The sequence below is a fragment of the Ovis aries genome, chromosome 14, assembly GCF_016772045.2.
Source record: "Ovis aries strain OAR_USU_Benz2616 breed Rambouillet chromosome 14, ARS-UI_Ramb_v3.0, whole genome shotgun sequence".
NCBI lineage: Eukaryota > Metazoa > Chordata > Mammalia > Artiodactyla > Bovidae > Ovis > Ovis aries.
Window position 1 is genome coordinate 58,309,113 of NC_056067.1, and position 121,896 is coordinate 58,431,008.

The following is a 121,896-nucleotide window of genomic DNA, read 5'->3' on the forward strand; positions in this document are numbered from 1 at the left end:
TTATAGTCTAACTCTGCAGGGTAAGTCTTAGTTGTGACTTGTGGGGTCCAGTTCCCCAAACAGGGGATCAAACCTAGTCCCCTGCATTGGAATTGTGGAGTGTTAACCACTGTATCACCAGGAAAGTCCACAGAGACCTGTTTCTTTGGTACACAGGAAAATTAGTGGCTCCAGGGAAGAGTAGTTGATGAGAGAAATTTCAATGACTCAGGAAGAAAGTTAAGCCTAGAAGTCCTCTGGTCCTCAACCAATATTAGGAGAAGTATCCTCAGACATACTGGAAAACAGTCCAAATTTTACATGAGGAAAAGTCAACTGAGGGCTTCAGTAAGCATGCCATGCTCTCCTCTACCCTGCATGCTGATGCCATTCCTTAAAACCTATCTTGCAATACAAGCTTACCTCAAGAAATGGGAGAAAAATCAAATAAATAACCTAACTTTACACCTAAAGCAACTAGAAAAAGAAGAAATGAAGAATCCCAGGGTTCATAGAAGGAAAAAAAATCATAAAAATTAGGGCAGAAATAAATGAAAAAGCAACAAAGGAGACTATAGCAAAAATCAACAAAACTAAAAGCTGGTTCTTTGAGAAGATAAATAAAATTGACAAACCATTAGCCAGACTCATCAAGAAAGAAAGGGAGAAGAATCAAATCAACAAAATTAGAAATGAAAATGGAGAAATCACAACAGACAACACAGAAATACAAAGGATCATAAGAGACTACTATCAGCAACTATATGCCAATAAAATGGACAACTTGAAAGAAATGCATGAATTCTTAGAAAAGTATAACCTTCCAAAACTGTACCAGGATGAAACAGAAAATCTTAACAGACACATCACAAGCATGGAAATTGAAACTGGAATAAAAAATCTGCCAAGAAGCAAAATGTCAGGGCCAGATGGCTTCACAGGTGAATTCTACCAAAAATAGAGAATAACTATCACCTATCCTTCTCAAACTCTTCCAGAAAATTGCAGAGGAAGGTAAACTGGCAAACTCATTCTATGAGGCCACCATCACCCTAATGCCAAAACCAGACAAAGATGCCACACAAAAAAGAAAACTAAAGGCCATTATCACTGATGAACATAGATGCAAAAATCCTTAACAAAATCTAGCAAACAGAATCCAGAAACGTATTAAAAAGATCATACATCATAACTAAGTGGGCTTTATCCCAGGGATGAAAGGATTCTTCAATATTTGCAAATAAATGTGATACATCACATTAACAAATTGAAAGATAAAAACCATATGATTATCTCAATAGATGCAGAGAAAGCCTTTGACAAAATTCAACATCCATGTATGAGAAAATCCCTCTAGAAAGCAGGAACAGAAGGAACATACCTCAACACAATAAAAGCCATATATGGTAAACCCACTGCAAACATTATCCTCAATGGGGAAAAATTGAAAGAATTTCTCCTAAGGTCAGGAGCAAGACAAATCTGTCCACTCTTACCACTACTATTCAACACAATTTTGAAAGTTTTAGTCACAGCAATCAGAAAATAAAAAGAAGTAAAAGGAATCCAGATTCGAAAAGAAGTAAAACTCTCACTGTTTGCAGAGGACATGATCCTCTACAGAGAAAACCCTAAAGACACCACCAGAAAATTCCTAGACCTAATCAATAAATATAGTAAAGTTTCAGGATATAAAGTTAACACACAGAAATCCCTTGCATTCCAATACAGTAACAGTGAAAAAACAGAGAGAAATTAAGGAAACCATTCCATTTACCATTGTGACAAAAAGAATAAAATACTTAGGAATAAATCTACCTAAAGAAACAAAAGACTTTATATATAGGAAACTATAAAACACTGATGAAAGAAATCAAAGATGACACAAATAAATGGAGAAATATACCTTGTTCATGGATCTGAAGAATCAATATAGTGAAAATGAGTATATCACCCAAAGCAATCTATAGATTCAATGCAATCCCTATCAAGCTACCAACGGTATTTTTCAGAGAACTAAAACAAACAATTTCACACTTTGTATAGAAATACAAAAAAAAAAAAAAAAAAAGAAAGAAAGTCAAATAGGCAAAGCAGTCTTGAAAAAGAAGGATGGAACTGGAGGAATCAACCTACTGACTTCAGACTATACTACAAAGCTACAGTCATTAAGACAGTATGGTGCTAGAACAAAGACAGAAATATAGATCAATGGAACAAAATAGAAAGCCCAGAGATAAATTCACACACCTATGGACACCTTATTTTTAACAAAGGAGGCAAGAATATACAATGGAGAAAAGACAATCTCTTTAACAAGCGATGCTGGCAAAACTGGTCAACCACTTGTAAAAGAACGAAATTAGAGCACTATCTAACACCACACACAGAAATAAACTCAAAATGGATTAAAGATCTAAATGTAAGACAAACTATAAAACTCCTAGAGGAAAACATAGGCAAAACACTCTCTAACATAAATCACAGGAGGATTCTCTATGACCCACCTCCCAGAGTAGTGGAAATAAAAGCAAAAATAAACAAATGGGACCCAATTAAATTAAAAGCATTTCCACAACGAAGTAAACCATAAGCAAGGTGAGAAGACAGTCATCAGAATGGGAGAAAATAATACCAAATGAAACAACTGACAAAGAATTAATCTCAAAAGCATTAATCTCAAGCAGCTTATGCAGTTCAATTCTAGAAAAATAAATGACTCAATCAAAAAATGGGCCAAAGACCTAAACAGACATTTCTCCAAAGAAGACATAGAGATGGCTAACAAATACATGTAAAGATGCTCAACATCCCTCATTACCAGAGAATGCAAATCAAAACCACAATGAGGTACCATTTCATGCCAGTCAGAATGACTGCCATCAAAAAGTCTACAAACAGTAAATGCTGGAGAGGGTATGGAGAAAAGGGAACACTCTTACACTGTTGGTGGGAATGCAAACTAGTACAGCCACTATGGAGAACAGTATGGAGATTCCTTAAAAAACGGGAAATAGAACTGCCATATGACCCAACAATCCCACTGCTGGGCATACACACTGAGGAAACCAGAATTGAAAGAGACATGTGTACCCGAATGCTCATCAAAGCACTGTTTACAATAGCTAGGACATGGAAGCAACCTAGATGTCCATCAGCAGATGAATGGATAAGAAAGCTGTGGTAGATATACACGGTGGAATATTACTCAGCTATTAAAATGCATTTGAATCAGTTCTAATGAGGTGGATGAAACTGGAGCCTATTATACAGAGTGAAGTAAGTGAGAAAGAAAAACACCAATACAGTATACTAATGCATATATATGGAATTTAGAAAGATGGCAACAATGACCCTATATGCAAGACAGCAAAAGAGACACAGATGTAAAGAACAAGCTTTAGGACTCTATGGGAGAAGGCGAGGGTGGGATGATTTGAGAGTATATTACTGAAATATGTATACTACCATATATGAAATAGATCGACAGTCCAGGTTCAATGCATGAGACAGGGCACTCAGGGCCAGTGCACTGGGATGACCCTGAGGGATGGGATGGGGAGGGAGGTGAGAGGGGGTTCAGGATGGGGAACACATGTAAACCCATGGCTGATTCATGTGAATGCATGGCAAGAAACATAGCATGATTGTAAATTAATTAGCCTCCAATTAAATTAATTAAAATTTTATAAAATGGGAATTTTCCGGGGGGGGCGGGGGGGACCATCTTGCTGATGAGTGGAGTATGAAACTAGAGGCAGAGCTCCAGAGCCAGCTTCAGAGTTGCTGTCACAGCATCCTTGTATCAGAAAACTTGGCTTTTAATGACTGATTCATTGTCCCATCTCCAGACTGTCCTTGGGAGAAATATGGTAGCTTCCCAGGGGTTCTTAAAGCCACGTGGAGGGCAGAAGGGACAGCTAGGTGTCCTTGGATCCCTAGAGCCCAAAGCCCAAAGCTTCATCTCTGAAAGAAACAATGACCCTAGAAGGGTGAAGTCAGGAAAACATTAAGGACAGAATGAAGAACTGGGATCTCCCATTCCAGACGGTAGTTTTCCTGCCCTATACAGACAATAAAAAATGTGAGCAGGCCCATCCATTTCTGCCACCAAAATGGCAAGCTCCTCCAAAACGGTCAGGCATATATTTCAGTGATTTAAACCCAGTAAAGAAATGAGTGGAAATTCCTTTGCAAAAAGGTATGACACAGTCTGCCTCTGACTAATTCCAAATCTTTTCAGCTAGAGCTTTCTTCATGCACAGTAGAGACACTGAAATTCAGAACTCAGGAGCATAAGCCTTTGACTGTGTGGATCACAACAAACTATGGAAAATTCATCAACACATGGGAATACCAGACCACCTTACCTGCCTCCTAAGAAATCTGTATCCAGGTCAGGAGGCAACAGTTAGAACCAGACATGGAACAATGGACTGGTTCCAAATTGGGAAAGGAGTATGTCAAGGCTGTATATTATATAACTTCTATGCAGTGTATGTCAAGCGAAATGCTGGGCTGGATGAAGCACAAGCTGAAATCAAGCTTGCCAGGAGAAATATCAGTAACCTCAGATATGCAGATAACACTAACCTTCTGGCAGAAAGCAAAGAGGAACTGAAAAAAAAAAACAAAACAAAGAGGAACTGAAGAGCCTCTTGATGAAAGTGAAAGATAACAATGAAAAAGCTGGCTTAAAACTCAATATTCAAAAAACGAAGATCATGGCATCTTGACCCATGACTTCATGGCAATAGAAGGGGAAAAATGGAAACAGTGACAGACTTTTTTTCCTTAGGCTCCAAAATCACTTTACATGGTGACTCACCCATGACATTAAAAAACACTTGCTCCTTGGAAGTAAGCTATAACATACTAGGACAGCATATTAAAAAGCAGAGACATTACTTTGCCAACAAGCTCCATCTAGTCAAAGCTATGGTTTTTCTAGTAGTGATGTATGGATGTGAGAGTTGGACCATCAAGAAAGCTCAGCACCAAAGATTTAATGCTTTTGAACCATGGTGTGGGAGAAGGCCATTGAGAGTCCCTGGGACTGGAAGGAGATCAATCCAGTCAATTCTAAAGGTAATCAGTCCTGAATGTTCACTGGAAGGACTGATGTTGAAGCTGAAGTTCCAGTACTTTGGCCACCTGACACTAAGAACTGACTCATCGGAAAAGACCAAGATGCTCAGAAAGATTGAAGGCAGGAGGAGAAGGGGACGACAGAGGATGGCATGGTTGGATGTCATCAAAGACTTGATGGACATGAGTTTTACTGAGGTTCATGAGTTGCTGATGCACAGGGAATCCTGGTGTGCAGAAGTCCATGGGTTGCAAAGAGTTGACTGAGTGACTGAACTGAAGGCAATCATTGACCTAATTCCAGGGGAGAAAAGGGAGTTGAGGTGCAAACCATAAATGGTGGAGAAAGGAGAGCTCAAAGATTTGGCTCCAGGCCCAAAGGGAGCCACGGTGGATATGTCAGTGACTAGAAGCCTTCCATATACCAAGAGCAAATGCCATGAGAGTGCTGCAAAGACAGATGAGTGCTCCAGTCAACATTGAAAAGCCACCTCCAAGACCCAAAGATATTCCTTCACTATCATTTCTGTTCCTCTAGCTCTAACAACAACCTAAGTTTTCACCCAGGATCTAAAACTGTATAGTCCAGTGTAGGATCAGAGATGCAGGAAAGATAAGAGGTAGAGCTGTTTTGAGTACAAGAAAGAAGGTCCTGTGCAGGGACTTCCCTGGTGGTCTGGTGGCTAAGACTCCAAGCCCCTATTGCAGAGGGTGTGCAAGTTTGATCCCTGATCATAGAACTAGATGCCACGTGCTCCAACTAATAGTGCCCATGCCACAACTAAGACCCAGCACAGCCAAGTAAATGAATAAATGAACACACACACACACACAAAATTCTTATGTCATGCTCAAGTTTAATTCGGTGTTGTTGTTTTTTTTTTTTTTTCCAGAACAAAGCCTGGTAGACTCACAGTTGGCTTTGTAAGTGGGTTGGGTGTGGTTGTGGAGAAATCCCTAAGATCAAACAAACTGTTTACAAAGGCAACAGATTTCAGAGTTGTGTAGAAATCCTAATCATTTCAAAATAACCTTCATCATGAAAAATTACGAGCTTCTCTCAAACACATCAGTGGTCTCTTTGGAGATACTCACAGGAGAGTAATTAGCAACTCAAAAAAGTTTTTCAGAAAGATCATTAGCTCCTCAAGCTGGTCCTGTCATTGCCACTTCAAGTGAAATGATAATTGCAGTTCTGAAGGAGGATGAGATCACAGCTTCTAAACCTATATTTCAGGGTCTGACTGCCTCCCTCCGACTCACGTCCTGGCTGCCATGACCTTCACCCTGAGCCCAGCATCTTTCTCATACGAAGGTGTCGAGTATTTTGTATCTCAGTCTAAGAGGCAGAGTCTGTAAAGAATCAGGTCTGAGTAAGTATTCATGTGTGGAAAAGGGATCTTTCTGTGGGCTGGGGGTAGAGTGGGAACAGATCCAGTGGCAAAGCAGGTCAGGAAAGCAGAACAATTCCTTAGGAGAGAATTTAGATAAAGCAAGATCAAGATCTTTGTTGTTCAGTAGCTCAGTTGTGTCCAACTCTTTGTAACCCCATGGACTAGAGCACACCAGGATTTGCTCTCCTTCACTGTCTCTTAGAGCTTGCTCAGACTCATGTCCATCGAGTCGGTGATGCCATCCACCCATCTCATCCTCTGTCCTCCCCTTTTTCTCCTGCCTTCAATCTTTCCCAGCATCAGGTGACACTGAACTTGATAGCTCCTGAAGCTAATTTGTGAAACTCTTATTGTGGAGGACTCACAGGAACAATCCTAACGATAATGATGTGGAATTATGTTTAAAAGTGTGTGTCTTGGTCGCAGCATGTGAACTATTAGTTGTTGCAGCATGTGGGATCTATTTTCCTAACCAGAAATCAAACCCAGGCTCCCTGCATTTGGAGGACAGAGTCTTAGCCACTGGACCACCAGGGAAGTGCCAAAAGATCATCTTCAAGGAGCTTAAGGGTTGTATTTTTAACATCAATCTGTTGTAATGTTACCTTTCAGAAATCCTAGATTAATTTTAACTTTGTTTTAGAAGTGTTATCATGCTGCCTCTATGCTTTCCATAAAGACAAGGATAGAAAAGTAACGATTTTCTAATCCTCTACAGAAAGCATGAATATGATTTTGTTTGAAGAACAGAAATGATTGTGTATATATATATATAGATATATAGATAGATAGATAGATATAGATATATATAGATATATCGATCGGTAGGCATATAACGTGCTTACTGGACATAACAATCGTGTCTTTTCTGAAACATTTGAGGTCTGATGCTGATGGTGAGATTGCTATCCCTCTTCAAGATAGAGAAGCAGCTTTTAAGGAAAAGGCAGCTTTATAATGGTGAGTTTTGGAATATACTTATCAGGACCAAATGTATCTTCTCATATGTTGTCTAATCTCATAATATTCTAACACCAATTCCAAGCACACATTCATTTCTTTACGGTTTCACTTTTGCAACACACAAGAGTCAATATTCTCCAGATTGTACTTTGCATGGGTCTAGTATGTTAATATTCTTCACAAATCTTGTTATATTGTAGTCTCACTAAACCTCGATTTTAAAAAGACCTAAGCATTTAGATAAAAAAAAGTTATTTCATTTCTATCCTACACTCATGTATCATATAGTAGTACTACATGGTTCATAGTTTATTAAAAAAAGTAATATTGTCCAATACTTTTTTTGATTGATACCATAGCTAATTTGTGCCTGGCATGTTAGGAGTGCATCTTTCTGTTGCAAAACTAACATTGAGGAAACCTTGCACCCATTAAATCCATTATGGACAGGAGGCAATTTCCTATAGGATTGTGTGTGTTTGTGTGTGTGTACGTGTTAGTGGCTCAGTTTGTGACCCCTGGGCTATAGCTCACCAGGCTCCTCTGTTCATAGGATTTCCCAGGCAAGAATATTGGAGGGGGACTCCATTTCTGAATCCAGGGAATCTTTTTGATATGTTATTGACCTATAGAATAAATACTTATGCAGGTATGGAAACTTTTCTACAACAAGAATTTTAATATATAAACACAATGGAATAAACTCCAATACTCTGGCCACCTGATGCAAACAACTGACTCATTGGAAAAGACCCTGATGCTGGGAAAGACTGAAGGCAGGCGTAGAAGGGGACGACAGAGGATGAAATGGTTAGATGGCATTACCAACTCAATGGACATGAATTTGAGGAAGATCCAGGAGCTGGTGATGGACAGGGAGCCCTGGTGTGCTGCCGTCCTGGGGGTTACCAAGAGTAGGACACGACTGAATGACTAAACTGAACTGATAGAATAAACTATATGATATAAAAACAAAACTAAATTTCACAATGGATTATTCAAAAACACAGCTGATGTGTTTGGTTGGTTCATCACAGTGATTAGGACACTGTCTTGGACTCAGCCTACCAGGTTCTTACCACCACTCAGCCTGTAATCAGCGTGTGAATTTAGAAAGATCCCTTGACCTCTCTGTACCTAGGATCTCCTTATCTTTGCAATAAATCAGTGTCAGTACCTAGCCCATGCAGTTATGAACATCAAACAACTGGCAGAATGGCCTCTAGGGAGTTGGCAACAAGAATGTTGTGCTCCTGTCAGACTTTAGTTGGAATCCTGGGTGCTTCCTCTCTTACCTTAATCTCTTCCTTTACCACAACAAATGTGGGTTGACGTTCACAGATTTGACCTTCAGGCATGGACTGTACTTGCTTTATGGTCATTCCCTTTAAAGGCATCTCTGTGTCAATGGCAGCCTTTAACTGAAGCTTGTCTTCAGTGATTTTGCCATGCAAATGTGTTCTCTATGCCCTCAAAGCTGGTAGGGTGTGTCCATTGGCCCTCCTGGCCCCTTAAGTGTCTCCAGCCATCAAGATCAGCCCCTGGAAATCCAGATGGGTGGAACTTAGAGCAAAAGCTCCCAAGGAGGGGACTTCCCTGTGGTCCAGAGGTTAAGACTGTACTCTCAATGCAGGGGGTCCAGGTTCAATCCCTGGTCAGGGAACTAGAAGCCACATGCCATATCTGAGAGTTTATGTGCCATAACTAAGAGTTTGCATGGCATTAACTAAGACCTGGTGCAGGCAAATAAATAAATAATAAGATGAAATATATAATATCATTTAACAACAACAACAACAAAAAACAATCCTGAGCATATTTGCATCTCTACTTTGCACTACTGGAGAGTATATAACTTCTTTCTCAAGCTTTCTGTATGAAAACTGTGTCTACTGTTCATTATACTTCCTGGTCTTTAGGACAAGATTGTATGGTCACAAGTCATATCTTTCTGTACACAGTATTTTCCCCATGGATATAATGCCAAATGGAGCAAAAATCAACACAAAGCCTGAAGACTTAGGATACTGCTCTGTTGAATTTTATGATAAAATCAGTGATTCACTGTATGTAGCAGTGTTACTATTCTCTGATGTTTCATTGTTGGAGTTATGATCTGGGCTTACAGCTCCTCTTCTTCACAGACACAGGCAGCAAAAGAGACACATTCACAGAAACAGCCTTTCACAAGCTCGTTCTACATTTTTTGATAATACATGTTAGTTTGTTTTTATTTTTAATTAAAGACATGTTCCCAGGTTATGAATGCATAATATCTCAGTGAAGTTTCAGGAATTATTGCACATCTGGAGATCACAACTAGATCAAGAAACACAATGTTCTCAGTTTCCATGAAACTCTTGTGCCCCTTCTAACTCATTATTTCCAAGACTATAGCTTTGTTGGGTATATTTGTAGGCCTGGATGATTAGGCACAGGTTTACAACTATTATGACATTTAATATTAGATCACTTTGCCTGTCTTGGCCTTCACATGGAAAATATCATGCAGCTTCTTTCATTTGGACTTTTTGTCCTCCATTCCTTTATATCTTTGTGAATTTATCTTTATTGTTTTATATTATTGTTGATTTTTCATTATCATTAATACATAGGACTTCATTGTGTGACTATCAAAGGATTAACTGATCATTCAGCTGTTAATGGGTACGTGGGTATTAAGAGTTAGGGGCTATTACAAGTAATGATTAGGGCTCTCATTACTTTGCCGACTAAGGTCCATCTAGTCAAGGCTATGGTTTTCCCAGTGGTCATGTATAGATATGAGAGTTGGACTGTGAAGAAGGCTGAGCGCCGAAGAATGGATGCTTTTGAACTGTGGTGTTGGAGAAGACTCTTGTGAGGCCCTTGGACTGCAAGGAGATCCAACCAGTCCATTCTGAAGGGGATCAGCCCTGGGAGTTCTTTGGAAGGAATGATGCTAAAGCTGAAACTCCAGTACTTTGGCCACCTCATGAGAAGAGTTGACTCATTGGAAAAGACTCTGATGCTTGGAGGGATTGAGGGCAGGAGGAGAAGGGGACAACAGAGGATGAGATGGCTGGATGGCATCACTGACTCGATGGACGTGAGTCTGAGTGAACTCCAGGAGTTGGTGATGGACAGGGAGGCCTGGCGTGCTGCGATTCATGGTGTCACACACAGTCGGACGCGACTGACTGAACTGAACTGAACTGATAAATTCTATTAATATAACTAATCTTTGGGTGATATATGTACTAAATATTGTTGAATATATTCATAGAAGTGGATTTCTTGGAACAGGATTACATCTGATCTGCTAAGTAGATACCACAGTTTTCCAAAATGAGTGTACCAATTTGAACACCCACCATCAGTGTATGAGATTCTTGGTTCATCCACAGCTAAGCCAAAGCTTGGCATTTTTGTCATTTTTCTTTCAGATTTCTTGATGGTATTTGATGACATATAGGTAGTGGTTACATTTTAATTGACCTGATTGCCAAGGATGTGGCATATTTTTCCACATGTCTTATCCGTTGAATAAATTCTTTCTCGAGGATTCTCTTTGAAGACTCTGTCCACTGTTTGTTCTATCTTCGGGTTTTTAGGACATGCTTGTGTGATTTTAAGTTGTATCTGTGTCTGTGTGTGTGTCTTGATGAGATCCAGTCTTAATTTTAATGTGTGCAAAAGTTATTTCACCATATGGTTTACATGTACTGTGTTCTTTAGTATATATAAATATTTATTTATTTAGTTGCATTGGGTCTTGATTGCATCATGTGGTAACTATGTTGTATCATGCAGGATCTTTTGTTGTGGTGCACAGACCCTCTAGTTGCAGATCCCAGGCTTAGAAACCCCATGGCATATAGGGTCTTAGTTGCCCAACCAGGTATCAAACCTGCGTCTCCTACATTGCAAGGCAGTTTCTTAACTACCGGACAACCAGGGAAGTACCTTTAGCATATATTTTAAATTGTTAGACCCTAGAATAACTCCTGTCTTTTTTTTTCTAAAATAATACATTATCTTCTTTAAATACCAGCTGAGCCACACGAGAAGCCCAAGAATTCTGAAGTGGGTATTCTTGGAGTGGGTAAGACTATCCCTTCTCTAGCGGATCTTCCTGACCCATGAACCGAACTGGAGTCTCCTGCATTGCATGCAGATACTTTACCAACTGAGCCATCAGGAAACCCCTACAATAATATATTGTCTTCTTAAAATTTAGAAGAGAATGCGTTTAGAGTTGACCTCTTTTATGATGAGGGCAGTGATGGAGATTTTTTTTCTTCAGTAAGCTTCTCCTTAAAAGTGGGTTTTATACTATCTTTCAATTTACTTTCACTTGTCATTGCTTCCTCCAGGTTACCACCACTTCATCCTTCCTGCTGAATTCTTTGTAAAATAGACTGATTTCTCTCATCGTCATTGCCCCACACGAAGCCTTGGAAATTTCACAAAAGCACACAAGGAAAGTTGTCTCTTGATGTCACAAATTTATATGAGCCATTCTGGTCTGAGGAATCACTGTTGCCATCATATAAAGGGGAGTATCTTGAATGACACAACAGCCTCCAGCCAACTGGCCTTTGGAATAACCTTCTTGTTACAGACTGCGCTTGGAATCTGGGGCAATTTCTCCCTTCTGTATCGTTACTTTTTTCTTTACCACACTCAGTGTAGGTTGAGGGTCACAGATTTGATTTGCAAGCACCTGACTGTAGCCAACATTTTGGTCATTCTCTCGAAAGGAGTCCCTCAGACAATTACAACTTTGAGGTTGAAATATTTTGCCAGTGATTTTGCCTGCAAACTTATTTTGTATGTTGAGAGAGTGGGCAGGAGTATCTCCATCAGCACCACCTGCCTCTTGAGTGTGTTTCAGACCATCACGATCAGCCCCAAGTACAGCCGTTGGAAGAATCTTAAAGTCAAAGCCCCAAAGTACATTGCCTTCTCCATTTCCTTCTGCTGGATCCAGTGTATGTTTGTAAATCTCTTTTTTCCTCTGTATGCATTATATGTTTCTGAAAAATGGCACAGCACAAACATGACAAATACAAGAGATTCAGACTACTGTGCTGCCGCAGATCTTGAGAACATCTCAGGCTCAATATATGCAGCTTTGGTCGTGTTCCCTGAAGTTTCATTTTCTGTGCTCATCTTCTGGGCCAGTGGCTCCATGATTCTCACCCTGTACAGACACAGTCAGCGAGTCCAGTATATTCACAAGGCTTGTGTGTCTCCCAGACTCCCCGCTGAGTCCAGAGCCACCCAAAGCATCCTACTCTTGGCGAGCACCTTCATGTGTTTCCACACCCTGTCCTGCATCTTTAACACTACTCTTGCTCTTTTTCATAATCCCAGTTGGTGGTTGGTGTATACAACTGGCCTGATTAATGTGTGTTTTCCCTTTATCAGCCCCTTTCTGCTCATGAGCCGTGACTCCATCATATCCAGTCTCTGCTTTCTCTACATGAAGAACTCAGTATCCCCTGATCTTATCAGAAAAATGTAAATTGTATGTTTTTAAAATTTTATCAAGGCATACTTGATTTATAGTGTTGTCTTTGTTCCGGGTATATGAAAAAGTGAATCAGTTATACATACGTGTGTGTATCTACTCTTTTTAGATCCTTTCTCATGTAGGCCATTACAGACTATTGAATAGAGTTCCCCATGCTATACAGTAGGTCACTTCTTTTTTGTTGTAAACCAGGCCTCTGGGCATGTGGGACTTGGTTCCCAGTGATTGAACCCCTTCTCTCTGCCTAGAAAGGGCTTAGTCTTAAGCATGGGACCATCTGAGAAGTCCCCACTAGGTCCTTAGTAGGTACCTATTTTATATATTGTAGTGTATATATGGGGCTTCCCTGGTGCCTGGGTGTTAAAGGATCTGACTGGGAATGCAGGAGACTCCAGTTCGATTCCTGGGTCAGGAAGATCCCACATGCCACAGGGCAACTAAGCCCATGCACCACAATACTGAGCCTATGTGCCTAGAGCCTGTGCTCTGCAAGGGAAGTCACCACAGTGAGGAGCCCACGCTCACTGCGACTAGAAAAAGCCCGCATGCAACAGCCAAGACCCAGCATAGCCTAAATAAATAAATAAATAAAATTCCACTTGTGATCCTTTAGTGTATAAAGGGTAAGGTTTTCCAGGCATATTTTATATGCCTAAGATATTTGCACCATGGTCTCAAATATAGAAACAATCCATGAGCAAAACTTAGCCCAGTTTAAATGAGGGCTTTTTTTGGTTTGTTTTTTGTTTTGGTTTTTTAATTTAGATATTCTTTTAAAAATTGAAGCATATGTTATCTTAGTTTCAGGTGTAGATAGCAAAGTGACTCACTATATATATATATATTTTTTTTCTTTTTCAGATTCTTTCCATTATAGATTATTACAAAATATTGAATGCAGTCCCTGTGTTGTACACTAGGTCTTTGTCCCTTATCTATTTTATATATAGTAGTGTGTATATCTGGAGAAGGCAATGGCACCCCACTCCAGTACTCTTGCCTGGAAAAGCCCATGGATGGAGGAGCCTGGTAGGCTTCAGTCCATGGGGTTGCCAAGAGTCGGACACGACTGAGTGACTTCACTTTCACTTTTCACTTTCATACATTGGAGAAGGAAATGGCAGCCCACTCCAGTGTTCTTGCTTGGAGAATCCCAGGGACAGGGGAGCCTGGTGGGCTGCCGTCTATGGGGTCGCACAGAGTCGGACACGACTGAAGTGACTTAGCAGTAGCAGTGTGTATATGTTAATTCCAACTTCCTAAGTTGTCCTTCCTCCCTCTTTTCCCTTTTGATAATCACAAGTTTCTCTTCTATGTTTGAGTATCTTTCTGTTTTATAAATAAGCTTATTTGTATCTTCTTTTGAAAAAAAGATTCCACATATAAGTGATATTACATGCTATTTGTTTTTCTCTATACAGCTTACTTCATTTAGTATGATAATCCCTAGGTCCATCCATGGTGCTGCAAATGGCATTATTTCATTCTTTTTAATGGATGAGTAATATTCTATTGTGTTTATATACCATATCTTCTTTATCCATTAATCAGGTGATGGACATTTAGGTTGTTACCATGTCTTAGCTACTGTAAACAGTGCTGCTGTGAACATTGGGATGCATGTATCTTTCCAAATTATAGTTTCCTCTGGATATATGCCCAGGGGTGGGATTGCTGGATCATATGGTATTAATTGCTCTTAGATTTTTTAAGGAAACTGCAGACTGTTCTTGATAGTGGCTGAACCAATTTACATTCCCACCAACAATGAAGGAGAATTCCCTTTTCTCCACACCCTCTCCAGCATTTATAATCTGTAGACATTTTGATGATGGCTATTCTGACCAGTGTAAGGTGTTATCTCACTAACTTTGATTTGCATTTCTCTTATAATTAGTGATGTTGAGCATTTTTTCATGAGCCTGTTGGCGACATGTATACTTTGAAGAAATATCTATTTGGATTTTCCCCCACTTTTTGATTGGGTTGTTTGAATTTCTGATATTGAGTTGTATGAGCTGTTTGTATATTTTGCAGATTAATCCTTTGTCAATTGCATCATTTGCAAATATTTTTTCCCATTCTGTAGATTGCCTTTGTGATAGCAGGAGTATTTTTGTTTGTTTCATGGGGTGGGCACCAGCCTCTCTCACGTTATAAGTCGGCTGGGGCTTTAGGCAGTGTAGTATCAGGCTGGCTTCTGGAGGAACTGGAGATAACAGGATTAGCCTGATTCAGAAGAACTGAGAACTAAAGCTCAGCCACACAGACAGATCCTGATGGAGCTCATGTAAAACACTCTGGGCACCTGGGCTTGGGTGAAGATCCCTGGTGGCCATACTCCCTGTGTCGTCAGGTATCAATGCCAGGAAAATGACATAGCATCACTTCATGGGGAAAGGTAAACTAGAGCTCCAATTTGACTATTTTTTCTGAACTCTGACCCATGCATCTCTTCCATTGACTGTTGTCATTTTTTTAGTCGCTCTATTGTGTCCAGCTCTTTATGACCCCAAGGACTATAGCACACCAGGCTCCTCTCTCTGTGGAATTCTCCAGGCAAGAATACTGGAGTGGGTTGCCATTCCCTTCTCAAGGAGATCTTCCCAACCCAGGGATCGAACCCAGGTATCCTGCATTACAGGGGAATTCCTGACTGTCTGATCCACCAGGGAATATATCTTTACCCTGTAATCAACCATTACAGTGAGTGGACCAGCTCTCAGTGAGTGCTGAGTCCTAGAGAATTATTAAAACTGAATGTGGGTTTGGGAACCCCCACACTTGCCGTTAGCATCAAAAACAGGTGTGGCCTGACTGATGATGTTTCACTCTTAAAATTCTCAGTTGGACTGAAAACTCTCACAGGGGAAATGGATAGTGGGCCTTGTTCAGACTGTGTGTTTTCCTGCTGGAAAGTGAAAAGAGTGATTTTGCCCCTTAAAGTTGTTGTCTCATCATTTATTGCATAACCAATGGGTGCTCCTTAATGAAATTGCACAGAGACCTCTGGTAACCATTCAGTACTGATGAATGCAGAGAGCAGCCTGGCTATAGTTAAAAGAACAGCAGAGGACTTCACTGGTGTCCAGTGGTTTAGAATCCACCTGTCAATGCAGAGGACATGGGCTCGATCCCTGGTCTAGGAAGATACCACAGGCCACGGGACAGCTAAGCCTGTGCACCACAATTACTCAAGACCATGGGTCTAGAGCCCATGCTCTGGAAGAGTAGAAGCCACCACAATGAGAAGTCCATGCACCACAATTAGAGAGATGCCCCCATTCACCACAACTAGAGAAAGGCCATGTGCATCAGTGAAGACCCAGCACAACCAAAAATATATTAAAAAAAAAAAAAAAAGGACAGTTGATATTGCCTGCTAAACCATCTGATCCTGGTGTTTTCATTTGTGAGGGGCACTTTTATAAACACCCCTCTGTCTTCTGTGGATATTTCTCTGTTTGCACTTCATATCAGTGTTGGGATCTGTATTGATAAAGTAAAATATCCTAGAAAATGTCTATTATCACCATATCCATTTTAATTTTCATTAATACAAATTGTATAAATTAGGTCAATGATTTCTTTTTTTAACTTTTAATGTTATATTGGAGTATAGCCAATTAATGGGGTTTCCTAGGTGGCACTAGTGGTAAAGAACCTGCCTGCCAATGCAGGAGACTCGGTTCAATCCCTGAGTCAGGAAGATTCACTGGAGGAGGGCATAGCAACCCAGTCCAGTATTCTGCCTGGAGAATCCCATGGACAGAAGAGCCTGGCAGGCTATAGTCCATAGGGTTGCAAAGTGTCAGACACAACTGAAGCGACTTAGCACACACATAACCAATTAACAGGGTTGTGATACTTTCAGATGAACAGGGAAGTGACTCAGCCATACATATACATGTCTCCATTCTCCCAAAACAGTGATTTCTAATGTAAACTATTGACATATTTTCATTTCAGTTCAGTTCAGTCGCTCAGTCATGTCCAACTCTTTGCGACACCATGAATCACAGCATGTGAGGCCCCCCTGTCCATCACCAACTCCCGGAGTTCACTCAGACTTATGTCCATCGAGTCAGTGATGCCATCCTGCCATCTCATCCTCTGTCGTCCCCTTCTCCTCCTGTCCTCAATCCCTCCCAGCATCAGAGTCTTTTCCAATGAGTCAACTCTTCTCATGAGGTGGCCAAACTACTGGAGTTTCAGCTTTAGCATCATTCCTTCCAAAGAACACCCAGGGTTGATCTCCTTCAGAATGGACTAGTTGGATCTCCTTGCAGTCCAACGGACTCTCAAGAGTCTTCTCCAACACCACGGCTCAAAAGCATCAATTCTTCAGCGCTCAGCCTTCTTCACAGTCCAACTCTCATATCCATACATGACCACAGGAAAAACCATAGCTTTGACTAGAAGGACCTTAGTCGGCAAAGTAATGTCTCTGCTTTTGAATATACTATCTAGGTTGGTCATAACTTTCCTTCCAAGGAGTAAGCGTCTTCTAATTTCATGGCTGCAATCACCATTTGCAGTGATTTTGGAGCCCAAAAAAATAAAGTCTGACACTGTTTCCACTGTTTCCCCATCTATTTCCCATGAAGTGATGGGACCGGGTGCCATGATCTTCGTTTTCTGAATGTTGAGCTTTAAGCCAACTTTTTCACTCTTCTCTTTCACTTTCAAGCGGCTTTTTAGTTCCTCTTCACTTTCTGCCATAAGGGTGGTGTCATCTGCATATCTGAGGTTATTGATATGTCTCCCAGCAATCTTGATTCCAGCTTGTGTTTCTTCCAGCCCAGCGTTTTTCATGATGTACTCTGCATAGAAGTTAAATAAGCAGGGTGACAATATACAGCCTTGACGTCCTCCTTTTCCTATTTGGAACCAGTCTGTTGTTCCATGTCCAGTTCTAACTGTTGCTTCCTGACTTGCATACAGATTTCTCAAGAGGCAGATCAGGTGGTCTTTAGGAACACCATAATCAACTAGACATCATACGTTTTTGGAAGTCAGACTATTCTTATTGCTGCTTCAACTCTGCTCCCCATTGTGATAACCACTGTTTGATACCTTGGGTGGTTGGGTGTCACAGTTGGTCTCTGCCACTCTGAAAGCCTATTACTCCCAGTACATTTATGGTAACCAAATAAGCCACAGTAGTTCCCCACTGAGTTCTGTCCTACAGAGAATAGTGATTATGGAGTTCTTCAAAAGTGCCTGGGCTCCCAGCAAATTTATCTCTCACAGTTGTGTTGAAAAGTCTGTCTTCTGGACCCTTCCAAGGTGGGTGAACAGGTCTCTCATGACAAATCTACTCTAAGATCGTCATTTCCAAAAGCCTCTGAATCCAAATCCTTTCTGCAGTAAACCAAGGCAACGCTGGCATTTCCAGTTCACTGAACATCACCTTTTGGCCATATTTCTGTTAACCAGCAAACTAAACTAGAGCCTTCTTTCAGTGTTAACAAAACTGCATATACCCAACACATAGTGAAGCCAAACAAACAGAAATGTAGGAGTTTGGAACAGATAAAGTTTTATTTCAGGGCCAGGCAAGGAGACAAGTGGCTCGTGCCCTAAAAGCCCCAAACTCTCTGGAGTGTTTTCGCAAAACACTTTTTAAACGCCCAGTGGTGGTTGTGGGAGGGTCATATCACTTGAGTTAAGTCACTCAGTCATGTCCGACTCTTTGCGAGCCCATGGGCCGCAGCACGCCAGGCCTCCCTGTCCATCACCAACTCTCTGAGTTTGCTCAAACTCATGTCCATTGAGTCGGTGATGCTATCCAACCATCTCATTCTCTCTTATCCCCTTCTCTTCCCACCTTGAATCCCAGTATCAGAGCTTTTTTCAGTGAGTCAGTTCTTTTCATCAGGTGGCCAAAGTATTGGAGTTTCAGCTTCAGCATCAGCCCTTCCAATGAATATTCGGGACTGATTTCCTTTAGGATGGACTGGTTAGATCTTGCAGTCCAACGGACTCTCAAGAGTCTTCTCCAACACACAGTTCAAAAGCATCAATTCTTTGGCCCTCAGCTTCCTTTATTCTCCATAGCTGCAAGCCAATACTTAGCTGTGTCTTGTGGGGTCTAGTTCTCCAACCAGCAGATCGAACTTAGACCCTGTGGATTGGGAGTGCAGAGTCTTAACCACTAGACCACCAGGGAAGTCTCCAGAGGGCTACTTCTTTGGTATACAGGAAATCAGCAGCTCCAGCAAAGAGTAGCAAGAGACAGAAATTTCATAGATTCAGGAAGAAAGTTAAGCCTGAGACGTTCTCTGGTCCTCAGCCAATATTAGGAGAAGTGTTTTGAGACATAGCCGAAAACAGTCCAAATTTTACATGAGGAAAAGTCAACTGAGGGCTCCAGTGAGCGTACCATGCTCTCCTCTACCCTGCATGCTGATGTCATTCCTTAAAACCCATCTTACTAGTGAGTGGAGTGTAAAACTGAAGGTAGAGCTCCAGAGCCAGCTTCAGAGATGCCATCACAGCATCCCTGTATCAGAAAACTTGGCTTTTAATGACTGATTCATTGTCCCATACCAAGACTGTCCTTGGGAGAAATATGGTAGCTTCCCAGGGGAACTCAAAGCTATGTGGAGGGCAGAAGGGACAGCCAGGTGTCCTTGGATCCCTAGATCCCAAAGTCCAAAGCTTCATCTCTGAAAGAAGCAATGACCCTAGAAGATTGAAATCAGGAAAACATTAAAGAGAGAATGCAGAACTGGGATCTCCCACTCCAGAGGGTAATTTTCCTGCCTTTTATTCAGACAATAAAAAATGTGAGCAGGATCATCCATTTCTGCCACCAAAATGGCAAGCTCCTTCAACAGGGTCAGGCATGTATTTCAGTGCTTTAAACCTAGTAAAGAAACGAGTGGAAATTCCTTTGCAAAAAGGTATGACACAGTTTGTCTTTGACTAATTCCAAATCCTTTAAAACCAGAGATTTCTTCATGCACAGTAGAGACACTAAAACCCCAGACTCAGAAGCATAAGCCTTTGACTGTGTGGTTCACAATAAACTGTGGGAAATTCCTCAAGAGATGGGAATACCATACCACCTTACCTGCCTCCTGAGAAATCTGTATGCAGGTCAAGAAGCAACAGTTAGAACCAGACATGGAACAATGGACTGGTTCCAAATTGGGAAAGGAGTATGTCAAGGCTGTACATTGTCACCCTGCTTATTTAACTTCTATGCAGAGTATGTCTTGCAAAATGCCAGGCTGGATGAAGCACAAGCTGGAATCAAGATTGCCGGGAGAAATATCAATAACCTCAGATATGCAGATGACACCACCCTTATGGCAGAAGCAAAGAGGAACTGAAGAGACTTTTGAGGAAAGTGAAAGAGAGTGAAAAAGCTGGCTTAAAACTCGACATTCAAAATATGAAGATCATGGCATCAGGTCCCATCACTTCATGGCAAATTAGAGAGGAAATGATGGAAACAGTTACAGATTTCATTTTCTTAGGCTCCAAAATCACTGTACATGGTGACTTCAGCCATGAAATTAAAACACACTTGGTCCTTGGAAGTAAAGTTATAACCAACCAGGACAGCATATTAAAAAGCAGAGACATTACTTTGCTGACAAACTTCCACCTAGTCAAAGCTATGGTTTTTTCACCAGTCATGTATGGATATGAGAGTTTGACCATAAAGAAAGCTGAGTGCCAAGAAATTGATCCTTTTGAACCATGGTGTTGGAGAAGACTCTTGAGAGTCCCTTGAACTGCAAGGAGATCAAACCAGTCAATTTTAAAGTCCTGAATATTCATTGGAAGGACTGATGCTGAAGCTAAAGCTCCAATACTTTGGCCACCTGATGCTAAGAATTGACCCACTGGAAAAGACCCAGATGCTGAAAAAGATTGAAGGTGGGAGGAGAAGGGGACGACAGAGGATGAGATGTTTAGACAGCATCAACAACTTGATAAATACGACTTTTGCAAGCGTGGGGAATTGCTGATGTACAGGAAAACCTGGTGTGCAGAAGTCCATGGGTCACAAAGACTCAACTGAGAGACTGAACTGAAGGCAATCATCAGGTTATGTCCTGAGGAGAAAATGGAGTTGAGGTATGAACCCTAAATTATGGAGAAAGGTCAACTCAAGGATTTGGCTCAGGCCCAAACGGAGCCATGGTGGATGTTTCAGTAACTAGAAGCCTTCCATGTACCAAGAGCAAAGGCCATGAGAGTGCTGCAAAGACATGAACTGTCCGGCCAACACTGAAAAGCCACCTCCAAGACCCAAAGATATTCCTTCACTGTCATTTCTGTCCTCTAGCTCCAACATCAACCTAAGGCTTCACCTGGGATCTAAAACAGTGTAGTCCAGTGTAGGATCAGACATGCAGGACAGAGAAGAGGTAGAGCTGTTTTGAGTACAAGAAGAAGGTCCCATACAGGGACTTCCCTGGTGGTCTGGTGGCTAAGACTCCAAGCTCTCAATGCAGGGGTTGTGCAAGCTTGATCTTTGATCAGGGAAATAGGTCCCACATGCTGAAATTAATAGTTTGCCTGCCACAATTAACATCCAGCACAGCCAAGTAAATAAACACACACACACAAAACAAATTCTTATGTCATTCTCAAGTTTAATTGGGTGGGGTTTTTTTTGTTTCCAGAACAAAGCCTGGTGACTCACAGTTGACTTTGTTAAGTGGATTGGTTGTGGTGGTGGGGGAATCCCTAAGATCAAACAACTGGTTTATGAAGGCAACAGATTTCAGAGTTGTGTAAAAATCCTAATCATTTCAAAACAACTTTCATTATGAAAAATTATGAGTTTCTCTCAAACACATCAGTGGTCTCTTTGGAGATACTCACAGGAGACTCACAATTGGTTTTGGTAATTACCAACTCAAAAAGTTTTTCAGAAAGATCATTAGCTCCTCAAGCTGGTCCTGTCATTGCCACTTCAAGTGAAATGATAATTGCAGTTCTGAAGGAGGATGAGATCACAGCTCCTAAACCTATATCTCAGAGTCTGACTGCCTCCCTCCCACTCACGTCCTGGCTGCCATGACCTTCACCCTGAGCCCAGCATCCTTCTCATGAGAAGGAGTGAGAAGGGGTCGAGTACTTTTGTATTTCAGTCTAAGAGGCAGAGTTTGTAAGGAAGGAGGTTGGAGTAAGTGTTCATGTTTGGAAAAGGGATCTTTCTGTGGGGTCAGGGTAAGAGTGGGAATAGACCCAGTGGCAAAGCAGGTCAGGAAGGCAGAATAATTCCTTAGGAGAGAGTTCAGGTAAAGCGAGATCAAGATCTTTGTTTTTGCTCAGTCTCTCAGTTGTGTCTGACTCTTTGCAACCCCATGGACTGCAGCCCGCCACAGTTCCCTTTCCTTCACTATCTCCCAGAGTTTGCTCAGACTCATGTCCATCGAGTCAGGGATGTCATCCCCCCATCTCTTCCTTTGTCGTCCCCTTCTCCCCCTGCCTTCAATCTTTCCCTGCATCAGGTAACACCAAACTTGACAGCTCCTAAAATTAATTTTTGAAACTCTTACCGTGGAGGATACACAGGAACAATCCTAGTGGTAATAATGAGGAATCATTTTTAAAAAGTATTTATCTTAGTTGTAGCATGTGAACTCTTAGTTGCAACATGCGGTATCTATTTTCCTGACCAGGAATCAAACCCAGGCTTCGTGCATTGGGAGTGCTGAGTCTTAGCCACTGGACCCCTGGGAAATGCCATAAGATCATCTTCAAGGAGTTTAAGGGTTGTATTTTTAAGATCAATCTGCTGTAACATTACCTTTCAGAAATTCTAGACTAATTTTAAATTTGTACTAGAAGTGTTATCATAACACCTTTATGCTTTCAATAAAGACTATGATAGAAAAGTAATGATTTTCTAATCCTCTACAGAAAGCATGAATATGAATTTGTTTGAAGAACAGAAATGATTTTTTCATATATATCTAACTCTAGGCTATAACATGCTTACTGGACATAGCAGTTGTGTCTTTTCTGAAACATTTGAGGTCTGACGGTGAGATTGCTATCCCTCTTCAAGATAGAGAAGCAGCATTTCAGGAGAAGGCAGCTTTATAATGGTGAGGTTTGGCGTATAGTTGTCAGGACCAAATGTATCTTCTCATATGTTGTCTAATCTCATAATATTCTAATGCTAGTTCCAAGCACACATTCATTTCTTTATGGTTTCACTTTTGCAACATATAAGAGTCAATATTCTCCAGATTGTACTTTACATGGGTCTAGTATGTTAATATTCTTCATAAATCTTGTTATATTGTAGTCTCATTTAACCTTGATTTTAAAAAGACCTAAGGATTTAGACAAAAATAATTCTTTCATTTCTAGCCTATACTCATCAATCATATAGTAGAATCTCATGGTTCATAGTTTAATAAACAAAATAATATTGTCCAATACTTTTTTTGATAGATACCATAGTGAATTTGTGCCTGGCATGATAGGAATGCAACTTTATGTTACAAAACTTATATTGAGGAAATCTTGCATTCATTACCTCCAGTATGGATAGTAAGTACTTTCCTATAAGTGTGTGTGTTTGTGTGTATGTGTGTGTATACATGTTAGTGGCTCAGTTTGTGACCCCGTGGACTGTGGCTCACCAGATTCCTCTGTTCTTAGGATTTCCCAAGCAAGAATACCAGAGTAGGTTGCCATTTCCAATCCAGGGAGTCTTCTTGTAATGTTATTTACCTACAGAATAAATACTTATCCAGATATGGAAACTTTTTATAACCAAAATTATAATATATAAAAGGTAGGGAATAAACTGTAATACTTTGGCCACTTGAGAAGAACTAAGCCATTGCAAAAGACCCTGAGCTGGGAAAGATTGAAGGCAGGAGGAGAAGGGGATGACAGAATATGAAATGGTTGGATGGCATCACAGACTGAATGGAAATGAGTTTGAGCATGCTCTAGGAGTTGGTGATAGACAGGGAAGCTACCATCCATGAGGTTGCAAATAGACACGACTGAGTGACTAGATTGAACTGATAGAATAAACTATATGATATAAAAAGAAAAAAACTAAATTTCAGACTGGATTATTCAAAAACAGCTGATGTGTTTTGTTTGTGCGTCACGGTGGTTAGGACACTGTCTTGGACTCAGCCTACCAGGTCCATACCACCACTAAGCCTGTAATCAGCATGTGAATTTAGACAGATCCCTTGACCTCTCTGTACATTGGATCTCTTTATCTTTGCAATAAAATCAGTGCCAGTGCCTACCCCATGCAGTTATGACCATCAAACACCTGGCAGAATGGCCTCCAGGGAGTTGGCAATAAGAATGGTGTGATCCTCAGACTATAGCTGGAATCCTGGGTGTTTTTCCTCTTTATCTTAATCTCTTCCTTTACTACCATGAATGTGAGTTGAGGTTCACATATTTGACCTTCAGGCACAGGACTGTAGTCTCTTGGTCATTCCCTTTAAAGGCATCTCCATGACAACAGCAGCCTTTAACTGAAGCTTGTCTTCAGGGATTTAGCCATACAAATGTGTTCTCTATGCCCCCAGAGTTAGCAGGGGGTGTCCATTGGCATCCCTTGCCCCTTCAATGTCTCCAGCCATCAAGATCAGCCTCAGGAAATCCAGGTGGGTGGAACTTAAAGCAAAATCTCCCTTGGAGGGACTTCCCTGTGGTCCAGAAGTTAAGACTGTGCTCCCAATGCAAGGGATCCAGGTTCAATTCCTGGTCAGGGAACTAGAAGCTGCATGCCATAACTGAGAGTTATACCATTAACTAAGACCTGATGTAGCCAAATAAATAAATGAATAAGATGAAATAAATAAAATCCTCTTTAAAATAAAAAGCTCCTGAGCATATCACGATCTCCATTTTGCACTACTGAACAGTATGTAACTTCTTTCTCAAAGTTTCTGTATGAAGACTATGTCTACTATTCATTATAATTCCTGGTCTTTAGGAGAAGATTGTGTGGTCAGAAGTCAAATCTCTGTGTAAAAATTATTTTCCCCATGGATATGATGCCAAATGGAGCAACACATCAACACAAAGCATGAAGACTTAGGATACTGCTCTGCTGAATTTTATGACAAAATCAGCAATTCACTGTATGCAGCAGTGTTACTATTCTCTGATGTTTCATTGTTGGAGTTATGATCAGGGCTTACAGCTCCCTTCCTTCACAGACAAAGGCAGCAGATGACACACATTCACAGAAACAGGCTTTCCCAAGCTCTTTCCACATTTTTGGATAATACATGATTTTTAAAAATTAAAGACATGTTCACAGGTTATAAGTGTGTAGCTCAGTGAAATTTCAGGAATGATTGCACCTCTGGAGGCCACAACTAGATCAAGAAACAGAATGTTCTCAGTGCCCATAAAACTCTCTTTGTGCCCCTTAAACTTACTGTTTCCAAGGGTATAGCTTTGTTGGGTATATTTGTAGGCCTGGATTATTCGTTTTACATTTACAACTATTATTGCATTTAATATTAGATCACTTTGCCACTTTTGGCCTTCACATGAAAGAAATCATACAGCATCTTTCATTTTTACTTTTTCCTCCATTCCATTACATCTCTGTGACTTTTTATGTATTGTTTTCTATTATTGTTGTTTTTTCATTATCATTGCTATATAGGACTTCATTGCATGACTATCAAATCCTTAATTGATCATTCAGCTGTTAATAGGTAGGTGGGTATTAAGAGTTAGGGGCTATTACAAGCAATGATTAGGGCTCTCACATAAATTCTATTACTATAACTACTCTTTGGGTGATATATGTACAAAATCCTACTGAGTATATTCATAGGAGCGGATTTCTTAGAACTGGATTACATCAGATCTGCTAAGTAGATACCACAATTTTCCAAAATGTTTGTATCAATTTAAACACCCACCATCAGTGTATGAGAGTCTTGGTTGATCCACAGATATGCTAAAACTTGGCATTTTTGTCATTTCTGTTTTAGATTTCTTAATGGTATTTGATGACATATTGGTAATGGTTATATTTTAATTGTCCTGATTACCAAGGATGTGGAATAGTTTTCCACATGTCTTATCCAATGAATAACTTCCTTCCTTCCTTCTTTTTGTTTGAAGACTCTGTCCACTGTTTATTCTATTTTGTGTTTTTTAGGACATGTTTGTGTGGTTCTAAGTAGAATCTTTGTGTGTGTTAATGAGAACCAGTCTTAATTTTCATGTGTGCAAAAATTAGTTCACCATATGTTTTATATATTCTATTCTCTTTAGCGTATATATATATATATATTTAATATTTATTTATTTAGCTGCATCGGGTCTTAGTTGGATCATATGGGAGCTTTGTTGTATCAACCAGGATGTTTGGTTGTGGTGCACAGACTCTCTAGTTGCAGATCCCAGACTTAGTTACTCCGTGGCATATAGGGTCTTGGTTGCCCAACCAGGGATCAAACTGCGTCCCCTGCTTTGTGAGGCAGATTCTTAGCTACCGGATAACTAGGGTAGTACCTGTGGCATATATTTGAAATTGTAAGACCCTAGAATAACTCCTGTCTTTTTTCTAAAATAGTACATTATCTTCTTTAAAATACCAGCTAAGCCACACGGGAAGCCCAAGAATACTGGAGTAGGAAGCATATCTCTTCTCCAGTAGATCTTCCCGATCCAAGTTTTGAACTGGAGTTTCCTGTATTACAGGCAGATTTTCTTTACCAACTGAGCCATCAGGGAAGTCCCTACAATAATACATTATCTTCTTTAAAATTTAGAAGGGAATGCATTTAGAATTGACCTCTTTTATGATGAGGGCAGTGATGGAGATATTTTTTTCCTCCAGTAATCTTCTTATTAAAGTGTTGTTTCATGCTTTCTTTCAATTTACCCTCATTTGTCATTGCTTCCTCCAGGTCACCACCGCTGACAGTTTCATAAAATATACTGATTCTCTCATCATCGTTTCCCATCCTGTGAAGCCTTGGCAATTTCAAAAAAGCACACAAGAAAAGTTGGCTCTTGATGTCACAGATTTATATGAGCCATTCTGCTCTGAAGAATCACTGTTGCCATAATATAAAGGGGAGTATCTTGAATGACACAACACCCTCCAGCCAACTAGTCATATAAATAATATTCTTGCTACAGAATGTGCTTGGAATCTGGGGCAATTTCTCCCTTCTGTACCATTACCTTTCTTTACCACACTCAGTGCAGGATGAGGGTCACAGATTTGATTTGCAAGCACTGGTCTATTTATTGCCAACTTTTTGGTCGTTCTCTCGAAAGGAGTCCCTCAGACAATTACAACTTTGAGGTTGAAATATTTTGCCAGTGATTTTGCCTGCAAACTTGTTTTGTATGTTGAGAGAGTGGGCAGGAGTATCTCCATCAGCACCACCTGCCTCTTGAGTGTGTTTCAGACCATCACAATCAGCCCCATGAACTCCTGTTGGAAGAATATTAAAGTCAAAGCCCCAAAGTATATTGCCTTCCCCGTTTCCTTCTGCTGGACCCAGTGCATGTTTGTACATCTCATTTTTCCTCTGTATGCATTATATGTTTCTGAAAAATGGCACAGCACAAACATGACAAATACAAGAGATTCAGACTACTGTGCTGCCACAGATCTTGAGAACACCTCAGGCTCAATATATGCAGCTTTGATAGTATTCCCTGAAGTTTCATTTTCTGTGCTCATCTTCTGGGCCAGTGGCTCCATGATTCTCACCCTGTACAGACACAGTCAGGGAGTCCAGTTATATTCACAAGGCTAGTGTGTCTCCCAGACCCTCTGCTGAGTCCAGAGCCACCCAAAGCATCCAACTCTTGGTGAGCACCTTCATGTGTTTCCACACCCTGTCCTGCATCTTTAACACTACTCTTGCTCTTTTTCATAATCCCAGTTGGTGGTTGGTGTATACAACTGGCCTGATTAATGTGTGTTTTCCCTTTATCAGCCCCTTTCTGCTCATGAGCTGTGACTCCATTGTATCCAGTCTCTGCTTTCTCTACATGAAGAACTCAGTATCCCCTAATCTTATCAGAAAAGCATAAATTGTATGTTTTTAAAATTTTATCAGAGTATAGTCGATTTATAGTGTTGTGTTACTTCAGGGTGTATATAAAAGTGAGTCAGCTATACGTATATATGTATATCTACTCTTTTTAGATTCTTTTCCCATATAGGCCATTACAGAGGGTTGAGTAGAGTTCCCTGTGCTATACAGTAGGTCACTTCTTTTTTGTTGTAAACCAGGCTTTGGGGCATGTGGGGCTTGGTTCCCCAACCAGGGTTTGGACCATCTGGGAATTCCCCCTAGGTCCTTATTAGTTATCTTTTTTATATACAGTAGTGTATGTTTGGGGCTTCCTTGGTGACTTGGTGATAAAAAGTCCAGCTGGCAATGTATGAGACTCTAGTTCAATTCCCGGGTCAAGAAGATCCCACATGCCACAGGGCAACTAAGCCCATGCACTACAATTTTTGAGCCTGTGTGCCTAGAGCCTGTGCTCTGCAAGGGAAGCCGCTGCAGTGAGGACCCCATGCTCACCACAACTAGAGAAAGCCCACGTGCAACCATGAAGACCCAGCACAGCCTAAACAAATAAATAAATAAATAAAATTCCACTTCTGATCCTGTCAGAGAAGGAAATGGCAACTCGCTCCAGTATTCTTGCCTGGAGAATCCTGTGGACAGAGGAGCCTGGTGGGCTGCTGTCCATGGGGTCACACACAGTCAGACACACCTGAGTGATCGAAATGAACTGAACTGAATTGAATCTATCCCTCCTTCCCCATTTCACCTTTGGTAATCATAAGTTTGTTTGCTATGTCTGTGAGTCTCTTTCTATTTTGTAAATAAGTTTATTTGTATCTTTTTTTACAAAAAGATTCCATATGTGAGTGATATTATATGCTATTTGTTTTTCTCTGTCCACCTTACTTCACTTAGTATGATAATCCCTAGCTCCATTCATGGTGCTGCCAGTGGCATTGTTTCATTCTTTTCAATGGCTGAGTAATATTCTGTTGTGTTTTTATACCATCTCTTCTTTATCAGTTTTTTCAGGTGATGCACATTTAGGATGTTTCCATGGCTTAGCCATTGTAAATAGTGCTGCTGTGAACATTGGGATGTGTGTATATTTTCAAATTATAATTTTCTCTGGATATAGGCCCAGGAGTATAATTGAGGGATCATATGGTATTAATTGCTCTATTTTTCTTTTTTTGAAAGGAAACTGCATCGTGTTCTTCATAGTGGCTAAACCAATTTACATTCCCACCAACAATGAAGGAGGATTCCTTTTTCTCTACACCCTCTCCAGCATTTATTTTTGTAGACTTTTTGATGCTGGCCATTCTGATCAGTGGATGGTGATATATCACTAGGTTTGATTTGCATTTCTCTGATAATTAGCAATGTTGAGCATTTTTTCATGAGCCTACTGGCCAACTGTATACTTTCTTTGAAGAAATGTCTATTTGGGTCTTCTTCCCACTTTTTGATTGGGTTTTTTGAAATTCTGATATTGCGTTGTATGAGCTGTTTGTATATTTTGGAGATTAATCCTTTGTCAGTTGCATCATTTACAAATATTTTATATCATTCTGTAGGTTGTCTTTCTGATATAAGAAGTATTTTTTTGTTTGATGGCATGACCACAAGCCTCTCTCACAGTGTAAGGTTGTTGGGGCTTTAGACTATGTAGTATCAGGTTGCATTCTGGAGGAATTGGTGATAACAGGATTATTCTGACTCTCAGAACAACTGGAGACTAAAACCGAGAGGAGCGACCACACACCCGAGGTTAGGGGGAGTGGCTGAGAGGAGCAATGTTCAAGGAACGGTGACTGCGCGGGTGCAGGAGGGCCGAGAGGAGCTAACTCCATGTTCAATGTCAGGAGGGGCAGCTGTGAGGAGATACCCCTAGTCCAAAAAAGGCACAGCAGCTGCTCTTTGCTGGAGCAGCTATGAAGCGGACCCCATGTCCAAGGTAAGAGAAACAAAAGTAAGACGGTAGGTGTTGTGAGGGGGCATCAGAGGACAGACACACTGAAACCATACTCACAGGAAACTAGCCAATCTGATCACAAGGACCACAGCTTTGTCTAACTCAATGAAACCAAGCCATGCCACGTAGGGCCACCCAGGACGGGTGGGTCATGGTGGAGAGGTCTGACAGAATGTGGTCCACTGGAGAAGGAAATGGCAAACCACTTGCCTTGAGAACCCCATGAAAAGGATGAAAAGGCAAAATGATAGGATACTGAAAGAGGAACTCCCTGAGTTGGTAGGTGCCCAATATGCTACTGGAAATCAGTGGAGAAGTAACTCCAGAAAGAATGAAGGGATGAAGCCAAAACAAAAACAATACCCAGTTGTGGATGTGACTGGCGATAGAAGCAAGGTCCGATGCTGTAAAGAGCAATATTGCATAGGAACCTGGAATGTCAGGTCCATGAATCAAGGCAAATTGGAAGTGGTCAAACAGGAGATGGCAAGAGTCAACGTTAACATTCTAGGAATCAGCGAACTAAAATGGACTGGAATGGGTGAATTTAACTCAGATGACCATTATATCTACTACTGCGGGCAGAATCCCTCAGAAGAAATGGAGTAGCCATCATGGTCAACAAAAGAGTCCGAATTGCACTACTTGGATGCCATCTCGAAAACAACAGAATGATCTCTGTTCATTTCCAAGGCAAACTATTGAATATCGCAGTAATCCAAGCTGATGACCCAACCAGTAACACTGCAAAAGCTGAAGTTGAATGGTTCTATGAAGATCTACAAGATCATCTTAATTCTTTTAGAATTAACACCCCAAAAAGATATCCTTTTCATTATAGGGGACTGGAATGCAAAAGTAGGAAGTCAAGAAACACCTGGAGTAACAGGCAAATTTGGCCTTGGAGTATGTAATGAAGCAGGGCAAAGGCTAATAGAGTTTTGCCAAGACAATGCACTGGTCATAGCAAACACCCTCTTCCAACAACACAAGAGAAGACTCTACACATGGACATCACCAGATGGCCAAACCAAAATCAGATTGATTATATTCTTTGCAGCCAAAGATGGGGAAGCTCTACACAGTCAGAAAAAAAACAACAACAACAACAGGAGCTGACTGTGGCTCAGATCATGAATTCCTTATTGCCAAATTCAGACTTAAATTGAAGAAAGTAGGGAAAATCATTAGACCATTCAGGTATGACCTAAATCAAATCCCTTATGATTATACAGTGGAAGTGAGAAATAGATTTAAGGGACTAGATCTGATAGAGTGCCTGATGAACTATGGATGGAGGTTCATGCCATTGTACAGGAGACAGGGATCAAGACCAACCCCATGGAAAAGAAATGCAAAAAAGCAACATGGCTGTCTGAGGAGGCCTTACAAACAGCTGTGAAAAGAAGAGAAGTGAAAGGCAAAGGAGAAAAGGAAAGATATAAGCATCTGAATTCAGAGTTCCAAAGCATAGAAAGGAGATATAAAAAAAGCCTCCCTCAGCAATCAATGCAAAGAAAGAGAGGAAAATAACAGAATGGGAAAGAATAGAGATCTCTTCAAGTAAACCAGAGATACCAAGAGAATATTTCATGCAAAGACGGGCTCAATAAAGGACAGAAATGGTATGGACCTAACAGAAGCAGAAGATATTAAGAAGAGGTGGCAACAGGAAAACTGTAAAAAAAAAAAAAAAAAAAAAAAAGAGCTTCACTACGCAGATAATCATGATGGTGTGATCACTCATCTAGAGCCAGACATCCTGGAATGTGAAGTCAAGTGGGCCTTAGAAAGCATCACTACAAACAAAGCTAGTGGAGCTGATGGAATTCCAGTTGAGCTATTCCAATCCTGAAAGATGATGCTGCAAAAGTGCTGTACTCAATATGCCAGCAAATTTGGAAAACTCAGCAGTGACCACAGGACTGGAAAAGGTCAGTTTTCATTCCAATCCCAAAGAAAGGCAATGCTCAAGGAAAGCTCAAACTACCACACAATTGCACTCATCTCATATGCTAGTAAAGTAATGCTCAAAATTCTCCAAGCCAGGCTTCAGCAATATGTGAACCATGAACTTCCAGATGTTCAAGCTGGTTTTAGAAAAGGCAGAAGAATGAGAGATCAAATTGCCAACATCCGCTGGATCATCTAAAAAGCAAGAGAGTTCCAGAAAAACATTTATTTCTGCTTTATTGACTATGCCAAAGCCTTTGACTGTGTGGATCACAATAAACTGTGGAAGACTCTGAAAAAAATGGGAATACCAGACCACCTGACCTACCTCTTGAGAAACCTATATTCAAATCAGGAAGCAACAGTTAGAACTGGGCATGGAACAACAGACTGGTTCCAAATAGGAAAAGGAGGACGTCAAGGCTGTATATTGTCACCCTGCTTATTTAACTTATATGCAGAGTACATCATGAGAAATGCTGGGCTGGAAGAAGCACAAGCTGGAGTCAGGGTTGCTGGGAGAATATCAATAACCTCAGATATGCAGATGACACCACCCTTATGGCAGAAAGTGAAGAAGAACTGAAGAGCCTCTTGATGAAAGTGAAAGAGGGGAGTGAAAAAGTTGGCTTAAAGCTCAACATTCAGAAAACCAAGATCATGGCATCTAGTCCCATCACTTCATGGGAAATAGATGGAGAAAAAGTGGAAACAGTGTCAGACTTTATTTTTTTGGGCTCCAAAACCACTGCAGATGGTGATTGCAGCCATGAAATTAAAAGACACTTACTCCTTGGAAGAAAAGTTATCACCAACCAAGACAGCATATTAAAAGCAGAGACATTACTTTGCTGACTAAGGTCCGTCTAGTCAAAGCTATGGTTTCTCCAGTGGTCATGTATGGATGTGAGAGTTGGACTATAAAGAAAACTGAGCACCGAAGAATTGATGCTTTTGAACTGTGGTGTTGGAGACTCTTGAGAGTCCCTTGGACTGCAAGGAGGTCCAACCAGTCCATCCTAAAGGAGATCAGTCCTGGGTGTTCACTGGAAGAACTAATGCTAAAGCTGAAACTCCAATTCTTTGGCCACCTCATGCAAAGAGTTGACTTGTTTGAAAAGACCCTGATGTTGGGAGGGATTGTGGGCAGGAAGAGAAGGGGACGACAGAGGATGAGATGGCTGGATGGCATCACCAACTCAATGGGCATGAGTTTGAGTGAACTCCAGGAGTTGGTGATGGACAGGGAGGCCAGGCGTGCTGCAGTTCATGGGGTCGCAAAGAATTGGACACGACTGAGTGACTGAACTGAACTGAACTGAAAGCTCAGCCACACAGACAGATGCTGATGGAGCTCAAGTAAAACACTCTGGGCACCTGGGCTTGGGTGAAGCTCCCTGGTAGCCATACTCCCTGAGTTGTCAGGTATCAATGCCAGGAAAATGACATACCATCACTTCATAAGGAGAGAACAACTGGGGCTCCAATTTAACTATTTTTTTCTGAACTCTGACCCAGGCATCTCTTCCATTGACTGTTGTCATTTTTTTGTTTTGTTTTTTTTTTTTAGTCGCTCTGTCATGTCAAACTCTTTGTGACCCCAAGGACTATTGCCCACCAGGCTCCTCTGTCCATGGAATTCTTCAGGCAAGAATACTGGAATGGGTTGCCATTCCCTTCTCAAGGAGATCTTCCCAAACCAGGGATCAAACCCAGGTCCCCTGCATTGCAGGAGAATTCCTTACCATCTGAACCACCAGGGGATGTATTTATACCCTGTAATCAACCATTACAGTGAGTGGACCAGCTCTCAGTGAGTGCTGAGTCCTTCTATAGAATTACTAAGTTGAAACTAAGTTGGTTTTTGAAACCCCACACTTGCAGTTAGTTTTAAAACAGGCATGGCCTGACTGATTATGTTTCACTCTTAAACTTCTCAGTTGCATTGAAAACTCAGGGGAAATGGAAGGTGGGCTTTGTTCAGATTGTGTGTTTGCCTGCTGGAAAAATAAAAGGAGTGATTTTGCCCAGTAAAGTTCATGTCTCATCATTCATTACATAACCAATGAGTGCTCCTTAATGAAATTCAGTGAAAGTAGAAATTCAGTGAAAGTATGTACAAAGACCTCTGGTAACCATTCATTACTGCTGAATGGAGAAAGCAGCCCTGGCAATAGTTAAAAGAATAGCAGAGGACTTCCCTGGTGTCCAGTGGTTCAGAACCCACCTGTCAATGTGGAGGACATGGGCTCGATCCCTCATCCAGGAAGATACCACAGGCCATGGGACAACTAAGCCTGTGCACCACAACTGCTCAAGACCATGGGTGTAGAGCCTGTGCTCTGGGAGAATAGAAGCCACCACAATAAGAAGCCCATGCACCACAATTAGAGAGAAACCGGCACTCACTGTGACTAGAGAAAGGACATGTGCATTAGTGAAGACCAAGCAAAACCAAAAATACATTTAAAAAATAGTTGATAGTGCCTACTAAACCATCTGATCCTGGTGTTTTCATTTGTGATGGGCACTTTCATAAATACCCCTCTGTCTTCTGTGGATATTTCTCTGTTTGCACTTCATATCAGTGTTGGGATCTGTATTGATAAAGTAAAATAACCTAGAAAATATCTATTATCACCATATCCATTTTAATTTTCATGAATACAAATTTGTACAAATTAGATCAATGATTTATTTTCTTTTAACTTTTAATTTTTTATTGGAGTATAGCCAGTTAATGGAGCTTCCCAGGTGGCACTAGTGGTAAGAACCTGCCTGCCAATGCAGAAGACTTGTTTCAATCCCTGAGTCAGGAAGGTTCCCTGGAGGAGGGCATGGCAACCCACTCCAGTATTCTTGCCTGGAGAATCCCATGGATAGAGGAGCCTAGCAGGCTATAGTTCATAGGATTGAAAAGAGTCGGACACAAGTGAAGCAACTTAGCACACACATAACCAATTAACAGTGTTGTGATACTTTCAGATGAACAGTGAGGGAACTCAGTCATACACATATACGTCTCCATTCTCCCAGGACAGTGATCTCTAATGTAAACTACTGACATGTTCTTCCTTTTACATTTCAGCTCAGCTCAGTTCAGTCGCTCAGTCATGTCCGACTCTTTGCGACTGTATGGACTGCAGCACGCCAGGCCTCCCTGTCCATCACCAACTCCCAGAGTTTACTCACACTCATGTCTATTGAGTCGGTAATGCCATCCAACCATCTCATCTTGTGTTGTCCCCTTCTCCTCCCACCTTCAATATTTCCCAGCATCAGGGTCTTATCAAACGAGTCAGTTCTTCCCATCAGGTGGCCAAAGTACTGGAGTTTCAGCTTCAGTATCAGTCCTTCCAATGTGTATTCAGGACTGATTTCCTTTAAGATGGACTGGTTGAGTCTCCTTCTAGTACAAGGGATTCTCAAGAGTCTTCTCCAACACCACAGTTCAAAAGCATCAATTCTTTGGTGCACAGCTTTTCTTATAGTCCAACTCTGCAGGCCAACTCTTAGTTGCATCTTGTTGGTCTAGTTCCCCAACCAGCAGATGCAACCTAGAACCCCTGCATTGGGAGTGTGAGTCATAACCTCTGGACCACCAGGGAAGTCCTTAGAGGACTGTTTCTTTGGTATACAGGAAAATTAGGGGCTCTAGTGAAGAGTACCTGGTGATAGAAACTTCAGGAAAAAAGATTCAGGAAGAAATTTAAGCCTGAGTAGTTCTCTGGTCCTCAACAATATTAGGAGAACTGTTCTGAGACATCGTGGAAAACAGTCCAAAATTTACATAAGGAAAAGTCAACTGAGGGCTCCAGTAACATTCCATGCTCTCCTCTACTCTGCGTGTTCATGCCATTCCTTAAAACCCATCCTGCTGCTGAATGGAATGTTAAATTTGAGGTAGTGCTCCAGAGCCAGCTTCAGAGTTGCTGTCACACCATCCTTGTATCAGAAAACTTGGCTTTTCATGTCTGACTCATTGTCCCATACCCAGACTGTCATTTGGAGAAATATGGTAGCTTCCCAGGGGAACTCAAAGCCATGTGGAGGGCAGAAGGGACAGCCAGGTGTCCTTGGATCCCTAGAGCCCAAAGCCCAAAGCTTTGTCTCTGAAAGAAGTGATGACCCTACAAGATTGAAATCAGGAAAACATTAAGGAGAGAATGCAGAACTGGGATCTCCCATTCCAGAGGATAGTTTTCCTGCCCTATTCAAACAATAAAAAATGTGAGCAGGATCATCCATTTCTGCCATCAAAATGCAAGCTCCTACAAAATGATCAGGCATATATTTCAGTGATTTAACTCCAGTGAAGAAATGGAGCAAATTAGAGAGCCCAGAGATAAATTCACACACCTATGGACACCTTATCTTTGACAAAAGAGGCAAGAATATACAATGGAGAAAAGACAATCTCTTTAACATGTGGTGCCGGCAAAACTGGTCAACCACTTGTAAAAGAATGAAACTAGAACACTTTCTAACACAATACACAGATATAAACTCAAAATGGATTAAAGATCTAAATGAAAGACCAGAAACTATAAAACTCCTAGAGGAAAACATAGGCAAAACACTCTCTAACATAAATCATAGGAGTATCCTCTATGACCCACCTCCCAGAGTAATGGAAATAAAAGCAAAAATAAACAAAAGGGACCCAGTTAAACTTAAAAGCTTTCGCACAACGAAGGAAACCATAAGCAAGGTGAACAGACCACCTTTAGAATGGGAGAAAATAATAGCAAATGAAGCAACTGACAAAGAATTACTTTCACAAACATACAAGCAGCTCATGCAGCTCACGTCTAGTAAAATAACCACCCAATGAAAAAATGGGCCATAGAACTAAACAGACATTTCTCCAAAGAAGACATACAGATGGCTAACAAACACATGAAAAGATGCACAACATCACTCATTATCAGAGAAATGCAAATCAACACCACAATGAAGTACCATTCATTAGAAGAAAGGGAGTAGCCATCCTAATCAACAAAAGAGTGTGAAATGCAGTACTTGGATGCAATCTCAAAAATGACAGAATGGTCTCTGTTCATTCCAAGGCAAACCATTCAATACCACAGTGTTCCAAGTCTATGCCCTGACCAGTAACGCTGAAGAAGCTAAAATTGAATAGTTCTATGAAGACCTACAAGACCTTTTAGAACTAACACCAAAAAAGGATGTCCTTTTAATTATAGGGGACTGGAATGCAAAAGTAGGAAGTCAGGAAAGGCAAACTTGGCCTTAGAATACGGAATGAAACAGGACAAAGAAGCTAACAGAGTTTTGCCAAGAGAACACACTGGTCATAGCAAATACCCTCTTCCAACAATACAAGAGAAGACTCTATACATGGACATCACTAGATGGTCAACACCGAAATCAGATTGATTATATTCTTTGCAGTCAAAGATGAACAAGCTCTATACAGTCAGCAAAAACAAGACCGGGAGCTGACTGTGGCTCAGATCATGAACTCCGTATTGCAAAATTCAGACTTAAATTGAGGAAAGTAGGGAAAACCACTAGATCATTCAGGTATGACCTAAATCAAATCCCTTATGATTATACAGTGGAAGTGAGAAATAGATTAAAGGGACTAGATCTGATACAGTGCCTGATGAACTATGGACGGAGATTCACGACATTGTACAGGAGACAGAGAACAAGACCATCCCCATGTACACCCGTGGTAGATTCATATTAATGTATGGCAAAACCAATACAATATTGTAAAGTAACTAGCCTCCAATTAAAATAAATAAATTTATATTAAAAAAATAAATAAAAGACTTGCACCAGATTAAAACTAAAAAGACCATCCCCAAGAAAAAGAAATGTAAAAAACCAAAATGGCTGTCTGAGGAGGCCTTCCAGATAGCTGTGAAAAGAAGAGAAGGGAAAAGCAAAGGAGAAAAGGAAAGATATACCCATTTGAATGCAGAGTTCCAAAGGATAGTAAGGAGAGATAAGAAAGCCTTCCTTAGTGATCAGTGCAAAGAAATAGAGGAAAATAATACAATGGGAAAGTCTAGAGATCTCTTCAAGAAAATTAAAGATACCAAGGGAACATTTCATGCAAACCTGGGCTCAATAAAGGACAGAAATTGTATAGTCCTAATGGAAGCAAAAGATATTAAGAAGAGATGGCAAGAATACACAGAACTGTACAAAAAAGATCCTCATGACCAAGATAATCACAATGGTGTGATCACTTACCTAGAGCGATCCTGGAATGTGATGTCAAGTGGGCCTTAGGAAGCATCACTACAAACAAAGCTAGTGGAGGTGATGGAATTCTAGTTGAGCTATTTCAAATCCTGGAAGATGATGTTGTGAAAGTGCTGCACTTAGTATGCCAGCAAATGGAAAATTCAGCAGTGGCCACAGGACTGGAAAAGGTCAGTTTTTATTCCAATCCCAAAGAAAGGAAATGCCAAAGAATGCTCAAACTACTGCACAAATGCACTCAGCTCATACATCTCATAATGTTCAAAATTCTCCAAGCCAGGCTTCAGCAATACATGAACCATGAACTTCCAAATTTTCAAGCTGGTTTTAGAAAAGGCAGAGGAGCCAGATCAAATTGCCAACATCTGCTGGATCATCAAAAAAAGCAAGACAGTTCCAGAAAAAACATCTATTTCTAGTTTATTAACTATGCCAAAGACTTTGACTGTGTGGATCACAATAAACTGTGGAAAATTCTGAAAGAGATGGGAATACCAGACCACCTGACCTGCTCCTGAGCAATCTATATGCCAACCAAGATACAAGAGTTAGAACTGGACATGGAACAACAGACTGGGTCCAAATAGGAAAAGGAGAACATCAAGGCTTTATACTGTCACCCTGCTTATTTAATTTATATGCAGAGTACATCATGAGAAACACTGGGTTGGATGAAGCACAAGCTGGAATCAAGGTACAGGGAGGGAGGAGGGAGGGGGGTCCAAGATGGGGAACACGCGTATACCTGTGGCGGATTCATGTTGATGTATGGCAAAACCAATACAATATTGTAAAGTAATTAACCTCCAATGAAAATAAATATATTTATATTTAAAAATAAACTTCAAATGGACTAAAAAAAAAAAGATTTCTGGGAGAAATATAAATAACTTCAGATATGCATATGACACCACCCTTATGGCAGAAAGGAAAGAAGAACTAAAGAGCTTCTTGTTGAAGGTGAAAGAGGAGAGTGAAAGAGTTGGCTTAAAACTCAACATTCGAAAACTAAGATCATGGCATCCAGTCCCATTAATTCATGGCAAATGATGGGAAAACAGTGGAAACAGTGGCTGAATTTATTTTGGGGGCTCCAAAATCAATGCAAATGGTGACTCCAGCTATGAAATTAAAAGACGCTTACTCCTTGGAAGGAAACTTATGACCAAACTAGACATCATATTAAAACTCAGAGACATTACTTTGCCAACAAAGGTCCGTCTAGTGAAGGCTATGGTTTTTCCAGTAGTCTTGTATGGATATGAGAGTTGGACTATAAAGAAAGCTGAGCGCCGAAGAATTGATGCTTTTGAAGGTATTGGAGAAGTCTCTTGAGAGTCTCGTGGACTGCAAGGAGATCCAAGCAGTCCATCCTTAAGAGATCAGTCCTGAGTGTTTATTTGAAGCACTGATGTAGAAGCTGAAACGTCAATGCTTTGGCCAGCTAACGTGAAGAGCGGACTCATTTGAAAAGACCCTGATGCTGGGAAAGATTGAGCCAGGAGAAGGGGATGACAGAGGATGAGATGTTTGGATGGCATCATCGCCTCCATAGACATGAGTTTGGGTAAATTCCGGGAGGTGGTGATGGAGAGGGAGGCCTGGCATGCTGCGGTCCATGTGGTCACAAAGAGTCGGACATGACTGAACTGAACTGAACTGAAGTCTTCACCCGGGATCTAAAACTGTGTACTCCAATGTAGGATCAGAGATGCAAGAAAGAGAAGAAGTAGAGCTGTTTTGAGTACAAGAAAGAAGGTCCCATACAGGGACTTCTCTGGTGGTGAGAGGGTAACAGGCAGGAAGGCCAGGGGTCTCCAAACGGAGGAAATAACCTGCAAGTGTCAGACATTTTATCTCTCTTAAGCGGCAGGAGGAAACAAACTAGCAATATATTTTGCAACCCACTCCAGTATCCTTGCCTGGAAAATCTCATGGACAGAGGGCTGCAATCCATGGGGTAGCAAAGAGTCAGGCACGACTGAGCGACAAACACTAATACAAATTTAGAAGGAGGTTTCTCTTAAAATTCTCTGTTGCCATAATGACACCTGGTTTCACCTGAAGTTAACCAATGCCTTTTTCTTATGGAAATGTTTATCTTAAGCTATGTTAATGTACTACGCATTTACCCCAAACTCTGTCTTAAAGTCGATTCCGCCTTTTGGGCTCAGAACCTACTTGATAAACCAGCATGTTATACTCAGATCTTGTTCCTCTAATCTATGTAAACGACACTATTTGTATGGTGATCTGCCCTTCTTCAAGATTCAAGTTAATCATTTTATGGCCCAAGATAAACCGTTTGGAGCCAAGATTATCCCAAAATACATCTTATGGGCGAGGGGCCTGGTGCCATTCTGAGTTTTGAGACATTCCTTTCTTTCATTAACAGACTGCTGGTGACTATATAACATCCAGCTAAAGACTAGCAGGGGGGTACTCTTTCTGCCCCCTTCTGATGCCTATGTCAGAAGCTTTCTCTATCTCCTTTATACTTTAATAAAACTTTGTTACACAAAAGCTCTGAGCAATCAAGCCTTGTCTCTGGCCCTGGATTGAATTCTTCTCCTCCGGGGGCCAAGAATCCCAGCATCGTAATTCAACAACAACCTTTCAGTGGCCTGGTGGCTAAGACTCCAAGCCTTCATTACAGGGGGTGCACAAGTTTGATCCCTGATCAGGGAACTAGATCCCACATGCTGCAAATAATAGTTTGCATGCCACAACTAAGACCCAGTACAGTCAAGTAAATAAATAAATGAACACACACAAGAAAAATTATTACATCATACTCAAATTTAATCAGGTGTTTTTTGTTTGTTTCCAGAACAAAGCCTGGTAGACTCACAATTGACTTTCTTAAGTGGGTTGGTGTTGGCTGAGGGGAAAACCTAAGATCAAACAACCTGTTTACAAAGGCAACAGATTTCAGAATTGTATAAAAATCCTAATCATTTCAAAATAACCTTCATCATGAAAAATTAAGAGCTTCTCTCAAACACATCAGTGGTCTCTTTGGAGATACTCACAGGAGACACACCATTGGCTTTGGTAATTAGCAACTCAAAAAAAGTTCTTCAGAAAGATCATTAGCTTCTCAAGCTGGCCCTGTCATTGCCACTTCAAGTGAAATGATAATTGCAGTTCTGAAGGAGGATGAGATCACAGCTCCTAAACCTTTATCTCAGGGTCAGACTGCCTCCCTCCCACTCACGTACTGGCTGCCATGACCTTCACCCCGAGCCCAGCATCCTTCTCATGAGAAGGAATGAGAAGGAGTCAAGTTCTTTGTATTTCAGTCTGAGAAGGGACAGAGTCTGTAAGGAAGGAGGTCTGGGTAAGTGTTCATGTTTGGAAAAGGGACCATTCTGTGGGGCGGGGGGTAGAGTGGGAACAGATCCAGTGGCAAAGCAAATAAGGAAGGCAGAATAATTCCTAAAGAGAGAGCTTAGTTAAAGTGAGATTGACATCTTTGTTGTTGTTCAGTCACTCAGTTGTGTCCGACTCTTTGCAACCCCATGGACTGCAGCCCGCCAGGCTTCCCTTTCCTTCACTATCTCCCAGAGTTTGCTCAGACTCATGTCCATCAACTCAGTGATGCCATCCACCCATTTCATCCACTGTCATCCCCTTCTCTTCCAGCCTTCAATCTTTCCCACCATCAGGTAACACCAAACTTGATAGCTCCTAAAGCTATTTTGTGAAACTCTTACTGTGGATGACTCAAGGAACAATCCTAGTGATAATAATGAAGAATCATTTTTAAAAGTATTTACCTTAGTTGCAGTATGTGAATTCTTAATTGCAGCTTGTAGGATCTAAATACTCCAGGGATCACACCCAGGATCCCTGCAATGGGATGGCAGAGAAGTGCCAAAAGATCGTCTTCAAGGAGCTTAAGGGTTGTATTTTTAACATCAATCTGCTGTAACATAACCATTCAGAAATTCTAGATTAATTTTAAGTTTGTATTAGAAGTGTTATCATAATGCCTTTATGCTTTCCATGAAGACTAGAATAGAAAAGCAACAATTTTCTTATCCTCTACAGAAACCGTGAATATGATTTTGAAGAATAGAAATGATTATATATATATAGCCCTAAGCATATAATGTGCTTACTGGACATAGCAATGGTGTCTTTTCTGAAACATTTGAGGTCTGATGCTGATGGTGAGATTGCTATCCCTCTTCAAGATAGAGAAGCAGCTTTTAAGGAAAAGGCAGCTTTATAATGATGAGGTTTGGAATACAGTTGTCAGGACCAAATGTATCTTCTCATATGTTGTCTAATCTTGTAATATTCTAACACCAATTCCAAGCACACATTCATTTCTTTATGGTTTCACTTTTGCAACACACGAGTCAATATTCTCCAGATTATACTTTTACACGTGTCTAGTATGTTAATATTCTTCACAAATCTTGTTATATTGTAGTCTCACTTAACCTTGATTTTAAAAATACCTAAGGATCTATCAAAATAATTATTTCATTTCTATCCTATGCTCATTTATTGTATAGTAGTATTTCATGGTTCATAGTTTATTAAACAAAGTAATGTTGTCCGAGTCTTTTTTTGATAGATACCATAGTGAATTTGTGCCTGGCATGATAGGAATGCATCTTTCTGTTGCAAAACTTATATTGAGAAAATCTTGCATTCATTAAATCCAATATGGACAAAAGATATTTTCCTATAGGATTCTGTGTGTGTGTTTGTGTGTGTGTATTTCTGTGTGTGTGTGTGTGTGTACACGTTAGTGGCTCAGTTTGTGACCCGATTGACTGTAGTTCACCAGGCTCCTCTGTTCCTAAGACTTCCTGGGCAAGAATACTGGGGTCAGTGCCATTTCCTAATCTGGGGAATCTTCTTGATATGTTATTGACTTACAGAATAAATACTAATGCAGATATGGAAATTTTTACAACCAAAATTATAATATATAAACATTTTGGAATAAACTCCAATATGTTGGCCACCTGATGTGAAGAACTGACTCATTGGAAAAAACCCTGATGTTGGGAAAGATTGAGGGCAGGAGGAGAAGGGGATGACAGAGGATGAGATGGTAGGATGGCATCACTGACTCGATGGACATGAGTTTGAGCAAGCTATGGGAGTTGGTGTTGGTCAGGGAAGCCTGGTGTGCTGACGTTCATAGGGTTGCAAAGAGTCAGACAGGACTGAGTGACTGAACTGAACTGATAGAATAAGCTATATGATATAAAAACAAAACTAAATTTCACAATGGATTATTCAAAAAACACAGCTGATGTGTTTGGTTGGTGCATCACAGTGGTTAGGACACTGTCTAGGACTCAGCCTACCAGGTTCATAACACCACTAAGCCTGTAATCAGCATGTGAATTTAGACAGATCACTTGACCTCTCTGTATCTAGGATCTCCTTATCTTTGCAATAAAATCAGTGCCAGTGCCTACTCCAAGCAGTTATGACCATCAAACACCTGGCAGAATGGCCTCCAAGGAGTTGGCAATAAGAATGGTGTGATCCTCTCAGACTGTAGTTGGAATCCTGGGCATTTTCTCTCTTTAATGAAACTCCAGTACTTTGGCCACCTCATGCGAAGAGTTGACTCATTGGAAAAGACTCTGATGCTGGGAGGGATTGGGGGCAGGAGGAGAAGGGGACGATAGAGGATGAGATGGCTGGATGGCATCACTGACTCGAAGGACGTGAGTCTGAGTGAACTCCGGGAGTTGGTGATGGACAGGGAGGCCTTGGCATGCTGTGATTCATAAGGTCGCAAAGAGTCGGACACGACTGAGCGACTGAACTGAACTGAACTGATACTACAATGAATGAGGGTTGAGGTTCACAGATTTGACCTTCAGGCCCAGGACTATAGTTGCTTCTTGGTCATTCCCTTTACAGACATCTCCATGACAATGGCATCCTTTAACTGAAGCTTGTCTTGAGGGATTTAGCCATGCAAATGTGTTTTCTATACCCCCAGAACGAACAGTGTGGGTCCATTGGCACTCCTTGCCCCTTAAGTGTCTCCAGCCATCATGATCAGCCCCAGGAAATCCAGCTGGGTGGAACTTAAAGCAAAAGCTCCCGAGGAGAGGACTTCCCTGTGGTCCCGAGGTTAAGACTGTGCTTCCAATGCTGGGGATCCATGTTCAATCCCTGGTCAGGGAACTAGAAGGCACATGCTACAACTGACAGTTTACTTGCTATAACTAAGTGTTTACATGTCATTAACTAAGACCTGGGACACTGAAATAAATAAGACAAAATAAATAAAATCTTTTTTGAAACAAAAATCTCCCAAGCATATCAGGGTCTCCACTTTGTACTACTGGAGAGTATGTAAATTCTTTCTCAAAGTTCCTGTATGAAGACCATGTCTACTGTTCATGATATTGCCTGGTCTTTAGGAGAAGATTGTGTGGTCACATGTTGTATCTCTCTGTACACATTATTTTCCCCATGGATATGATGCCAAATGGAGCAACAAATCAACATAAAGCATGAAGACTTAGGATACTGATCTGCTGAATTTTATGACAAAATCAACGATTCCCTGTATGCAGCAGTGTTACTGTTCTCTGATGTTTCATTGTTGAAGTTATGATCTCAGTGTAGCTCGCCTCCTTCACAGACACTGACAGCAGATGAGACACATTCACAGAAACAGCCTTTCGCAAGCTCCTTCCACATTTTTTGATAATACATGTGTTTTTAAAAATGAAAGACATGTTTGCAGGTAATAAGTGCGCAGCTCAGTGAACTATCAGGAATGATTGTACCTCTAGAGACCACAACTAGATCAAGAAACAGGATGTTCTCAGTTCCCATGAAACTCTTCTGTGCTCCTTCTAACTCACTGTTTCCAAGTCTATAGCTTTGTTGGTTATATTTGTAGGCCTGGATTATTGGGCACACATTTACAAGTATTATGACATTTAATATTAGATCACTTTGCCTGTCTTGGCCTTCACATGAAAGAAATCATACAGCATCTTTCATTTGGACTTTTGCCCACCATTCCATTACATCTTTGTTAATTTATCTGTATTGTTTTATATTATTGCTGTTTTTCATTATCATTGCTACATAGGACTTCACTGTATGACTATCAAAGGATTAACTGATCATTCAACTGTTAATGGGTAGGTGGGTATTAAGAGTTAGGGGCTATTCAGTACAGTTCAGTACTCAGTCGTGTCCGACATTTTGAGACCCCATGAACTGCACACACCAGGCCTCTGTGTCCATCACCAACTCCCGGAGACCCCCCAAATCCACGTCCATCGAGTCAGTGATGCCATTCAGCCATCTTATCCTCTGTCATCCCCTTCTCCTCCTGCCCTCAATCTTTCCCAGCATCAGGGTCTTTTCAACTGAGTCAGCTCTTCACATTAGGAGGCCAAGTACTGGAGTTTCAGCTTCAACATCAGTCCTTCCAATGAACACCCAGGATTGATCTCCTTTAGGATGGACTGGTTGGATCTCCTTGCAGTACAAGGGACTCTCAAGAGTCTTCTCCAACACCACAATTCAAAAGCATCAATTTTTCGGTGCTCAGCTTTCTTTATAGTCCAACTCTCACATCCATACATGACCACTGGAAAAACCATAGCCTTGACTAGACAGACCTTTGTTGGCAAAGTAATGTCTCTGCTTTTTAATATGCTGTCTAGGTTGGTCATAAGTTCCTTCCAAGGAGTATCTTTTAATTTCACGGCTGCAATCACCATCTGCAGTGATCTTGGAGCCAAGAAAATAGTCAGCCATTGTTTCCACTGTTTCCCCATCTATTTGCCATGAAGTGATGGGACTGGATGGCATGATCTTAGTTTTCTGAATGTTGAGCTTTAAGCCAACTTTTTCACTCCCCTCTTTCACTTTCATCAAGAGGCTCTTCAGTTCTTCTTCACTTTCTGCCATATGGGTGGTGTCATCTACATATCTGAGGTTATTGATATTTCTCCCAGCAATCTTGATTCCAGCTTGTGCTTTCTCTAGCCCAGTGTTTCTCATGATGTACTCTGCATATAAGTTAAATAAGTAGGATGACAGTATACAGCCTTGACGTCCTCCTTTTCCGATTTGGAACCGGTCTGTTGTTCCATGTCCAGTTCTAACTATTGCTTCCTGACCTGCATACAGGTTTCTCAGGAGGTAGGTCAGGTGGTCTGGTATTCCCATCTCTTTCAGAATTTTCCACAGTTTATTGTGATCCACACAGTCAAAGGCTTTGGCATAGTCAATAAAGCAGAAATAAATGTTTTTCTGGAACTCTCTTGCTTTTTAGATGATCCAGTGGATGTTGGCAATTTGATCTCTAGTTCCTCTGCCTTTTCTAAAACCAGCTTGAACATCAGGAAGTTCATGGTTCACATATTGCTGAAGCCTGGCTTGGAGAATTTTGAGCATTACTTTACTAGCGTGTGAGATGAATGCAATTGTGCAGTAGTTTGAGCATTCTTTGAGCATTGCCTTTCTTTGGGATTGGAATGAAAACTGACCTTTTCCAGTCCTGTGGCCACTGCTGAGTTTTCCAAATTTGCTGGCATATTGAGTGCAGCACTTTCACAGCATCCTCTTTCAGGATTTGAAATAGCTCAACTGGAATTCCATCACCTCCACTAGCTTTGTTTGTAGTGATGCTTTCTAAGGCCCACTTGACTTCATATTCCAGGATGTCTGGCTCTAGGCGAGTGATCACGCCATCGTGATTATCTGGGTCATGAAGATCTTTTTGTACACTTCTTCTGTGTATTCTTGCCACCTCTTCTTAATATCTTGTGCTTCTGTTAGGTCCACACCATTTCTGTCCTTTATTGAGCCTAGGTTTGCATGAAATGTTCCCTTGGTATCTCTGATTTTCTTGAAGAGATCACTAGTCTTTCCCATTCTGCTGTTTTCCTCTATTTCTTTGCACTGATTGGTGAAGAAGGCTTTCTTATCTCTCCTTGCTATTCTTTGGAACTCTGCATTCAAATGGGTATATCTTTCCTTTCTCCTTTGCTAATAATTATTAGGGTTCTCATATAAATTTTATTACTATAACTAATCTTTGGGTGTTACATGTACAAAATCCTGTTGAGTGTATTTATAGGAGTGGATTTCCTAGAACAGTATTACATCGGATCTGCTAAGTTGATACCACAATTTTCCAAAATGTTTGTACCAATTTGAACACCCACCATCAGTATATGAGATTCTGGTTAATCCACAGCTATGCCAAAATTTGGCATTTTTCTCATTTTTGTTTCAGATTTCTTGATGGTATTTAATGACATATAAGTAGTGGTTATATTTTAATTTTCCTGATTACCAAGAATGTGGAATATTTTTCCACGTCTTATCCACTGAATAACTTCTGTATCGAAGCTTCTGTCTGAAGACTCTGTACACTGTTTATTTTATTTTGTCGTTATCAGGAGATGCTTGCATGGTTCTACGTTGTATCTTTGTGTGTGTGTATGTGTGTGTACTGATGAGAACCAGTCTTAATTTTAATCTGTGCAAAGTTATTTAAACATATGGTATATATATTCTGTGCTCTTTATCATATATATATATATTTTAAATATTCATCTACTTATCTGTCCTGGGTTTTAGTTGCATCATGCGGGGGCTTTGTTGCATCAACCAGGATCTATGGTTGTAGTGCACAGACTCCTTAGTTGCAGGTCCCAGGCTTAGTTACCCAGTGACATATAGGGTCTTAGTTCCCCAACCCAGGATCAAACCTGCATCCCCTGCATTGCGAGACAGATTCTTAACTGCCAGACAACCAGGGAAGTACATTTAGCATATATTTTAAATTGTAGGACACTAGAATAATTCCTGTATTTTCTTCTAAAATAATACATTTTCATCTTTAGAATACCAACTGAGCCACTCGCGAAGCCCAAGAATACTGAAGAGCCTGTCCCTTCTCCAGAGGATCTGCCCGACCCAGGAATTGAACTGGGGTCTCCTGCACTGCAGGCAGATGGTTTCCCAACTGAGCCATTAGGGAAGTTCCTACAATAAAACAATACATTCTTTAAAATTTAGAAGGGAATCCATTTAGAATTGACCTGTTTTAAGATGAGGGCACTGATGAAGATTTTTTCTCCTCCAGTAAGCTTCTTATTAAAATGTTGTTTTATGCTTTCTTTCAATTTACTTTCACTTGTCATTGCTTCCTCCAGGTTACCACCACTTCATCCTTCCTGCTGACTTTTTCATAAAATATACTGATTCTCTCATCGTTTCCTGTCTTGAGAAGCCTTGGCAACTTCACAAAAGCATACAAGGAAAGTCGGCTCTTGATGTCACAAATTTATATGAGCCATTCTGCTCTGAGAAATCACTGTTGCCATCATTTAAAGGGTATTATCTTGAATGACACAATAGCCTCCAGCCAACTGGCCATAGGAATAATTTTCTTCTTACAGACTGTGCTTGGAATCTGGGGCAATTTCTCCCTTCTGTACCATTACCTCTTTCTTTACCACACTCTGTGTAGGTTGAGGGTCACAGACTTGATTGGTAAGCACCTGACTATAGCCAACATATTGGTCATTCTCTCAAAAGGAGTCCCTCAGACAATTACAGTTTTGAGGTTTAAACATTTTGCCAGTGATTTTGCCTGCAAACTTATTTTGTATGTTGAGAGAGTGGGCAGGAGTATGTCCATTGGTACCACCTGCCTCTTGAGTGTGTTTCAGACTATCACGATGAGCCCCATGAACTCCTGTTGGAAGAATCTTAAAGTCAAAGCCCCAAAGTACATTGCCTTCTCCATTTCCTTCTGCTGGATCCAGTGCATGTTTGTAAATCTCTTTTTTCCTCTGTATGCATTATATGTTTCTGAAAAATGGCACAGCACAAACATGACAAATACAAGAGATTCAGAGTACTGTGCTGCCACAGATCTTGAGAAAATCTCAGGCTTAATATATACAGCTTTGATCGTGTTCCCTGAAGTTTCATTTTCTGTGCTCATCTTCTGGGCCAGTGGCTCCATGATTCTCACCCTGTACAGACACAGTCGGCAAGTCCAGTATATTCACAAGGCTTGTGTGTCTCCCAGATCCTCTGCTGAGTCCAGAGCCACCCAAAGCATCCTACTCTTGGCGAGCACCTTCATGTGTTTCCACACCCTGTCCTGCATCTTTAACATTACTCTTGCTCTTTTTCATAATCCCAGTTGGTGGTTGGTGAATACAGCTGCCTTGATTTCTGTGTGTTTTCCCTTTATCAGCCCCTTTCTGCTCATGAGCCGTGACTCCATTGTATCCAGTCTCTGTTTTCTGTACATGAAGAACTCAGTATCGCCTAATCTTACCAGAAAAATGTAAATTGTATGTTTTTAAATTTTTATCAAGGTATAGTTGATTTAGCATGCTGTATTAGTTCCAGGTGTATATCAAAGTGAATCAGTTGTAGATATATATGTATATCTACTCTTTTTATTTTCCCATATAGGCCATTTAGAGAATTGAGCAGAGTTCCCTGTGCTATACAGTAGGTCCCTTCTTTTTTGTTGTAAACCAGGCTTGGAGGCATGTGGGACTTGTTTCCCTGACCAGGGATTGAACCCCTACTCCCTGCCTAGAAAGGACTTAGTCTTAGCCACTGGACCATCTAAGAAGTCCCCACTAGGTCCTTACTAAAGTGAAGTTGCTCAGTCATGTCCGAGTCTTTGCAACCCCATGGACTGAAGCTGACCAGGCTATTCCATGCATGGAATTTTCCAGGCAAGAGTACTGGAGTGGGTTGCCATTTCCTTTTCCAGGGGATCATCCTCACCCAGAGATTGAACCCGGTCTCCCACATTGCAGGAAGACACTTAACCATCTGAGCCACCTAGGAAGCTCTTCAGTTCAGTTCAGTTCAGTCGCTCAGTCGTGTCTGACTCTTTGCGACCCCATGAATTGCAGCACGCCAGGCCTCCCTGTCCATCACCAACTCCCGGTGTTCACTCAGACTCACATCCATCAAGTCAGTGATGCCATCCAGCCATCTCATCCTCTGTCGTCGTCGCCTTCTCCTACTGCCCCGAATCCCTCCCAGCATCAGAGTCTTTTTCAATGAGTCAACTCTTCGCATGAGGTGGCCAAAGTATTGGAGTTTCAGCTTTAACATCATTCCTTCCAAAGCACACCCTTATTAGTTACCTATTTTATATTTAGTAGTGTATGTTGGGGCTTCCTTGGTGACTCGGTGATGAATATGGCTGGCAATGCAGGAGACTTCGGTTCGATTCCTGGGTAGGGAAGATCCCACATGCCACAGGGCAATTGAGCCCATGTACCACAAGTACTGAGCCTGTGTGCCTACAGCCTGTGCTCTGCAAGGGAAGCCACTGCAGTGAGGAGCCCACACTCACCACAACTAGAGAAAGCCTGCACACAACAAAGACCCAGCACAGCCTAAATAAATAGATAAAATTCCACTTCTGATCCTCTAGTGTATAAAGGGTAAAGTTTTGCTAGGCATATTTTATATGCCTAAGATATTTGCACCATGGGCTCAAATGTAGAAACAACCCATGAGCAAGTTCTTAGTCCAGTTAAATGAGGGCTTTTTTTTTTTTAATTGGAGGCTAATTACTTTACTATACTGTGGTGGTTTTTGCTATACATTCACATGAGTCAGCCATGGGTGTACATGTGTTCCCCATCCTGACCCTTCCTTCCACCTCCCTCCCCATCTCATCTCTCAGGATCATCCCAGTACACCAGCCCTGAGCACCCTGTCTCACGCATCAAACCTGGACTGGCAACCTGTTTTACATATTTTAATATACATCTTTCAATGCTATTCTCTCAAATCATCCCACCCTCGCCTTCTCCCACAGAGTCCAAAAATCTGTTCTTTACATCTGTGTCCCTTTTGCTGTCTTGCATACAGGATCATTGTTACCATCTTTCTAAATTCTATATATGTGCGTTAATATACTGTATTGGTGTTTTTCTTTCTGCCTTACTTCACTCTGTATAACAGGCTCCAGTTTCATCCACCTCATTAGAACTGATTCAAATGCATTCTTTTTAATAGCTGAGTAATATTCCATTGTGTATATATACCACGGCTTTCTTCTCCATTCGTCTGCCAATGGACATCTAGGTTGCTTCCATGTTCTGGTTATTGTAAACACTGCTGTGATGAACATTGGGATACATGTGTCTCTTTCACTTCTGGTTTCCTCGGTATGTATGACCAGCAGTGGGATTGCTGGGTAAATGAGGGCTTTTGTTTGTTTGTTTTTTGTTTTGTTTTTTAATTAAGATATTTTTAAAAATTGAAAAAAATTTTCAATTGTTATGTTAGTTTCAGATGTAGAGAGCAAAGTGATTCAGTTATATATATATTTTTTTCTTTTTCAGATTATTTTCCCTTATAGATTATTACAAAATACTGGGTGCAATTCCCTGTGCTATACACTAGGTCCTTGCTATTTATCTATTTTATATTTGGTAATATGTATAAGTTGATTTCAACTTCCTAATTTATCCCTCCTCCCTCTTTTCCTTTTTGATGATCATAAGTTTTATTTTCTATGTCTGTGAGTCTTTTTCTCTTTGTAAACAAGTTATTTGCATTTTTTTTTAATTCCACATATAAGCGATATTATATGCTATCTGTTTGCTCTGTCTGGCTTACTTCATTTAGTATGATAATCCTTATGTCCATCCATGGTACTGCAAATGGCATTATTTCATTCTTTTTAATGGTTGAGTGATATTCCCTTGAGTTTATATACCCTATTTTCTTCATCCATTCATCAGGTAATGCACATTTAGGTTGTTTCCATGGGGCTTTAGGCTATGTAGTATCAGGCTAGCTTCTGGAGGAAATGGAGATGATAGGATTACCCTGACTCTCAGAAGAACTGGAACTATATCCTTAACTACTGTAAATAGTGCTGCTGTGAACACTGGGATGCATGTATCTTTCCAAATTATAGTTTTCTCTGGATATGTGCCCAGGAGTGGCATTGTAGGATCATATGGTATTAATTGCTCTGTTTTTAGTTTTCTTAAGGAAACTGCATCCTGTTCTGAATAGTGGCTGAACCAGTTTACATTCCCATCAACAATGAAGGAGGATTCTCTTTTCTTCACACCCTCTCCACCATTGATTATTTGTAGACTTTTTGATAATGGCCACTCTGACCAGGGTAAGGTGATATCTCACTAGTCTTGATTTGCATTTCTCTGACAATTAGTGATGTTGAGCAGTTTTTCCTGAGCCTGTAGGCCACCTGTATACTTTCTTTGAAGACATGTCTATTTGGATCTTGTGCACAATTTTTGATTGGGTTGCTTGAATTTCTGGTATTGAATTATATGAGCTGTTTGTATATTTTGGAGATTAATCCTTAGTCAGTTGCATCACTTGCAAATATTTTCTCCCATTCTGTAGGTTGTCCTTCTTATAGAAGAAATATTTTTGTTTGTTTGTTTAATGGCATGGCCACAAGCCCCTCTCACAGTGTAAGTTTTTTGGGGCTTTAGGCTATGTAGTATCAGGCTGGCTTCTGGAGGAAATGGAGATGATAGGATTACTCTGACTCTCAGAAGAATTGGACACTAAAGCTCAGCCACACAGAAAGATCCTAAAGGAGCTCAAGTAAAACACTCTGGGCACTTGGGCTTGGGTGAACCTCCTTGATGGCAGTACTCCTAGAGTCGTCAGGTATCAATGTCAAGAAAATGACATACCATCATTTTATGGGGAGAGGAAAACTGGAGCTCCAATTTGACTATTTTTTCTGAACTCTGACCCATGCATCTTCCATTGACTGATGTTATTTTTTTAGTCGCTCTGTCATGTGCAACTCTTTGTGATCCCAAGGACTATACCCCACCAGGCTCCTCTGTCCTTGTTCTCTAGGCAGGAATACTGGAGTGGGTTGCCATTCCCTTCTCCAGGACATCTTCTAAACACAGGGATCAAACCCAGGTCTCCTGCATTGCAGGCAAATCCCATACCACCTGATCCACCAGGGAATGTATCTTTACCTTGTAATCAAGCATTACAATGAGTGGACCAGCTCTCAGTGAGTGCTGAGTCCTTCTAGAGGATTATTGAAACTGACTGTGGTTTGGGGAAACCCCACACTTGCAGTTAGTGTCAAAAACAGGCACGGCCTGACTGATGATGTTTCACTCTTAAACTTCTCAGTTGGATTGAAAACTCTCACAGGGGAAATGGATAGTGGGCTTTGTTCAGATTGTGTGTTTGCCTGTTGGAAAATGAAAAGCAGTGATTTTTCCCCTTAAAGTTCATGTCTCATCATTCATTGTATAACCAATGAGTGCTCATTAATGAAATTCAGCGAAAGTATGTACAAAGACCTCTGGTAACCATTCATTACTGCTGAATGGAGAAAGCAGCCCTGGCTATAGTTAAAAGAATAGCAGAGGACTTCCCTGCTGTCCAGTGGTTTAGACGCCATCTGTCAATGCAGGGCTCAATCGCTGGTCCAGGAAGATAACACAGGCCATGGGACAAGTAAGCCTGTGTGCCACCCTACTCAAGACCATGGGTCTAGAGCCTATGCTCTGGGAGAATAGAAACAACCACAAGGAGAAGTGCACACACCAGAATTAGAGAGTATCCCCCATTCACCACAACTAGAGAAAGGCCAGGTGCATCAGTGAAGATCCAGTGCAACCAAATATGTTAAAAAAAAAAAAATGTTGATATTGTCTGCTAAACTATATGATCCTGGTGATTTCATTTGTGATGGGCACTTTTATAAATATCACTCTGTCTTCTGTGGATAATTCTCTGTTTGCACTTCATATCGGTGTTGGGAATCTGTATTGATAAATACAACATCCTAGAAAATGTCTATTATCACCATTTCCAAATTAATATTCATTTATACAAATTTGTACAAATTAGTTCAATGATTTCTTTTTTAAAACTTTTTATTTTATATTGGAGTATAGCCAATTAATGGGGCTTCCCAGGTGGCACTAGTGGTAAAGAACCTGCTTGCCAATGCAGGAGACGGGTTCAATCCCTGAGTCAGGAAGATTCCATGGAGGAGGGCATGGCAACCCACTTCAGTATTCTTGCCTAGAGAATCCCATGGACCAAGGAGCCTAACAGGGTAAAGTCCATAGGGTTGTAAAGAATCATTCACAACTGAAGTGACTTAGCACACACATAACCAATTAACAGTGTTCGATTCAGATGAACAGTGAAGGGACTCAGCCATACATATGCATGTGTCCAATCTAACGGAAGAGTGACTTCTAATGTAAACTATTGACATGTTCTTCCTTTTACATTTCAGTTCAGTTCAGTTCAGTGCTCAGTAATGTCTGACCCTTTGCAACTCCATTGACTGCAGCACGTCAGGCCTCCCTGTCCATCACCAACTCCCGGAGTTTACCCAACTCATGTCCATTGAGTTGGTGATGCCATCCAACCATCTCATCCTCTGTCATCCCCTTCTCCTCCCACCTTCTATCTTTCCTAGCATCAGCGTCTTTTCAAATGAGTCAGTTCTTCACATCAGGTGGCCAACATATTGGAGTTTCAACTTTAGCATCAGGCCTTCCAATGAATATTCAGGACTGATTTCCTTTAGGATGGACTGGTTGAATCTTCTTGCAGTCCAAGGGACTTTCAAGACTCTTCTCCAACATCATAATTCAAAAGAGTCAATTCTTTGGCACTCAACTTTCTTTATAGTCCAACTCTGCAGCCCAGTTCTTAGTAGTGACCTGGGGTCTAGTTCCCTAACCAGGGGATCGAACCTAGACCCCCTGCATTGGGAGTGCAGAGTCTTAACCACTGGACCACCAGAGAAGTCCACAGATGGCTGTTTCTTTGGTATACAGGAAAATTAGCAGCTCCAGCGAAGAGTACCTGGGGAGAGAAATTTCATAGATTCAGAAGAAAAGTTAAGCCTGAGAAGTTCTCTGGTCCTCAACCAATATTAGGAGAAGTGTCCTGGGATATAGTGGAAAACAGTCCAAAATATACATGAGGAAAAATCAACTGAGGGCTCCAGTAAGCATGCCAAGCTCTCCTTTACCCTGTATGTTGATGCCATTCCTTAAAACCTATCTTGCAGTACAAGCTTACCTCAAGAAACCAGAGAAAAATCAAATAAATAACCTAATTTTACACCTAAAGCAACAAGAAAAAGAAGAAATAAAGAACCCCAGCATTCGTAGAAGGAAAGAAATAATAAAAATTTGGGCAAAAGTACATGAAAAAGCAACAAAGGATACTATAGCAAAAATCAACAAAACTAAAAGCTGTTGTTTTTTTTTTTTGAGAAGATAAATAAAATAGACAAACCATTAGCTAGACTCATCAAGGAAAAAAGGGAGAAGAATCAAATCGACAAAATTACACATGAAAGTGGAGAAATCACAACATACAACACAGAAATACAAAGGATCATAAGAGACTACTATGAGCAACTGTGTGCCAATAAAATGGACAACTTGGAAGAAATGGGCGAGTTCTTAGAAAAGTTTAACCTTCCAAAACTGAACCAGGAAAAAACAGAAAATCTTAACAGACACATCAAAAGCATGGAAATTGAAACTGGAATAAAAAAAATCTTCCAACAAACAATAGGCCAGGGCCAGATGGCTTCAAAGGTGAATTCTAGTGCTCGCTTCGGCAGCACATATACTAAAATTGGAACGATACAGAGAAGATTAGCATGGCCCCTGCGCAAGGATGACACGCAAATTCGTGAAGCGTTCCATATTTAAAAAAAAAAAACAAAAACAAAAAAAACAAAGGTGAATTCTACCAAAAATTTAAAGAGCTAACACCTATCCTACTCAAACTTTTCCAGAAAACTGCAGAGGAAAGTAAACTGCCAAACTCATTCTATGAGGCCACCATCACCCTAACACCAAAACCAGACAAAGATGCCACAAAAAAAGAAATCTATAGGCCATTATCACTGATGAACATAGATGCAAAAATCCTTAACAAAAGTCTAGCAAACAGAATCCAACAACATGTTAAAAAGATCATACATCATGACCAAGTGGGCTTTATCCCAGGGATGCAAGGATTCTTCAATATTCACAAATCAATCAATGTGGTCTACCACATAAACAAATTGAAAGATAAAAACCATAGGATTATCTCAATAGATGCAGAGAAAGCCTTTAACAAAAGTCAACATCCATTTATGATTTTAAAACCCTCCAGAAAGCAGGCACAGGAGGAACATACATCAACATAATAAAACCCATATATGATAAACCCAGAGCAAACATTATCCTCAATGGGGAAAAATTGAAAGCATTTCCCCTAAAGTCAGGAACAAGACAAGGGTGCCCACTCTCACCACTACCATTCAACAGAGTTTTGAAAGTTTTAGCCACAGCAATCAGAAAAGAAAAAGAAAAGGAATCCAGATTGGAAAAGAAGAAGTAAAACTCTCACTGTTTGCAGATGACATGATCCTCTACAGAGAAAACCTGAAAGACACCACCAGAAAATTCCTAGACCTAATCAATGAATATAGTGTAGTTTAAGGATATAAAATTAACACAGAGAAATCCCTTGCATTCCTATACACTAACAATGAAAATATAGAAGGAGAAATTAAGGAAACAATTCCATTCACCATTGCAATGAAAAGAATAAAATACTTAGGAATATATCGACCTAAAGAAACAAAAGACCTATATATATACCAATTCAGTCCAGTCACTCAGTCATGTCCAACTCTTTGCGACCCCATGAAGCACAGCAGACTAGGCCTCCCTGTCCAACACCAACTCCTGAAGTCCACCACCAACTCTTGAAGTCCACCCAAACTGACGTCCATTGAGTCAATGATGCCATCCAACCATGTCATCTTCTGTCATCCCCTTCTCCTCCTGCCCTCAATCTTTCCCAGCATCAGGGTCTCTTCCAATGAGTCAGTTCTTCGCATCAGATGGCCAAAGTACTGGAGTTTCAGCCTCAACATCAGTCCTTCCAATGAACACCCAGGACTGATCTCCTTTAGGATGGACTGGTTGGATTTCCTTGCAATCCAAGGGACTCTCAAGAGTCTTCTCATATAAAAAACTATAAAACACTGATGAAAGAAATCAAAGATGACACAAATAGATGGAGAAATGTACCATGTTCACGGATCAGGAAAATCAATACAGTAAAAATGAGTATACTACACAAAGCGATCTATAGATTCAATGCAATCCCTACCAAGCTACCAATGGTATTTTTCAGAGAACAAGGACAAATAATTTCACAGTTTGTATGGAAATACAAAAACCTCGAATAGCTAAATCTTGAGAAAGAAGAATGGAACTGGAGGAATCAACCTATCAGACTTCAGACTATACTACAAGGCTACAGTCATTAAGACAGTATGGCACTGGCACAAAGACAGAAATATAGATCAGTGGAACCAAATAGAAAGCCCAGAGATAAATCCATACACCTATGGACACCTTATCTTTGACAAAGGAGGCAAGAATATACAATGAAAAAAAGACAATCTCTTTAACAAGTGATGTTGGGAAAACTGGTCAACCACTTGTAAAAGAATGAAACTAGAACACATTCTAACACCACACACAAAAATAAACAGAAAATGGATAAAGGATCTAAACGTAAGACCAGAAACTATAAAACTCCTAGAGGAAAACATAGGCAAAACACTCTCATAAAATCACAGTAGGATCCACTATGACCCACTTCCCAGAGTATTGGAAATAAAAGCAAAAATAAACAAATGGAATCTAATTAAATGTAAAAGCTTTTGCACAATGAAGCAAACTATAAGCAAAGTGAAAAGAAAGCCTTCAGAATGGGAGAAAATAATAGCAAACAAAGCAACAGACAAAGAATTCATCTCAAAAATATACAAGCAGCTCATGCAGCTCAATTCCAGAAAAATAAACAACCAATCAAAAAATGGGCCAAAGAACTAAACAGACACTTCTCCAAAGAAGACATACAGATGGCTAACAAACACATGAAAAGATGCTCAACATCTCTATTATCAGAGAAATGCAAATCAATACCACAATGAGGTACCATCTCACGCTAGTCAGAATGGCTGCTATCAAAAAGCCTACACACAATAAGTGCTAGTGAGGGTGCGGAGAAAAGGGAACCCTCTTACACTGTTCATGAGAATGCAAACTAGTATAGCCACTATGGAGAACAGTGTGGAGATTCCTTAAAAAACTGGAAATAGAACTGCCATATGACCCAGCAATCCCGCTGCTGGGCATATACACCAAGGAAACCAGAATTGAAAGAGACACGTGTACCCCAATGTCCATCCCACCACTGTTTACAATATCTAGAACATGGAAGCAACCTAGATGTCCATCAGAAGATGAATGGATAAGAAAGCTGTGGTAGACATACACAACGGAATATTAGTGCATTTGAATCAGTTCTAATGAGGTGGATGAAAGTGGAGCCTATTATACAGAAAGAAGTAAGTCAGAAAGGAAAACACCAATACAATATATTAACACATATATGTGTAATGTAGAAAGAAGGTAATGATGACCCTATATGTAAGATAGCATAGGAGACACAGAGGTAAAGAACAGATATTTGGACAGTGTGGGAGAAGGTGAGAGTGGGATGATTTGAGAGAACAGCATTGAAACATGTTTATTACCATATGTAAAACAGATCACCAGTTCAGGTTCGATGCATGAGGCAGGGTGCTCAGGGCTGGTGCACTGGGACAACTCTGAAGGATGGGATGGGGAGTGAGGTGGGAGGGGATTCATGATGGGTGACACATGTACACCCATGGCTGATTCATGTCAATGTATTCCAAAAACCACTACAATATTGCAAACTAATTAGCTTCCAATTAAAGTAAATTAATTAATTTAAAAAAATAGACTTCCCCATTACAAAAAAACCCCATCTTGCTGGTGAGTAGAGTATGAAACTGGAGGTAGCTCCAGAGCCAGCTTTGCCATCACAGTTGCTGTCACAGCATCCTTGTATCAGAAAACTTGGCTTTTAATGACTAACTCATGTCCCATCCACAGACTGTCCTTGGGAGAATATGGTAGCTGCCCAGGGGTTCTTAAAGCCATGCGGAGGGCAGAAGGGAGAGCCAGGTGTCCTTGGATCCCTAGAGCCCAAAGCCCAAAGCTTCATCCTTGAAAGAAGCGATGACCCTACAAGACTGACATCAGGAAAACATTAAGGACAGAATGCAGAACTGGGATCTCCCATTCCAGAAGATAGCTTTCCTGTCCTAGTCAGACAATAAAAAATGTGAACACAATCATCCATTTCTGCCAGCAAAATGGCAAGCTCCTTCAACAGAGTTAGGCATGTATTTCAGTGCTTTAACCCCAATAAAGAAATGAGTGGAAATTCCTTTGCAAAAAGATATGACATAGTTTGTCTCTGACTAATTTGAAATCCTTTAAAACCAGAGCTTTCTTCATGCATAGTAGAGATACTGAAACTCAGAAGTCAGGAGCATAAACATTTGACTGTGTGGATCACAACAAACTGTGGAAAACTCCTCAAGACATGGGAATACCAGAACACCTTACCTGCCTCCTGAGAAATCTGTATGCAGGTCAAGAAGCAACAGTTAGAACCAGACATGGAACAACGGACTGGTTGCAAGTTGGGAAAGGAAAATGTCAAGGCTGTATATTGTCACTCTGCTAATTTAACTTCTATGCAGAGTATGTCATGTAAAATCCTGGGTTGGATGAAGCACAAGCAGGAATTAAGATTGCTGAGAGAAGTATCAATAACTTCAGATATGCAGATGATACCACCCTTATGGTAGAAAGCAACAAGAAACTAAAGAGCCTCTAGATGAAAGTGAAAGAGGAGAGTGAAAAATCTGGCTTAAAACTCCACATTCAAAAAAAGATGATCACGGCATCTAGTCCCATCACTTCTTGAAAAAGAGATGGGGAAACAATGGAAACACTGACAGACTTTATTTTCTTGGGCTCCAAAATCACTGCACATGGTGACTGCAGCTCTGAAATTAAAAGACACTTGCTCCTTGAAAGTAAAGCTATAACCAACCAGGACAGCATATTAAAAAGCAGAGACATTACTTTCCTGACAAAGGTCCATCTAGTCAAAGTTATGGTTTTTCCAGTAGTCATATATGCAAGTGAAAACTGGACCATAAAGAAAGCTGAGCACCAAAAAATTGATGCTTTTGAACCATGGTGTTGGAGAAGACTCTTGAGAGTCCCTTGGACTGCAAGAAGATCAAACTAGTCAATTCCAAAGGAAATCATTCCGGAATATTCTTTGGAAGGACTGATGCTGAAACTGAAGCTCCAATACTTTGGCCACCTGATGCTAAGAACTGACTCACTGGAAAAGACTCAGATGCTGGGAGAGATTGAAGGCAGGAGAAGGGGATAGCAGAGGATGACATGGTTGGATGGCATCACTGACTTGATGGACATGAGTTTGAGCAAGCTTCAAGAGATGGTGATGGACAGGGAGGCCTGGTGTGCTGCAGTCCAAGGGTCACAAAGAGGAGGACATGACAGAGTGACTGAACTGAAGGCAATCATTGGCCTATTTCCAGGCAAGAAAATGGAGTTGGCTGTGAGCTGTAAATGCTGGAGAAAGGTGGACTCAAGGATTTGGCTCCAGGCTCAAAGGGAGGCATGGTGGATATGTGAGTGACTAGAAGCCTTTCGTGTACCATGAACAAAGGCCATAAAAGTGCTGCAAAGACAGATAAGTGCTACAGCCAACATTGAAAAGCCACCTCCAAGACCCAAAGATATTCCTTCACTATCATTTCTGTTACTCTAGCTTTTCTAAGGTCAACCTAAGTCCTTACCCAGGATCTAAAACTGTATAGTCCAGTGTAGCATCAGAAATGCAGGAAAGAGAAGAAGAGGTAGAGCTGTTTTGAATACAAGAAAGAAGGTCCCATACAGGGACTTCCCTGGTGGTCTGGTGGCTAGGACTCCAAGCTCCCATTGCAGGGGGTGTGCAAGTTTGATTCCTGATCAGGGAACTAGAACCCACATGCTGAAACTAATAGTTCCCATGCTACAACTAAGACCCAGCACAGCCAAGTATATAAATAATGAACAGACACCAAAAAATTTTTATGTCATGCTCAAGTTTAATTCAGTGTTTTTTTGTTTGTTTCCAGAACAAAGCCTGGTAGACTCACAATTGACTTTGTTAAGTGGGTTAACACTTAATTCCCCTGTGGGGGAATCTCTAAGATCAAACAACCTGTTTACAAAGGCAACAGATTTCAGAGTTGTGTAGAAATCCTAATCATTTCAAAATAACCTTCATCATGAAAAATTATGAGCTTCTCTCAAACGTATCAGTGGTCTCTTTGGAGATACTCACAGGAGACTCACCATTGGCTTTGGTAATTAGCAACTCAAAAAAAGTTTTTCAGAAAGATCATTAGCTCCTCAAGCTAGTCCTGTCATTGCCACTTCAAGTGAAATGATAATTGCAGTTCTGAAGGAGGATGAGATCACAGCTCCTAAACCTTTATCTCAGGGTCAGACTGCCTCCCTCGCACTCACGTCCTGGCTGCCATGACCTTCACCCTGAGCCCATCATCCTTCTCATGAGAAGGAATGAGGAGTCAAGTTCTTTGTATTTCTGTCTAAGAGGAGACAGAGTCTGTAAGGAAGGAGGTGTGAGTAAGTATTTGTGTTTGGAAAAGGGATCTTTCTGCAGGGTGGGGGGTAGAGTGGGAACAGGTCCAGTGGCAAAGAAGGTCAGGAAAGCAGAACAATTCCTTAGGAGAGAGCTTAGGTAAAGCAAGATCAAGATCTTTGTTGCTCAGTTGCTCAGTTGTGTCCAACTGTTTGACTGCAGCATGCCAGGGTTCCCTGTACTTCACTATCTCCCAGAATTTTCTCAGACTCATGTCCATTGGAGTTGGTGATGACACCCACCCATCTCATCCTCTGTCATCCCCTTTTCCTCCTGCCTTCAATCTTTCCCAGCATCAGGCAACTCTGAACTTGACAGCTCCTAAAGCTATTTTTTGAAATTCTTACTGGGGAGGAATCACAGGAATAATCCTACTGATAACAATGAAGAATCATTTTAAAAGTACTTATCTTAGTTGCAGCATGTGGGATCTATTTTCCTGACCAGGAATCAAACCCAGGCTCCCTTCACTGGGAGTGAGTCTTAGCCACTGGACCACCAGGGAAATGCCAAAACATCATCTTCAAGGAGCTTAAGGGTTATATTTTTAAGATCAATCTGCTGCAACATAACCTTTCAGAAATTCTAGATTAATTTTAAATTTGTATTAGAAGTGTTATCAAAATGCCTTTATGCTTTCCATAAAGACTAGGATAGAAAAGTAATGATTTTCTAATCCTCTACTGAAAGCATGAATATGAATTTGTTTGAAAACAGAAAGGATTGTACTCTAGGCATATAATATGCTTACTAGACATAGCAATGGTGTCTTTTCTGAAACATTTGAAGTCTGATGATGACGGCGAGATTGCTATCCCTCCTCAAGATAGAGAGGCAGCATTTAAGGAAAAGGAAGCTTTATAATGGTGAGGTTTGGAGTATAGTTGTCAGGACCAAATGTATCTTCTCATATGTCGTCTAATCTTGTAATATTCTAACACCAAGTCCAAGCACACATTCATTTCTTTATGGTTTCACTTTTGCAACACACAAGAGTCAATGTTCCCCAGATTATACTTTTACATGTCTCTAATATGTTAATCTCCAGTACTCTTGCCTGGAAAATCCCATGGACGGAGGAGCCTGGTAGGCTGCAGTCCATGGGGTCGCGAAGAGTCAGACACGACTGAGCGACTTCACTTTCACTTTTCAGTTTCATGCATTGGAGAAGGAAATGGCAACCCATTCCACTGTTCTTGCTTGGAGAATCCCAGGGACGGGGGAGCATGATGGGCTGCCATCTATGGGGTCGCAGAGTCAGACACGACCGAAGTGACTTAGCAGCAGCAGCAGCAGCAGTAGTATGTTAATATTCTTCACAAATCTTGTTATATTGTAGTCTTACTTAACCTCAGTCTTATAAATACCTAAGGATTTATCAAAATAATCATTTCTATCCTATATTCATTTATCATATAGTAGTAATTCATGGTTCATAATTTTTTAAATAAAGTATTATTGTCCAAGTCTTTTTTTTTTTTGATAGATATCATACTGAATTTGTACCTGGCATGATAGAAATGCATCTTTCTGTTGCAAAACTTATATTGAGGAAATCTTGCATTCGTTAAATCCATATGGACAGAAGGTACTTTCCTGTAGGATTGTGTGTATTTGTGTGTGTGTGTGTATACATGTTAATGGCTCAGTTTGTGACTCCATGGACTGTAGCTTGCCAGGCTCTTTTGTTCATAGGGTTTCCCAGGCAAGAATACTGAAGTGGGTTGCCATTTCTGAATCCAGGGAGTCTTTTTGATATGTTATTGACCTACAGAAAACTACTAATGCAGATATGGAAACTTTTTACAACCAAAATTATAACATATAAACACAATGGAATAAACTCCAATACTCTGGCCACCTGATGTGAAGAACTGACTCACTGGAGAAGACCCTGATGCTGGGAAATATTGAAGGCAGGAGGAGAAGGGGATGACAGAGGGTGAGATGTTTGGATGGCATTACCAGCTCAATGGACATGAGTTTGAGCAAGTTCCAGGAGTTGGTGATGGACAGGGAAGCCTGGTATGCTGCCATCCATGGGGCTGCAAAGAGTCAGACACAACTGAGTGACTGGACCGAACTGATAAAATAAACTATATGATATAAAAACAAAACTAAACTTCACAATGGATTATTCAAAAACACAGCTGATGTGTTTGGCTGGTGCATCACAGTGGTTAGGGCACTGTCTTGGAATCAGCCTACCAGGTTCATACCAGCACTCAGCCTGTAATCAGCATGTGAATTTACACAGATCACCTGACCTCTCTGTACCTAGGATCTCCTTATCTTTGCAATAAATCAGTGTCAGTACCTACCCTATGCAGTTATGAACATCAAACAACTGGCAGAATGGCCTCCAGGGAGTTGGCAATAAGGATGGTGTGCTCCTCTCAGACTGTAGTTGGAATCCTGGGCGTTTTCTCTCTTCACTTTAATCTCTTCCTTTACTACTATGAATGTGGGTTGAGGTTCACAGATTTGACCTTCAGGCACAGGACTGTAGTCGCTTCTTGGTCATTCACTTTAAAGGAATCTCCGTGACAACAGCAGCCTTTAACTGAAGCTTGTCTTCAGTGATTTAGCCATGCAAATGTGTTCTCTATGCCCCCAAAGCTGGTAGGGTGTGTCTACTGGCCCTTCTGGCCCCTTAAGTGTCTCCAGCCAACAAGATCAGCCCCAGGAAATCCAGGTGGGTGGAACTTAAAGCAAAAGCTTCCCTGTGGTCCAGAGGTTAAGACTGTGTTCCCAATGCAGGGGGTCTAGGTCCCTGGTCAGGGAACTAGAAGCCGCATGCGATTGCTGAGTGTTTACGTACCATAACTAAGAGTTTATATGCCATTAACTAAGACATGGTGCAGCCAAATAAATAAATGAGATGAAATAAATAAAATCTTCTTTAAAAAACAGCTCCTGAGTATATCGAGGTCTCCACTTTACACTACTGGACAGTATGTAACTACTTTCTTGAAGTTTCTATATGAAGACTATGTCTACTGTTCATTATATTTCCTGGTCTTTAGGAGAAGATTGTGTGGTCAGAAGTCATATCTCTCTGTAAACATTATTTTCCCCATGATATGAGGCCAAATGGAGCAACAAATCAAAATAAAGCATGAAGACTTAGGATACTGTTCTGCTGAATTTTATGACAAAATCAGTGATTCACCATATGCAGCAGTGTTACTATTTTCTGATGTTTCATTGTTGGAGTTATGATAGGGCTTACAGCTCCCTTCCTTCACAGACATAGGCAGCAGTTGAGACACATTTACAGAAACAGTCTTTCCCAAGTTCCTTCCACATTTTTTGATAATACATGTGTTTTTAAAAATGAAAGACATGTTTGCAGAAAGACATGTTTTCACTGGGTAGCTCAGTGAAATTTAAGGAATGATTGCACCTCTGGAGACCACAACTAGATCAAGAAACAGAATGTTTTCAGTACCCATGAAACTCTTCTCTGCTCCTTCTAACTCACTGTTTCCAAGACTATAGCTTTGTTGGGTATATTTGTAGCCCTGGATTATTGGGTATACGTTTGTAACTATTATGACATTTAATATTAGATCACATTGCATCTCTTGGCCTTCACATGAAAGGAATCATACATCATCTTTCTTTTGGACTTTTTTCCTCCATTCCATTACATCTTTGTGAGTTTATCTGTATTGTTTAATATTACTTTTGTTTTTTCATTATCATTGCTATATAGGACTTCACCGTATGACTATCAAAGGATTAATTGACCATTCAACTGTTAATGGGTAGCTGGGTATTAAGAGTTAGGGGCTACTATGAGCGAGTCTGAGTGAACTCTGGGAGTTGGTGATGGACAGGGAGGCCTGGCGTGCTGCAATTCATGGGGTCGCAAAGAGTCGGACATGACTGAGAGACTGAACTGAACGGAACTGACTGATGAGCAAAGATTAGGGCCCGCATATAAATTCTATTAATATAACTAATCTTTGGGTGATACATGTACAAAATCCTGGTGAGTACATTCATAGGAGTGGATTTCTTAGACCAGGATTACATCTGATCTGCTAAGTAGATACCACAGTTTTCCAAAATGTTTGTACCAATTTGAACACCCACCATCAGTGTATGAGATTCTTGGTTGATCCACAGCCATGCCAAAACTTGGCATTTTTGTCATTTCTGTTTCAGATTTCTTGATGGTATTTGATGACATATAAGTAGTGGTGATATTTCAATTGTCCTGATTACCAGGCATGTGGAATATTTTTCCACGTCTTATGTACTGAATAACTTCTTTCTCGAAGTTTCTGTTTGAAGACTCTGTACACTGTTCATTCTACTTTGTGGTTTTTAGGACATGCTTGTGTGATTCGAAGTTGTATCTTTGTGTGTGTGTGTGTGTGTGTGTGTGTGTGTGTGTGTATGATGAGAACCCGTCTTAATATTCATGTGTGCAAAAGTTATTTCACCATATGTTTTATATAGTCTGTGCTGTTTAGCGTATATATATATATATTTTAAATATTTATTTATTTAGCTGCACTGGGTCTTAGTTACATCATGTGGAAGCTTTGTTGTATCATGGAGGATCTTTTGTTGTGGTGCAAAGACTCTCTAGTTTGAGATCCCTGGCTTAGTTACCCTGTGGCATATAGGATCTTAGTTCCCCAACCATGGATCAAACCTGTGTCCCCTGCATTGCAAGACAGATTTTTAACTACCAGAAAACCTGGGAAGTACCTTTAGCATATATTTAAAATTGTAAGACCCTAGAATAACTTCTGTCTTTTTGTCTAAAATAATACATTATCTTTTTTAAAATACCAGCTGAGCCACATGGGAGCCCAAGAATTCTGGAGTGGGTAGCTTATCCCTTCTCCAGAGGATCTTCCTGACCCAGGTACTGAATTAGGGTCTCCTGCATTGCAGGCAGATTTTTTACCAACTGAGCCATCAAGGAAGTCCGTACAATACTACATTATCTTCTTTAAAATTTAGAAGGGAATGCATTTAGAATTGACCTGTTTTAAGATAAGGGCACTGATGGAGATAGTTTTTTTTCCTCCAGTAAGCTTCTTATTAAAAAGTTGTTTTATGCTTTCTTTCAATTTACTCTCATTTGTCATTGCTTCTTCCAGGTTACCATCACTTCATCCTTCCTGCTGACCTTTTCATAAAATATACTGATTCTCTCATCATCTTTTCTTGTCTCCTGAAGCCTTGGCAATTTCATAAAAGTAAACAAGGAAAGTTGGCTGTTGATGTCACAAATTTATATGAGCCATCCTGCTCTGAAGAATCACTGTTGTCATCATTTAAAGGGTATTATCTTGAATGACACAATAGCCTCCAGCCAACTGGCCATAGGAATAATTTTCTTCTTACAGACTGTGCTTGGAATCTGGGGCAATTTCTCCCTTCTGTATCGTTACCTCTTTCTTTACCACACTCTGTGTAGGTTGAGGGTCACAGATTTGATTTGCAAGCACCTGACTATAGCCAACTTTTTGGTCATTCTCTCGAAAGGAGTCCCTCAGACAATTACAACTTTGAGGTTGAAATATTTTGCCAGTGATTTTGCCTGCAAACTTATTTTGTATGTCGAGAGAGTGGGCAGGAGTATGTCCATTGGTACCACCTGCCTCTTGAGTGTGTTTCAGACCATCACGATCAGCCCCAAGTACTGCCGTTGGAAGAATCTTAAAGTCAAAGCCCCAAAGTACATTGCCTTCTCCATTTCCTTCTGCTGGATCCAGTGTATGTTTGTAAATCTCTTTTTTCCTCTGTATGCATTATATGTTTCTGAAAAATGGCACAGCACAAACATGACAAATACAAGAGATTCAGAGTACTGTGCTGCCACAGATCTTGAGAAAATCTCAGGCTTAATATATACAGCTTTGATAGTGTTCCCTGAAGTTTCATTTTCTGTGCTCATCTTCTGGGCCAGTGGCTCCATGATTCTCACCCTGTACAGACACAGTCGGCAAGTCCAGTATATTCACAAGGCTTGTGTGTCTCCCAGATCCTCTGCTGAGTCCAGAGCCACCCAAAGCATCCTACTCTTGGCGAGCACCTTCATGTGTTTCCACACCCTGTCCTCCATCTTTAACATTACTCTTGCTCTTTTTCATAATCCCAGTTGGTTGTTGGTGTATACAACTGGCCTGATTAATGTGTGTTTTCCCTTTATCAGCCCCTTTCTGCTCATGAGCCGTGACTCCATTGTATCCAGTCTCTGTTTTCTGTACATGAAGAACACAAAATCGCCTAATCTTAGCAGAAAAACATAAATTGTATGTTTTTAAAATTTTATGAAGTTATACTTGATTTCTCATGTTGTGTTAATTCTGGGTGTATAGCGAGGTGAATCAGTTATACATAGGTATGTATATCTCCTCTTTTTAGATTCTTTTCCCATATAGGCCATTTAGAGGATTGCATAGAGTTCCCTGTGCTATACAGTAGGTCCCTTCTTTTTTGTTGTAAACCAGGCCTTGGGGCATGTGGGACTTGGTTCCCTGACCAGGGATTGAACCCCTTCTCCCTGCCTAGAAAGGATTTCATCTTAACCACTGGACCATCTAAGAAGTTCCCACTAGGTCCTTATTAAAGTGAAGTCGCTCAGTCATGTCTGACTTTTTGCCTCCCCATGGACTGAAGCTGACCAGGCTACTCCTTCCATGGGATTTTCCAGGAAAGAGTACTGGAGTGGGTTGCCATTTCCCTCTCCAGGGGATCTTCCCAACCCAGGGATCAAACCTGGGTCTCCCACATTGCAGGCAGACACTTTACCATCTGAGCCAACTGGGAAGCCCTTATTAGTTACCTATTTTATATTTAGTAGTGTAGGTTTGGGGCTTCCTTGGTGACTCAGTGATAAAGAATCTGGCTGCCAATGCAGGAGACTCCAGTTTGATTCCTGGGTCAGGAAGATCCCACATGCCACAGGGCAACTGAGCCCATGCACCACAAGTAAGTACTGAGCCTGTGTGCCTAGAGCCTGTGCTCTGCAAGGGAAGCCACTGCAGTGAGGAGCCCATGCTCACCACAACTAGAGAAAGCCTGCACACAACAAAGAAGACCCGGCACAGCCTAAATAAATAAATAAATAAAATTCTACTTCTGATTCTTTAGTGTGTAAAGGGTAAAGGTTTTCCAGGCATATTTTCTATTCCTAAGATTATGGCAGAAAGTGAAGAGGAACTAAAAAGCCTCTTGATGAAAGTGAAAGTGGAGAGTGAAAAAGTTGGCTTAAAGCTCAACATTCAGAAAACAAAGATCATGGCATCTGGTCCCATCACTTCATGGGAAATAGATGGGGAAACAGTGGAAATGGTGTCAGACTGTATTTGGGGCGGGGAGGGGTTCCAAAATCACTGCAGATGGTGATTGCAGCCATGAAATTAAAAGACACTTACTCCTCGGAAGGAAAGTTATGAACAACCTAGATAGTATATTCAAAAGCAGAGACATTACTTTGCCAACAAAGGTCCATCTAGTCAAGGCTATGGTTTTTCCAGTGGTCGTGTATGGATGTGAGAGTTGGACTGTGAAGAAAGCTGAGCACCGAAGAATTGATGCTTTTGAACTGTGGTGTTGGAGAAGACTCTTGAGAGTCCCTCGGACTGCAAGGAGATCCAACCAGTCCATTCTGAAGATCAGCCCTGGGATTTCTTTGGAAGGAATAATGCTAAAGCTGAAACTCCAGTACTTTGGCCACCTCATGCGAAGAGTTGAGTCGTTGGAAAAGAGTCTGATGCTGGGAGGGGTTGGGGGCAGGAGAAGGGGACGACAAGGATGAGATGGCTGAATGGCATCACTGACTCGATGGACGTGAGTCTGAGCGAACTCCGGGAGTTGGTGATAGACAGGAGGCCTGGCATGCTGTGATTCATGGGGTCGCAAAGAGTTGGATACGACTGAGCAACTGAACTGAAATGAACTGAACTGAAGATATTTGCACCATGGGCTCAAATATAGAAACAATCCATGAGCAAGTTCTTAGTCCAGTTTAAATGAGGGCTTTTTCGTTGCTGTTTTTTGTTTTGATTTTTAATTAAGATATTTTTAAAAAATCAAAGTATATGTTATGTTAGTTTCAAGTGTAGACACCAAAGTGATTCAGTTATATGTATTTTTTTATTTTTCAGATTCTTTTCCCTTATATGTTTTTTCTTTTTTTTTTTTTTTTTTTTTACATTCCTTATATGTTTTTTCAAAATTTTGAGTGCAGTTCTCTGTGCTGTACACTAGGTCCTTGTTGATTATGTTTTATTTATGGTAGTGTGTATGTTAATTCCAACTTTCTAACTTATCCCTCTCCCCCTTTTCCCTTTTGACAATCAGAATTTTGTTTTCTATGTCTGTAAGTCTCTTTCTGTTTTGTAAAAAAGTTTATTTGTATCTTTTCTTAATAAAAGATTCCACATATTGATGATATTATATGCTATTTTTTTTTCCTCTGTCTGGCTTACTTCATTTAGTATGATAATCCCTAGGTCCATCCATGGTACTGCAAATGGCATTATCTCATTCTTTTTAATGGCTGAGTGATACTCCATTGTGTTTATATACCATCTCTTCTTAATCCACTCCCCAAGTGATGCACATTTAGGGGGTTTCCATATCTTAGCTATTGTAAATAGTGCTGCTGTTAAGATTGGGATGTGTCTATCTTTCCTAATTATAATTTTCTCTGGGTATATTCCCAGAAGTGGGGTGGTGGGTCATATGGTATTAATTGCTCTGTTTTTAGTTTTCTTAAGGAAACTGCATCCTGTTCTTGATTGTGGCTAGACCAATTTACCTTCCCACCAACAATGAAGGAGGATTCCCTTTTCTCCACAGCCTCTCCACCATTGATAATTTATAGACTTTTGGATGATGGCCATTCTGACCATTGTAAGGTGATATCTTACTAGTCTTGATTTCCATTTTTCTGATAATTACCAATGTTGGGAATTTTTTCCTGAGCCTGTTGGCCACCTGTATACTTTCTTTGAAGAGATGTCTATTTGGATCATCTGCCCAATTTTTGATTCATTTGCTTGAACTTCTGATATTGAGCTGTATGAGCTGTTTGTATATTTTGAAGAATAATCCTTTGTCAGTTGCATCACTTGCAAATATTTTCTTCCATTCTGTAGGTTGTCTTTCTGATAGCAGGAGTATTTTTTGGTTTGATGGTGTGGCCACCAGCCTCTCTTGCAGGATAAGTTTGTTGGGGCTTTAGGCTATGTAGTATTAGGTTGGCTTCTGGAGGAATTGGAGATGATAGGATTAGCCTGACACTCAGAAGAACTGGAGACTAAAGCTCAGCTACACAGACAGATCCTAAAGGAGCACAAGTAAAACACTCTGGGCACTCGGGCTTGGGTGATCCTCCCTGGTGGCAGTACTCCCTGTATCATAAGGTATCCATGCCAGGAAAATAACTTATCATCACTTCATGGGGAGAGGAAAACTGGAGCTCCAATTTGACTATTTTTTCTGAACTCTGACCCATGCATCTTTTCCATTGACAGATGTTATTTTTTTAGTCACTTGGTCATGTCCAACTCTTTGTGACCCCAAGGACTATACCCCACCAGGCTCCTCTGTGCATGGAATTCTCCAGGCAAGAATACTGGAATGGCAATGCCATTCCCTTCTCCAGGAGATCTTCCAAAAACAGGGATCAAACCCGGGTCTCCTGCATTGCACGTGAATTCCTTTACATCTGATCCACCAGGGAAAGTATCTTAACCCTGTAATCAAGCATTACAGTGAGTGGACCAGCTCTCAGTGAGTGCTGAGTCCTTCTAGAGGATTATTGAAACTGACTGTGGTTTGGGGAAACCCCACACTTGCAGTTAGTGTCAAAAACAGGCATGGCCTGACTGATGATGTTTCACTCTTAAACTCAGTTGGACTGAAAACTCTCACAGGGGAAATGGATAGTGGGCTTTGTTCAGATTGTGTGTTTGCCTATTGGAAAATGAAAAGCAGTGATTTTTCCCCTTAAAGTTCATGTCTCATCATTCATTGTATAACCAATGAGTGCTCATTAATGAAATTCAGCGAAAGTATGTACAAAGACCTCTGGTAACCATTCATTACTGCTGAATGGAGAAAGCAGCCCTGGCTATAGTTAAAAGAATAGCAGAGGACTTCCCTGGTGTCCAGTGGTTTAGAATCCACCTGTCAATGCAGGGGACAAGGGCTCGATTGCTGGTCCAGGAAGATAACACAGGCCATGGGACAACTAAGCCTGTGCACCACAACTACTCAAGACCATGAGTGTAGAGCCTGTGCTCTGGGAGAGTAGAATCCACCACAATGAGAAGCCCACACACCACAATTAGGGAGAAGCCCCTGCTCACTGCAACTAGAGAAAGGACATGTGCATAAGTGAAGACCCAGGACAACCAAAAATACATTTTAAAAAAAAAGAACAGTTGATACTGTCTGCTAAACCATCTGATCCTGTGTTTTCATTTGTGACAGGCACTTTTATAAATACCTCTCTGTCTTCTGTGGCTATTCCTCTGTTTGTACTTCATATCAGTGTTGGGATCTGTATTGCTAAAACACAATATTCTAGAAATGTCCATTATCACCATTTCCAAATTAATTTTCATTTATACAAATTTGTACAAATTAGGTCAATGATTTCTCTTTTTTTAAACTTTCTATTTTATATTGGAGTATAGCCAATTAATGGGGCTTCCTAGGTGGCACTAGCGGTAAAGAACCTGCAGGAGCCTAGGGTTCAATCCCTGAATCAGGAAGATCCCCTGGAGGAGGCATGGCTACCCACTTCAGTATTCTTGCCTGGAGAATCCCATGCATAGAGGAGCCTGACAGGCTATATTCCATAGGGTTGCAAAGAGTTAGACACAACCGAAGCAACTTAGCACACACATAACCAATTAACAGTATTGTGATAGTTTCAGATGAACTGGAGAGGGACTCAGCCATATATATACCTGTCTCCATTCTCCCAGGACAGTGATTTTTAATGTAAACTATCTACATATTCTTCCTTTTACACTTATCTCATTAAAAATTCATCTTGGACTCTCTCTGATTCCATGTATCTGCTGAGTACTTAAGTTAACCATGCAGCTAAATACTCTGAAGCTTAAAAGAATACAATGGATACTTAGTGGAACAACTTCTCAGGGAATCCTGGGAGACACATACATTTTGCTGCCTGTCCCTCCCAAGTCATGATTTCTACTGCTCCTTCCATCCAAGATCCTGTCTCCACTGTGAATCATGAAAACGTTAACGGTCTCTCCAAGCACGTCATCAGTCTCTTTGGAGACACTTACAAGAAAATTGGAATTGTTTTCATAATTAGAAACTGGGAAAATTTTTTATTATAAACATTCTCAGCTCCCCAAGACTATCCTGTCATTGCCACTACAAGAGAAATGGTAATTGCAGTTCTCAAGGGGATGAGGTCACAGATCACAAACACATTATCTCAGGGTCTGGCCGCCTCATTCTCACACACCTCCTGGCTCCATGACCTTTACACTGAGCCCACCCCCATGGCAATAGGAAGGAGTCAGGTATGGTAGTTTCTGCTTCAGTCTGAGAGGCAGAGTCAGGAAGGGAGGTAATCTGAGCAAGTGTTCATGTCTGGAAAAGAAATTCTGGTAGCTAGAGAAGGATCAGATCCAGTGGCAAAGCAGGACAGGGAGGCAGAATAATTTCTTAGATGTGAGCTGAGCTTCTAAAAGGAAACTAGGGTATTAGCCCCTGCATCAAATCTGATGGCTCCTAATATAGCCTAATTAAATCCTCACTGTGGATGATCAGTGATAAATAATCCCAATGATAAAGAAGGATCATTTGTTAGGTATTTAAGGACTATAGGGCTTTTAAATTTTTATTTATTTTATATGTACTTATTTGGCTGTGCTGGGTCTTCATTGATATGCAGGCTTTTCTCTAGTTGCAGTGCACAGGTTTCTCATTGCTGTGTCTTCTCTTGTTGCAGAGGGCAGGCTCAGTAATTGTGGCTCCTAGGCTCTAGAACACATTACTTTGCCAACAAAGGTCTGCCTAGTCAAGGCTAAGGATTTTCTAGTAGTCATGTATGGATGTGAGAATTAGACTAAAAAGAAAGCTGAGCACCAAAGAATTGATGCTTTTGGACCATGGTGTTGGAGAAGACTCTTGAGAGTCCCTTGGACTGCAAGGAGATCCAACCAGTCCATCCTAAAGGAAATCAGTCCTGAATATTCACTGGAAGGACTGATCCTGAAGCGGAAACTCCATTACTTTGGCCACCTGATGCAAAGAACTGACTCATTGAAAGAGACCCTGATGCTAAGAAAGATCAAAGGTGAGAGGAGAAGGGGACGACAGACGATGAGATGGTTGGATGGCATCAACATCTCAATGGACATGAGTTTGAGTAAACTCCAGAAGTTGGTGATGGACAGGGAGGTCTGGTGTGCTGCAGTTCATGGGGTTGCAAAGAGTCGGACACAACTGTGCATCTGAACTGAACTGAACTAGAGCACAGACTCAGTAGTTGTGGTGCATGGCTTAGTTACTCCATGGCATGTGGGATCTTCCCAGACAAGGGATGGAACCCCTGTCTCCTGCAATGGGAGGTGAGTTCTTTACCACTTAACCACTAGGAAAGCCCTTTATAATTATGGGTTTCAGAAAACAGTTGTCATGACCTAACATATCTTATCTTATTTTATCTAAAGTTTAACAGTATTCTCATTTGAATCAGTTCTAATGAGGTGGATGAAACTGGAGCCTATTATACAGAGTGAAGTAAGTCAGAAAGAAAAACACCAATGCTGTATACTAACACATATATATGGAATTTAGAAAGATGGTAACGATGACTCTATATGCGAGACAGCAAAAGAGACACAAATGTAAAGAACAGACTTTTGGACTCTGTGGGAGAAGGTGAGGGTGAGATGATTTGGGAGAATAGCACTGAAACATGTATATTATCATATGTGAAACATCACCAGTCCAGGTTCAATGCATGAGACAGGGTACTCAGGGCTGGTGTACTGGGATGACCCTGAGGGATGGGATGGGGAGGGACGTGGAAGGGGGGTTCAGGATGGGGAACACATGTATACCCGTGGCTGATTCCTGTCAGTGTATGGCAAAACCACTACAATATTGTAAAGTAATTAGTCTCCAATTAAAATAAATAAAAATTTTTAAATGTTCACCTAAAAAAATACATAAAGTTTAACAGTATTCTAACATCTATCTGCAGGCGGTGGCAGCGGCAGCGGGCCAGCACACTAAGCACAGGCGGCGGCGGACCAGTGCACTAAACGTGGCCGAGAGCTACCCAACATCTGAGGTAAGGGACAGCGGCCCAGAGTGCCAGGCTGTGAAGGCGCAGGAACAGTCGGGAGGAGCCACCCCGCGTCCGAGGTCAATGGCGGCCAGGAGGAGACACCTCACATCCAAGGTCAGGGCGGCAGCCGGGAGGAGCTACCCAGCGTCTGAGGTAATGGCAGCCGGGAGGAGACACCCCACGTCCAGGGTCAGGGGCGGCTGGGAGAAGCCACCTCGCGCCCGAGGCCAGGGGAGGTGACCCGAGGAGCCACCCTGAGCCCGAGGCCAGAGGCGGCAGCTGGGAGGAGCCACCCACGCCCGAGGCCAGGGCCAGCTGCCCGGAGGAGCAACCTGAGAAGCGGTGGCTGAGCAGGGACAGGAGGGCCTAGAGGAGCTATCCCCGTTGAAGGTCAGGAACGGCGGCAGTAAGGAGATACCCCTCGTCCAAGGTATGGAGCAGCTGCTGTGCTTTGCTGGAGCAGCAGTGAAGAGATACCCCACGGCCAAGGTAAGAGAAACCCAAGTAAGATGGTAGGTGTTGCAAGAGGGCATCAGAGGGCAGACACACTAAAACCATACCCACAGGAAACTAGTCAATCTAATCACACTAGGACCACAGCCTCGTCTAACTCAATGAAACCAAGCCATGCCTGCGGGGCAACCCAAGACCGGTGGGTCATGGTGGAGAGGACTGACAGAATGTCGTCCACTGGAGAAGGGAATGGCAAGCCATTTCAGTATTCTTGCCTTGAGAACCCCATGAACAGTATGAAAAGGCAAAATGATAGGATACCAAAGAGGAACTCCCCAGGTCAGTAGGTGCCCAATATGCTACTGGAGGTCAGTGGAGAAATAACTCCAGAAAAAATGAAGGGATGGAGCCAAAGCAAAAACAATACCCAGCTGTGGATGTGACTGGTGATAGAAGCAAGATCCAATGCTGTAAAGAACAATACTGCATAGGAACCATGAATCAAGGCAAATTGGAAGTGGTCAAACAAGAGATGGCATGGGTGAACGTTGACATTCTAGGAATCAGTGAACTAAAATCAATGGGAATGGGTGAATTTAACTCAGATGACCATTATATCTACTACTGCGGGCACGAATCCCTCAGAAGAAATGGAGTAGCCATCATGGTCAACAAAAGAGTCTGAAATGCACTACCTGGATGCAATCTCAAAAATGACAGAATGCTCTCTGCTCATCTCCAAGGCAAACCATTCAATATCACAGTTATCCAAGTCTATGCCTCAACCAGTAACACTGAAGAAACTGAAGTTGAAAGGTTTTATGAAGACCTACAAGACCTTTTAGAACTAACACCCCCAAAAGATGTCCTTTTCATTATAGGGGACTGGAATGCAAAAGTAGGAAGTCAAGAAACACCTGGAGTAACAGGCAAATTTGGCCTTGGAATGCAGAATGAAGCAGGGCAAAGACTAATAGAGGTTTTCCAAGAAAATGCACTGGTTACAGCAAACACCCTCTTCCAACAACACAAGAGAAGACTCTACACATGGACACCACCAGATGATCAACACCAAAATCAGATTGATTATATTCTTTGCAGCCAAAGATGGAGAAGCTCTATACAGTCAACAAAACCAAGACCAGGCACTGACTGTGGCTCAGATCATGAACTCCTTATTACCAAATTCAGACTTACACTGAAGAAAGTAGGGAAAACTGCTAGAACATTCAGGTATGACCTAAAACAAATCCCTTATGATTATACAGTGGAAGTGAGAAATAGATTTAAGGGACTAGATCTGATAGATAGAGTGCCTGATGAACTATGGAATGAGGTTCGTGACCTTGTACAAGAGACAGGGATCAAGATCATCCCCATGGAAAAGAAATGCAAGAAAGCAAAATGGCTATCTGGGAGGCCTTACAAATAGCTGTGAAAAGAAAAGAAGCAAAAAGCAAAGGAGAAAAGGAAAGATATAAGCATATGAATGCAGAGTTCCAAATAGCAGCAAGAAGAGATAAGAAAGCCTTCTTCAGTGATCAATGCAAAGAAATCGAGGAAAACAACAGAATGGGAAAGACTAGAGATCTCTTCAAGAAAATTAGAGATACCAAGGGAACATTTCATGCAAAGATGGGCTCGATAAAAGACAGAAATGGTGTGGACCTAACAGAAGCACAAGATATTAAGAAGAGGTGGCAAGAATACACAGGGGAACTGTACAAAAAAGATCTTCATGACCTGGATAATCACAATGGTGTGATCACTCATCTAGAGCCAGACATCCTGGAATGTGAAGTTAAGTGGGCCTTAGAAAGCATCACTATGAACAAAGCTAGTGGAGGTGATGGAATTCCAGTTGAGCTATTTCAAATCCTGAAAGAGGATGCTGTGAAAGTGCTGCACTCAATATGCCAACAAATTTGGAAAACTCAGCAGTGGCCACAGGACTGGAAAAGGTCAGTTTTCATTCCAATCCCAAAGAAAGGCAATGCCAAAGAATCCTCAAACTACCGCACCATTGCACGCATCTCACATGCTAGTAAAGTAATGCTGAACATTCTCCAAGCCAGGCTTCAGCAATACATGAACCGTGAACTTCCTGATGTTCAAGCTGGTTTTTGAAAAGGCAGAGGAACCAGAGATCAAATTGCCAACATCCACTGGATCATGGAAAAAGCAAGAGAGTTCCAGAAAAACATCTATTTCTGCTTTATTGACTATGCCAAAGCCTTTGACTGTGTGGATCACAAGAAACTGTGGAAAATTCTTCAAGAGATGGGAATACCAGACCACCTAACCTGCCTCTTGAGAAATCTGTTATCAGGTCAGGAAGCAACTGTTAGAACTGGACATGGAACAACAGACTGGTTCCAAATAGGAAAAGGAGTACATCAAGGCTGTATATTGTCACCCTGCTTATTTAACTTCTATTTAGAATACATCATGAGAAACGCTGGACTGGAAGAAACACAAGCTGGAATCAAGATTGCTGGGAGAATATCAATAACCTCAGATATGCAGATGACACCAGCCTTATGGCAGAAAGTGAAGAGGAACTAAAAGCCTCTTGATGAAAGTAAAAGAGGAGAGTGAAAAAGTTGGCTTAAAGCTCAACATTCAGAAAACGAAGATCATGGCATCTGATCCCATCACTTGATGGGAAATAGATGGGAAACAGTGGAAACAGTGTCAGACTTTATTTTTTTGGGCTCCAAAATCACTGCAGATGGTGACTGCAGCCGTGAAATTAAAAGACGCTTACTCCTTGGAAGAAAAGTTATGACCAACCTAGATAGCATATGTAAAAGCAGAGACATTACTTTGCCGACTAAGGTCCATCTAGTGAAGACTATGGTTTTTCCAGTAGTCATGTATGGATGTGAGAGTTGGACTGTGAAGAAGGCTGAGTGCCGAAGAATTGATGCTTTTGAACTGTGGTGTTGGAGAAGACTCTTGAGAGTCCCTTGGACTGCAAGGAGATCCAACCAGTCCATTCTGAAGGAGATCAGCCCTGGGATTTCTTTGGAAGGAATGATGCTAAAGCTGAACCTCCAGTACTTTGGCCACTTCATGAGAAGAGTTGAATCATTGGAAAAGACTGTGATGCTGGGAGGGATTGGAGGCAGGAGGAGAAGGGGATGACAAAGGATGAGATGGCTGGATGGCATCACTTACGATGGACGTTAGTCCATCGATGGACGTGAGTCTGAATGAACTCTGGGAGTTGGTGATGGACAGGGAGGCCTGGCGTGCTGGATTCATGGAGTCGCAAAGAGTCGGACACGGCTGAGCGACTAAACTGAACTGAATAACCCTACAATGGCCATAAGCTTTCAAGCCAAAGAAGAGACAGACATCTCTAAGTTTAAAACAAAAGCTAGAAATGATTACAGTCAGTGACGAAGGCATGTTGAAAGCTGAGACAGGCTAAAAGCTAGGCCTCTCACACCAGACAGCCAAGTTGTAAACTCAGAGGAATAGTTCTTGAAGGAAATTAAAAGTGCTACTGCAGTGAACACACAAATGATAAGGAAACGAAAAAGTCACGTTGCCGACGTGGAGAAAGTTTTAATGGTCTGGAGAGAAGAACAAACCAGCCACAACATTCCCTTAGGCCAAAGTTGAGTCCAGAACAAAGGCCCTGACTCTCTTCTCAGAAGGCTGAAAGAAGAGTGGATGCCGCAGAAGAAAAGTCTGAAGCTAGCTGAGGTTGCCTCTTGAGGTTTAAAGAAAGAAGCCATCTCTAGGACACAGAAGTGCACGATGAAGCCACAAGTGCTGATGTAGGAGCTGCAGCAAGTTACCCAGAAGATCTAGCTGAGATAATTCATGAAGGTAAGCTAAACTGAACAAATTTCCTATGGAGATGAAATAGCCGTAAATAAACTGTTTCCTGGTGTTTAAGCTACCCAAGCTATGGTACTTTGTTAGGGCAGTTCAAGCAAGCTAATACAAGTTCCACGCAAAAACAGTAACCTGAGAGACCTGGTGTGCTAGGCTAATATCAGACAAAATAGACACTAAGTCAAATTTTTTGGACAAAGAAGGCCATTATATGTTTAAAAAAGGGTAATAACTCATCAAGGAATTACAACACTTATGAAAATATGCACCTAAACAAGAGAACCCCAAAATCTATGAAGCAAACATTGACAGAATTTAAGGAAGAAATAGAAAACAATTCTAGAATAATATCTGGAGACTTCCATTTCCCTCCTTTTAATAATAGAGAATACATCCAGGCAGCAGTTAAATAAGGATACAAAGAGTTTGAGGAAGACTATAAAGACACTTTTTGTCTTTTCATACTTTCAAACTGTGGTGCTGGAAAAGACTCTTGAGAGTCCCTTTTACAGCAAGAAGATCAAATCAGTCAATCCTAAAGGAAATCAACCCTGAATATTCATTGGAAGGACTGATGTTGAAGCTGAAGCTCCAATGCTAACCCACCTGATGGGAACAGCCAACTCATTGGAAAAGATCCTGATGCTGAGAAAGATATTGGAGGAGATGGTTGATGGCATCATCAACTCAATGGACATGAGTCTGAGCAAACTCTAAGAGTTAATGAAGAAAGGGTAGCCTGGCGTGCTACAGTCCTTGGGGTCGTGAAGAGTTGGACACAACTGAGCAACTAAACAACAAGGATAAAGACACTAGCTCTGGGATTTCCCTGGTGATCCAGCAGTTAAGAATCCACCTTGCAATGTAGGGGACAGGAGTTCAATCCCTGGTCTGGGAACTAAGATTCCACATGCCATGGAGCAAATAAGCCCAACAACTACTGAGCCCACGCTCTAGAGGCCAGGAGCTGCAAATACTGAGCCTGTGTGCCCTAGAGCCTGTGCTCCATAACTAGAGAAGCCACTGCAATGACAAGGCTGCACACCACAAGGAAGAGTAGCCCCCGCCCACCACAACTAGAGAAAAGCCCTTGTGTGGAAATGAAGACCAAGTGCAGTCATAAAGAAAGAAAGAAACCAAAGAAGAAAGAGGACCCCTTATAACCAGCCCTCCCAGAACCCCACAAGATCAAAGTACACAAGTCTGTCATAGGCCATGATTAAGATTTTGCCTTGGTCTTTGCCCAAGAGCACTACCACTGGATACTGGAAGGGTGAACTAAGTGGAAGGAAAAAAATGTTTCCTTTGAGAGCTCACAGGAAATAAACATTTGTTTTCCCATAGAACTTTTCCACTTCTGGAAAGTTTCCCCAACATTATTAACGGTGTGACTTCCTCTCTGCCCTTCTGAGGTCTTCCTGGTGTTCATGCCTTTGATACGTCCCCACGCATTCGCTTTTTTCACTTTTTTCACCTTGTTCTCCACGTTCTGGGGCTCTCTAGCTTACTCCAAAATGGAAATAATATTCAGGTCAAAAAGAGTTTTCTGCTTAGAAGAGTGGAACATTAATGGGCTGTAGATTTTCTAGAGTACACCACTAGCCCTTTTTTCTTCTAAGGAGAGAGGACATCAGCATGCCTAGAAAAATATTTTGGGACTTCCCTGGTGGTCCAGTGGCTAAAATTCTGCACTCCCAATGCAGGGGACCCAGGTGTGATCCCTGGTCAGGCAACTAGATCCCACATGCTACAAATAAAATCCCGCATGCCACAACCAAGACCCAGCTCAGCCAAATAAATATTAAGAGGAAAAGGGGGGAAAACATATATATATATATATATATATATATTGCACAAATCTGTTCCCGACTGTCTCTTTTTGAATGTTTAAGGAGTATTTTTTTAAAAGATACCTAGCTGTCTTCCAAGAACTACCAAATCAAAAGTACAGGGTAAGAGTGGGTACAGAATCAGTTATTTTTAGAAGTTTGCCATAAGATTTTGTTTTTACTCATCTTCTGGAGCCATTACTAATTTAGTATGGAGGGCTTCCCTAGTGGCTCAGTGGTAAAGAATCCACGTGCCAACGCAAGAGACATGGGTTCAATCCCTGGTCTGGGAAGATCCCACATGCTATGGAGTAACTAAGCCTGTGCACCACAATTACTGAGCCTGCACTCCAGAACCCAGGGAACCACAACAACTAAGCCCACGTGCCACAACTACTAAAGCCTGTGCACCTAGGGCCTGCGCTCCACAAGAGAGAAGCCACCACAGTGAGAAGCCCTTGCACCACAATTAGAGAAAAGCACATGCAGCAACAAAGACTCAGCACAGCCAAAAATTATATAAATATATACTTTTTAAATCTAGTGTGGAGTGTGTGATCATCTAAAGAAAGGGGAAGGTTCAACTCTGTTTCACTTCAGAGTCAGCCCAGCTTCAGGCTTAGCCAAGCAAGGCAGGGGTTCCCCAGAGACTCACTGGGGCAGATCCTGACTCCTGGAGGGAAGTGATCCTCACCCACGGAGAGCAGGTTCCTGAGGGTCTCCACCATCACGTCTCTGTACAAGGCCCTCTGAGCAGGGTCCAGGCATTCCACTCCTCCTAAGAGAATTCGATGGCCACATCCTTGAAGGTCAACTGTGCCTGAAATGAAAAAACACATTTTCACTGAGGGACCAGGTGAAGAGTTCTTATCTTCACACAAGATGTGAATAGGAAAGAGGCAGTAAGGATTGATTCAGTTGAGGTGATGGATCATTTTGAGTAAGGTTATTGTGAGTAACTATTTGGCCCTAATTTTATGGCACTTCCCTGGTGGCTCAGACAGTAAAGAATCTGTCTCCAATGTGGGAGACCTGGGTTTGATCCCTGGGTCGGGAAGATACCCTGGAGAAGGGAAAGGCTACCTACTCCAGTATTCTTGCCTGGGGAATTCCATGGACAGAAGAGCCTGGCAGACTACAGTCCATGGGGTTGTAGAGTCGGACATGACTGAGTGACTAACACTTTCACTTTTTCAGTTTTATTATATTTTTCCAGCAAAAGATATCAAATCCACTGAATCACTATAGATTTCCCATTTGTGAGGATGATAAAAGAAGTACACAGATGAAAATTATCCAACACAGTATTGTTCATATGGAGGAGATACAGGTTATGTTTTACACACTACATGATATTCAGTACCTGGAGGAGCCAGAGCATGAACAGTGTCTTCAAGCATGACAGGATCCATATATATGCAGAATCAGGGGCCACATATATGCAGAAACATAAATCTGTCCATTTAACTCCGGTATTTGAAAAGTGTTATTCAGTCATGTCCTACTCTTTGTGACCTCATGGACTGTAGCCCCCCAGGAGCCTCTCTCCATGGGATTTTCCAGGCAAGAATACTGGAGTAGGTAGCCATTCCCTCCTGCAGGGGATCTTCCTGATCCAGGGATCGAACCCAGTTCTCCTGCATTGCAGGCAGATTCTGTATCACCTGAGCCACCAGGGAAGTCATTAACAAAAGTCAGCTGGAGTTTACTCCACTAATTTTAAAAAATGATTCGATATTAAGGAAGTGTACTAATGTTGTACATTAATCTAGCAGATTCAATGAAAAGAAAAAAGAACTTATCACAGCAATAGACCTTTGAAGAAATACTGGATGATTTAGGGATAAGCAACAAAGTCCTACTATAGAGCACAGGGAACTCTACTCAGTATCCTGTGATAAACCATAATGGAAAAATATGAAAAGAAATAGAGATAATTTTAAACAGGAAAGATTAGAACTGTATGGAAGACAGTGTTTTTAAATTATGTCAGGTGAGGCTGTCTCAAGCAAGATCAGAAAGCACAGGGCAGGAAAGAAAGGTTTGTGTTTCACTGCAAAGACATGGTTGGAGAAGGCAATGGCAACCCACTCCAGTACTGTTGCCTGGAAAATCCCATGGATGGAGGAGCCTGGTAGGCTACAGTCCATTTGGTAGCAAAGAGTCGGACACAACTGAGAGACTTCACCTTCACTTTTCATTTTCATGCATTGGAGAAGGAAATGGCAACCCACTCCAGTATTCTTGCCTGGAGAATCCCAGGGACAAGGGAGCTTGGTGGGCTGCTGTCTATGGGGTCACACAGAGTCGGACACGACTGAAGCAACTTAGCAGCAGCAGCAGCAGCAAAGACATGCTAAACTAGGAAAGACACCAGGGCATGTATAAAGAATTCAACTACAAAACATAGCTTTTTAAAAGATATCAAAAGAAAAAAAGCTATCAAAAGAGAACTGAGCAAAGTATGGAAATCATGTTTTATTTCCATAAAAGCATGAAACTGACTCACAAGTAGTTGGAAAACAGAGATACAAAGGATTGTGATTTTCCCCCAAATTTTCAAAAGATGAAAAGAATACAGCATCAAGCTTTGCTTACATTGAAGGCAATCTCACAGGTTGGCAGTGGGGATGGAACCTTTGCAGCTTTAGGGGAGGACATCTGACAAAATCTATCAAAATATGAAACGCGCCATTCTTTGTTTTTTGTTTTTTTTTTGCTGTGCTGGGCTTTCACTGCTGCACAGGCTTTTCTCTAGTTGTGGTGAGTAGGGGCTACTCTCTAGTTGCAGTGCACAGGTGTCTTATTGTGATGGCTTCTTTTGTTTAGAAGCACAGGCTCTAGGGTTCATGGGCTCAGTAGTAGCAGCTCCCAGGCTCCAGAGCACAGGCTCAATAGTTGCATTGCACCGGCTTAGTTGCTCCAAGGCATGTGGGATCTTCCTGGATCAGGGATTGGTCCTGTATCTCCTGAATTGGCAGGCAGATTCTTTACCACTGGGCCACCAGGGCAGCCCAAAATGTGCCATTCTTGTCCCAGCAGTCACATGTTAAGACGCCCAAGAAATCCTCAGACCTCTGCTAAAAAGTCAGTAGGCTCAGAGGTAGCCACTGACACATTCTCTATGTCAGCAAAAAAATGCAAAGGTCTCTTGTGTCTTCATTAGAGAATGTCCCGGTAAAGATCAAGGTGTATCTTGTGTTTACTAATGTGAAAACCACTTCCAGCCACATTCTGTGATCATTTTTTAAATGTGCTTAATAAAGGATTACCACAAACATGCCTTGAAGAATTTTTCCTAAAAATCTCATAATGATGTGAAATGCAGTGTTACAAGATTTGAGCTGAGTCTTGCCACAAAACTGACAACAGTGGTTCCTCAATGAGACATGAGGCATGGTGACAGAGAAGAAGATGCCTCACATCTTAGCACCTAAGCCTCTGCTTTATTGGAATTTTGACCACAACAATATAAATAAATAAATACCTCACATGATCTTAAAAGAAAATTTAATAATTTATTAATAATGGTGGAGCCAGAATTTAGCTATAGCCTCTCTGATGACAAAGATAAAGTTCTGTGCTCCGCTGTCTTTGTTTTTTACCTTAAACACCTGCTAGGAGGCAGTCCTTGCAGGAATACCATTATCCCTGTGGGATGAATGTACTGAGAATAAGTTTTTAAAACCACTTGTTAGATACTTAGACTGACTCCATATTTTAAAACCAATTATCGAATGAAGCATCCTGAATCCCTGATGTCTGTTTCTGAACTTTCTTCTGCATTCTGAATCATTAATATTTTGAAACCAAAAACACCACGATTCACTTGCTTAGCTTTGAATGCATTATTAAATCAGGCAGAGCTGGTTTCCTCTTATCACTTTTCTTTTCCAGAATTTTCCAACCATTCCTACACATTAGAACGTGACTTCCATCCTGGCTGATAGAGAGCAGACAGCGCATCCAGATGGGCCCTAAGCAATCCCTGCTGCCCAACAGCACTGAGACCCTGTCTCCAATCCGTGGGTGTGAAGCCCTGCCCAGGACGGTGCCCAGGGGAGCCTCCTCACAAGGCCAGGTCACCAGGTCATGGGGAGACGGGATCTAAGTGGAGACGACAGGCCCTGAGGGAAGGCCCCAGGTGAGTGTGCATGTACAGGACTCAGACAGGACACTTCAGAGTCAGACACGATTTGTGAGTCCAGAGAAGGGCATTTCAGGAAGGACAGACTGAGAATCCACTGAGAATATGACCTTACCTGAGAAAGAGCCATGCCTGACTCCTGTTCTTTCTTCTTCCTCCTCTTCTAGGTTTCTTCCTCAGGCCAAGACTGGTCTTGAGAAGACAGTCCTGAGTGTCAAGAATATGCCGTTTAGTGCTTGGGATCAACACACCCCCTTCCTGTGCCTCAAACACACACACAGGGAGGACCTCACCACGCGGAACCGACAGTCCTCTGTGCCCACTGTCTCAGGAGGGACTCAGGACAGTCAACTCCCGCAGAGTCCCAACATGGGAGCTTTCTCACACTTTCCCTCAGATAATGCTGCCCTCCTGTCGTGACTTACAGCCCCTTCAGGTTCATGCCCAGAGACCTGCCCCCAGCACCTCGCTGCCAATGAAAACCCCTAGCACCTGACCCCAGTCCCCTAGACACTCCTATAAGCTCCCAGTGGGCCCCCCACAATATTACAGGATAGATACCCCTACTGAGTGCACACTCTGCCATAGGATCCCACAGCATGTCCCAAATGTCAATAGCTTTTGTTCCGGCAGGAGGACACCCACCAGCCCAGGATCCCATATATTCCTTCTTGGACTGTGTGTGTTAGTCACTGTCATGTTGGACTCTTTCTGACCCCATAGACTGGAGTTTGCCAGGCTCCTCTGCCCATGGAGACTCTCCAGGCAAGAATCCTGGAGTGGGTTGCCATACCCTCCTCCAGGGGATCTTCCCGACCCAGGGATCAAACCTGGGTCTCCCACATTGCAGGCAGATTCTTTACTGTCCGAGCCATCAGGAAAGCCCTCCTTCTTGGAGACCCCACCCTAAAGTCAGGCACAGCCACAACATCCTAATGTAAGAGTAATGTCTCCAACAATCCACGTTTTCCACGGAGACTCTCGTATCTTCCATCTTTCTAAGATGTCATCTGTTTCCTGCAGAACCCACATGACAGTAAAGCTTGGGCAGTATAATGAGATTCACCCACTTAAAACATAGCAGATTACCCCCAAAATGGTCTGCGAAATTCTTCCCTTTAACCTCTTATGGGTCAATGGTCCTCACACTCATTAGAGACCCCACAGAGGTTACTACATAGAATAAACTTCCTCAGTCTGCCTCACTATTCAGACACGAACTCCTCCACAGCCAAGAGTTTGGCTGCCGATGGCTCACAACTCAGTCCTGCCTTAAAAACAGGACTCAGCCACATGGACTGGCCTCCACAACATCACAGCACCTCGCTGGACAGACAATGTCTGGTCAGCCCTGGATGGGAAGGCTTGTATCTTCCCTCAAATTAGACCAGTTCTGGAGGGTCACTCCATCTCCGGAGCCCCCTTCTGTAAAGTCCTACAGTGGAGTCTGGATTCTCGTCCTGAGGGCAAAGGGAAGACATGGAATGATGGAAGGGATTAACACCAGAGAATTCGTCCCTGCTCTGTTTCCCCCTCTGCTTTCCCTGTCACCTCTTTCCCCCTCTTTCTGTCCCAGGACCCCTCTCTCTGTTGTCCAGGGCACCGATGCTTTTATTTCCCCCTCATTCTCTCAGTTCCAGGTACCTGCCCCTTGCGGTTCCCACATCTACCCTGATCAACGTCTCTCTCACCCAGTTGGCTTCCCTTTGTCTTTTTGGAGGAGCCTTTCTATCTAGGTTTCTTCTGACTCACTCTTTTGTTCTGACTGTATCTCCACATCCACCTGGTCCATCGTCTATTTCAGCCTCTCTTTTTCACTCTTCCTTTCTCTGTCGGTCTTTCTCATCTCCTACCCTGTACATTCACAGGTACGGAAGAGATAGGGAGATGTCCTCTACCCACGAAATGCATTTTCCAGTGGGGCTTTGGGAATGTAAACACACCACGACAAGCACAGACAGTGGAATGCGTTATGTGCAGAAGAAACACAAAAAATGTAACCAAATGGGTGCGTGTCACCTCTTCCAGCGCGTGGGGCAGAGAACTCCATGGAGGTGAGTGCAAAGTGCAAAGGATGACTACGGAGGGGAGGGGCCGATTCCTGAGGCTATGTAGACAGGGAAGCTGTCAGGAGAGGGGTGATGTCTGCACGACCCGGAGGCAGAGAAGATGTGCCCTCCGGGTATATACGGCCTAGTGGTAGACGAGAAGCCACCTCGGGAGTGAGAGCTTTGCACAGCGCGGCTGAGAGACAGAGAGAGGATCGGAGCCTGTGGAAGTCACTGCAGGCACTTCAAGCAGGCAAGAGGCGTCACCTGGACCCAAGGCTGAAAGGCCAGTGCGGAGACCCGCTTTATAGAGCGATTTTAACTCGAAGTAGACTAGGACTTCCAATCCTCCGCGGAGCTGTCAGGCGTTGAATGTCTCGTGATGCTGCCGGGACTTACCGAGGGCGGACGAGTGGATAAAGGGGATCTTAACGTACATGAGGACGCCTCAACCTTGGATGTGGCAGATCGGGGTCGTGAGGGGCGTCGAAAATACCCAGTCGTGACAGAAAAACCGAGGGCTGCGCCCCTCCCTCCGCTTCCGGGTTTGCGGGAAATTGCGCCTGCGCAGGCGGAGCGAGGGCGGGGCCGGTGAGGGGCGGGGCGTGGGCGGTGGCAGGGACTGAACCGAAAGCGAGAGGGGCGGGGCTGGATGGGGGCGGGGCCGACTGGGCGGGGCCTAGAAGAATCAGGATCTGGCTTCTGTCCCAGTTTTTCTGCCCAGCAGGGCATGATCCTCTTCTTCAGAATTTTCTTTCTTTCTTTCTTTCTTAATTTTTTTAAAATTATTTATTTATTTTCGGCTGCTCTGGGTGTTCCTTGCTGGGCCAGGGCATCTCCTTACAGTGGCTTCTCTTGTTGCGGAACACGGGTTCTAGGCGCTTGGCTTCAGTATTTGCAGCACTCGGGCTCAGTAGTTCTGTTGCACATGGGTTTAGTTGCTCCGCGGCAAGTGAGATCTTGCTGCATCAGGAAAGTCCCTTCGGTGTCCCATGAACCCTACCGCTTCTTTGCTATTTTAAGTTAATGTTTCATCAATGATGGAGAAGGAAATGGCAACCCACTCCAGTATTTTTGCCTGGAGAATCCCATGGATAGAGGAACCTGGTAGGCTACAGTCCATGGGGTCGCAAAGAGTCGGACACCACTGAGTGACTTCACTTTCGGCCACTTAAATTTCAAGCTCAGATGTTTTACTCTTAAGTTGAAAATGGCTGAAGTCGACGCTCTTTTGCAAGCGGGTAGTGTTGAGTAAAATAATTTAAAATGACATCATCTTACAACTCAGAAGTCCTCTCCACAAAGGTAGTAGAGGAAGGAAACAGTTTTACTATTAAATAAGTACTAAACCAGAAAGTGATGTCCATCACAGGCAATCTGCTAAGAGACTGCAGACTGAAAGTCCTAACCTGTAATATTAGATAAGCAGATACAAGTGTTTACATACTTGTTCTCAAGATAAACAATAACTCGTTCTCAGATAAGATGTGATAGCATCATTTGTCACAAAAAGTTCATCCTAACTTCACCAGGTAATTGGACTAATTAGTGTTAGCTAATTATCTTTATCCAGAGGAAAAACAAACTTCTATCTTTATGACAGGAGAGAGTTCTGCAGCATGGAACAAGGCACCTGCTAAGTTAGGTTCTTGTTGTTCAGTTGCTAACTTGTATCCAATTCTTTGTGACCCCATGGACTGTAGTCCACAAGGCTCTGCTGTCCATGGAATTTCCCAGGCAAGAATATTGGAGTGGGTTGCCATTTCTTTCTCCAGGGGATCTTCGCCTCCCAGGGATCGAACTGGAGTCTCCTGCATTGGCAGGCAGATTCTTTACCGCTGAGCTACCTGAGAAGCCCAAGTTAAGTTCTTACCCTTATGCAGAAACTGGGAGGTAAGTTTGCTATCTCCTTTGATGTTTACCTTTCAGAGAGATGGCTTCCAGATCCTTGAAATATTCCTGGGTTGCAAAATTGACAAGAGCCTTGTTTAGCTTTTTTTAAAGGTTGTACATACATTTCAAGGAAGCAGGAAAAGAACTTACAAGTTTCTAAAGGAAATGCTCTAAGAAAAGGGGGGGAAATAGTCTCTTCTCTTATTCTCAACAAAGAAAATTAAGCCAGGTTTGTTTTTTTTGTTGTTATTATTTTTAGTTTGTATTTGTCCTTAGAGAAACAGCATGCATTCATACATTAAGGCATTATTTTTTGAACATCTAATATAGGTTCACAAGAATGGTAGCATGCCCTCTGTCTCATGACTGTGCTGGGAACCTCACATGAATTATGTGATTCAATCCTTATAACACTGTGGGAGTTGAGTGTTATATGTCTATCTTCCCTAGGAGGATTTGGGTGCTGGGCTGTGCCTTTCTTGGGGATAGAGATTCCTATGCCTCTTCAGTTTCCCTGTCACTGATCATTAAAATGATCTTACATGTGATGGCAGCTCACTCAGTATACATGGAAGAGAGGAAGGCAGAAAAGAATGGTGGGATTAGGACTTTTCTGATGACGAAGTGGATAAGAATCTGCCTACCAATGCAGGAGGGGCTTCCCTGGTGGCCAGTGCAGGAAATGTGTGTTCCAACTGTGGTCTGGAAGATCCCACATGCCTTGGAGCAATTAAGCCTGTGTACCACAGCTACTGAGCCTGTGCTCCACAACAATAGAAGCCACCGCAATGAGAAGTCTTCACACCACAACAGAAAGTAGCCCCTACTCACCATAACTAGAGAAAGCCTGAGCAAAAAAAAAACAAATACCCAGCACTACCACACGATAAATAAATAAATACATTAAAAAAAAAAAAGAATGGTGGGATTAGTCATTCTGAGTGATCTTCAGATGCTTTGTCCATTTGTGTTCACATATTTTGTTTTTAACTTGTGAAATAACCAATGGGCCCCTAAGAGTCGGAGACATGATGCTTCGAGTAATTCTCTAAATACAAGTTATAAACAAAAAAGCAAATAAACTTACCAAACTTTAAGTTCTTTGCTCCCTTCTGTGTGTGTCCAGGTTTCCAGAAACTGGGAATTCTGAGTCCAGTTCTGGGTTAGCAGCAGAAGTCACCCTAAACTGAGTTCCCTTCTAAGTAGTTGTGAGAAGGGAGGATCTGAGGACACGTAGAGGATTGGAGAGATTAAAGAGGTAAATTCGTATCTAAGTTATTTTAGAGGGTACCTCTATTTCTGTGAAGAAAGCTGAGCACCGAAGAATTGATACTTTTGAACTGTGGTGTTGGAGAAGACTCTTGAGAGTCCCTTGGACTGCAAGGAGATCCAACCAGTCCATTCTGAAGATCAGCCCTGGGATTTCTTTGAAGGAATGATGCTAAAGCTGAAACTCCAGTACTTTGGCCACCTCATGTGCAGAGTTGACTCATTGGAAAAGACTGTGATGCTGGGAGGGATTGGGGGCAGGAGGAGAAGGGGATGACAGAGGATGAGATGGCTGGATGGCATCACTAACTCTATGGACATGAGTCTGAGTGAACTCCGGGAGTTGGTGACGGACAGGGAGGCCTGGAGTGCTGCAATTCTTGGGGTCGCAAAGAATCGGACATGACAGAGCGACTGAACTGAACTGAACTGAGAGTTCTATGGAACCCCAGAGACCCCAGCTAGGCAGAGATCGGCTCTAGGGTGCAGCTTTGGAGACAATTGAACTTTGTGTGCACATCTGTTGTTGGGCCAGAAGTGTTAGGTAGAAACCTAGCAAATTTGGAGGAGCAGCTCTAGTTAGGGCCTGTGGGCCCCTTCTCTATTTATACAGCATGAGGTGAATCTGGCCGGCCAGCCCCCTGCAGTCCTAGTGCTAGATTCAGGATCTGAGGGCTACAGGCTTTCCCTTGTGTGTGTAGGCCTGAGGCTTTAGGCAGGCAAGGGGAAGGGTGGGGAGATAAAGTACCAAACGGGATGGTGGTAGGATGGGTTTGTGCTGCAGATTTAATATGTCCCAGGGGGCTGAACCCCGCAGCTTCTTCTTGTGGGCTTGGGTCAGATTGGATTCTGGGTGATTGATCAGAGCCCCAGACCGATATAAGCACCAAGTTGTTGCTGCAAGTTTGGATCCTGGATAAAGGGGCTCTAAAGGGGCACTGAGATAGAAGACTTCTGGGCAGACGTGTACCATCTGGGCAGGAAAGCAGAGCAGACACCTTGAGAAATGAGGCGGCTCCACCTTGAGGGCGGAGTCTCGTCCCACGAGGGGCGGGGCTATCTCAAGTTCTTGGGCACACGCGCAAGTTTAGGTGTAACGTGCATAGGCGTGAAATGTGACTTGTGGGCTTGCTAGCGGAGGCCGTCACTTCCTAAATTCCTTGGAGGAGCTACATCTTGAAGACCTGTGCCCAGTAAGGTCCTGCCGTCTCCTTCTGACCATGGCTTTTTTTAATACATTGCTTGTGGTATCTAATCGTGACCATAAAATTCATGATACTGTCTTCAAATCTTTTTCCCCATGATCAGCAGAAAAATGACAAAGGTACAAATATTTTTTCTTTATATCCCCATGGTACTTTTATTTTATTTGAAGTATAATTGATTTACAATGTTGTGTTAATTTCTGCTGTACGGTAAACTGACTCAGTTATGCATGTATATGTATTCTTTTTCATATTCTTTCCCATTATGGTTTGCTGCAGGGTATTAAATATAGTTCCCTGAGCTATACAGTAGGACCTTGCTGTTTATACACCCTATGTATAATGGTTGGAGAAGGAAACGTAAACCCACTCGTGTTCTTGCCTGGAGAATCCCAGGGACGGGGGAGACTGGTGGGCTGCCGTCTATGGGGTCGCACAGAGTCGGACACGACTGAAGCGACTTAGCAGTAGCAGCGTGTATAATGGTTTGCATCTGCTCCCCAAACTTTCAATACTTCCCTCTCCTACCCTGTTCCTAAGTTCTTGTTCAGAAATCACAGAGACTTCTCTGGCTTTCGTTATTTAGAGCCATGTCTTCTGACAGATAGTGATGTCTTTTTTAAAAAAAAATTTATTGCAATACAGTTGATTTACAATATTACGTTATAACAGAAATTATGTTTTATGTGTGATAGTGTGAAATCATGGAAAATATATTTATTACTCTCTGCCCCTGGTTCCTGGCACAGAGCACCTAAAACTCTTATGATTTCCTAAGTGATGAGAGCACTAGGCACATCTTTTTTTCTAATTTTGGTCTTTGATTCCTGACATAGGGCACCAAATCCTTTAGAATTTCCCAGGGTGATAAGAGTGTCTTTTGTTTTAATGAGACAAATCTTGGTGGGCTCCTGGATGGGAGCTAGTCACCAGAAAGACCAGTCTACGATTAGAAGGTGGGAACTTTCCATTCCTCACTTCCTACCCAGTCTCCAGAGACAGGAGGACTGATAATGAAGTTAATGATCAATTATGCCTATGTGGGACTTCCCAGGAAGTCTAGTAGTTAAGACTCCAAACTTCTACTGCAGGGGGCACAGGTTCCATCCCTGGTTGGGGAACTAAGATCCTGCAGACCATGAGTACAACCAAAAAAAGAAAAAAGAATTCCTTGTAGAAATTCCCTAACTGCCCAGTGGTTTGGATTCTGCACTTCTACTGCAGGGGGGTGCGGCATGAAGTTTGATCCCTGGTAGGGTATTCTTCAAGGTATTCTTCACACCTGTTCAGTGTGGTCAAAAAGAAAAACAAACAAACAAATAATGATGCTATGGAGCTTGCAGAATCTCAGTTCCCCAACCATTAGGCCACCAGGGAACTCCCTTCTTATTTTTGAATCTTTAATAATTGGCATCTGTTTGGGTTTTTTTTTTTCAAACTTTAAACTTTTTATTTTGTATTGGGGTATAGCTTGTTAACAATGTTGTGGCAGTTTCAGGTGAACAGCGAAGGAACTCAGCCATATATACATATATTCATTCTCCCTGGCATCTGTTTTTCCATATGACAAGAAGCCTAGGGTGGGCCACCCCAAAACGTGCCTCAGTGCAAATTTTGAATTCAATCTACTTAAGAAACGACCAGTGCAAGGGAGACACTCTGATCCTCCTTTCTATCTCCTGAAAGCAAGAAATAAATCTTCATGTGGAAGGTTCATTCCCTGCCTCTGGAGGTAGAAGGATGCCCTTATCACCAGAGATAAGAAATCCAGGCAAGATGCCTGTGTAAACTAAACAAACCTTGGAAATTCCCTGGTGGTCTAGTGGTTCAGTTCAGTTTGGTTCACTCAGTCCTGGCCAATTCTTTGTGACCCCAAGGACTGCAGCACACCAGGCCTCCCTGTCCATCACCAACCCCTGGAGGTTACTCAAACTCATGTCCATTGAGTCGGTGATGCCATCCAACCAACTCATCCTCTATCTTCCCCTTCTCCTCCCACCTTCACTCTTTCCCAGCATCAGGGTCTTTTCCAATGAGTCAGGTTGGTCATAACTTTCCTTCCAAGGAGCAAGAGTCTTGCTAGTGGTTAGGACTCTGCATTTTCGCTACCTAGGGCACAGACTCAATCCCTGATCTGGGAATTAGGATTCTGCAAAATTCGTGGAGCAGCCAAAAAGAAAACACACACACACACAAGAACCCACCACCTTATTACTCTTTAATTTACTATTCAAATATCCGATTCTGTTTAGATTCTTCACTAATCGAGCATGCAAAGCCTAAGTTTCTATGTCCTATCAATTCCTTGCAAATTTGTTTTTTCTTTCTCAAAAATTATAAAAGCTGCCTGTTCTGGCCACTTCTTACGACACCCTTATGGGGTTTCCCTGGTGGCTCAGCGGTACAGAAATCTGCCTGCAATGCAAGAGACGCTACTGGAGCCACAGCTTCGATCACTGGGTCTGGAAGATGCCCTGGAGAAGGAGATGGCAACCCACTCCAGTATTCTTGCCTGGAAAATCTCCTGGACAGAGAAACCTGGCATGCTGCAGTCCATGGGGTCGCAAAAGAGTTGGATGCGACTTAGCAACTAAACAACAAAAATTAGGTTCCTATGACACCTCCATGTGCTCAAATTAAAATTTCCTTTTCTTCTTTTATTACCGAAGCAAACTTGGGTCTGCTCACCTAAGTGCAATAAAGCCAATCTACTGACACCAGGTTATGGAAAAGGAAAATATGGAATTTGTATTTGTATTGTAAAAGCGCCAATACAAGGATGGGTGGCTTATGCCCAACAATCTCTAACTCCGTCAGGGTTTTCAGAGAGGAGTTTTATAGGCAGAATTTGGGGCAAAGGCTGCAGGGTGTGGGACTCTCATTGGTTGGAGGCGATGCTCCAGGAATCTTGTGCTCAGCCTGAAGCTACCATCTTCCACCTGAGTTGGGGGACTTAGTTCCTGCTGCTGCTGCTAAGTCACTTCACTCGTGTCCAACTCTGTGCAACCCCATAGACGGCAGCCCACCAGGCTTCCCCATCCCTGGATTCTCCAGGCAAGAACACTGGAGTAGGTTGCCATTTCCTTCTCCAATGCATGAAAGTGAAAAGTGAAAGTGAAGTCGCTCAGTCGTGTCCAACTCTTAGCAACCCCATGGACTACAGCCTACCAGGCTCCTCCGTCCATGGGATTTTCCAGGCAAGAGTACTGGAATGGGTTGCCATTGCCTTCTCCTTAGTTCCTGAAGAAGAGCTCAAAGATATAGTTCTGCACTGAATATAGTCCTTGAGGAGGAACAAGGACCCCTGCCCCAAAGCTGCTCTATTGCTTCTCCCTTGTCTCAGCACCCCCTTCCTTCCCTGATTAGCAATTGAATCTGCCCTTTGGAACTCAGGGAGGGTCATGGATCCTGAATGAAGCCTCCTTTGGTGATTAGGGAAGGTCTTGGAGGCTGAAACCTATTTCCTACAAATAAGATGGGGGGCAGCGCTGGAAAGAAGGGGGACACAGAAAAGATCTATACCTGAGAGGGCCTGACAGTATACTGCTCCATTTTCACCGGAACTTAACATAAGCAGGACTATCACTAAGTACATCTGAAACCCAAAAGTTTACCACAACTAGATGTTTGTAAGGTGTGTCTGAACAAGTGGGGATAAACTTGCTCAAGTTATTAAGAAGTCCTCAAAGTGAGTGGCTGCAGCAGGTTTGTCCTCGGCAGAGTGAGAACTACAGGTCTAACTGGCCGACTTGCACGCACACTTAGTAGTGTCCAACTCTTACAACACCAGGGATGCATGCCAGGCTCCTCTGTCCATGGGATTTCCCAGGCAAGAATACTGGAGTGGGTTGCCATTTCCTCCTCTAGTGAATCTGCCCGACGCAGGCATTGAACCCGCCTTTCCTGCATTGCAGGCGGATTCTTTACCACTGTGCTACCTGGGAAGTGGAGTGGCTAACTGAGTGATAAAGACTTAACCCTTGATTCATAATCTAATTGTCTATTCCTAAATTATAAAGGTACTCATACTTGCTGGTCCTATCAGACAAAAATTTCATATGGATACATACGGCAGTTACTGTTAAGTATTACTGAATATTAAGGAGCAATCTGTACGTTTAAAATTTGTTAAATCTATTTTTAAAGGTTATTAAAGCATACCATGTTAATTTGCTTTTGTAATCAAGATGACTAATAATTTCAGTTCAGTTCAGTTCACTTCAGTCGCTCAGTCGTGTCCGACTCTTTGGGACCCCATGAATCGCAGCACGCGAGGCCTCCCTATCCATCACCAACTCCCGGAGTTCACTCAGACTCACGTCCATCGAGTCAGTGATGCCATCCAGCCATCTCATCCTCTGTCGTCCCCTTCTCCTGCCCCCAATCCCTCCCAGCATCACAGTCTTTTCCAATGAGTCAACTCTTCGCATCAGGTGGCCAAAGTACTGGAGTTTCAGCTTTAGCATCATTCCTTCCAAAAGAAATCCCAGGGCTGATCTCCTTCAGAAAAATTTCAGTTGCGTAAAGTCAGTCATGTATCGTTTAAAAAAAAAAAAAACAACAAACAAACAAAAAAACGAAACCAAGAGACACGCACAGAAGAAACAGCCAAGCCCTTCCAAGCTCTGACAACGCAGAGGAATTGAGAGCGGAAGCCCTGGCCCCGCCCCTGCCTGGCCCTGTCCAATTATGCCTCTTTCCACGCCTCCACGGTCCCGCCCAGTCCAGGCCCCGCCCCCGAATTGCCCCGCCTCCGGGTTGCCCCGCCTCTTCCCTTCGTTCCCCGCGCAGTTTCCTGCAGACCCGGAAGCGGTTATCGCGGAGCGAAGGTCGCCCTACCGGAGCGTGAGTTTCATCTTTCTTGTTTAAACCTGCGCTTTGCGGTACGCTGTCCTGCATACCTGGGTCTGAGGGTCAGTACGAATCTTAACGTTCCAGCAGTCATCCTCCACCCGAAGTAAATACGGACTTCTCCTTGAGAGGGGGTAGGGGTGGGGTGCCGCTTCTCCGTCTTTTTGATATCCGCGAGCTGCTACCCGTGCGCTGCTCGCCCCTCAACCTCTCCCTCTCTGCCACTGGAGGACAGCGCCAGCTGCCCGGGTGCAGGAAAGGGCGCGTCATCTTTGTGACGCTGGGACTCTGGAGAGTCTGCTGCGTTCCCGAGACACACGTCCCTTCACTTCGCACACTCCTCAGCAGAGTCGTACCAATCCCCAGGCCTCCCCGTGTTAGTCACCGCCTCTCCTTATCTTGCGTTGGGGAAGGAGGTTAAAAAGAGCCTGTCTTGAGACACCCATGATTTTTCTGTCCGAAATTCTACCCCGCTGAATAATGTGTCTTATTAATGTGAAATTAATAGATATCTAATTCCAGGGCTTCCCTAACGGCTCAGTGACAAAAAAAAAAAAAAAAAAAAGCCGCTTTCCAAACAGGAGACGTGGGTGGATCCCTGGGTCGACAAGATCCCCTGGAGAAGGAAATGGCAACCCACTCCAGTATTCTTGCCTGCGAAATCCCATGGACAGAGGAGCCTGGCGGGCTACAGTCCATGGGGGCACAAAAAAGTCAGACAGGGCTAAAAACAATCTAATCCCATGTATCCACTTGAGGGGCGGGGGACGGGAATGCACCACGTAGAAGTTGAGAATGGTGTTTTATTTGGCAGAAAAAACTGAGGACTTAAGCCTGTAAGACAGCCTCCCAGATCTCTCAAGAAGTAAGGGAGGAACCAGGGTATATAGGAATTTTGCAGCAACCAAAACAAAAACCAGGTAGTTGGAACATCAAAAGAGGAGTTAATTTAAGGAAACCGGACATCTCAAGCTAATGAGTTTAGTACTTTTTTATGCATAGGAAAATGTTAGCGTTTGGGTACATTGAAGTCATTCGTTTGGTATGCACCTTATCATAGTATCTATGGCTTTTCTCCATCCTGAATTCCCTCAGAGTGCACAGTTGGGGTGGCTGCAGTGGCTCTTGCAACATCCTTTGTTTAGATAAGGCTGGCGACATTCTTCATCCAAACATCTCATACCTGGGACTGACCCACTGAGGGACTGACCCACTGAGAGAATTAGGAAAATGAGGAAAGGAAATTGAAGGGGAACCATTCACAGATGCCACAGTGAAGGATAGATGAAGTTTAGTCACTTAGTCGTGTCCGATTCTTTGCGACCCCATGGACTGTAGCCTACCAGGCTCTTCTGGCCATGGGATTTTCTAGGCAAGAGTACTGGAGTGGGTTGCCATTTCCTTCTCCAGAGAATTTTCCTGACCCAGGGATTGAAGCCAGATCTCCCACATTGTAGGCAGATTCTTTACCATCTGAGCCACCAGGGAAGTCCTAAGAAACGGTTATTGTCCTAAAAAATAAAACAGCCAGTTATTTTACCAGCAGAATGGGTTTATTAAGGAATTGCAATACAGGACAGGCAAACAGTAGCAGGAAACCATAGACAAGACTGACAAGCCATGATGAGGAATTGCTTTATAGAGAAAAGGGAAAGTTGAGAGTAGTTGTTTTGAACAAAAGTACTTTGGAGGGAAGTGGAGAATTTGGAAACATAGCCAAGGTGTTTTCTATTGGCTGGGCTCCTGGGCGGGGAGGATAATTCCTTTTGGGGTTTGTAATTGTCTTCTTGGCATTTGTAATTCTTTTTTTTACTGCCCCCGCCCCAAGTGCTCAATATCTTTTTCTGTTTTGAAGTATTTGTTTATTTGGCTGCATTGGGTGTTAGTTGAAGCACTGGGAATCTTTGCTGTGACTTGTGAGCTTCCTTGCTCTGGGGTGTGTGGAGTGTTAGTTCCCACACCAGGTATCCAACCCTTGTCATCCTTTGCCTTGCAAGGGGGATTCTTAACCACTGGACCACCAGGGAAAGTCCCTGTAATTGAATCCCAGTGGTAGTGCCTGAGGCCTTTCCCTGAAAACCTCCAGACTCCACATTTTAGAAACTTTCTTTGTTCTGTTTCACTGAGTGAAAGAATAAACTAAGAAAGTAGCAGGGGGAGAAAGGAAGATCCAGATTATTTAGAGTAAGGTTGCGGTGAGGGGATTCTCCAGGGAGATGAAGGGAAGCAAAACAGGGAGAAGAGGCCCCTGATCCGCAAGAAGAGCACTTTACCTAGAGTGGGGGGAAAGGGTAAGAGAGTGGGCAGACAGAGCAACTTTGAGCTGGTACAGAAAGAAGGGACAATGGGAGACGAGAGGGGCAGAAGGAGAAAAAAGCAGGGAGAAAGCAGGGTGAGCCTGGCAGGGTAGAGGGTGGGGATGAGGCAGGTATAACAGGAAAAAGGTGAACACAGCAGAGAACAAAGATGGGGGAAGAAACAGGCAGAAATCCATGAAGATGTGAGGCAATCAGGGAGATTAGGGAGAAAGAACAATAGGACTGGAAACAAGTCCCCAGAGTGGAGCAGAACAAGGCTGAGAGGAGGAACAAGCAGACAGGGGAGGAGACCAAAATCAGCAGAAACCTGGGAGGAAAACACGGAAAAGCCAGTAGAAATGATGAGAGGGGAACTGAGAGCCGTGGAAAGAGGAGCCAGATGAGTGCTGAGTTGACTGGAGATGGATGAAGAGGGGGTGAGATATTTGAGTGTGGCTTTCTCGTGGCTCAGCTGTAAAAAATCCACCTGCAGTGTGGGAAACTTGGGTTCAATCTCTGGCTTGGGAAGCTCCCCTGGAGAAGGGAAAGGCTACCCACTCCAGTATTCTGGCCTGGAGAATTCCATGGACTATAGTCCGACGCAAAGAGTCGGACATGACTGACTCACTTCACTTCCCATAGAATGCATTCAAGATCTGGTTAAATTAGGCACGTGAAGATGACATTTGCAAAACTCCTTTCTAAAAGGCTTGTACATTTTTGTAATTATTTATATCATAGGATAACTTACATTTGCAGTCCCTGTTAAGCCAGGAAGCAATGATTTGACTCAGCTGGTTATCGGTCACCCTTTTCCCTTTTCCTAGTGTGGGGTAGAAGGTCAGGGAGATCAGAAGGAGAGCACACAATGACTGTCCCTACATGGTGCTGTTTGATTGTGGCCGCACTGTCCATTTTGCAGGATCTTAGTTCCCCACCAGGGATCGAACCCATGCACCCTGCAGTGAAAGCGCTGAGTCCTCACACTGAACTGCCAAGGAATTACATCAAGGGTTCTGGAGCAAGTGTAGAACCATTGGAAAGGCAGTCTAAGGTCTGCCTAGAACACCTGCAGATGGGTTAATGGGTGGTTATGGGGCTGCGTCTTGGGGTGCTATCATCTTAGCTCAAGTTCCTTGGGACACAGATGCAGAGACTGAGATTAGCAAGTGTGGGTTTAATTGGGAAATTCATGGTCACACTTGAGGAATGAAGTGGAATTAGGCTGAGTGAAAAGACATCCTACGATGTTGGAACCAAGGCCTGCGCTGGGCTCATTGTGAATTCATGAATTGCTGGGGTTTGTGGCATTTTGTCACAGGCGGGAGGTTCATCACGGAGTATCTGGGGAGTGTGTGGGGACCCCGTGGGAGCTTGTAAGAGCATCTGATTCTAGAAGTGGATCAGTGGGGCCCTTCAAACAGCTCAACCAGCAGTTGGTTTTCACTAGGGAGAACTTGCTGGGAGTGGGCCTGGAGGCTAAACACCAGAAGAGAGCCATGACGGAGGGAAAGATCTCTGAAGAATCAGAGGGCAGTGATGCCACAGCAAAACACCTGCAGCAGAAAGGCTCCTCCTGGGGACTTTTTTTTTTTTTTAACTATAATTGATTTACGTTGTTGTGTTAACTTCAAGTGTTGTTGTTGTCATCTGGTCTCTCAGTTGTGTCCGACTCTTTGTAAGCTCATGAACTGCCTGCCAGGCTCTTCTGTCCATGGGATTTTTCAGGCAAGAATACTGGAATGGGTTGTCGTTTCCTCCTGCAAGCGATCTTCCCCACCCAGGGGCCAAACACATATCTTCTGCAGGTCTCCTTCATTGGCAGGCAGGTTCTTGACCTCTGAGCCACCAGGGACGCCCCAATTTCAAGTGTACAGCACAGTGACTCAGATATATGTATACATATATATATATTCTTTTTAGATTCTTTTCCCTTATAAGTTATTACAAAATATTGAGTGGAGTTTTCCTGTGTTATACGGTGGGTCCTTGTTGGTTATATTTTATTTATAGTAATGAATATTTTAATCCCAAACTCCTAATTTATTTCTACCCCCTCCTTTCCCCTTTGGTAGCCATAAGTTTGTTTTCTGTGTGGGTCTATTTCTGTTTTGTAAATAAGCTCATCTGTGTCTTTCTTTCTTTAAGATACCACATGTAAGTCGTATCATGCAATGTTTGTCTTTCTGTGTCTGGCTTACCTCCCTTAGTGTGATCATCACTAGGTGGGACTCTCGTTGGAAAGACACAGCCTAACTTCCTCGCTGCCAGGGGAGTGGGGATTACTGTCTACTGGTCACATGCTCCCTACCCGCACTGACACTTTCTTTTTCAGAGTCACAGACCTCTCTGCTTAAAAAATTATTTTATTGAAGTATAGTTACAATGTTGTGTTAATTTCTGCTGTACAGCAAAGTGATCCAACCCACTCAGGATACTGGAGTGGATTGCATGCCATCCTCCAGGGTATCTTCCCCACCCAGGGATCGAACCTGTGGCATCTTCTGCATTGCAGGCAGATTCTTAACCATCTGAGGCAGAGGCTTCCTGGAAGTTTGATCCCTGGGTTAGGAAGATCCCCTGGAGAAGGGAATGGCTATCCACTCTGTATTCTTGCCTCGAGAATTCCATGGACAGAGGAGCCGGGCGGGCTACAGTCCATGGGGTTGCAAAGAGTAGGATGCAGCTGAGCAGCTAACACTTTCACTTTCACATATAAACATTCTTTTCATATTCTTTTCCATCATGATTTAACATAGGATGTTGAATATAGTTGCCTGTGCTTTCTCTTTGTGGCTCATCTCACTTAGTATGATCATCTCTAGGTCCATCCATGTTATTGCAAGTGGTATTGCCTCATTCTTTTTTATGCCTGAGTAATATTCCTAAGTATTCCATCTTCTTTACTCATTTCTCTGTCAATGGACATTTAGGCTGCTTCCATGTCTTGTAGGTTTATCTGAATATATGCTCAAGGGTGGGGTTGCTGGGTCATATGGTAGCTCTATTTTTGGTGTTTTGAGGAACCTCCCTACTGTTTTCCATAGTGGCTTCACCACTTTACCTCCCCAGCAGCACCTCGTTTCTAAGGCCAGTATTTAACTTCCTGGGCACATTTGCTTTTCCCGTCAGCCGCAGGTGCCACCGGTCATCACTCCCTCTTTCTTGAGACCTTGGTTTTGAGGATGTCTGACTAACCTCTACAAGCCTATCTGCCTATTTGTTCTATTTTCTTCTCCCCTCCCTGTTCACTTCGTAGTTTCATCTGATGAATTCCTGAACTCCCTGGTCTCTGAATATGGGAACATCCCAAGGCTTAGTCCATGAACCTCTTCTCTGTCTACACCCGCTGCCTTTCCTCACCATCTCATCAAATGGCTTTCAACCCCACCTACTTGTCTCCCAGTTTATCCTTTCCATCCAGACTTCTGCCCTAAACTGTCAGTCCTGCGTCCAGCTGTCTCCTAAGTATCTCTGCTGGGATGACCCACAGGCGTCTCCGCCTTAACTTGTCCAGAACTGGTCCTGACCGCCTCCAGTCCTGTTCCCCCTGCCGCCCTCCTTAAGGTTGCTTAAGGGCAACGCTGTACTTTCCAGGGCTTAGGTGAATATCTCAGCATGCTTTGAAATACATACTCCATAATTTGTAAATGTTCTACTGTATAAGGTAAAGCAAAGATTAGATGTTTACTTAAAGTGAAAGAAGGAACACATAGTTTTCAAAATTTTCTTAAGTGATGGGAGAATAATGTTTGGTCCTTCCTCTTTGGCTTCCCCACCCCGTGCCTCTCTGGCCGCCACTTCTGTCTCCCCAACCCCTTCCCCTGCTCCAGAGGCACAGCTCTCTTTCCCCTTCCAGCCCCAAGTTTGCTACCGGCTCAGGGTCCTTAAGGGAATGTCCCTCTGCCTAGAACTCTCTGGCCTAGCAGATGTAGATGGCTTCCTCCCCCAGGTCTTTGGTCTGACGTCACCTTCTGAGTGCAGCCATCTCTGAGCTCACCTTCTGAGTGCAGCCATCTCTGAGCTCCTCCTGCCCATGCCAGCCCCGCCCTCACCCCCACCTCTGTTCTATAAGGCCTGCTTGGTGTGTTTTCTTCTGCTCCTTCCCCTTCTGTGGCTGGTTCCTGGTGACAGCAGTTCACCATGGGTCAGAGAGAGACAGAACGTGGGGCTGTGCTGGGTGTGCCTCTGAGTGGTGTGCAACCCACCTTCATGTTAGGTCCATGAAGCATTTTGCATAGACAGGTTTGTGCCCCTTTTCCCATCAGAGACTCTCCTTAAACAGTTGTGTGGGGCCTAGCCACAGGAATGTTTGCGTGTGTGCATGCCAAGTCACCTCAGTTGTGTCTGACTCTTTGAGACCCCAAGGAGTGTAACCCACCAGGCTTCTCTGTCCATGGGATTTTCCAGGCAAGAATACTGGAGTGGGTTGCCATTTCCTTCTCCAGGAGATCTTCCCGATCCAAGGTCAAAGCCGCATCTCTGAAGTCTCCTGCATTGGCAGGCAGGTTCTTTACCACTCGTGCCACCTGGGAAGCCAGGAATGTGCACAGAGCCGCAGATGATTCCTATCTGGATCCTGCATTGAGCACCAGGGCTCTTAGCCTCCACTTCTGAGACTGAGATCAGGCCCTGGGGGACGGGAGGGCGCTCTGCTCTGAGTGGGACTGTGTGACCTGAAGGGCATCGTGGGGTCAGCGGAGGTGCCCCCTGCTGCTGTGTACATGAGGCCTCACCAGGAGGGCACTGTGATCCGAGGGAAAGTGTGGGAAAGTCCCGTGTTGGCCTCTGTGTGGGAGTTGACTGTCCTGCGTCCCTCCTGAGACAGTGGGCACAGAGGACTGACTGTTCCACACGGTGAGGTCTTCCCTGTGTATGTGGTTGGGGCTCAGGAAGAGGGTATGTTGGCTCTAAGCATTAAATAACATGTTTTCCACTTTCAAGGCTGACTTCCAAAGTCTCATGATGCCTGAGGAAAAAACCCAGACGAGGAGGAAGAGGAAGGAACAGGTAATGGCTCTTTCTCAGGTAAAGTCATATTCGCAGTGTCCTTCCTGAAATGCCCTTCTCTGGACTCGCGAATCGTGTCTGACTCTGGAGTATCCTGTCTGACTCCTGTACACACACACTCATGGGGGGCCTTCCCTCAGGGCCTGTTGTCTCCACTTAGAGCCTCATGACTCAGTGATGAAGAAACCTGAAAAGGCTCCACTGTGGTCATAGAGAGACAATTCCTTTTATTTCAGTAAATTTAAGTGCATATACATGTCTGCATGAATTCACAGGTGTGCAAGACTATGGTTTTTATAAAATACGTATCATTATGTCTATACAAGTTATATGGTATTGAGCTATGAAATTATAGCTTATATATTTTTCATTGTCTTAAGATTTTTCCACACAGTGACATTCATGAGTTAAATAAGAATAATATATTTCTGCATGTATGCATGATGACATTTTATGCGATTCTAGGTTTTTAACCTTAAACTTGTTTCAAGTTTGCTCAAGAAACCCTCTGTCAATGTACCTTTGGTGATTTTATAGGACTTAAGTTTTTTACATTTAATTCCTAGAACCTAAACCCCTGGGTTTATATGCTCGCTCTACCGTCTTTAGCTGTTTGACCCAAGGCAGATTTCTTAGAATGTCTGTGATACAACTGTCACCGCCTTCAGATGTATGGGACTAGATCTTTTTTAAAAATTTGTTTTTAATTATTTTATATTGGAGTATAGTTGAATAGCAGTGTTGTGTTAGCTTCAGGTATACAGCAGAGTGATTCAGTTACACATACACATGTGTCTATTCTTTTCCCATTTAGCTTATTTCAGAGTATTCAGCAGAGTTGCTTGTGCTCTGCAGTAGGTCCTTGTTGTTTATCTATTGTATACATGGTAGTGTGTGTCAGAGAAGGCAGTGGCACCCCACTCCAGTACTCTTGCCTGGAAAATCCCATGGACGGAGGAGCCTGGTAGGCTGCAGTCCATGGGGTCGCTAGGAATCAAACATGACTGAGTGACTTCACTTTCACTTCTCACTTTCATACACTGGAGAGGGAAATGGCAACCCACTCCATTATTCTTGCCTGGAGAATCCCAGGGATGGGGGAGCCTGGTGGGCTGCCATCTATGGGGGTCACACAGAGTCGGACACGATTGAAGCGACTTAGCAGAGCAGCAGCAGCAGTGTGTATACACACCCAGTTCCACCCCCTGCCCATGCCACATTTTCCCTTTGGTAACTCTAAGCTTGTTTTCTATGTCTGTGAGTCTGTTTCTGTTTTGTTTTTCATTTATTTATTTATTTACTTGCTTATCTATTTATTTTGATATTTTAATTTTATTGGAGGATAGTTGATATACAATATTGTGTTAGTTTTGGGTGTGTAGAAAATTGAGTCAGTTATACATACACAAATATCCATTTTTTTAGATTCTTTTCAGATCTTTTTAAATTTGCTATTATGTTGTTATATGAGTTAGTACATGCAAAGCATTTCGAGGAATGTATAGCACCTGAGAAGTGTTCAAACACTTTATGAGATCCCTGTTGCTGTCATCACAGTTTCTTTAAAGTCATTTTAGACACTGTCATCTCTAAAGATTTCATTGCTGCTCTACTTCCTCTTAACATTGAATATTACTTGGTGTGTGGAACATACTGTCTCACATTTCTATACAGATAATCCTGTGTTGATTGTGTGTGTGTGTTTCTTGTATTGTCCACAAAAATGGGAAATATATACTGATTTAGAGGCTGTTATAACATCTCGTGGAAAAGTATAATAAACCAAAATCAGAGACACATAACTTGTTCAAAAGTACCTTCAGTGAATCTGTAACCACACTCACTTTAGTCAAAATCAATCCTTACATCTCTCTCCTTTTCTTATTTTGTATGAAAATAAAACTCTCCTGGTGGGCCCGTCGGTGAAATGTGTTTTCGTTTCAGGGACGGTTGACATTCAAAGATGTGGCCATTGAATTCACTCCTGAGGAGTGGGAATGCCTCGACCTTCCTCAGAGGGCCTTGTACAGAGAAGTGATGGTGGAGACCCTCAGAAACCTGCTGTCTGTGGGTGAGGATCACTTCCCTCCAGAAGTTGGAATCTGCCCATGGGTAGCTCTGCATTTTCCCTCCTGTGCCTCTTGGGGGCGCCTGCATTGCCTGACTGAGCTCAGAGCCCTGTTGACTCAGACATGAAAAGCTTCCTAATGCAGCAGGACTTTGAACTTGTCCTTTCTTCATATGACCTTCCCATTTCATGGTTGAGGGTGATTCCAGAGCTCAAATATGCATCAAGCCTTATAACAAATAAAAAATATCCAGTTCCCTCTTTTCTACCGCTGAGCTTTTGATTCAGAAATTCTTGGAAGACAGCTAGGTGTCTGTATATTATATACTATGCCCTATGCGTTCAAAATCAGGCAACCAGTGGATGAATTTTTGGATTTTGGCGGGGGGAAGCTGTGTTTTGTGGCATGTAGGAACTTAGTTCTCCAATCAGGAATCGAACCCAGGCCCCTGGCATTGGGAGTTGAAAATCAACCACTAGACCACCAGGGAAGTCCCATGTAATGGTTTTTTAGCTTTATTGAGGTATAGTCAAATAAAGTTATAGTATATTTAAATTGTACAAACAGTGGCTTGATATACATGTACATTGTGAATGGGTTTCCATGAAGTTACTTAACACATAAATTACCTCACATGTTACTTTTATTTTTTGTTTTGGTGAGAACACTTAAGTTCTGCTCTCTCAGCACATTTCAGTTTTATAGTATTAATATTATTCACTGTCGTCATCGTGTTATATGTGAAATCCTCAGAGCTTGTTCATCTTATGATGGAAATTGTGAGCCTTTTTATCAACCCCTTCTCATTTCTGTCACCCCCAGTCCCTGGCAGCAGTTATTCTAATCTGTGTTTCTTGGCCTGGTTTCTTCCCTCTTCATCACACTCCCTATCTTTTAAATCTCTTCCTTTTGGCCCCATGTCATACAGTTAAGAAAGGACCGTATCATACTACTTGCTAAGTCAGTTTCTCTTTTCTTCCCGGGTCAATGTTTTATGTGTCCAAGTACGTTTATCTTCCCACAGATTGGCACGTACAAACGCTGCCCACATGCCCTTTGCTCCCTACCCTCCAGTCTTCTTCTCTTTTTTAAATTCTCTCTATTAATTTACGTGTACTTGATTTACAATGTTGTGTTAATTTCTGCTGTTCAGCAGAGTGATTCAGTTATACAGCTATATACATTCTTTTTCATGTTCTTTTCTGTTATGGTTTATCACTGTTTACTAATCTTTACTATAACCTATAGATAATGATTTTTCAGGATGTATTTCACGGTATAACCGACTCACACCACTTGTTCATGTGGCAGAATGGCCATTCTAAGTGAATATGGTTTTATAAGTGGCATTCAGAGAATTACTTTATTTTTATAATATTTTATTAAATTCTTCCTCATTTCCACAGGGCAGATATGGTTTTCCAATTCTAAAGTGCCATTTACTTACATTACTCACTAATTAAATTTGTTGTGGCTTATTTACCATTAGAGTACTATGCTTTAGCATTATTACTGTACATTAAATATATAGTAAACATATATAATACGGGCTTCCCTGGTGGCTCAGATAGTAAAGAATCTTCTTGCAATGCAGGAGACCTGAGTTCAATCCTTGAGTGGGGAAGATCCCCTGGAGAAGGGAATGGTTACCCACTCCAGTATTCTTGCCCGGAGAGCAGTAAGATTGTTACTGTGTAATATTGTTCTTTCTTCAAATATGAAGCAGCCATGTTTTCTGTGAAGTAATATGTGGGTTTAGGTCATGATGCCAAATACCCCTGTCAGGACTAACGTAGGTTTGCACGCTGAGGTTTTCAGCCATTGATTATTTAAAGTAGGCTTCCCTAAAATTAATTTGAATTACATGTAATCACCCTTTTTTTTTCTTTCACTTCTTTAAATTGTGGTAGAAGTCACAGAACATAAACCATACTATCTTAACCATGTTTAACTGTGCAGTTCAAGCTTCCCAGGTGGCACTAGTGGTCAAGAACCAGGCTGCCAATGCAGAAGAAGTAAGACAGCTTTGATCCCTGGGTTGGGAAGATCCCCTGGAGGAGGGCATGGCAACACACACAGTATTCTTGCCTGGAAAATCCCATAGACAAAGGAGCCTGGTGGGTTATAGTCCACAGGGTCACAAAGAGTCAGACACGACTGAAGTGACTTAGCATGCATGCACACAACTGTGCAGTTCAGTGGCACGAAGTACATTCACGTCATTGTGTAACTCTCACCATCATCCATCTCCCAAATTTTTCACTTTCCTAAAGTGAAACTCTGTCCACATTAGACATTAAATCCCCATTCCCCCTCACCACACATCCTGCCCCCAACACACCCCCTGCCCCCAGCACACCCCGTCCCTGGCATCTTACCAGGGACTCTGTAACTGGAAAGAGTTTCTGACTCTGTAACTTTGACTATTTGACTCATATAAGTAGAATCAAACAATATTTGTGTGCACCTCCTGTCAGTATTCCTGGTGTGTTCCCAAAAAGGAAAGATCATGGTTGCACCATTTCTTATCTGTCCAAAGCATGTAGTCCTTTCAGTATAATACCATGTTCTTCCATGTGAAATATTTCTTTCCCAGCTATAATTAACAGGAGACATGCAACTCTGTTTGTCTTGCAGATACCTCTCCTAAACGTGTGTTGAAGGGATCAGCACCAAAACAAAGTGGTCACACAGGAGGGATCCTGCAGACAATGTTGTCAGAAAGACACAAAAGCCATGACACCAAGGACCACGGCTGCCGGAAAATCCAGAAAAACGTGTACCCGCGTGAAAGTGACAAAAGTAATCAGAAGGGCGTGCCTGCCACCCATCCAACAAATCTCACTTGTCGAAGAGATGAAGGAAATGAGCCAATTGAAAGCAGGCTGGCACTAAGCTTTCCGTCATATCTGACTGGACTGCCTGTCTTCCCAGCCGAAGGGCAGTTTTTTGTGTATCATCAGGTTGAGAAGGCTGACGACACAGGAGCCTCCTTTTCAGTACTTCCAAGAATTGTTCCTCCTGTCCAAATCAACGTTTCTAATGGATATGGGATCAGTTTCTGGCATTCTCCACTACTCATACAAGACCAAAAAGCACGCGTTCGAGAAGACCCTTACAGACGCGACCAGGATGACAAAGCAGTTCATGACGGCTCCCAGAACCCCAGCCATCAGATGACCCATGGAGGGGTGAGGCCTCACATGTGTAACCTGTGTGGCAAAGCCTTTCATCAGAACTCGCATCTCACTCGACATCAAAGAATCCACACGAGAGGGAAGCATCACAAGTGTGAAGAGTGTGGTAAGGGCTTCAGTTACAGTTCACACCTTGTACGCCACCGCAGAATCCATACCGGAGAGAGACCTTATCAGTGCAACGAGTGTGACAAAGCCTTCAGTGTGCTTTCAAGTCTTATTTATCACCAGGTCGTCCACACTAGAGAGAAACCTTACAAATGTAACGAATGCGACAAAGTCTTCAGTCAGAGTTCAAGCCTTACCAATCATCGCAGAATCCATACCGGAGAGAAACCCTACAAATGTGATCAGTGTGGCAAAGCCTTTAACCAGAGCTCGCATCTCACCAGACATCAGGTCATGCACACCGGAGAGAAGCCTTACAAGTGTGATGAGTGTGGCAAGGTTTTCACTCAGAACTCCAGCCTCGTAAGTCACCGGAGAATTCACACTGGGGAGAAACCCTACCAGTGTAATGAGTGTGGCAAGGCATTTGGTGTGTATTCGAGTCTGACTTATCATCAGGTAACCCACACTAGAGAGAAACCTTACAAATGTAATGAATGTGGCAAGGTCTTCAGTCAGAGTTCAAGCCTTCCCAGTCATCGCAGAATTCATACCGGAGAGAAACCCTACAAATGTGATCAGTGTGGCAAATCCTTTATTCACTGTTCAAACTTCAATAGACATAAGAAAATCCACACTGGAGAGAAACCTTACAAATGTGACGAGTGTGGCAAGGTCTTCACTCAAAACTCAAGCCTCGTGAGTCATCGGAGAATTCATGCTAGGGAGTAGCCTGACCAATGTGATGAGCGTCACAAAGTGCTTATTGTAAGTTCTAGCATAAATTGACACCAGAGAGTCCATACTAAAGAGAAATTATATCAATATAACATTTAGGACAGAGGACTTACACAGATTCATAGCTCACTAGACATCCAGAATCATACACCTTTGATGAAGCCACAAAAATGTAATGTGTGTATAAAAATCAAAATTAAAGAACATCATGACATTCCTACTGGAGAGCAGCCTTACAAATGGAATGAATATGGGAAGGTTTCTTATTAAGCATTTATGCCTTTGATGTCCTGAGAGTACTTAAACTAGGGAGAAACCAGACAGACTTACTGAGTGTGGAAAGGCCTTTCAGCAACAGTATCCCATCAGAATTCACCAAAGAATTCATTAATGGACAGAAACCTTATAAACATAATGAATATTTTAAATTTCTTCATGACTTTTCATAACAGTCTGCCTCAGAGCATTCACGTGAGGAATGACTAAGTGTCAAATTTAATCTGAAGTATTTCAGACTGCAGAAAAAATATTTTCAAATTTAGATAGGTCCTGAGGATATTATCCCATGGTTTTCTTTCTGAATCTCTTACAGTGTAAAGTATGACAGTTTTACATTTCATGTTTAAAGCTATGACCAATTTTAAACCAGTATTTGTACAAATGTAAAGTTTTGGTGGAGGTTCTTTCATATTTTTTTCCCTGGTATGGGAAATCAGTTGCTAGGGTATCATTTTTCAAATTCTTTATCCATCCAGTTTCCTTGGTACCTTGTCAGACTCAGTTGGAAGTACTTGTGTGGGGGCTGCTTCTGGTTTTTCTGTTTTGTTTCTTTGACCCGTATGTCTTACTCCACAGACATGACAGTCTTGATTACTTTTTACCATGTTAGAAGTCTTGAATGAGAGTGACTCCAAACAATTTATTCTTCTTCAGATGTTTTTGCTATTCTAGTTCTTTCCATGTAAGTTTTAGAAAAATCCTGTTTGTTTCTACAAAATATCTTGATAGAAAATGTCTTATCAGTTTGCAATCATTTGACAGCGTTTCTGTGTTACGCCTTCCAATAAATGGCTGTTGTATGTCTTTATTTGTCTGTTCTTTGGTTTCTTTCACCAGTATTTTATAAATATCAGCATCAAAATCCTGTCAACACTTTGTTTAGCACATTTCTATACTTTTTGAGTAATTGGACATGTTATTTTTAATTTGTCTCTATGTGTTAATTGCTACTATATAGAAATACAGTAGATTTTTTAATGTTGATCTTGTATCCTCAGAATTTACTGATCTTACTTATTCTAGAGATTTTTGTAGATTCTTTGGACTTGTGTATCTGTAATCATTTCAGTAGTTTCCTAGTGCAGCTTGCTGACAAAAATTCAGTTATCAAGAAGAAAAGGGAATTTATTCGAGCCAAACTGGATTATAATCCAGGAAGTAGATTCTCAAAAATCTCTGACAACTGTTCCAACTGTTAAAGAGTTCAAGGTACAGTCACAAACATTTTTGAGACAAAGGATTGTACGTCAAAATGACATATTTTAAAAAATTGTTTTAACATTTTATTTCTGACTGCTCTGGATTTTCATTGCTGCACAAAGGGTTTTCTCTAGTTTCAGGCTTCTCATTGTGGTGGCTTCTCTTGTGGAGCACAGGCTCTAGGGCACGTGGGCTCCAGTAGTTGTGGCTTACCCTGCGGTGTGTGGGACCTTCCTGGACCAGGAATTGAACCCGTGTCCTTTGCATTGGCAGGTGGATTCTTAACCTCTGGACCACCAGAGAAGCCCAGACCTACTGATATTTTACATGAAGTTCACCAAGGATACATGGTCCAGGTAAGTACATTCGAAGTGAACAGCAGGTCACCAGGACCTCGTATAGAATTTGGAAAAGACACCATTCTTTTAAGAAGTTAAATTGCTAGTTCTTTTCTGTTCGTTGGGCAGGCACAGCCATCCCTAAGGAACTGTGGTTCATGTATAACACAGGTGCACACTGCACATTAGGGAGGGAGGAGGCCCAAACAATATTTAATGTTTAAATTTTTTCTTGTCTTAAAATACACATTGTATTTCATCAGGCTGTAAGAAATTACCACAAACTAAGTGGATTAAAACAAATTGTCTTCCAGTTCAGGTCAGAAGTCTAAAATGAGTATCTTAACAGAACTGGGAGAAATTTGTTTCCTTGCTGTTTCCAAGTTCTGGGGACTGCTTACATGCTTTGCCACTTCAAAATAAGCCAGGTACCATTTTTTTTTTTTAATTGCTTTTGGCCTCACTGTGTGGCATCTGGGATCTTAGTTCCCCAACCATGGATTGAACCTGTGCTCTCTGCAGAGGAAGTAAGGAGTCTCAACCACTGAACCTCCAGGGAATTCATATATATATAAATTCATATATACACACGTACATATTATATATACATACATATGTTACACAAGCTTGAATATATTGTTCATTGTTGAAGCTCCTTTAAATTTTTTGGATCCTCAAATCTAGCAATCACAAATAAGGGTATATTCTAATCTTTGTGTATGATTGAGAAATTGTCCATTTCTCCCACTTTTTTATTCTTCTGCTTTGTTCCCTTGGATCTTTGCCTAAAGAAAAATCCATATAAATGAAAAGGCCATACACCCCACCCCGTCTGTGTATGTTAGTTGCTCATGTCTGACTGTTTGTGGCCGTGTGGACTGTAGCTCACCAGCTTCCTCTGTCCATGGGTTTCTACAAGCAAGAATATTGGAGAGGGTTGGGATTCCCTTCTTCAGGGGATCTTCCCAACCCAGGGATCGAACCCTGGTCTCATGCTTTGCAGACAGATCTCTTCACTATCTGAGCCCCGACCCTGCTCCTCTGCTCTTCTAGAAATGGTAAAGATTCCACCATAGATATATTTCCTCAGTGGAGGACAGGAGGAACAATGCCGGGTTGTTTCGAGGTTCACGTGAAATGGTAGCTATTAAGCATTTGGAACACTGCCTGGCGCAAAGTAGGAGCTCAGTGATCACTGTTGTTTAGTAACTAAGCAGTGTCTGGCTCTTTTGCAACCCCATGGATTGTAGCCCACCAGGCTCCTCTGTCCATGGGATTTCCCAGGCAAGAATACTGGAGTGGGTTGCCATTTCCTTCTCTGGGGGATCTTCCCAACCCAGGGATTGAACCTCAACTCCTGCATTGGTGGGTGCATTCTTTACCACTGAGCTACCAGGGAAGTCTGATAGAGGACATGGGAGTTCAAACTGACTCCTGTCTTCCCTGAAAACTTAACTGAGATAGCATTTAACAAAATATTTCAGCCTCTAAATATCCCAATATCCAATTGATATTTTTATTCTTTATAATATTTATTTGGCCGCACCACGTCTTAATTGTGGCACATAGTGTCTTCAGTCTTTGTTGTGGAATTTTTAGTTGTGGCATGTGGGATCTAGTTTCCTGAGCAGGGGTTGAGCCTGGGCCCCTGCATTGGGAGCACAGAGTCTTACCCAATGGACCACCAGGGAAGTCTTCCCAGTTGGTATTTTTGCTTGTTAATTTCCATCTTAAAAATAATCTACAATGAGATACCACCTCATATCCATTCAGATGACTATTATCTAAAAAACAAAAACCATAAAATATTAATAACAAGTGTTAGCAAGGATGTAGTAAAACTAAACCTTAATCACTGCTGGTTGGAATGTGAAATGGTACAACTAATATGGGAATCTCATGGCAGTTCCTCAAAAAATTAAACACAGAATTAACATATGATCCAAAAATTCTGCTACTGCTCAGAAAGAAATTTGTACAAGCATGTTCACAGCAACATTATTTACTGTAGCCAAGAGGTGGACACAACCAAGTGTCCATTGGCACACAGAGGAAACCCAGTGTGGTCAACAGTAAAATACCATGTATGTGTGCTCAGTCATGTCCAACTCTTTGCAACCCAGTGAATTGTGGCCCTCCAGGCTCCTCTGTCCATTGGATTTCCCAGGCAAAAATACTGGAGTGGGTTACTATTCTTTCTCTAGGGGATCTTCCTGACCCTGGGAAAAACCTGCCCTTCAATGCAGTGTCTGACACGTTATTCCCCCATCCAGATCCATCCTAGGTATGTAAATCAAAACCGAAGGCTCTTTCTTTCCATAAACTCTTCTCACATTTCACTGCCTCCTGAATTGTAGGGAAATTTTTGTTAGATTGAAATACACATACTCAGAGAAACTTTATATTATCTTCAAATAGTCACAGGCCACACTTTTTACAACAGATTCCTTGTCTCTGAAGTCTTACATTGAAACAGCTCATGAAAACGAAATTAATGACATCTTACTTAGTAAATAACTAGTTCAATGTCTTCAATATATTTTATTTTGTGTGTGTGTTACTTAGACTCTTTTTTGCTTAATTTTTTATGTTGGAGTATAGTTGATTTACAATGTGTTAGTTTCAGGTGTACAGCAAAGTCACCCAGTTATACATATGTCCATTCTTTTTCAGATTCTTTCCCCATAGAGCTTATTACAGAACATTGAGTTCCCTGTGCTATACAGTAGGTCCTTGTTGATCTATTTCATATATAGTAGTGTGTATATGTTAATCCCAAACTTAATTTATCGTCTCTGCCACATTTCCCCTTTGGTAACCGTAAGGTTTTTTTTTGACGTCTGTGAGTCTGTTTCTGTTCTGTAAATAAGTTCATTTGTTTCATTTTTTAAAGAATCCACATATAATTGATACATGATATTTGTCTTTCTCTGAGTTATCTTCACTGTGTATGATAATCTCTAGGTCCCTCCATATTGCTGTAATGGCATTATTTTGTTCTTTTTCAGGACTGAGTAGTATTCCATTGTACCACATCTTCTTTATCCATTCCTCTGTTGGACATTTAGGTTGCCTTGTGTCCTGGCTGTTATAAATAGTGCCGCTGTGAACATGGGGACACATGTATCTTTTCAGATTATGGTTTTCTCCAGATACATGCCCAGGAGTGGACTTGCTAGATCATATGGCAGTTCTAGTTTTAGTTTTTTTAAGGAACCTCCATACCATTCTCCATAGTGGTTGTACCAACCAATAGATTTTAACTTCAGAAGACAGTCTGCTCCTCACCACTCTGTGATGTGACAGCTCATTGTGGGGCTGGACACAGCGAAAACTGAATGAATAAAGGATTTTACACTGTGGATACAAGTGGAAAATTTAGAGCTTTCTGACCCAGTTAGGGACTGGGTTATTCCTTCTGCAGCAGGCAGAGCAGAGCCTGGATACATAGGTGTCTGGACTCATGAGAAGAAAGGGACTGACAGTGGGGAAACACGAACGTGTTAGTGAGGAGATGTTAATCAGCCACCAGCTGGGATGATTGAAAACCAACATATAAGTCACAAAAATGGTGCAAAGCATGTAGAAAGATAGAAAGGTGCTCACCAGGGCAAGGATTCTTTGGGCAGCTCTGGTCTCAGGTGGGGATCCGGCTGAACGGTTGGTCCTAGGAATGTGGCGGACTTGCTGGTGATGTCTGTACAGGGTGAAAACCATGTATCCGCTGGCCAGGGTCATGAATCCAAAAGACAGAGTGCTAGGAGGGCTTAAGAAAGCTGCCAATAGTGTGGATGTTATTGTATCAAGACGAGTAATAGAGCAGTATCCCACATCTTTTTGCTTTGTAGTGTTCATGCTGCTCCATTTCCCAGACACATACGTGAACACAAATGTATTTACAAGAAAGTGCAAAACCCAGCATAGGTAAAGAATGAAGCTGGTGTACTTGGGAGCTTTTCCTTTAAGACTTGTCCATGTGGAGTTCCTGGGGCTGATCATGATGGCCTGGAAGACACTTAAGAGACATGTGGTGCTGAAAGATACCCCCGCAGCCACCCTGTGAACGTAGAAAATGAGTTTGCATCCAGGGTCACTGAGGAAATGTCTCAACCCAAAGGCTGCCACCATCTGGGGAAGTCCTTTAGAAAGGAGGACCAAGATGTTGGCGAAGATCAGGTGCCTGAGAATGAAATCAAGGGGTTTTAACCTGTGTCCCCTGAGGTGAATGGTGACGTTCTGATAAAGAAACAAGAAATTCCCTAAGATTCCGACTACAGTCTGTGATAAGGAGATGACCCCTACTGCAAGATCCCTGGAGGCCACTCCGCCACCTCCCAGACCCCAGGGTTTGTGTTCAGAGTAAGATGGCATTGCAGGAGTATGTGAGCTTTGTGTTACTTGGTGACATGGCAATTGAAATCTGCTTTTCTTCACTCGGGCTTCCCAGGTGGCTCAGTAGTAAAGAATTCGCCTGCCAAGCAGGAGACCCGGCTTTGATCCCTGAGTCAGGAAGATCCCCTGGAATAGGAGATGGCAACCCACCCCAATATTCTTGCCTGGGAAGTCCCATGGAAGAGGAGTCTCGCGGCCTACAGGACTTAACGACTAAACAACAGTTCTTCATTCAGCAATACTCACTCATAGTTTCCATTAACAACTGGTTGCTTAAGTGGTATTGTTTTGTATGTAACAACATCGACTCAACTCTGAGATGTTATTATTTTTCAGAGGAGGAGTCCCTAAGTACAGATTGTAAGAACCATGCTAACTCGCAGCCCCCTAGGTGACCAAGTGAGAAATGGAACCTGTGTTTTCTTGCTGCAGACAAGCCTCTTCACCACAATCCTACGTGAAGAACGGCTGTCAGTTTTACTCTTTGAGTCCTCAAAACCTGTACTTTGTTGTTTTTTTGTTTTTTTTTACTGATGTCCTTTGCTATTCTTAAATGTTTTTATCTTCATTAATAATTGTTATGGTAGCAATTTTATAATTATGTCTATAAGTTTATTTTTTTATAGGCCAGTGTTGCCTATGCATAAATATTTAAAATGAAAATCAGACGATAAAGCACCGACTACCATAAAACCCTGTAAGAATGATTATCCCAGATGAAGTGTTGGGTTTATAGGGGCAAGAATGGCTAAACATGATGTAACAGAGATGCATTTGTCCTTATTCCAAGAACAAGCATAAAATGAGAGTAACCACCAAAATCTTTGTACTGTAATATGATGGGCTAAATTCTAGGCTTTGAAATAGATATGAGACAAAACACTGTAAAAGACCAACTTATTATTGATTACATAGGGCATAATTGATTAATAATGAAAGGATTAAATGAAACTCTGTGAGGAACAATGTAATAATTATTGAAATAGACTCATATACAAGTATTTCAAATGACATGCAGGAGGCAGGGAAACAAGTGCAGTGAATAAATTTAAATTGGAGATTTGGTATGAATTTAGGATTTACATTAAAAGTTTTTTTTTTTTCCCCCAGACCCTGTGGCATGTTCGATCTTAGTTCCCTGACCAGAGCTAGAACCTGTGCCCCCTTCTTTGAAAGCAGAGTCCTAACCGCTGGACAACCAGGGAAATCCCTGAAAACATTTAACAGAGAAGTACCAGGAGAACACATCTGAGGCTTCAAACTACCAAGATCATTTTGCTCAAACCCACAAACAATGTTTTTTCTGAAATAGTCTTTGACTAATTTCTTTTTTGGAGGGTGGAGGGGTGGGTTAAGTGTGATCTCTCATTGGTTTTCCAATTTTCTACACAAAAATCCACAAGAAAGACTGCTAAGGTGGATAATAATGAGTCTTTGCTGATGCCTTCCACTTGCTCTAAGAGCAGAGGGAAACAATTCCACACGAGACTGAGTTTATCTTTCTGACTCAGGCAAGACGCGTAGGTGGGTCTTGAGAAAACCCAGAGAGGAAAACTCTGGGGCCACCTCCTTGGAACCAGGAGAGGAGCCTGAAGGCATGAGGACTGAGGTATGTGTCTCAAACCGACCTAGGATACCAAGGAACTGAACTGGGACTCTCCCTTCCTCTGGAAATATGACTGAAGTAAGCTCCCTCATCCTTAGTGCTCCTGGAAAATGGGAAGCGGTCGGGCCCATTCGCCCATTAATCAAGAGACTACTGCGCCCTACCGCGGCAGTAAGGTGCTTTGAAATCCCCTGCGAATCTCTGCCCGGAAAACAAAAGGGTCCTCGAGGGAGAGGGGAGGGGCGAGGATAGGAGGGGAGAGGTGCCGTGGGAGCCAGGGAGCATGTGCCCTGGGAAGAGATGAGGAGCAGAGAAGGGCAGGAGGAGGGATGAGGCGTGTGGGTGTCCAGCCTCAGGAAGAGCAAAGCAGAAAAAAACCACGCCTACCAGTGGCTGTTGGCTGCAGGGCGCCCTAAGCCCGGCATCTCCCAGGCAGCCCTAGATTGTCAGTCCTGGCCTAATTTAAAGAGGGATAACAGTTTCTCCATAATCAGAGCACAGGGGGTTTCTGTTTGGGTGTTGTCTTAAACCCACATGGAGATAAAATTAATGTGCTCAGTTTAAGAGGGAAGAAAGAAGATCTTTATGTTGCAGTGTTAAAGAAGAATTAACCAATGACAACTTAACCAGCCAAACAGAGTTTTGAAAACTGTTCTGGATGAGGTCAGTTTACATGTGATTTGCTGGAAGGGGCTGTGAAATCCCCTCTGAAATCCCTGGTCAAGCATGCCTCTTAGTGGAAGGTTGCTGCTGGTCACCAGGAGCAGACATCCCAGGGAATGGTTTCAGTGCTTTTCTAAGTATAGGAAGATACAAGGACCCAGGTTCATGAAAACATTTCTCCTGGAAATATCTCTGTCTCTGAAGGCCAGTTCTGCCAGTTTTCCCAGAATAGAGTGCGCTTCATCCTCTCAGGGCAGCTGTAGGTCAGTGACTGCGGTGACTGACGTGGTTCTTGTAGAACTGGCTGGTGGGCAACATTCTTTATTTTTACACTCCCTTCTCCTTCCGTCTTAATTTCAAGGTTTGGGAGGCATTTGTGACCAATTTGTCCCCCAATGCTAGGAGCTGAGAATGCTCATTCCTAGGTCCGCCAAGGATTTTGTTGGCGGGCTACTCAATGTGCCATCACTAGTCTGGACCCTGTAACAGTAGCCAAAGGTTTCTGGACCTTCTGTCTCGCTAGTCTGTTACAAGCCAGGAAATGATGGCCCTTGGTTATTTCTTTCCATATCTGGAGTTACACACCTACAGTCATTGATCTTAAAAGACTAGGTATTTGGACAATGGTTTCAAGTTATCTAATCAGTTTGCTCAGAGGCTAAGTAAGACATACATCTAGTATGCAGGGAACTGTCATCTTGTGAAATAGGCAGGACACAGGCAGTGTAGCTAGTAACATTTCTAAGGAAGGTGATGCATGTTTAAACTAAACTTCCCTTAAGTGTGTCCCATTATCTCCCCAGTTGTCTGACCAGTCTGTTCTGTACCAATTGTTATCTTTAAGGGAAATGATATAACATTATTGTACATAAGTTTTCACCAAAGATGCCTGTACGCATGAGGTGAATGGCGAGTCACCATGGTCCCTCACAGGACTGAGAAAGGAACCTTATGTTCCAAGGCAGTGGTCCTCAACCTTTTTGGCACCAGGGACCAGTTTCATGGAAGACAGTGGTTTCCACAGACCTGGGGGAGAAGGTAGGGGGTGGAGATGGTTTCAGGATGATTCAAATGCATTACATTTATTGTGCACTTTCTTTCTATTATTATTACATCAGCTCCATATCAGATCATCAGGCATTAGATCCCAGAGGTTGGGGACCCTTGTTCTAAAAAGTTACATGGGGACTTTCCTGGTGGTACAATGGATAAGACTCTGCACTCTTAATGCAGGGGGCCCAGATTCGATCCCTAGTCAGGGAGCTAGATCCCGCATGCCACAACTTAAGACCTAGCTCAGCCTAAATAAATATATAAAATATAAATTTTAAAATATACTAGAGTAAAACAGCACTCATCCTCCTCGGGGTGGGTTAAAAGGTATCAGGAATTGATATATAGAGTCAGGAACTATCCATCTCTCTCCATGAGTTCAGCACATACTCCAGGAATTATTTCTTCATCCCAAGGACTCTGTACACTGGACTGCTTCTACCTGGGAAAATCCTGTTTCTGAAATGAGCACCTCTCCAGATTCTTGATACACTCCTGCCCTTATGGGTGGGAGAGGGCTCAGAATAAAACAGAAAATATTCAGAATAAAAAAGAAGATACTCACCAGAGTCCTCTGGCTGCCAAGATGGGTGGGCTCGGTGCCAGAGTCCCCACAGCCAGTATATGTGAGAGGGAGACAGCCAGGCACTGAAATAAAACCTTGTGATGCTATGACCTCACCTCCCCACAGAACTACAATTATTATTTCACCTGTAGCAGCAATGGCAGTACACGCTAGGGGAGCTGATAATGTTTTTAAGCCATTCATCCCAGTTCTTGAGTACCAAAAACAACATGTCTAGTGAGTATCTCCCAAAAGGCCATTAGGGTATGTAAGAAGAGTCTTTTTCATGTCTGTGTCTCTGGAGCATTGAAGATCCTACAGATAAAGATCAGGAAACCCTGAGGGCAGAGCCATGAGGGACTTTCAGCAAAGCAAAAACTTCGTGAGAAGTTCTATTGAAGACTCTTGTTCTTTCCTCTCGCTCAGACCCCTCTCAAGCTTCCAGACCCCTTCTAAGTTACAGGAAGAGAAATGGGATGACACAAAAGAAACTGAGAAGGACTAGTGAATGGGGTAAAAGTGAAAGGAGAGATGATGTCAAGAATTGAAATATAAAAACATTAGCTAGCCGGCCAGCAACAGATGACTGGGTAAAGAAGATGCAGGAATACTACTCAGGCGTAAAAAAGAATGACATTTGACATTTGCGGCAACATGGATATGAATGGACTTAGAGGGCATTGTGCTGGGTGAAATAAGACAGAAAGACAAATACTATATGATATTGCTTATTTGTAGAATGTAAAAAGTATAACAGTGAATATAACAAAAAGGAAGCAGACTTACAGATATAGAGAACAAGCTGAACAAGCTAGGGGTTACCAGTGGGGAGAGGGAAGGGGAGGGGCAAGATAGCAGGGGAGTGAGAGGTACAAACTACTAGGTGAAAAATCAGCTACAAGGTCTATTGTACAACATGGGGAATACATTCAATATGTTATGATAACTCTAAGTAGAATATAACCTTTAAAAATTGTGAATCACTATATTGTACACTTGAAACATATAATATGGTACATCAACTCTTCTATCCAAAACAAATGAGATAGCATATTGTGTTTAAAATAAATGATTGAGACAAGACAGATAACCCATACAGCTGTTTGGCCAAAAGTTTTACTTTCATTTTCTTTTTTTTCTTTAAAATTTATTTTTATTTGGAGGATAATTGCTTTACAATATTGTGTTGGTTTCTGCCATATATCATGAATCAGCCATAAGTATACATATGTCCGCTTCTCTTGAACCTCCCACCACATCCCACCCCTCTAGCTTGTCACAGAGCACCAGATTTGAGCTCCCTGTGTCATACAGCAAAGTTCCACTGGCTATCTAATTTTACATACGGTAATGTATATGTTTCAATACATATACATTTGTCTCAATTTGTTTTAGGTTCAAAGGATTTGTTAACAGCAACAACAAAACCACTCATTACACACAAATAAAGTTTCAATTGTTAATAGATTATTCAACTTAATTAATTTCAATATACAGTCATTAGAAGAAAAGAAGTTAGAAACAAGAGAAGTGACAGCATATATATCACCAAGTTGGGCCGATCCTATATTCAGACTTGAACAGTGCTGGGACGTTATGAATGACAGCAATCTAGAGTCCCAGTTGGGAAAGGGGTCCCAGGCAGTGTGTCCACCCCACAGGTGAGACTTCAAATTGCAGTTTGAGGACTCCTGCTCATAATCCCAGGCCACAAAATGGGAT

The 121,896-nt window shown here is 42.1% G+C and overlaps 4 protein-coding genes, 1 long non-coding RNA gene, 2 other non-coding genes and 1 pseudogene across 31 annotated transcripts; 6 read left to right on the forward strand and 2 right to left on the reverse strand.

Moving 5' to 3' along the window:
• The first annotated feature begins 11,901 nt into the window (after positions 1-11,901).
• On the forward strand, positions 11,902-12,933 carry LOC101106357 (vomeronasal type-1 receptor 4). Its single transcript, XM_027977963.1, has one exon. The coding sequence runs from the start codon at positions 11,902-11,904 to the stop codon at positions 12,931-12,933; it is 1,032 nt and encodes a 343-aa protein (XP_027833764.1).
• Positions 12,934-26,946: 14,013 nt separating this feature from the next.
• Positions 26,947-27,981, forward strand: LOC114117914 (vomeronasal type-1 receptor 4-like; annotated as a pseudogene).
• Positions 27,982-48,437: 20,456 nt separating this feature from the next.
• On the forward strand, positions 48,438-49,502 carry LOC114117915 (vomeronasal type-1 receptor 4-like). The gene has a single exon (XM_042231404.2). The coding sequence runs from the start codon at positions 48,438-48,440 to the stop codon at positions 49,467-49,469; it is 1,032 nt and encodes a 343-aa protein (XP_042087338.1). The 3' UTR covers positions 49,470-49,502.
• A 1,396-nt stretch (positions 49,503-50,898) lies between these two features.
• Positions 50,899-87,990, reverse strand: LOC101107129 (uncharacterized). Of its 2 annotated transcripts, none has more exons than XR_001020579.4 (4): positions 87,841-87,990; positions 85,509-85,600; positions 81,941-82,066; positions 50,899-55,002 (listed from the first exon to the last, which is right to left on the reverse strand). It is a non-coding gene; the product is annotated as an uncharacterized LOC101107129 (long non-coding RNA). The 2 variants fall into 2 exon arrangements; XR_001020580.4 differs by having other exon boundaries at positions 81,902-82,066.
• On the reverse strand, positions 54,869-54,942 carry TRNAG-CCC (transfer RNA glycine (anticodon CCC)). Its single transcript has one exon. It is a non-coding gene; the product is annotated as a tRNA-Gly (tRNA).
• On the forward strand, positions 55,759-55,865 carry LOC114118139 (U6 spliceosomal RNA). Its single transcript, XR_003591683.1, has one exon. It is a non-coding gene; the product is annotated as a U6 spliceosomal RNA (small nuclear RNA).
• On the forward strand, positions 67,038-68,069 carry LOC106991540 (vomeronasal type-1 receptor 4). Its single transcript, XM_015100056.3, has one exon. It carries the CDS (start codon positions 67,038-67,040, stop codon positions 68,067-68,069), a length of 1,032 nt encoding a protein of 343 aa, XP_014955542.2.
• Positions 87,991-92,521: 4,531 nt separating the features above from the next.
• On the forward strand, positions 92,522-121,268 carry LOC101107382 (zinc finger protein 501-like). 24 transcript variants are annotated; one of them, XR_009596404.1, is made up of 7 exons: positions 96,606-96,721; positions 103,901-103,966; positions 105,911-106,037; positions 108,673-110,108; positions 111,831-111,913; positions 114,100-114,179; positions 116,343-121,268. XR_009596404.1 is itself a non-coding variant. In XM_060398966.1 (5 exons), exons 2-4 carry the CDS (start codon positions 103,919-103,921, stop codon positions 110,070-110,072), a joined length of 1,575 nt encoding a protein of 524 aa, XP_060254949.1. In that variant the 5' UTR covers positions 96,606-96,721; positions 103,901-103,918; the 3' UTR covers positions 110,073-110,108; positions 111,831-121,268. The 24 variants fall into 24 exon arrangements, 7 of the variants coding, with proteins under 7 accessions (XP_042088278.2, XP_060254949.1, XP_060254948.1 ...); XR_009596399.1 differs by lacking the exon at positions 114,100-114,179 and adding an exon at positions 112,210-112,323 and having other exon boundaries at positions 96,606-96,653; positions 115,744-121,268; XR_009596402.1 differs by having other exon boundaries at positions 96,606-96,653.
• Positions 121,269-121,896: the final 628 nt, after the last annotated feature.

Bases quoted from the DNA above. Each gene is read 5' to 3' on its own strand.
- LOC101107382 (XM_042232344.2), top strand. From the start codon at position 96,498: ATGCCTCTTTCCACGCCTCCACGGTCCCGCCCAGTCCAGGCCCCGCCC. The intron at 103,967-105,910 runs GTAATGGCTCTT...TTTTCGTTTCAG, and splicing joins GGAGGAAGAGGAAGGAACAG to GGACGGTTGACATTCAAAGA. The intron at 106,038-108,672 runs GTGAGGATCACT...TTTGTCTTGCAG, and splicing joins CAGAAACCTGCTGTCTGTGG to ATACCTCTCCTAAACGTGTG.
- LOC114117915 (XM_042231404.2), top strand. From the start codon at position 48,438: ATGTCACAAATTTATATGAGCCATTCTGCTCTGAGAAATCACTGTTGC.
- LOC101106357 (XM_027977963.1), top strand. From the start codon at position 11,902: ATGTCACAAATTTATATGAGCCATTCTGGTCTGAGGAATCACTGTTGC.
- LOC106991540 (XM_015100056.3), top strand. From the start codon at position 67,038: ATGTCACAAATTTATATGAGCCATCCTGCTCTGAAGAATCACTGTTGT.